Here is a 103105-nt window from a genome sequence, read left to right on the forward strand (position 1 = left end):
AAGTGCTGTGAAAAAAAAAAAGATTTTGGAAAGTAAATTTACCAAGCCTTATCATCCAATCAGGCCCGCCGCTCCGCATACGCAGAGTATGCAGAGCGCGTAGGGCCCCAAGTACCTGGCGGGGGCCCCCAAAATTAAGGTTGTAAAAAAATGTCATGATAGTTATTATATTATTACATGAAAGAAATTATATAAATTAGTTATGAACAGGCCCAACGTTTTTCTTAATTCTGTGCCCTATTACTCGATTCGGGCAAATTAGATGTTTACCTTATCTATAACCCCCCCCCACACCACCCCCTTCCTGAAATGGTACAGTCTTCAAAGTTACCGCATCGGAGGTGGTGGAGCATCCTCCTACCTGATGTTTTCCGAGTCATGCCCGTTAACAGTGAAGAAGATTTAGAATGTCAAGTAAAAGGACACATGATTCTGGCGCTGACAAAAGAAAGAAAAGAAAAGGGAGAGATGACGCTCGTGCATCCCTTGCTGGTAAGTTCGTGTTTTTGGTGTAATTATTTTGCTAACCCAACGTTCAGTGATATTGCTGCCAGCTAACCTCAGCTAACGTCAGCAACCTAGGCTTGGTTAGCGATTGGATTTGACGAAAAGTTTGGCGTTATGAACAAAATCTACGAATGCTGGCGACCGTGTGTAGAGTTTGTGTAAAGTACAGCACTGTCACACGTTGAGTGGCGTAGCAGGCCGCCAACAGGTATGACGGGAATGATTGACATCTACCCATCATTCCCCTAAAAAGCGAGAAAAGTTAACAAGACAAACGCCGCAATGGCATAAAAAAGAAGTTATATTAGTGGCGCGGAAAAATGGAGGAAGAAAAACGACCTGAGGACAAAGGTAAGGCATGTGTTGTGATGTGGGCTGGATAGCTGGAGGTGGGACGTTTTTTGTGTTTATTTGTCCTGCTAGCTAGTCTCGGATGAATGTTGTGTAGCTGGCTGGGGTTTGTTCGTTATAAACTCGGCTTCAGTGTTTGCCTCATGAAAGTTTGCTTATATAAGATGAGTATGACAGTCAGTCCTGCCACGGGAATGACTGACTGACTCCGGTTTATTCAGATTCTAGCAGGGAGGGAGGCATGTTGTTTACCTGCTCTGTCATTGTTCAGTGGAAGTTGTCTCTCAGGTATTTGACACGATTTTGGCATTACTTAGGATTAATTTACTAAGTTTGGTGTGTTATTTATAGGCCTCTAATTAGAAGTGTTCTACTGTTAGTTTTTTAAGTGAAATACAAATATTAGGCATCCTGTTGATTATTTTAGAATATTGTGGCATTGGATCATTATTCTTAGTTTTATTACTTTAACTAGTACAATGTGTAGATAAATGCAGAAACTTCTTAAAAGTGACAACTTCCAAAACTCTTTTGTTCCTCTGGCCATCAGGATGTACAACAGCTTTAAGTGATGGCGCTTCTGTATTTCACTGGTCACTTTATATTTCACTTTGGTCTTATTTCACTGGTCACTTTAGATTTTTAAACTGTTTTTTTAAATCGTTTTTTAAATTCTTAGATTGTTTTTAAAGTGTTTATAATTGTATAAACATTTTTTCTTGCTTAAGTCTGCTACTGGATGCTTGAATTTTCTTCGGGATCAATAAAGTATCTATCTACTTTGTAATTGGGTACAATCTTTAAAGGGACGCTGTACATTACAGTTTAATATTTTTAAAAAACTCAAAATATTTGATTTATTGTTTTCTTTGTATTATATATTCTTATTAGTTTAACTTGCCTGAGTGGTTCAACTTAAGATGTTTAATTTAAACTCTAGCCTGTTTTGCTCATGAAGTGTAATAGATCTTAGTGTTCCATCTAAATGGTTAGGAATCTCTTCATTGTAGTTTGACAAACTAGGGGCCCCCAAACAGCATCTTGCTTAGGGCCCCCACAAAGCTAGAAACGGCCCTGCATCCAATCATCATTGTTTCATAGCCATATCTATCAATTACATGACAACTTTATTACTTGATAAACAAGTTTCCAATTTTCTCCGTAAGAGATCACCGTACATGGAAAAATAGTAAAATACACCACATAGACACCGTCTTTAAGTCACTTGATTTGGGAATTTTTGTTGGATGACGCTGCAGTTATGAAATCAGGATTTTATTCGAGCAGAGTAACCGTCTGGAAATGCTTTAAGCGATCGCAAGCTGACATGAAGTCTTGATGGGCAGATTTTCAATCACAATTCTGATGTGCCTGACAATGAAAATCTGAAAAACAAGTGAAAAAGAGCAGCTTTATTGGGAATTTAGCTGTATCAATATACACTGACACTGGGCTGTTTTTTTTTTAAAAAATACAAAAGGATTAAACTTTCAAACATGTGGAACACCCAAGCCCATTTGGGTCTAGTTTAAAGCATAAATGCAGGAGGGATTCCATCCCCAACCACATACTTTTTATTTATAAGGCAATGGTAAGCTTGGGCAAAAACATTTGGCGCTCTAAATAAGTTCCAGCACTCAATATTAATTAGCAAGGTAACAATAAACAGAACACATACAGATTAAAAATAAAACTCAACACAATCCAAATTATGGGATAAATACAAATAGACAGTATATTGAATATATTAAGCCCCATTAGAAACAACTGATGTGACCCAAAGAACTCTAAAAAAGGAAGGGCCAACTCAGAAAACACTATTCATACACACCAGGCAGTAAGATAAACAAAATGGGTATTAAGTTCTCAAATGCAGCCACCTTGCATGTATAACATTATACCAAGGTTAAAATCACAAAAAAATTTCTTTTGTTTATTTCATCACATTTAATACAGTCAATTGGGTGACAGACAAAGTCTGTAATGATAATATCCAGAAGGCCTCCAGAAAGTGAGCTGCATTTACAGTGCCAACAGTTTTCAGTTTTGGCCAAGTTGACCTAGCAACAGATTGCATTAGCCGCTGTGGTGCAATGCCAACAATGACAGAATGCTTTTTTTGAGAAAGTAACCATTAACTTTGTTTGTAAAACTAACGCACGAGTTAACTCGTTACTACAAAAAAGTAATCGGAGAACTCCAATGGATTAAAAAAGACTCTTAACACATTGCCTGCCTGCCCCCCCCCCCCCCCCCCCATACTGGTCATTAGCCTTATATCTGTGATTCCATGGCTGAAAAGAAGCTCCACTGTGTCGGAGAGAAGTATGGGAAACTGTCAGACTCGGGCCGGGAATGATCCTCTGAATACGTACTACTGGCGGTGAAAGAATGGCTCAGGGTGTCTCTGACGTGTGGAGGCAAGGAAAGAAACAGCCAGTTTTCAACCAGGAGACCACCTCCACACAGACCTGAACAGCAGCCCAGCTCAGCGGGCAGCTCTTCCAGATTATTACTGCGCAAGTCCAACCTGTTCAGCTGACTTAAAGCTGCAATCCCAATGGGCAATGAACCAAGAGAGTTGTGAGCCACATTGAGGATGCGCAGCTCCAAACAGCTGCCGAAGAGATCCGAAGGAAGGCTCTCTAACCTGTTTCCACTGAGGTCCAGCTCGGTAATCAGCTGCAGTGCCTTTACTTCCGAGGGGAGCTCCTTAAGCAGGTTGCCAGCCAGCAGGAGCCTACGAAGGCGGCGGAGAGTAAAGAGTGCTGGGGGAAGACTCTTGAGCTGGTTGTTTGAAAGATCCAGGAGCTCTAGGCCTCGAAGAACGCCAACACTGGCCGGCAGTACCAAGACACGGTTATAGGCAAGCTTAAGGCAAGAGAGACGTCGCAGGTGAGCCAGACTGAGCAGCTCCTCCAGAGTTCTCAAGTTGTTATGCTGCAGGTCGAGGGTCCGCAGGTTGGTCAGAGCAAGCAGGGCAGAAGGCAAACGCTCCAGCTGGCAGTCCTGCAGGTGCAGCTCTGTTAGGTCGACCATTCGCTTCAGTCCCGTTAGCACAAGTAGTCTCGTGCCCTCGTTACAGATCTCCAGTCTCACCAAGCTTCCCGCTACCTCACACAATTCCCCAGGGATCCTCTGTAACATCCCACGAATCACAAGCACACGGAGGTGACGTAACTGACGTAGGCTCCCCAAGGCCCAGCTACGGCCCACGCTACCCTCACTGCTTAAGCGACCAGAAAGGTGGAGCTCAAGTAGACTGCGAAGGGAGAGGACCCAGTTGGGGATCTCTGACGCCTGTGTGAAGGTGATTTGAAGGACTTCCAGACGTTCTTGGAGGACCGCAAGGGCACTAGGATCCACAGCCGCTGTGCAGTGGTAGAGGTGGAGCTCCCTGTTGTTGGAAAAAACAATAGAAGTCTAAATTAAGGGCAAAGAATAGAGAAGAAAACCAGAAATGAGTGAAACAAAAACTAGTAACAACTCACCTGAGTGAGCTCATGTTAGCCACCTGTGCAGTAAACCTGGCATTTGTGATGAGCTCTAGTTTGAGGACCTGTAGCTGGCTGAGGGTGAAGAGGGCCGGAGGGAGGCGAGGCAGGGCCACCAGCTGCAGTCTAGTGCAGCCGTCTCCATCCACACTTGTCATGGCATGCAGTTTCTCCTCCCCCCAACGCCTCTCCAAGCTTTCCTCCACAAGCCTGCTCTCACTGACAGGGGACAGAAAGACGGAGAGGCGCTGGGCCAGCAAAGGATCATACTGGTCTAACATGTGTACAAGAAAGGCCAGGTCATTCGTGAGGTCAGGGACGTCTCTCAGGGACCACCACTCCTTTAGAGAGCGGAAGGAATATTGTCGAAGGCAGCTGAATAGGGACGGATCCAAAACAGCAACAAAAAGCAAAACATGGAATGAGAATTATATCACATAGAAAACACCATAGCTAAAAGTACAGCATTGCATATAATCCTGTTATTGGACCTTTGGTATGTTCAACCTCATGGGAATTCTTTTGTTGCATTTTTTTATGTTTCAGTTAATTAGTTACAACCCCCTTTTTTTTTTTTTTTTTTTTAGAAAATGTGGCTTTTAAAAAAAAAACACAACAAAAGCCTTAATCTGTACTTTTTTTATATGCCTTTTTTTTTAAATAATTACAATTTCAAAGAAATATCATCTATGTCTTTAATTGTTTTTCCTTCTATTTGTAGACAATATACACAAACCTAGCATTTGATGCCAGTAAAACACTCTAACAATTTGGGAAAGAGGAAAAGAAAGAAAAGTTTATTGAACATAAAAGCAGCATCTCTAAGAATCTGTCAACAGTTAATCTGTTGACAAATGCTAGATTTGTTTATATTCTTTAAATCCAATTAAGTTTGTCGGTGAAAATAAATTTCATTGTGCTCGTGTCTATTAAATAACGGTTCAAACAAATGAGTAATTTACAGATTTAAGTTGATTTTTTAGAAAACTTATCAACTTTGCATTTGTTAACGCGTAAGTTTCAGATTCTTTGCATTTTCTTCAGTATATGTAAAGAAATCAATTTAAATGGATGCTCCACCATGTGGAATGTTAATTTGTTGCATTTTTCTCAGTAATACCAAGTAGAGAAGCTAAATCGGGAAGTCTGTGATGGTGGGAAACTATTGGTACAAGTAGGTGATGCAGGCAATACAGTAATACAGTTAACAAACACGACTTAATTTATTCATTTGTTTATGTAACTTTATCTGTTGGCTCTTTTACCAAACTACCCACTCCTGTATCAAATGTTAAAGAGAGCTGCAGGAGTAAATCAGAACAACAACCTTCTGAGAGGCAATTCCAAAAACATTGGGTGAAAAATATATAAAAACTTCACAAAGCAAAGAGAAAACTTTGTGGATCTGTGGGTTCTTCACTACAAACAACACCTTTCACACTAGTCATACACTTTCTTTCTGCTGTTTGTGTAGGTGGTTTAGTGAGTGTAGCTTTAAAACTTCTATGCACTTGCAACAAGTCCTGACCTGTGACAAATCCAGCTGAGGGTGTAAAAGTTAAGCAGACCATACAGTCCCAGCAGCATCAGGTACACCACTAGCAGTTTGGTCAGGAGCGATGAGAGCACGTGGATACATTCAAAGGTGGTGTAGCCCACCAGAGCGCTCTCCTTTAGGTGGCAGATATGGTTAAAGGAGAGGGAGCTGAGAAAAGGGATGGTGTAACTCACAATCAGCATAACCATCAGCAGTTTGAATATAGTCTGAGCCAAGTAGACCTGAAAAGACAAAAGGGCGTCATTTGTAAAGTTTTGACAGTGTTCAATAAGACATGAGCTTTTATCGTAAAAAGGAAGCCTGCAGCTATATTAGTTGGTAACTGCTTTCAAAAAGTTTGACAATATCATAAAAGAACCTGAATATTATTAACAGATTGTTATAGATTAAAATGTTTCTTCCTTTCAACAATAAAGCATGGAACTGGAAAAAGTACCAAAAGGGTACCAAAGAATTGTGGGTAGTGTAGAGTAATCATAGACTAAATAGAGATTCCCTTACCTTATAAATGACAGCTGAGCTTTCGCAGTGAGACCTGAATTTCCTGACTCTTTCAAACAGTGCCCTGGCCTGTTCCCCGTCACTTTTATCCAGAATTATTACCTCCCTGGGACTGTCGACTATGATTGAGGGCTTGGAGACAGGAAAGTGCTCCCCAGAGCCAACGGATATAGAAGACATTGTAGAATTACAAGAAATTGTGGAGAGGCAAGGAGATGGAGGGCCAGCTAAGGATACACTATCTGACCTCTTCAAAAATGGGCTGTCTGTGCCAGAGTCTATGCTTGAACGGTATGTGCGGTTCACCGGGGGTGAGGAGGAATCTGAAGATGGGGGAGGTTGGGGTGGTCTTCTCTTCACCTCTTGGATGTTTTCTTGGCGGGCAGCAATGGACAGGGCCTGAGACGTCCAGGGTGACTCGCAGCATTTTGCCAAGATGGCTAGGAACTGCTCTATGCGAGACGAAGTGTGGGGGAAGTGGAGCCAGAAAGAGCCGCTGGCCACCAGTACTAGAGACTGCAGCAGGGCCATGTAGGGGAAGAAGCGGGAGCACAAAGGCAAGGCCTCGTGATAGCACATCTGGACAGATAGGAGGACAAGAGCTGATGTTTTGCAAGCTTGAGAAAAGCAGAAAAAAGCTAAAGCTACAGTATTTCAACACATGAAACCCCTTTAAATGGAAGTGTTAGCAAACAGATGGCTTTTTATACATGACATGCTGATCTTCATTGTGCAAGGTGTAACATCGGGATTCACCTGGAGCTATAAAGATGTTCACCTGATTGAAGTCCAGATCATCATCATTAAATCATCAAAATCAAGTGTTTCGATGTCATGTGCTATAAATCACCTACAAGCTTATGATCGGCTTAAAAAAACATTAAAAAGTTATTTTGTAGTTATTTTAAATAGCGTAAAACAGACTGTAAGCCCTCTGTAATCTGTTTTTTTTTCTTCTTTTGTCAGACACGTAAATGCACAGGAGCAAAAAGCACTCCTCAGGATGTCGCACGGGAACTTTGACGTCCTATATTTCCATTAATTTGGTTTACATCAAATCCTGTGGAATGTGTCTGCTTTAAGTAGCATAAACGACTGTCCTGATCCTTAAAACCTGCTCGTGTGGTATTTGCTTGTGAAGGTAAATATAACTTGTGTCTATTAATCGGAGGGGCCTGGGTTTGATCCTTGGCCTCCCTAGACCACATATTGAAGTGTTTAGAGGGTGTGATTAGTGATTAGCGGGTATCCTTGGGCAATACACTGAACCCAACGTTGCCTCAGGTGTGTGAATGTGTGTGCTAGAGAAAAAACACTGTATAAAGAAACAAGTGCTCTACCATTGTATGCGATTGTACCATTGTATTTCTAGTCGCATGCGACTAGAAAAGTGCTTTATACAGTATTTACAGTCCATAATTATGTTAGAAGAAATTGAAACCTCTAGTGTATGCAAGGGCAACTGCGTGTGAAGGATGAAAACGGCGTCCATCACAGTCAGATTGTAAAATAAAATTAAAAAAATTTCAATCCTAACCATGATTTTTTATCTAACCCTACTCATGTAGTTTTAAATCCTAACCATAACCAAGTGAGGTGATTGTCTAAAACCTTGTGTCCTAAAGTGTTTAAATGTAACCAATGCAACCAGCAAGATGGTGTCCACGCTGAGGACGGTCACTTAGTAAAACCAAATGTATCGTAGACCTTAACATGATCATTTTCTATCCCTAACGAAATAATGTTATTGCCAAAAACCCGACCAAGAAGTGACAAAGGTATTTTAGTAAAGTGTTGTGATAATGATGGAACATATTTTGGTTTCAATCTGATGTCATACAAAAGGCCCATGATTGAAAGTGCATTGCCTAACTTTAACATCCACCCCCTTCTTTCCTCTTTCTGAGGACTTTGTGGTTTCGTAAACAAACAACGTCAGAATGTCGGCTGCTCTGATATGGAAATCAGAGTTATTTCCCTTCTGCTGTGGGTTGGCTCTTTACAGGTTGTATATATGAGCTGTATGAACAAACGACCTATGACCGTTGTCTCGCTGCCACCTATAGAAGGGCCCATAGAAACCTCTCCGAAAAAGGACAGGTTGTAGTCTAATGTCACAAGAGCCTTTCAGCCAAAAGCACCCTGAACTTAAACAGCCTTTGTTTTTTTGATTGGTCTTTTGCATTTCTATTGAGGTGTAAGATACAGGGAAACTCAGGCGTATAATAATGAGTCAGCTGAAAGTGTGAAACGCCTCGCAGGACACAACCGAACGTAACTCTCCTCTATTGATAGTAACAATATTTCTGTCCACTTTACTACACTGTGGTGGAGACTTGATGACTGAAACAGAAAGTGTCAGTACTGCAAGCCATACCCAGAAGCTTCCAGATAGTCTCATAGGCACTACCTCCCTACCAGAGCCATTTTGGGGGATAAAATATCTCCGCTGGAACTCTGTCTAGCTCCTGGTTCCATGGGTGGAAATGGAGGGGTTTGAGGAAAGATCTGCCCAAAAGACCTTTAGTTTCTGAAGAAAGTTTCCTGTGGTCAAAATGCAGCTTTAGCCGATAGAAGCACCCACCAATATTATAGTATAACCAGCAGATCAGCATAACAGATGACAGATATTTCTGCATTACTGTCCTCCTCCACATGCCGTTCATTGATTGAATGCAGATTTAATATTGGATTCTATTGCAGATTCTATTGCAATTCTATTCCAAGGTGCATGCACATAAAGGCTCTCACAAACGTGATCGATTGACAAATATTTCCAGGACTGCAAAACGTCTTATCCTTTGCCAAAAATTACTGTTCAGGTTAAAGAGAAAATATAGCCTGTCATGAAACAGAACAGTATGTTTAACCAGGTGAGTTTTTAAACAGTAATATACTGTTAAAACAAAACAAAACTGTTTATCCACATACATTCCTTTCTCTCACAGGTGATCAAAAGATCCATTGGTAAAATGTTGATTATAGCTGTGTAACATGGCTTTACAGACAACATCTTTCTCCTCTCTCAGTTGTCCTGATACATTCTGAACAGCAAGCGCAATCAACATAGCGTTACAGTACCTGGCTAATGTAAACGTATTGCTGGTAGACCAGATGTGTGCGTCGGCCCTGCGCTGTAGAATGAAGACTTGCACCAATTTTGTGTGGAACGTGCTTTGGAAGGGGAGTCAGGTCCACATCGCCGTCCGCTGAGGGAATGCTAGTGTTTGCAGTAAACAGTGGATCCGAAGGAATGCACACGACTCTGTCCCGGGACAGCTGCTCAGTACAAGCCAGCACAGAAGTCATCAGCATCAGAACCACCAGGTAGTCCATGAAGACCTCCCACCAAGGCTTCAACAGCTTACAGCTGTTCTGCTGCTGATTGGAAGGTGCCAGCTCTGACAGAGAAAACATGGTGTCCTCAGGAGCTTACACAGATTTCTGTAAAATAATCACATGAAGAAAAACGTGAGCTTGCTGTGGTCTTCGATGAACACAATAATTCAGTTTCACGTGAAAGGTCTGTTTTCTCTCTCTCTCTCAAAGGGTTGTAGCAGTTTGACAAAAGTCATGTCGTGTTTTTTCTTGAAACTAGAAGTATTTTGCAACTTTTGACCCAAAATGTGTGATGGCTATGGGGTTGTAAATTTCTGCATAACACAACTAAATTAATCCCACTAAGTAGCGACTTAACAGATGAGCTGTGTTTTGTTTTGTTTTGTGAGTTAGATTCTTAAATAGGACCAAACCAAAGGAGCTTGAATTTTGATTATTGCATATTTGATTGTGAATTTTTAACATGACAGAGAACCTTTTAGAGGGTTTTGGTAGTTTGAAGTGGACACATTGCAGGTAAGCAAAGAAGGCTTATCAAACCACAACTCTTTAAAACAACTCTTTTATGTTGAAGATCAACTTCTATCGGTGCCTTTTCTTTCATAGTGATCTAGTTATGTCCATAGCCCTCGACCCGCTTTCACCTACCTGGTTAGATTCTAGTTTCCACTTCTTTTCTCAGTTTTCTTGGGACCGGCTCACTGCCGCCTTTCAGAAACTTCAGGCTGGCGCTGTCTGGTTCTGTGGCGAGAAACCTCCTGACACTTACAACAAACTCCCCCTAAGCTGGCAGACACGGAGCTTTTCAAGAGTTGCCATGGCAGCAGTGGATATGTGGCTAAAAAATCTAATTCAGTGCTAAAAGCCTATTGAAGGCCTACTGGGGGTTTGACTGAACCCTTTAACTCCTTCGGAACTAAATCACAGAGGAAAAACGGTGAGAAGTAATAAACATGGGGGAAGTTCTTAGAAAAAGGTTTCTCCTCCTGCACAACCCAGCTGGTATCAGTTGTTTTACACTGCTGGCAAGTTTTAACTGTATCATACTTTATGGTATTTTATAGAATACTTATAGTCTAAAATGGTGTCCCTGATGTGTAAACGATGACAACAAAATACACGAAACAAATGAAAAGTTCTGAATATAGATGGAAAACATGGGGCTACACTTCTTGCTCGTGACTGGACAGAACCCAATGTAACACTCGAACTCACCAAGAACACCTCCTTGACCTCTTTATATCACTGCCCGCTACGTACAATGACTACTTCCACTTTCCAAAACCAGTTTTTAGTGAAGCGGTTATACGTGTGGTGCATCGTCGTTTATCACTGTTTGAAATGTCACAAATCGGAAGTGTAGATCAATCCAGAGTTTCATATCTGTTCATCTGAGAGTGAGACAACACCACTGTAAACGTCTCACAGTTTGGAGCGTCTCTATTGACAGTTCAGTTGCTATTAAGACAGTACGCTGGTCTGATAATACCTGGATAATACCTTTGCCATTTCAATAAAAACCTTCAGCATGACATCCCGGTTTCAGTTATTTCTCCTGCTTCACTAGCGTAGGCAGTATCACAAAAATATCTCAACCCAAGCAAGCAGGACCTTAAGCTGTAAGTGTTAGGAAGAGCAGTGGAATATCGGGCTCTTTAACTATAACACAAACTCTATATGATGTTAGATAAGTCAAGAAATAGCATGTTACAAACACGTTTATTGCCTAAGAGGTGATTCAGTTAAAAATGTGAACTTTTTGACTTGCTCAGAGTACAGGAATGGATAAAAGCCACAGTCAGACATAAAATAACTAACAAGATGGCTTTACAGTTAGTCATTTAGCAGATGCTTTTATGTAAAGGTACAAAAAAGTGAAGAGCACATCAGGGATCACGTGGTACTCAGTAGATTTCCTATAGATCATTTCACATGTAGACTGAGGGAGCTGCAGACTGTACAAATTAAGACAAAAAGATTTAGCATCTTCAGAAATATTCTAAACTAAAAAGGCTCTGTCGTGAGTCGCAAAATGGCGCTGCCATAGAGGCAGGCAACCTGCTGCAGTAGCTGTCAACATACTGTGTCTTTCTTCCATCCTCTTGAGATTTTCTACAGAGCTGTGAAAAGAGATTTTTCTATGCTGGTTTGGATGCTGTGCTGCTGGAAGGACTTCTTCTGGTAACTCTGGCTATTTTTAACATCTATGATGCATAACTATGGCAACGGGAAAGTTATTAACCTGTTGAAGCAGCGAACTGAGCTTTCCGAAGCCCAAGTAATTCTTGGAATAAGAACCAAAATCAAGATGTGCTGAAGAGGAGATGTGTAGAATGTTAGAATGTAGACCAGGAAATAGATAAAAAGGTGAAAGAGTGTTAAACCATTTCTTCTCCTGGAAGTGTGAGATCACTAGCAGATAAAATGTTCATCCAGACATCAACTCTAACACCTCTCTACTCAGCTTTAAGGCTATCCGGGCAAATAGAGACCGCAGACAGAAAGGTAACAGAGAAGAAGGAGGATTACAGAGCTTGTTAACAACAGCTGGTGTAATCCTGGATATATCACCGTGGAGGAGAGTCTCTGCACCCCAGATGTTGAGCTGCTGGCTGTGAATTCCTGTCCATGTTCTACTCAGAGATTTGACCTGTGTTACCTGCCAATGCTGCATGTGCACTCCTCAGCTAAGTTGATGCCAAGCGACAAAAAAACAACACCCCAACCCACTGACGGCGACCTCTGAAGATATTCACCACACCTTCCTCTCTGCTACACTTCAACTTTCAACATGTTTGTCATGTCCTATATTTTATTTAGTCATCTATTCATAACAATCGCATATATTTAATAATAATTAATACGGAAGCAATATAAAGTTATTTTTGGGTATTCATAAATCCTTAAGGAAAGGAATGGAAATGAATTAAAATGGACCCTCTTTTCTTTATTGACCCATAAATGCATCAATTGGTATCAGCTCTGTTGATTCTGGCTTTTGTCATTATCCACAAGCCTTTCATTGCCATACAACAATGTGCAAGACAGTTGATTAAAGAAGTACTATTTTACAAAAAAATAAAAAATGCAAAAGCATTGATGAGGTGCATTTCAATTTCCTTATTGAGGCAAATAAAAAAACAAAAAAACAGAGCTCCTGTGGTAAAAAAAAACAAAAAAAACAGTGAGCAGGTCAATGATTTTATCTATTTTATTTATAAGATTATTTATCTTTGTTGTTATGCATATGTGTCCTTTTACTCAGAAAGATGTTAACTCTTCTTACATAAAAGGTCAGGCTTTCTGTCAGACAGACTTAAGACCATTTTATGTTTCTTTCTGCACAGCAAATGCATGTATCTGTCAAGTGTTGGCACCTCAAAGTAAGTTAAGAAGACTTTGATGATTCTCCAATCCAGGGGTTCATCCAATAAGAACTTGAGAACTAATTTGTCAATTCTGTGCACTGTCTCTATCAGGATCTTCAACAATTAGTTCCACATCTTTTATGATGTCCTTAAAGAGATGCTCCAGAGGGCTCCAAGCAGTCTTCTCTCGCCTCTTCTGCACCATCTGAGCCTGTATCAGAGTCTTTGCTCCGAACCAAGCCCGCATCAGAGCCCGCATTTGGGCCTAAATCTTCAGCTGCTCCAGAGCTTCACTCTCCAGTGCAAAGGCCCTCAGAGCTTCAGTCTCCTATGCCCCAGGTCTGTTGAATCCAGCCTCTGGTTCAGAGACAGATAACAGATATTAGTTTTCTTCTTTATTTTATAAAAGTTAACAGTAATTAAGCTTAGTAAGTGTGTGATTGGGTTGTATTTTCAAATTATTTCTAATGGTAAGTGTATTTATTTTTTTTGCTGTTTATTGCAGTGAAGCTGCAGCCACCACAGCTGAATTATGCCTCGGTCCATCTCTCAGTTTTCCAATTGAACAAATAAAGGATCTCTTCATCCTATCTGAAACCACTAGACAACAGTGATTAGGCTCATACAGCATGTTGTGCTGATTTGTTAGGGTACCTGCATCAGTTTGGTGGGTTCTGCAGTATTGGCTTTAGGGGTTTCAGAGCTAAATACAGTTTTAACCTAATTCTACATTTGGGTTGGCATTCTCACTTACTGTGAAGGTTTTTTTAAACAGGTTTTATTTCTAAATGACCCTCCATTAGAGTTTCTTCAATGACAGGACCCTGATCAGAGAGCAACTCAACTGACTTATGAATAAGGTTTATTGACAAAATCAATGTGTTGGTGCCGGGCCAAAGCGCAGGTAGGTCATAAAATAACTGAGGGGCTGAGATGGTCTGCGGAGAGGAAGAGAACATGTGAATCTCTAGGTGAAAGGTTGCATCCAAGCAGAAAATCAAAAATGTTTTCCTACCAGGCTGGGTCTCCCTAGCAACTGTCAGTGGGTCTACATGATGAGATTAATTCGGTTATTTAGCTATAGTTGGACTATGCTCCTTATTTGGGCAAGGGAAATTATCTAAGCATATTGGCGGTGAATAAATCGAATCATTGGCACAAAGCATGTCATACCCCGTTATGATAGGTGGCGCTGTCCCCATTTCAACTAGTGGTAATAGAGTTTATGTTGCATTTCATCTGACTTTTACGATGAGGCGGCCAGATCAAATGTAAAAAATGGAAGAAACAAGCATGGCGGACACCCTTCATGGAGCTAGTCAGTGGAAAAAAAGGGAGGTTTTGGACTTAATTAAAATCCTCATCATTTTGTCGGTTCCGATTGCATAACAACTTCAGAATTGATCCACACATGCTGGCATGTGTAACATCCATATTCACTTCCGTAAACGCAGCGTTCTGCGTGTGATGCCGCGTCTTCATCTGCGCATGTGGGTCACTTCATGGCCGTAGACTGTTCACATTGGACTCCGGATGTAGATATTTGACTGACAGGCAGGAAGTAACAACATGCCCTAACAGAAATTTGTACAACTGTCACGAAACAGCCAGCGATCTTCTGACAGGACGCACCTGCTCGTGAAAACAACTTCTGTCACAAGAGGAGTTACACAAATGGCCGTCAGCCAGGAAATCTCAGTTTATCTGCACGGCCGTATGCTTTCTACGTGTTCTTCTGTCACCTACTCTTTTGGCGTAATTTTCTTCTGCTTTCAGTCCCATTTTGATTAGGTTTAAGCCTTACATCTGCTTGATTTGGGTTAGTAGAACATCAAAACTTGTCTTTGAACGGACTCTCATGCCTTACTTTCACTTACCTGTTGACTAGTTTCACCTACTTTTCCAAAGACAAAATGTGCAAGCACAGAAGAAAATGAAATGCAATAATATGAAAGCCATAACGGGTGTCGTGAAAGAAGGAAATAGAAATACAAAGTTTGTGTCCATGAGTTCAAAATACATTAATTGAAGTTTATTTCACGTTTTGGAAGCAGAGCCTCATGTGTGGAAAGGCCTGGACGTGGGACTGGATTGTAGTCGAAGGACCTCCGCATTTCTTTGTTAAAGCTGCCTGAAGCTGTTGTGACGGTTGATTCAAGAATAAGAGATTCAAATATTTTGTTGTTACCAGGTAAATAAATGAAATGATCCAACAGTCACCATCTGCAGGTCCTCGCTCAGAGCTCCAATGAAAGCAGAAACTATTTTAAAGCACAGTCTTAGCTGAGGAAGACTTCTCAAAGCCATTCAGTGAACACATTTCATGACTGCATTGCATTCACAAGTTAGAACCCTCCTAAAAAAAAAGACAAAAGCAGAGATCAAGATATGACCGAGGCAAAGAGGCAAAACTGTGCTTTGGTCACATAGATCATAATTTGAATCTCTTTTTGGAAGTCATGGACTATTACAACATCACAGCTTTGAAGGTAAGAGTCCAGGCGGCACCCAGTTCCTGAGAAGCTTACAGAGTTGAGTGCTGTTCCTGACAGCAAACTCAAAGTGGTAAACTATAAAACACTTTCTGATCATACACCGCATCCCAAAGTTTTCGATGACAAGTTTGGTTTATGCAGGTAAACTGAAGAAACGAACGCACCCGTTTATTCTTCTGTTTGATTTCACATTACTATTAGATTGTAAAAAAAAAAAGAAAATCAATTCATGAGAAAAACAAAAAACCAAACAATCAGCCACTTCACAGGATCGTCCAGAAGAGGTTGCTGAAGTTTCTATATTGAGGGTGACGCAGCTGCATTTGACTCTGCAGGCTTAATCTCGCCAGTGTTGCAGCTCTCACTCAACTCGACTAAATGTCACATAACTTGTCTGTTGTATAAATTTTGCTGCTCTGGATTGGGGCTTTCTGCAGAGGCACTAGTCTGCCCCCCCCCCAAACAGTTTTAAGGTTATATATATATATATATAGATATATATATATGAGGAACTGTGTTTCTATGTGTGCGCACAGGAGGCTCGAACGCGATGTCTTCTGTTATTCCTGTATTTGGGCCACTGAGAATCTTGAGCAGAGAAGAAAACTGACGATAAACCACAATGAGTTCTGCTCTGCACAGCTGGTTGTGTGTGTGTGTGTGTGTGTGTGTGTGTTGTGGAGTGAGGAGCATGGGCTTTTGAGAGGAAAGAAAGTGTTTTGTAAGTTGCAGCAGTGGAGGCAAATGCGTGAATGAAGGACAATTCTGTAAATATCATAACCATCTACTGCTACATGTCACCAAGCTAACTACAAATTATGAAGATTCCCCTGTCTCTTTGCCATCCATCCATTATCTTCCCCTGGTCCGGGGATCGGGTCGCGGGGGCAGCAGCTTGAGCAAAGAGACCCAAATTAAAATCAACAACAGCGGGCACCAGCTGTTAATGATTGCTCACCTTAATATTTCATAAACAGCATTAAATCATAGAGCAGAGTTGCAGTGATCTCAAGTGAACTACATTCATCTCTGTTGTGAGGCTGTTGTCCTATATTTCACAAAAGTGTTCATGAAATCATTTGAATGGTATCAAAGTGTTCCTATACCTGTCCAGCCAATTGTCATAATTGTCCAAATGACTTCAAACCAGCAGTTGCTACATGCTGGATAATATATATTTTCTTCATGACGTAATTTAATTTAGTAAAATTATATTTTTCTTTAATGGAATTTAACTGAACTTCATGCATGCAAAAAGATATGTGTATATCAGGCCATATAAGATATGATAGATATGGCCTGATATACACATGGCAAGTTGGCCATATCTATTTTTTATTTTTTTATTTTGGTTAGTTTGTTTTAGTCATTTATGTAAGAACTTGATATAATTGGCAGAGTCAAGCTACCAAGGCTTTAAAGTGTAATCAGTCCCACCCACAGTCCCAGACAGATTTAACTGTCACTCATCTTGAACAGCATGTTTACAGCATCTGTATTTCCTGTAAAAAGTGGGAGATGCAAAAGTGGCCTTGTCGTTAACATTTTTAGTTCTGCTGATACCGTAAAACAGAGCAGAAACCAACAATCAACACACACACACACGCACACACACACACACAAACACAATTTTTACACTGACCACAATTTTTTTGTTACATCTCCAAAATGTTTGATTTTCGACGCAACAAAAATTTACAACAATCCAAAATAATGTCTATTGAAACAGTTTATTGAGGTCTTGTAAATGGCTAACACAATATTGCCCTCTGAATGCACCGTCTTGGTTTAGCGTGTTAGCACGCTAACATTTGCAGATAAGCACTTAAAACCCAATGTAGCCTATCTACAAAATACTGTCACAGTAAATATACAAATGAAGAAAAGAAAAGAAATTTCAAACATATGTCATTCATGAAAGGTTGAGAATTTTCTGGATTTGACAAGAAAGATATTCGTTCTCAAGGTTAGCACAGTGTAGTGGTTAATTGCCTGTCTTAAGGCCTATACATACTCTTTTCATACTTCATGAAAACTCAAGTGCAGAACTCCTGGGCAGTCAACAAATCTCTCTGTTCTCCCGGAGTATGTATAGGCCTTTAGCCAACTGTCAAAAGTCCTATTTTCTTTTTAGATTGAAGTTGAACATAAAATAACATTTCAAAGCAAAAGCCAATGGAGGGACATGGGGTTTTTCAGAGCCAGTGAAATTAATGTTTTACCTGCATAACAATTCATTTTGTGGTGCTTTGAGGGGCAGTGCAACAAATTGATGAATACACGTTACTGACAAATTTATCGGTACGTCTTGTTACAGATCCAGATGAAATTGATCCTATTTCTATTCTGAGAAGAGCCACATGACAGGAAGCTTGACTGAAAATATGCTAATACTCATCACTATAAACATTAGTGATTTATACACCTTGTCCCTTTTGTCTATTTATATATACTAACAAGTACAATTTGAGTTGTATCTTTAAGGGAAATTACGCGTTGAAAATATTTCCTGATGAGACCTTGGCTTCATGCTCAACATAGCTATTTCTACTGGTTCAGACTCTATATAAATAGCACAGAAATGGTAGTACCTTATCTTTTTACTTGAAAGTTAATGTATTTTTTTAGGATGTAAGTCTATTCCTTTTAAATAAATGGGCCCAGCTAACACCAGTAAACCTGGTTAACAAGATAAGACAAGTGCTTGGAAGACATCAACTAAATCTTTATGAAATTTCCCTAATGGTGTTCAAAGATATTTTCTTTTCTTCTTGTTAAATGTGTTCATACTGTTAACGTTACATTTTCTCACAGTAAAAGGAAGGTTTTTCTTTTTTTCTTTTATCTCTTTCTGGGAAACGTGACCTTAAAATAAGATAGAAAGGCTGTGGTGTGGTGAGATGAACATTACAAGTGGACGATATCCTACCAACACCCTCGGTTTCAAAGTCGTGCTCTGAAAAGGCTTGTGGCTTCACACTTTTTCATCTGCAATATATACGCACTATAGCACAATCGATGTGTGCCCATAGACAGAAATATATTGGGTGGGGTCACGTTATGTGACAGGAATCGAAGTCCATGTCATGAGGAAACATCACAAGTTTACAGCAGACCTTGCACATTACTGCAAATGGCTTTAATCAGAAGCAAGCACGCCTGCCATGTTGCCACCTCTCGTGTTTATGATCATTTGTAACATTTAGCATGAACTTTTAAAAACTGAAATGAAGAATTTCTTTTACTAACCCGGGCAAACTTTCTTAAACTCTTGGAATTGCTCAGCAATCATTTTTCCCACTGTTGTGATGGCTAGCAACAGAATTAAAAGCTCATGTAACAAAGAAACATATATCCTGAATGTTGATTTATCTTTTTCTTTTCTCTTCTGTCCATGTGAGAGACAGATTTCACACTAATGAAAACTTCTAAAATGAAAAGCAACTGTCCACCTGAGCTAGTGCTATTAACAGATTTTTATTCTGCCTATGACAGTGAGCTTTATGACGATAATACAACTGAAAATCTCCCTTTATCTTTGCAGTTGTGTTTGCATGTTGATGGTAGCATTTTGTTTTAAAGGGACACTGTGTAATATATTAAGTCATTTATTATCTCAAATTAACATATTCATTCATAAATTAGTCCTCATTGGTGTAAAATGATCTCTGTCAACAATCTCACTTATCCTCCTGAGTGAAGAATAACTTGTCTGTATCTACATAGAGCGGGCAAGCTCTATGGAGGCTGCCATGTCCTTCCGGTCTATGAAAACCGACGAAGTGCCGAGAGGGACATAAAGCACTTCGAATCGCGTTTTCCCCAACGCCAGGCCTGCAAGCGGAAATGACGTCATTTTGACGTCACATTTGCACGCAGGTATAAACAGAGCCAGTCTACGCCATTAGACATTCTCAACGGCCTGCACTTTTGTTCGCAATGGAAGACCATAGTTATGCCACGCCACAGGAGAAGGGATCTTCGTCGCCAAAAAAGCGAAAAAGAGAATCTTGACACATACCGCCTGCCGTAGTTCAACAAGTTGCAACGCACATTTGAAAACGCAGAGCAAATTCATTCGACTTTGCAAAATGAAATTGCACCACTAGATGGGGAAAGAAATTACACAGTGTCCCTTTAAGTCTACTTAAGGTTAGCATAGCCTCACAGAGCTGCTAGCGTGTCTATAGATTTGTATTGGACACAATGTTGCTGTCTAATGTGACATTAATATGAGTACTACAATTAGAGTAAGTCATTATATTAATTTAGATGTATTCTCTTTCTGGATTTCTCTTCCCCCCCCCTCCCTTAGTGTACAATCTGAAGCAAATATGGCAGTCTGCTTTGGATTACTATCATGCAAAAATATTTGGAGGCAGAGTCGTCCTTTTAGCCAGTACTTTGATTCGAGCCACTGGCATTAGGGTCTTATATCATCCACCTCCTGCTTCACAGTCAGGACTATGCTATGACTGGGAATTCACTGCGGTAGTCCTGGCCAGGTTTAGACCAAATCCAAATATGCTGGACCATACAGCTGTTCACGTTTCAGTGAGAACACCGCGTTTCGCTTCCAACGTTCAACGGGCTTCTTTTCAAATGCTTTAGAAAAGTTCATTTTTTATTTTTTTGGTTTAGTTGTTTTTATTGCTGACGAGCAGATAAGAGTTTTGTTCAAGGATGCTGGCCATGGATGCTAACTCACTGACATGTCTGATTTACTGATCATATTTCAGGCCTACAACGTGCACCATCTTTCAGGAAGAAGGGAGAGGCTGCTGGGTTCGTGGTAGTTTATTCAATACCTTGTAAATAAAGCAGACTGTGGTCAACTATACTGGAAGATATATAGGCAGCAGCTGTCATGAGTTCCATGCCATTTCAGAGTTCTCACACCCTCTCACCTTTCTGTAACCCTGGATCAAAGTCAGAGTGATTCAAATCTCAGAAGGTTGCATGTGTGGGACTGGGGGATGCTCTAGCTGATGGAATATGAGAGCCATCACATCATCTTCACTGTAGATTTGCAATAGGAATGTTTTTGAAGACACAACAGTCAGGGCACTTTATGTGTCTGCAGTCTTTTGCAGTCTCAGTAATTTCTTGTGATGGAAAAAACAGAATTTGGTTTTAATCTGAATCTGAGACGTTTTCAATCTCACAGCAATTGATTGAAAAGAGTGGGAGGATGTGATAAGCTTTGAAATCGAAAGAAAAATACCTCAGCAAGATATTTGCTTCCTGTTCAGTGGGTGGCACAAGCCTACTTGAGAGCATTGTGGCTTTGTTTTTGTGCACGGCTGTAATCTGTCATGATATTATGAGATGGCACAGAGTCGATGGTTCCCATGGCCACTGCACATATAGATATTATATTTACACACCTTACACAACAAAGCAGTTTTTGTCTTTTGTGTCATCCTTTTTATATCTAATTTACTCTTGTGAAGCACATCTAAAAACTACCAACATCAAAATGTCATCGAGTTCTTCGACTTTTTGGATTTCCTCTCTCGTGCCTTAAAAGGAATAGAAAGCCTTGCCCTGACTGTAACCTTTGCTCTTTTTCCAGCCAAGGAGAGAAGTTGTGAGGAGATGAGTGTAAAATGGGTGGGTGGGGGTAAACTGGAGATGTAAGAGTTGGCCGTGAGAAAGTGGCATTGCACTTCATTTGTCAAGTCCCAAGCCTGAAACCACTGTAAGCCTACAGCCACAGCAGCTAGACTGCGGTGGGACCTTGACGCAGCCAGATCGTGCGATGCTTTTCTGGCTGTGATCATTGAAATCAATTCATACGATGTAGTGATGTCATTGATCCTGCGTCACCAGATATTTACCAGAAGCATAAAAAAAATACCACAGCGATGGGGATGTAATTGCACTTATCTGTGTACGTCACCAAGCTGTGCCATTACTTTTTATTTTTCACACGTAATTTGTGTTACATTCCAATAGTGCAGTTTACAAACTGCGCGATGAATAGAAATCCTCAACCATATTGAGACTATAATATTGTAATTATATTTGTTCCTGCAAGTTCGCATTTGTCAACAGATTTCTATTTTCGATTTATTCATTCATATTTCCTCAACATTAATTATTCATTTGTATCTTTTGTTTCTGTATTGGCTCTGTGATTGACTGACAAGCTGTCCAAGGTGGGCAAACCTTGGGCCTCAGTCCAATAAGCAGAATGGGGTACATGACAAAACAAAATACTTTTATCCTTGATCACTTCTTATGAATAAAGTCCATTATTTACATCATCCTGACTAGTTGCTTAATTCTTTACAGATTGTTAGCAGCTGCTAACCGCTGCTAGCTTTCAAGTCTTGGAAAAATAAAAAATAAATGGCTTAAAGAAGCTGAAATTTTCTATTGAACTAAGAGGAACTGGGGAATTGAGCAACAATTGGTCAATGAGAGCTTTCCCATTGCAATTTTTAACTATGCGTTATTATTTCCTTGCTGGGCTTTGTTAAATGCCATCACTGGTTTGCTTAAGAGGGGATCTTTTGACAAATGAAAAGCGTGTGGGGGAACGGCCATGTAGAGTGCACACGAGGAAGCATGTCATGCAAAAATGCTGTGGAAATCGCTGTCTTTCCTTTACAACACATTGAGATAGCAGATGAGGCTCCTCGTCGTGTTGCTATGAGTGCTGCATTTATCTGTATGCAGTATATCCACAGTTCAGAAAAAGGATTCAGTAGACTATTCTGCTTCTTTTTGTCCCGTTGCGTTGGTTGACCTCGAGGTCAACCAAATCAGAGACAGCCCACTACAATGCCTTACATTCTTTGATCATTTATATCACCAGTTATAAATAGGAAAGCTGTAAGTAAACCATTTAGTCACAGTTTCTTTTTTCATTGCCTCATCTAACTCATTCTACTGAACTCCAACAAGTTGTATTTGCCAAACTATAGCAACATTTAAAGACTTAGTTACAGCAGAAGCAAAATTTGCTTTTGATTACATTCACACTTCTTTCTTTCCTGTTCTCACCTCAGGTTTCAGATTCCTAGAAAGGCAGTTTTCAGCCACCTTTGGGGGGAACAAGAAGCCCCTACCCCCCCCTAGAAAAAAAATGAGGCACAAACCCACCTAACCCACCCGTCTCAGTTCCCTGCACTCCACTCGTCTGCTGTCTTCAACAGCCCCTGGGAGAAGTTTCCAAGTCCCCCACCACATCAACCACAGTGCTCTGACATGCCTGTCTTCTTGAACATAAAGGAGCTGAGCTACGCTTTACGCTTCTCACATCAGGAGTGAAATAAGATGTCTCCAAAAATGTAGCCACACTGAGAAAAGCGTTTGTTTCAGTGCATAGAAGATTTTATTTAATCTGAGGCCAGATTTGGGCTTTGTTTCTCGATATCTTTCGCCAGATACGTATTAAAAAAAAATTATTTGACTGGATATATAAAATATTTAAAAATTTGATTTGAGTTTGTGGTTTAGTTGATTTGTCTTCCATCATAACTATTAATGTGGCATAACAATCTTTTTTCATTGTTACATTTACAGTCAGAACTGTGCGCTGTCATCTTTCATGTCATTTGTATGAAATTGAAAAAGTGTATTAACTATGGAATCATTGGTAGTTTTTCTGAGTGGACTTGGAATAGAAACTAGAAATAGCTACCTCTCCTCATACAACTACATATGGTTCAATTCTGGTACAAAGTTACTCTAACCAGACATATGGCTAAACTCTGGCTAAGCATCAGGATATGACTGACCATGTAGTTTTGACAATGTTAACTTAAAACCTATGCTCTCTGCATATACTGATTTTAAGTGCTAGATTAGATACCACAGCCATTTGAACAATGGACTGCAACTGGCAAGTATAGAGTGGACTAGACTATGTAAATGTTGGCTGTTTGTAATAACACTTCTTATGCAAACGAGACACACAACCATGCTCACACTCACTCCTGGGGTCAATTTAGAGTGGCCAATCAACCTGACATGCATTCATTTTGGGCGGTGGAAGGTAGCCGGAGGACCCGGAGGAAACCAACACGGGGGAGAACATGCAAACTCCACACATAAAAGCCCCAGCCGGGATTCGAACCAGGAACACACTTGCTGGGAGGTGAACCTCCACAACACCGTACAGAGGAAGAGGGAAAAAAAGGGAACTACAAAGAGAAGGAGCTGTCTCTTTAGAGAGATACACCGCCACACACTTCTAGTGAGTCAGAAGACATGATTGAAAGGGAACGTTTACTTTTTTAAGTAATATTCTGGTTAGTATCCCTTTAGAATACAACTATCAACTTTCCTTAAGGTGTTTGAGGCTCTTACATCCTGACTTTCATTTGTTTTTTAGAATTGAACAAAGTCAGACTGGCTATAGGGAGAACCGGGCCACATGAGTCAGATAGTATTGAAATAGAAAAGGAAAACGATGCAGTTTGAAATCGATCGGTATGTGCCTTGATAATCTCATACGTTTACGTACAGTTAATGGTCCAAACGGTGGTGGGGAAACCATGTGGAAAGATTGACTATGGTTTTTTAATTAGCTTCAAATGTCCACACCTCATGCCCACTTAACTTAGGGTCAGGCAGGCCTCTTTCTCATGCTGTAATCAGTCTGATACAGTCTGATGGGACATGGATGCTTCAACAAGTAGGGATGTCACTTACGCAAAACAGTGTAAGAGTGCCACAAAAAAGTTGAAGGATAAAAAAAATAGAAGGTGCTTCAGGCAGGTGCACCAAAGTGCATCAAAATTTCAAACATTTAAGTCCTGTTATGACCATGTCGCACAAGGGAGGAGAAAGTCTCTCTAATGGAGAGGGAGACATTTGCTGACTGGGGTGATTATCACGTAAATCAGTGTGGATCTTTCAGGGAACATGACACATTAAAGCTAAAAAATTAGGTGGAGAGTGATAAAAACCTGGAGCAGAAAAGGCAAAATTTGGAAGAACAAAAGAAAAACCTGAGGCGATTGGAGAGATATTTTGATGAGAACAGAAAAGAACTACATGAGATGAAGAACAATTTTGACAGGAGGTAGGAGTGCTAAGAGTAAAGAAACATCGGGAGCATGAAAAGAAACTAAAACGAGATAACAAAGAAACACAAATGGAAAGAATAAAGACCCAGACATGCATGTAAAAAGGAAATGGAGGACAACATAAATACACTGGAGGAGGAAAAGAAACAGTTTGAAGAAATTTTGTTATTATTGTCCCAAAAATGTCATTGAGATTAAAGATCTCTTGCGAGAGTGTCCTGGACACATCAAACACAAAGTGAAAGAACGAAAAGAACAAGAAAATATGAAAAATTGAAGGAGTGAATAATGATTTGATGGAAGACATCTTTAAAAAAAATGGAGCAGTTGATCCAGGAAGTGCAACAGGAAAAGACGGGTTGGGCAAGTTTAAAAAAAAAAAAAAACAACTGAAGGAAGGAAGAAAAAATATGGAAGAAAATTGGCCACACACTGTTGGTCAGATAATTATTCAATAATAGAAAAAAATTCCATCTTCTGACCTTCAGAGATAAATAAAAAAAAAAAAAGTCCAGAAAGTCGGAAGATTTTCTTTTAGGGTGATTTTATCTGAGTTCCCAGGGAGTACCAGGAAGTACTTTGTGCTTGTTGGAAAGCCTTCATGTTTATTTTCAACATGAAACAAATGCAGATTGTTATTTTGAGATTTTTTTAAAAAAAACTTCTTTTGTGGCCCTCCTGCTTCAATGTTTTAAACCCCCCCAAAAGGGGTGACTTTATAGAGAAATACTTGATTTTCAGGGGTGATATCTGCACGGAATAAAATGTATCAGGCTTAGCCAACATCTAAATATGTTCGCTGAAGATGCAGAGTCATTAAAAAAGAAAGTGCACCCTTTTTCTATTCTAAAGTTTTGCGTAAGAGGACATCGTCAAAAAAAAATATATATATATTGTGACGCTTACCAGATTGTAAAATGAGGTAAATACAACCTCAGATGTAGCAGCCAGGTGCTGCTAATCAAATGCAGTTGATTACTCGATCATCAGCAGTTCTAAGCATCTCTAGGGTTGAATCAAATGTCAAATGCCTTTTCATGTTCTTTACCAGTGTGGGGGTTGGTGAGTCAGTTGGATCAACCCTCACTCAGAGTACTGTAATGACTTCCATCTATTGCAAAGTAGGAAAGCAAGAAACTGATAACAGCTAGCTGTTTCAGCATGGCATTGCAGATTCTGCAAGTGTTTGCTTTTGGGCAGGGCTTTTTTTTTTACTGCTTTAGGTAGAACTGACTCTCTTTAAGTGTGTGCGTTGCCAGCTCCATGGGCGCTGATACACCCCCGCACCATCAGAGATGCAGGCTTTCGATAACAAGCCGCATGGTTCCTCTCCTCTTTAGTCTGGAGGAGGCAGCGACCACGATTTTCCAAGAAGATTTTCCAAGAAGATTTTCCAAGAAGATTTTCCACATTTTCCACTTTGCCTCAGTCCATTTTAAATGAGCTTTGTCCCAGAGAAGACCGCAACGTTTCTGGCTCACGCACACATCTGGTTGCTTCTTTGCGTGTTAGAGCTCTAACCATTTGTGGACGGCACCTGTGTGCACAGACAGTGATTTCAGGAAGTGTTCCTGAAGGGATTTCCACGACGGAATCATTTCTATTCTTAATGCAGTCTCACCGGAGAGCCCAAAGATCACGGATATCTAATACTGATTTTCAGCTGTGTCCTTTGCGCTGGATATTATTATGATAATATGTGCTGTAGACAGAGGATGTTCAAAATCCTCACAATTCTTTTTTTAAAAATATTTTTGGGGGCTTTTTATGCCTTTAATGATAGGACAGTTGGAGAGAGACAGGAAGCAGAGAGAGGGGGAAGACATGCAGCAAAGGGCCGCCCAGTGTGGGATTTGAACCAGGGCCCGCTGCAGTGAGGACTGTAGCCTATGTACATGGGGCGGCTGCTTAACCTATTACGCCACCAACCGCCCCATTCTTGCAATTCTGTGTTGAGGAACATATTTAATTTAATCATGACCTTAGCTCTCGTATTTTCTTACTATAAACATGGTTCAGTTACACATGGTTCACGCTGTTTCTGCTGTTTTTTGAGTTCACATCTTTATATTTGAGCTCTGTTAGCACTGCTCTTATTATCATTGTTGTTGTCTTTAAAGGAAAGCATGTGTACAGCCGCCTGATCTGTCTGATTGTTCTCTCTTCTCTAATCTGGAAAAGCACTCTTGATTTATGCAAAAAAAAAAAAAAAAAAGGGAAGAGAAAACCTACGTTCACAAAAACACTATTAAAAAAAAAGAAAGAAAACAAACAAAAAATCTAAACAATAAAGAATGTATTCACACGTTGAAGCGTCCTTGGGTAAAATACTGAACCCCACACTACTGATGCCTCCTTCGGTGTCTGTGATGTGAATGTGGCGTTTAGTGTAAAGCTCAGCAAGACTCGAAAAGCAAGTACAGTCCACTTACCATACATCATTCTTATGAAGGACCAACCCAGAAAGCAGCCCAAGAGTCAAAAGTAAGTGTAAATATGTTTTTTAAAAGGTTTAAAAGGTCAGTGGTTTCAGTAAATTAATTTACAATGTAATATTTTCACGGAAAAGTTCTTTTAAATCAAGGGGATATCTTAGATTAGATCATCTGTACAATGACGTTATTGAATATAACTGAACAGCCCAAATCTGAAAAATGACTCATGGGGGGGGGATTACATATGCATGGCAGTGAAAAGAAGAGGGGTATTTCCACAAAGGATTATGTTTTACACATCTAAATATAATCCAGCTGAAGAGTAAAGGTTTACACTTTCACATGAGAACAATGACATATTCAAACTTTCCAAACAAATACTCACTTTCTTCACGAGTCCACCCACATTAACAGTCAATGCGGCGTGAATCCAGTTTCCCACATTAAAGAAAGGTTTGTCCACACTTTGGTATCGTGACAACTTTATTCTTACAGTCATCCAAACATTTGCAGAAGGTTTTTTTTGGTAGATTTGGCTTGACAAGAGAAGGGTAGCAACAGAAGTGAAACCCTGCAAAAAATGCTTATGGTTTCTGAATTATTTTCACAGCACATGGCATAACTCTGTGAACTCTTTAGGCAGTCGGCCGCTCGTGCCACTGATGAAACAATTCTCAGCAGTATACCAGAATCAAATCAAATCTCTCTGTGTCTTGTCATCAGTTGATGGGTGTGAGAAAGAGAAATGAGGATGTTGCCTGCGATGAGGGATCAAGAAACAGTCGACATTCAGCTGCGCGATACAGAGGTAAGACCTGCAAGTTTCTCTGAAGTCTGCTTGGTGCCGTATCATATTTTGTATTTAAACACGTTAAGTTGATACATCTTTTTTTCACATCAGCTCAGCGGTTCCTCTGGTGTTCTCAAACCTTTTAGAAGATGTCTGAGTCTGAATGTCAGAATGAAATTCTGCAGAATTACCAGATGAGAAAGTGAACTTAATGTGTAGAACAGTGGCTTACGCTAAATCTCTGTAAGAGTTTTAAAGCAAAGACACGGGATGTAGTTTCCCAATCTGCACTACAGTTGCATAGAGTTGTATCCTTTAGTTTTCTTTTCCTCTTTCTTACTCAAAACCATATTCTGGTTATTCTGCGAACATTAAGCCAGTTTCTACGTAGGTATTATTTCTAAATTGTAATTGTAGTTAATAAGTAAAGCAACTGCGTACGTATACAATGTATCAATGAGTTTATCTGTGCAAATATGGAAATCTTATAGTTAAATTCTAAATCACAATTTCTTTTTAATTGTTGTTGCAAATATCTAAATCTAACGCGTGTACCTTCAAATAGAAGCGTAAAAAAGCTCAGCCGGAGTCAGTTTAGATGCTGTCTGACACCACAGGAGGGGTTATCCTCAGAGAAAACCCTCAAACTTTTTTATGCAGGTGTCAGGCTGTCTTTGTGAAGGAAACCTCAAGCCTTGGCATTGTAACTGAAGACGCACCAACAGGTGTGCGACATCTGAGCGCGCGAGGCTCTAAAAGTGACATGAAAGAGTTGACTTTTCAGGCTCCTGCAGATTTACAGTGCAGCGTTTTTGCCTCCCATCAGCTCCCCCGGTCACCCATCCGCCATGCCGCGCTCATTCCTCGTCAGGTCTAAAAGGGCTCATCTTCTCAGCCCACCTAAGGACTACTACAGACAACAATTCCAACCTCGTACAGATGCTAAGGAGCCTGAGATGGGGCTTGACAGCAGGCCCCCAGAAGGAGCTGTGCAGCCTTTGTCCCCGACGCTCGGGGTCAGAGATCTTTTGACTAACACCCACTCAGCAAGAGGTAGAATGGAAGACTCTCGCAGTGCCCCCACAGATGAGCTCTGGCCTTCAGGTATGAAACACTTTCTATTTTGTGGTCACTTTAACACAGTAGAAATGTTGTTCTTAATGTTGCCGAGTTCACTGATTATAGAGCTCAACCTAATTTTCAGGGTTTGTAGACTCAGAGAAACAAAAGCTGAAGCAAAGCATGCTAAAAATGATCTAAAGATGGTTCTAAAGAGACTCCTCTCCTCCTTTCATTTTCTAACAAAAGCCCCCCTGGCGAAAGGAGACTCTCCATTGCTCGTCTCCCCATGGTCATTGGACAGACAAGCATCTAACAGGGAGCAACAACTGGAGAGACTGGTCTTCATGTTGCTCAACCACACGTCACACACTGACCTCAAATCCCCTGTCAGAGAGTGTCCACTCTGCGAGAAGGTAAGAGGCGTCTCGACGGCGTGAAAAAAAAATCAATGCAAACCTCTTCGTCCTCTGTCCTCATCACCTGTTACAATGACAGGAATTGTGAGGAGATTTCAGGGGCAAAACAAAACAAAAAAGTCTGCCTTTGTTGTATTAATAAAACTTTAGTAAATATGTTGCTTTCTACCAGCGATTTGGATGAGAAGAGTGACACCTCCCTCATTTATGCGTGCTGAGTCTGAGGCTGTTGTTTTAAAAGACTGAAAACAGGGGAAATATTTCTCCCGGCTCTGCCCTATAACACCTTCATCCTTATTCACGATGCTCTTTAAGAAAATGGGCAGCGTTTCGGTTTTCAGCTTCAGGTTACCAATTACCTTGTAACTATACAAGGTGACAATAACTAGTTTTGTTAATGGTGATTTATACAAAATGATGCTTAAATGTTTTGTTATTCACACTTCACACAGGAAGAGTGATACACTTGTACTACCAGAGCCCAGTTCCTCTTTGTCGCCTTTGATTAAAAGCAAGAAAAACAAAAACTTAAGAAACCGTGTGCCACAAGTTGTAAGATACACCCTTTTTGTAAGGGCGAATTGGTTTGAGCAACTATCAAAGCTACACACTCAAAATACATTTTATTATCACTTCAAAAATTGGAAGGAAAAAAAAGCAATTTAAAAAGATTTTTGTACTCTTAGCATTAAGAACAAAATATCAATTTACTGATTTCTTTTTCAGGATTTAAAGAGAAATCCACAAGTATTTGGAATATTTTTTTTTCCCCCCTTAAAGGGATAGTTCGCCTCTTTTGACATGAAGCTGTATGACATCCTATATTAGCAATATCATTTATTAAATTTGACTTACCTCCTACTGCGTCCTGTCAGCCGAGTTCCGGCCTCGTTTTGGCGTTGACGAAGGTATTCCGGCTAGTTGGCTGGGGCCACAAAAATAAAGAAAATAAAGAAAAATAAAGAAATTCTCAAAACAATATGCATTCAAAAGAGTAATACATTTGCATCACAAAATCGTTCAACAGAAAAAGTCAGAACTCACATCGCTTGGCGCTATTTTCTCTCTCCCTTCGTATCATTGTTTTGAGAAGCAAAACGCTTTATTTTTGTGGCCCCAGCCAACTAGCCGGACTACCTTCGTCAACGCCAAAACGAGGCCGGAACTCGGCTCACAGGACGCAGCGGGGGGTAAGTCAATGTTCATAAATGATATTGCTAATATGGGATGTCATACAGATTCATGTCAAAAGAGGCGAACTATCCTGAAGCATGAATATAACTCACCCTAATCATATTCCTTCTCTGCATTCAGTCTGTTTCAGATGTCCTAATGTCAGGAGGCAGTCTGCAGGATCACATCTGCAGCAGCGCCTCTTTACCATTTACAAGATCACTAACAGCTACAGACGTGTCCCACATGGCCTTCGGCTTCAGATCGGTTGGCAGCTATGGAAGAGCAAAAGTAAAAGAACATTTTATTCTCAGCAGTTGCTGGTGCGTTTCCAGGGGAAAACTCAGCATTATAAGTATTGTCTGTTTGTTTCCAGGAGCGCAGCTTTGGCTGCAAGGTGTGTGGAAAGGTGTTCAAGCGCTCGTCCACCCTGTCCACCCACCTGCTCATCCACTCCGACACACGACCCTACCCCTGCCAGTACTGTGGCAAAAGGTTTCACCAGAAGTCAGATATGAAGAAACACACATTCATACACACAGGTGAGTGTAGGCAGCAGTAAATGTTTCTCTTAAAAAGCACAAACTCTCAGTCTGACGCTTTCAGTCCTTTTCTGCCTCTGGTCCCTGCTCAGGTGAGAAACCACACGTCTGCAAGGTGTGCGGTAAAGGATTCAGCCAGAGCTCCAACCTCATCACCCACAGCCGAAAACACAGCAGTTACCGGCCGTTCAGCTGCCCCCGCTGTCAGCACAGCTTCCAGCGCAGGGTGGACCTACAGCGCCACCAAGAGGCACAGTGTGGTTATGGAGACTTGTTCACTCAAACCACTCAAAGTCCAGATGTTTAAACAGGGTGACGCGTCGTTTGTGCATAACTTTAAAACATCCAGAGATGTAAAAGTGTAAATACATGTGATTGCTTAAAAATGGAAGGTTTACATGAATAAAGCTGGACTGGCTTGATGTGGTTTTGTGGTCGTTAACTTTTTGATGGAATAATTTACATAAAGAGACTCAACAACACAAACTCCTCTAGAAATGTTGATGAGATCATTTCAGGATGTGCAGGGTGGCAGTTTTCTTCACACTTTTTCGACATTTGTCCTCTGCCCCGCCATGTGCTGAACAAAGAAGGTATCCTTTGTGCCCTGTTCCTTGAGATAACTGCTGACAGCACATTCACGGCATGTTCTTCCGAGGTCTATTTTGAAATGACCTTGCGAAAATGACTTTTGGGCACCATTTCCACAACATGTTCAATAGATACCACATAAAAAGATCATAAAACTGCACCAAACCATATTCTACTACACACTAAAGAAAATGGAATGTGAAAGAAGTCGCTCATGCTAACACACCTTCACACTGCTCAGCTTATGCGTCATACAATTTTTCATAGGATTGTTAGCTTTTAAAAGTTCTGAACAGTCACTATTTTTAAATATGGGATATTTAAAAAAAAAAAGGCTTCTCAGTGTGAAGTACTACGAATAATAAGTTGTCTGAGTAGTCAGTGTCTGACCTGCAGCAGACAGAGGTCAGAGCGCTCTTAGTTTGGAGAATCAGAAGCTAAAGCTAAAAGCTACCTCAAAGGTGGCCCAGAGTGAATTTCTCCACTTAAAACAACTTATAAATCATTTACAACACGCCACTTTTGCGTCACCGTTGTTGACTTTAATCACTGTTTTCTCAACAGAACGACATCCATGTTGCTCTGCGGCTTCACGTTTATTCTGCAGCTGACCAGCTGAGTCTGTCAGGAATCGAGTCAGACTTGTTGGATGCCTTGCTGCTGCGTATTAGATTTGCAGCAGCTGATAAGATTGTACGAGTTTGTGCCTTTTCAGATCTGTGGAATTGTCAGTTCCAGCTGATCAGCTGCAGGATACAGTGCTGAGCTGCAGTGCTAGTAATGATGCGGAGACGTTCATAAGCTGAGAAAATGGAGGTAAACAACAGTCTGATGCAAAAGTGGTGCAGTATAAAATGATTTACAATATTTACATATATATATTTACTAGAGCTCTCTATAATATTTTGGAACTCTGAGATGTTTTAGGCAGAAAACAACTGGTGCCCCCCGTCTGAGTAGCTGTTAGCTTAGCTTCCCTGCCAGAATTTTTCCTCTGGTTCTCCAAACTGAGAGCGCTCTGTGCATTGTCTTCTGCAGGTAAAACATGAACTACCTACATCACACAGCCCCTCTTAAAAAAATATCCGAATACCCATTCAAATTGTTAACACGGTGGAAGTTTTTAGCTTCCAAAAACTATTTTATTTGGGACGTAACCGAGACCACAATTTGTAGTCTGGACTGAAACGAGAAATGAGAGCTGAGCTCACACTCACGAGGTGTAAGGCAACGCAACATCAAGTTAGTATTGCTCTGTGTTTGCAGGGTGTGTAAAAAAAAAAATCCAGCCGACATCCTCCCAACCTGCTCCACTGCCCCTGAGGGGCCGGAAATCATTTATTACTGCTTCAAACAAATACATCAATATAACATCCAACAATTCACACATTAGGACGTCTTATCCAACTAACATAAGGATTTGAGATGCATGAGCAAGTCTTTGAGCTTTTAATACATTTTGTTTACCACACAGTCAAACAACAAAAAAAGAAAAAGAATCACAAAGGCGACGGCGGTGTGCTTTTTGTTTGAGTCACTCCAAACATGTCATAGATGTAGATAGATGAACGTAGATACGGGTCTCTCAATGTGATGATCTGCGGCTACTTCTGAAATGACGTGGCTCGCACCATTGAAAAAGAGCAACCTTTCACTCTGAATCAAACATTAAGTTTTACAGAAGGCTGCGACGACAAAGTACTGCTGCTGTTTTCAGGCCTCTTGCATCTCCGGTGCACAGCAAGCAACAATACCAATAAGAACTGTGCAAAAATGGCTCTGCACACACAAACACAAACACATTTCCACGCAGCTGTGCTCTCTCTCACTCTCTCACACACACACACACACACACACACACACACACACACACACACACACACACACAAGTTGGTGAACCTGCGTTCTAGTTCTCCTCTTTCAGATTTGCAGGAGGAAATCCTGAGAGATAGATAAAAGAACAACACTGTTCAGACTTATCTGGCATATCAGAGCTAAAATCTGCAGGTGCTTGCCTAATGATGACATATTTTCTGGAACTGACAATGCCACAAACCGCTACAGTTTATTTTAAATGTGCAGCTTTGTCTTTGTCTGTTCCACCACGCCGGTGTAACATTTACAGTTCTACCATCTTCATGCAGAACAAAGGCCAAAGTGGTAGATAAGTTTCTGATCGATTTGATTGGTTATTCTAAGCGTTTCGTTGGCATCGTTCGGATGGTTTTTTGTGTCATAAAAAGAGAGCTTTAACACAGCTGAACTATCACAGCATGAAAGCAAATAAATTCATGAAATCATTTATTCTTTAGTCACCAAATGTCAATCCACTGCTTTAATCAACACAAATACCGTTCAGTACTGAAAATACTTTTCAGGCCACTGCTTATTTTATCACCCTTTCATGAAAAATATTACAAATTTATTAAAAAATGAGCGAGTTGGATCAAGTCAATATTTATAAAACTGAAAATCATGAAAACGGTTATATGGATATCATCATTTGACAAAGACACCACGCACTCTTTGTTTTTTTTTTCTGAGGTTTATATAGCAGAACATTAAAAAAATGATCTGGATGTTACCAGGTCTTACAAATAAAAAATGCAACCTCAGATAAACAACAAAGCGTGGACATATTTCAAAGTCATTGTTTGCTGTTCAAGTCCCACCGCAGCATTTCAACCAGGTTGAGGTCTGCACTTTGGCTGGACCATTTCAACACCTTGATTCTTTTCTTTGTCAGACATTCTGCTGTAGATTTGCTGCTGTGTTTGGGATCATCGTCCTGTTGATGACCCAGTTTCCAAGCTTTAGCTTTGGCAATAGAACACTTTGTTATTCGGAGGAGTTCATGGTGGACTCAAAGATTTCAAGGAGTTCAGGTCCCGTTGCTGCAAAACAAGCCCAAATCATCAGCCCTTCAGTTTGCAAAACTAAGTCATGCTGCCATGCTCTGTTGATAATCTTAATCTTAAAATGTTTTCTCCAAAAACTTTAACATTTAACATGCTAACTGAGTCCTGTAGAGTCTAAGATGTAGCTGTTGGATTTTTTGCAGTTCATACGAGCATTGCATGGTCTGACTTTTGGGGGGATGTCCATTCTTGGGAAGACACCACAATAATCTTTCTCACAGTAGAGCGATGGATTCCAATTACTTTGGAAATGGCCTTTTAACCCTTCCCAGAGAGATGGACAGCAACAGTTACTTCTCTAAGATCGTTAGTGTCCTCTTTAGCATGGTTTTATACCATCAAACTGCCCCAAATTCTTCTTTTATAAAGAATGCCGGCGATCAATTAATCAAGAGCGTTTCATTGGCAACACCTGGCTGCAACGTACTCTCTGACTTCTTGATTTTGGTTCAGATTTTAGAGATAGATAGGGTACCTACAACCTTGGAAGTGAAAAATTTTGTACTTTTTGACTGTACGTCAGGCATTGCCAAAGGGTTTCACCTAAAGGATTGTTTTCAGAATTTTAAAGTAGCTAGAGACTTAGTCTATCTGAGTTTACTGGGCAGAGTTCCACAAAGTGGAGGCTTTAATGGTGTAATCCCCCTGAGATTCAAACTGTGACCAGGAAATAATAAGCAGGACTCTTATCTGTGGAGGTCTATGCCCAAAAGAGCACATACCAGGTCATTAAACCTCCGATGTATGCATGTAGGTCAGTCAAGGCTTTCGGTGTGAGCTGTAAAAAACAATATCAGCCAGTGCAGGGAGGCAACTAAAGACAGCAAAAGAGGGCTTGCATGCATATCTTTTTCTGAGACAACAGTTGAAAGAAATGATCTAATTTTTCAGATCAGGGTTACAACACTTAAGAACAGAGGTTAAAGTCAAATTCTAACTGTAGAGCCTTAGCCATTTGAACAAATGACCAGACGGACTTCCAATATTATCATCAACCAAGCTAGATTGACCTCTGACTTTGGATCAATGGGCCTCATGCAAGAACATTTTCGTATTTTTATTGTAAATTTCTTGTACTTTTTTCGTACGAAGGTCTTGCACGAACACGCCACGTCAGATTCAACAAACGCTCTTAACTTCGGAAAAAGTGTGTAAACGACCTGTGTAAATGATGAATCCCACCCGTGCGTATTTAAGTTCACGTGCACGAGGATAGTAAATTTGCATACTCCACGCCCTAAATTATACCATATAAGGCTGTGCTTCCTCTCTCCTGTGCCAGGAAAAGTTGAGTGTTGAGTTATGAGAATGGCATCAAGAAGCAAAAAGAACAACTTTACGGGCTCTGAGATTGAATTTCTGCTTTCAGAGATCCAAAAAGGAAAATCTGTCATTTTTAGCGATGTCAGCAGTGGAATTACGGGACCTACTAAAATGAAAAAATGGGAAGCAATTAGGAGTGCTGTTAATTCAATGTCACCTGTGGTTCGTAATGTCATGAAATAAAAAGAAAGAAATGGTTTAATATGAAAATAGCTTTAAAAAAAAAAAAACATCTCGCCATGAGCAGGCGCTCGATGACTGCAACTAAAGCCGTGCAATCAGTTGTTGCCTCATCATGATGGCTCTTTGATGGGGTGGTCCATGAGGGGGGTCTTCTGGCACCACACCTTCTGGTCTGCCTGGGCTGGTTCAGTGCGCTCCATGACAGCACGGGTGCTTTGATGCGTATATGTGTCTCGTGCTCCAATTATGATTGGCAGTCCAGCCACAGGATGAAAGTCCCTCTTAATTTGGACTTGTTGGACAGCGATGTATGGGAATCTGATGTACCATGGGTGATTAACTGATGAGAGTTTTGATGACCAAGGGGAGCGCACGACTCACAGAGGACTGGGACACCCCCGATCTGTCTCCAATCTCCCTCTGAAAGGTTCCAGTGGCCAAAAATCCAAGGGTGCTGAGGACCTGGACGTGTGGTAGAATTGGGTTTGATCTGCGTGTTTTTCTCTGGAGTTGTGGCTCTAGCAAGCTGCATCTTTGCAGCAGCACAGTCCTTGGCAGTCTTAATCGCGATGTCAGCCATTCGTCTGTCTCCGCAAGGATATCTACACGGTCTCTTCCAAGAGCCTGACGCGCTAAGGCATCCAAAAGTAGCAAGTCAGCCGCTGGTTACGCTTCCCATTGACCTTGTTATACAGATTCAAATTAACCTTCTATTAGTGCATAATTTAAGTCAAACAGAATAATGTCAGCATCATTGTGGGGTACAATGTATATATTTATTTATGTTTGCTTCAAAGTAATTAAATATACAATCCATTAGTCAAGCAAACTTGATTGGAATAACAGCGGTCTATTTTACGAAACTCCTACGACAGCTCTGGATCACTTGTAAATTCTGTTCGTACCTGAAAGAAAACGTAAAATACGAAAAGATTGGTGAATGCGTAAATTCTCTTAAATCACTCGTGCGCACCATTTAAGAACAAATCTGTGCGTACGAACGGATCTTGCATGAGGCCCATTGAATTTAAGTAGATTTTGGTGCCTTTATCGTAAAAAGGATATCATACTGTGATATTCTACTGGGATCAGTTGGCTTCCACGTCTAGTGCAGCTGAGTGAAACATGCCCCAACTCACCCAGAAAAGTTATTGTGGGTGATGGAATAGGTTCCGTTAGAGAGGAATGACTGTAATAAACTAAGAGCCTAAGAATCGACATCTTGAGTTCAACTCAGGACTGGAAACAATGCAAGCAGCTTTTCATTATCTCAGATTCTCAGTTTTGTCTAAGTTCAGATTAATTAGAAGCTGTGGTGTGTCTAAATGAGACTAATTGGACTGAAACACATCTTCCAAAACAAAACAGATAGGCCACGTATTTCTGCTTAAAAATCTTGCTATCAGTGATGGCATTTTGATGAGCCTCTGGCAAAGGGCCTGCTGTAGTTGACTGTGCTGAATAGCAGGTAGTCATGTGAGGCTGAGTTTAGTTATGTTGTAGAGGAAGACTTTGGGACTATAGGAATGGCACAAAAAAAGAATAAATCTGTGAAAAAAGAAAAAAAGGAAATGAATGGAGAAATTTAAAGGGTAAATAAACAGGGAAATCAGTAAAAACATAAATGTGAATTTTTTTATGGATTTTCAATGACTGATTGATTTTCAGAAAATACAATTTATAGATTTGGATTTTTCCTTAATCTTTTCCACATTGCTGACTAATTTTCTTTTTGTGGCACTCCTATCATAGCCTGGGTGCCAGCCGAACTTAGCCCCGCCCATAAATTTTTTGGTCAGGAAGTTTGGTCTGGCTCTGCTCAGTTGGGAAATCTCTATGCTCGACATCAAAACAGTCGACCCAATCAGATTGCCAGGGCGGGCTTTATACGATGATGGACAGATGATCAACAGGTACATTATCGACTACGTCACTAAAAAGCGCTTGGTCTGAATTCGTTTGAAACAAACATGGAGAGCTAGGGTGTGTAGATTCTGCCATCGAGTCTGTTCTACAGGATCTCCACATTGCATTCATTTTGAAAGACGAACAGAGGAATGCGATAAAGGCTTTTATCGATAGAAAATATGTTTTTACCGTCCTTCCAAGTGTGTCGCTTAATCTACGTCACATACTACGTTGCTCTGATTGGTTGTAGGTCTATCCAATTGAGCGAAAAGGCATTTTTTCTCCTGGTTCGGTTGAAACACGCCCCATACTCAAATCTCTATCGAGCGGTATCAGACTCACATTCTGACTAGAATCGTGAGTATGACGTAGTCAGGCTACTCCTATCATACCATAAGACAGATGGATAGTACAAAGCCAGTTAACAGCTTTTCTTTGTTTGTTACTATACCATTTATTATGTAAAAATCCAAAATGCTTCCAAACGCTTCTTCGTTTAGTTGGTGATGTGGCTGCTGTTTAGTTTTTTCCACTTTAGAAGCAACATAGCACATATAACATTAGCTTCTTTTACTGAGATTACCAGCGCATGCATTAGGTCAAAGTGATACCAGGTCCCCCTATGCTGGATCACAAGCCAAATTATTTGTTAACAGTCGCGACGGGATATTTCTGTAAGTGTGTATCTATGCCACATAAAAATACATATTCAGACAGATTTGTGCTGTGTCAGCATGTTCAGATAATCAACTGGACATTTATCAGCCATCAAACAGAAAGCCTTGATGACTCCACCTTCAAAGATGATTCCCAAAAACATACACGGGTGTTCAAGATTAAGAGGATTTGAAAACAGCAGCATTCTGGACTCACGTCATAATTCCCCCAAAAAACTATCAGACTGAAATTTTGCACTAACGGTCCCATCATTTTTTCCAACAGGGATGATGCACTGGTGATAATTTAATCAGTAAACAAGCATGAGCTTGCCAAACTTTTACATGTGGTTACAACGGCTTATTACATAGGACGTCAGTGTTCATTCGGCGATTCCTTTTTCAGTCCTCTTGGTCATCGGGTGTTACCTCTACACTAAGTCGGAGGCCTCATTCGATAGGGAGGGTGGATTCCCGATGTTTTGGCCTCCGTGAGTCTGGTCTGTTAAGTAACCCTCTCTGAGAAACACACGGCGTCCCCCTTCAAAAGAATCCACATATACTGTCGTTCTATAATTCTACACAGGAAAAATGTAGCACCCTCACTGACATGCTGGAAAAACCAATACATGTATACATATATCAATACATGACAAATGTATATAGTATCTATACAGATCTACAGATGTTGTCAGCTCATCTCATTACCTGTATAATTATAGATGCACCACAACGCCCCCATCAAACTGACACCAATCGCAAAAGCTGCAAAGGCGATTCCTATCACCAGTCCTGTCTGCAGCATTGGGCCTAAAGACAGACAGAGTGTGATGATGTAAGTTAAACCGCGGCAGAGAAAAATGATTTATTTGAATTATACTCACTGCTCAGTTCTGGGTCTGGACTGGCCACTGGAGGAATACTTTGTATCCTGTTTTCTTCGCCAGCAAGGCGCCGCGTTTTGGCTGCCAGTGAACTAATGGGATGGGTGACCACCATGGGTCTGTAGAGGTTTCTGATCTCACACTGGGGATACAAGAGAAAGTCTGTGAGTTGGGTCCTTACCGCCTTGTAGTGCCATGACAACAGCAGATGAAGTGTTGCGGAACAAGAAAATTCTGTTCAGCGTTTTCACAATTTTTCACAATTATTTCTACATAATCGGTCTGCCATCAAATGAACTATTTCGCTGACTTAGATGACCACCTCCTGATCCCAGTATTCTCAGTCAGTGGGGTCACATGGCACTGAAAGGATCGGATAATTGGCTAAGTTACAATAAGATTGAGTTATTAAGTGCATGTAGACACCCGAATCTGACAAGAAATTGGATCGGATCGGATTACTCGCGATCGGATTAAGACCGCGAGATAACTCGGTTGAAAGTCAAATTAAATGTGTTTGCAGCCGGGTGAAGCACGTGGTGAATTAGACTCTGCGTTCAGCGCATGCTCGAGATTTTTTCCCGGGGTCGTGAACCGGAAGTCGGAAGAGACGATATTACTGTTGTTGTCGCCGTCGGAAACAAACAAACAACGCGATGGAGAATGCTCCGTTGTGCATCACGTTTGTGCAATAAACAGCTCATCACAAATGAGATGTAGAGGGACGTAGCTTCATCTTGCTCTTCATTCGCCATTTTCTCGAATGCCTGAGTTTGATTTGATTCATTCACCGCCATATATCCAAGGATAGTTACCCTTGCTCAACTCATTCTTATTGTAATTTAGCCAATTATCCGATCCTCTCAGTGGCATGTGACCCGACTGAGGGAGCATTGACACATGAGGCTGGCACCAACTGTCTAATCTAATTTACATAAAGAAAGAACAAAATCAGAGCTCCAAAATCACAACGATCCTTTGTTTCAATGTCAAAAAACTGCTTCATTTTGGACGGGTTTACAGCTATGGCATGTTGAAATAGTTGTGTATGAGTTGCTTCACCTGAGTATTGGGTGATCTAGATACAAGTGGAGGGATATGTATCCCGCTTTGGCAGCGATTCTTGACTGCTTCCTTTATGGGTTGCCCTCTTGTCGAGCCAGACAGACACAGAAGGACGCTGCAGTGAAGGAACTGCACGGAGTCATTAAAAACTGCATGTAGGACGAAACTGAACCTTAAGGGCTGTTCTCCTCCACCACCCCCAACCTTAGGGATACTCTCGTGTATTCTTGCGCCTTTTCTTTCTTTGCGATCATTTCTGCCTCTATGCAGTCCTTCCGCCGCTTCCGGCTCACCATCACCTTCAGTCCCTTCCTCCCGTTCAACTTTTTTCTTTGCAACGATGGTCAGGGACGGGTCTGAGGAGCAGCCGTTGCTTATCACGGTCCAGAAAGGGAATTTCTTGGGGTCAGACACAGGGGACACAAAACACGACTTCACTTGCACGACATCTGCGAGGGGCGCTTTGGCTGAAATCTGCAGTAGAACAGATATTGAAACTTTGGTGAAGGAAACATTATATTTGAGTTTAGAGACATGAAGATCTTAAACACAGACCTCAACATAGACACGATGGTTAGCAGAGATGACACAGGGCCCGATCCGTGTCTGGTCGTAGCTCTCGGTGACAAAAAGATTCAAGAGAAGAGCAGGCCCAGAATTGTGCCTGGGAGTTGGTAGGTGGCTAAGTCCTGGACCAGGCTCGGGACCTTGTTCTAACCCCCTTGGGAACCGTTCTAGAGGAAGGCTTAGAGGAAGGGTCACATTATCATCATCATCAGCAGGACGTAGGGGTATGGCAACAAAGCAGCTAATCTGAAAGGGGGACAAAAAAAAAGGGATTACAGGTGAAGATTATCAAATAGTAAATGGAGAACATTCGATGGATAAGATGAATACGTGCAAACACGAAGATATCTCACGTGTATGCTGAGTGGACGTTCAGACTTTTCCGTCTCACCGAGTGACGCGGCTGTCTGGGGCTCGTCTCTCCAAAGTAACACCTAGACGGAGAGAACCACGAACAAAACAGAGCAATTACATCTGTGGAAGTTGAGGAATACAGGCTAAACATAACAAATACTCTCAGAACTATAGGCAGTATATATTGCTAATGGTGATGCCTCATCCACAACTTTCTATCTCAGCAGTAGTTTAAGATTCACTACTGTTTTCTGTTTACATGTTTCTCTCAGGTAAAACTATTCAAAAATAACATCTGGGGGCCAGATGCCTAAAACTCAGTCATCCTGAATCTATATCCCTGTGCACAAAGCTGATCTCCCCTCCCATTTTTAGATTTAATGTATGTTGACACGGCACTTTTCATCCATTTGCAAAAACAAAACAAAAAGAAATGTTAGCAATGATTTCATACCCTGTCTAATTTAATATTTCATATTTTCACTATTCACCCGAGGTCGTGTTTACCTCATTTGTAAGACCTGGTAAGGACCAGGGGATATTTCGTTATGTCCTGACATGTGTTTTTTTCAAAACATTACCCTTGTGCCCCTCAAGTTTACCCAATGTGAAATCCTCCTTCCTTCCTTCCAATTTCCTGCCTCTGAACTAAGATTTTTTTTTCTCACTTAATTTTGCCTCCATGCAGAGACCCAATTTTAGGGGTTTAACACATGTTCTGGTCATGATGACATTGGCCACGAGCCACACAAGGACAACATCAAGATACCACAATTTAAAATCCCTCATCACGCACCACATATTTTTTTTCCCCCCACCACTTGTACAATAAAGGTAATAAATTACCGTGCAAGAACCTTTTGAAGCTTCTTTCTCGTCTAGCTCACTCTCCGAGCTAACAGTAACAATAGCTTCATCTAAACCATCAACTTGTATTTTAGACTCAATCCCAATCAGACTGTGCTAGGAGGTTTTCTTCTTAATCAACACTACCATTTTGGATTTGATCAACGCATCTTTGTTGACAAATTCTCTCTGAGGGAGCATGACCCTCAGACACACCTAACTTATTTGGATTCATAATTTTATGCTTCACACATCTTCAATCACCAGCAAATGATAAACTGTTAGACTTAGGACAGTAAAACATGGGTGTACCCAACAGACTGTAGGATAAATGTGGCATTTTGAGCTGAAACATGAAAGACACATTCTGGGAAGTTGAGAATCATTCTGTTTTTGCTAGTTGCTTATTTTCAAACCTCCTCTCACCCCAGTCATTTTTCTGTGGCCCTTAGCGCTTTCAGTCCAAATGTTCTTATCTCACCATGTTTTTGTACTGCACCCCTCTGGGCTCTCCCAGAAGCATGGCCTCAGTTCCGCAGAAAATGACCGGTAACGCTAACAGGAAATGGCTCCCGTTGGAAAGAGCTTGGCATCTCGGATCCCGCAGAGTCACCGCAGCAACTGGCACTGACAAGCTCTAGAGGAGAGAGTTGGCGTTATCACATCTGACTTCAGAACAAAGCCGATCAAATCATTTCTATGATCAAGCTAAAGATGGTTAAGCTTGGCTTTCAGGTGTAGACTTCTGCTTTGCTTTCCACAAGATTGGTCTGAGAGATAAAAAACAGACAACAAGAAGGTTATCTGCACCAGACAGATAACCGCCCGTGTCCTGGGACGGTCCAGACTTATCTGATGCCAGACAGTTGATAATCAGATAATTCCGGTACCAGACAGTAAATTAATTATCCTGCAGTTATTCATCGTGGATATTTGTCACTCTCCATCTTATCGAGCTGAGAAATCTCACTGCTGATGGGGAGTGCAGTTTTCTTCTCTCTATGTATGTGGTTTCAGGTGTGAATTTCTTTTTCAAATTTGGTGTTGTTCTTTTTCATCCAGATAAACTGGTTCAAACCGCTTTTGAAGGGCTAAATAATGAGAGCCAGTAGAAAAAAAAAAGTGAGATGGCCCGGGAAAACTAAAATCATCCTGTAGAATTAAGGGAATTGCAATAGTTTGTTTATTTAAGACTACTTAACATAAGGTGAACGGCTAGCTAACTATTTGGATTTGTCACTGCCTTTAACACTTAGGTATGATGAACACCTGCAGGCTTTGCTGGTCCACTGCCACACTGAGGAGTCCGCCCTCACAGCTGACCATGAAACTCTCCTGTCCTTCTCCAGTATTCAGCCACTCCCTCAGCCTGCGCTCCTCCACCCAGACAGGCCTCATGACCAGGGAATTCATCAGTGCAACCTCATCTGTGGTAGGAACAAAGAGGGATCATAGAGACAGCAATACAGCCCTAAAGTCAACACAGTCACCGCTTGAGTTAGAGTACAAAAGTCGTGATTATAGTAATTACTTGAGTGGAGTAACTTCCAGTAGAAATGGAAAAACTACCTTCTTGAGGTTACCTCACAGACATTCTGCACCTCATTCAGCTAAATAGAATAGAAAAGAATATAGCTGTTAGCAGCTAAGAGCTAGTACCAGCTTGACACTGCCATCAGTGTCATTTTCTTAGTATCCAACTATCGAGGGACAGAGGGCCAAACAAATAAAAAAATTAGGGCTGGGCAACAATTAAAATTTTTAATCTAATTAATCACATGATTTCCCTGATTAATCACGCTTAATTGCCTTTGTACGCAAAATCCAAAATTGAATTCAAAAGTAGTGTATAGCTTTTAGCATTTAGTTTTATTTTAAATGTGCTGCCATATGAATGAAAGTGCCATAACATTTGTTGTGCAAACACACTTTTAACATCAGCATCTTTCTGTAGTTTTTATGTAGAAGCCTCGGTCCACTGTCTGTTTCCTTGAATGACTTGCTGCTATCAGTTGTGTGTTTTGCCTTTAAGTGATATTTTAGACTGGAACTACTACGGTGATAAGACAATTCAACTTGGCTGTGTTTACAGATGACTTTGGTTCTGTCGACTCCGCCGTCTGGAAGAACTTTAAAATGAAAATGGCCGAGTAAAAGTTCCGTACCCTTCTCCATGTTTGGTGGATCCGCCAATTACTTTAATTTCTGGTTCCGCAGCAGACAGCAACAGACTTTTACAAAATGAAAGCCTGTGAGCAACAGACTTCTACAATAATAAAATAAATCATAAAACAGTTGTCAGCCACAGGTCTGTGGCCTAGTGGGTTGAGCAGGCTTCCCATGTACAAGAGGCTATAGTCCTTGCTGCAGCTGGCCCCGGTTCGAGTCCTGCATCGGACGGCCCTGTACTGCGTGTTGTTCCCCCTCTCTCTGGCCCCTGCTTCCTGTCTCTCTGAACTTTCCTATCCATTAAAGGCACAAAAGCCCCAAAAAACAATTAAAAATAAAAAACTGCGTTAATGCGTGATAAAATATTTATCGGCGTTAATAATTAACGAGTTAACGCGACGATAACGAGTTAACTCGCCCAGCCCTAAAAATATTTTTATTGATCAAATAAACAAGCTGGATCAAAGGAAATAAAAAAGGAAATGCTCAGTTCCTTCACACAAAGACAAACACAAGAGACACATAGGTGTCCTGACCTGTCCCGCCTTCAGCCAGCTGGATCACAAAGTGATTGGCCAGCTGTGCTTCCGTGTATGAGGTCACCTTGTTGTAGCCCCTCTCATCGGTCCAGAAAAGAAGATCAGATTTGGTTGATAGGCCAGAGTCAAGTTTGCTGGACAGGGTAAGATTAAGCTCAGGTGGATGGGGAGAGGACACCGTGTTGGAGGACTGTGGGGAAAGACAGAAGACACATGGAGCACATAATCTAAGTGTATTCAAGTCAAGCAAAAAAGATGGATTCATGGGAAAAACAAATATGTTGTTTGCCAATCAGGAATCAAAATAATGCTGATTCAGTGGTTGAAGATGGTGGTTCAGAGTGACTGAACTGAGCTGACTGAACTGTATCTTAAGGGGGGGAAAAAAAACTAAAAAAAGGCCAAACAAAACCGTCAAAAAGCTGTTTGCCACATATATCAAATAAATTCTTTAACAGGTATCTGGAAACGAGAGATGTGACCCATACGTGAACACGGATGCAACCCCGGACACCGTGAGCACTAATATCCCAGCTGACTGGCACCGAGCTGCTGAGAATCAGCACAATCTTATGTGCCCTTGCACTGGCCACCGGGGGCACAAGAGAGACAGTCACCTTGACCTGCAGACAGCTGGAAGAGACGGAGTATGAAAACAGAGTTTACGTTCCCATGCACATATAACAGTCATTGATTCATTAGTCAGGACCCAGAGGCTGCACGTTCTCACCCACAGAGCCCCGAACCTGCTGAATGGAGCTTGATTACATGGACTTCAGGGCTTTCCCCACTGTCTGGGGTGTGAGCGCAGCCCTGAACTGCCTGTTGCTGCAGGTCAGAGGTCATGTAATTGTGAGACAGAAACGTGGACTGCAGCTGGCACATGGCGGGCAGGGTTGGATCTGAGATTCAAGAGACAAGAGATTTTTCCAAAACTGGAAGTTACTTTCACAAGATCTTTCTTAACAGTCCGTCTGACTTCAGCCTAAGTTTAGGTCTGTTGAAACAGAGAAGGAAAATGACTAAGACAAGATGAGATAACGTGACCTGAATGTAGCCCCGGAGCATTATTCAACTGTGCCAATGTTCAGGTTAACCATTTTTACCCACAAGCAATAAGAAGTAAGTATTTATATATTTAAAAATGTGAATAAAACTTCAAATTAAAAAAAAAGAAAAGAAAAAGATCCTCGTCAGAATATAGTCTCTTGATGGCTCACCCTCGCCCAGACGAATGTAGACACGATTGCCATGTGTTGTGTGTGTCAGAGAAGACAGGTTGCCATGGTGTTTTAGAGCCCAGCGGTGCAGTGCAAGGGGGTGTATAGGTAATGAATGAACCCTCTGGACATGCAAAGGTAGAGTGTGCGACTCTACGCTGGATTTTGCAGACAGCTACCAGATGAAGATAAAAACACAGCAGATGATTAAAATGAACCATCACTTCAATGAGAACTCATACCGACATCAAGGGGTGTCAGAAATCCTCTCTTCTGCACCCTCGGACTGACCTGAACCAAGACTGGGAGGTCGTGGGGCAACCGTTCAGCCTTCAGTAACCAGGTGACTGGGAGTTTGGAGCTGAGCACCAGGTGGACGGGTCTGAGAAGAGTAGTGGACAGAGACAAGGGCTTCAGCAACACCGTCACCTGCGGACAGGAGAGAAAAAGGTGTAGCAAATCCATGAAGCCATTCCTCCATGTAAATATGTTACATTACATTAATTATGTATACTTATCCTATGATAAGACCACATCTAATAGAAACTTATTACACAAGTAAAAAATGTAACCAAATTAATTCACAAAATAAATTATTATTACATGTTGTTGTTTGTAGTCTTTGTATTTTGTGAGATGTTTTTTGTTTTTTTCAACTCCCAAATCACGAGGTTTTGGAAACATTTAACATTTTATCGACTTTTTTTCTCACCACATTCACATTTCTGCAATATAGTTACTGTTTTCCTCAACACATTTGTCATTTTTTGACATTTATACGATAATAAAAGGGCAGCGACTCATCACTGGTGTACGACTGTCACTGTGGACACTGAGAAAACTTTGTGATTAGCAAACTGAATGACCTCACTCATTGGTTTGTGGCTCACAGATTTGGAGGCTAAGGTTCAACATTCTTTGTCCTGGTTTTCTGTTTTTTTTTTTAAAAACTGGACACGAGTGATGGATAAATTTGACTATGAACCATGAAAACCACACATGCAATGTTACAGCTACTTCTCAAGCTATGACTTAAAGCCTACACTATCATGTTGTCTATTTTACTCAAAATAAGACGATCAAAATTCACATAATGTCGAACTGTTAAATGTAGTAATTAAGACTATGAACTCATTAGGAAAATGTTCACTGAGATCATAAATAAACTAAGATTTCCTTTCAGACTTTTATACAATTGGACTTCTGAATGACCGCAGAAATAGTATCCTATTGCACAATTGAAAGAAGACCTTTGTGGTGTGGCTTGACTTTTCAGACCCACATGAGATGTCCCCCCTTTATCAATAGTCCATGGTCACAACACTGCTAAAACTCACTAGCTTGGTTTCCATTCACTAGAAAAGCAAATCTAAAACAAAATTTTGAAACGCTGCAAAAAAGAAATGTGATTCAGACACTTTTCCATTGGTTTGAAATGAATAAACCAGGCAGTATTATTTCAAGCGAGTGTGGTGGTATGGGCTATGTTGTTCATGGTTTGAATTCAATAGAAGAAGTAGTTGTCCTAACCTGAAACTAGAGCTCCTACCTTGATAAAGAAAAAAAACAAGAAAAATAACAACTGCAGCGGACATCCACAGGAGGAAAATGGACAAAGGTTTTCTTTAGGATTAACTTCAATTTTCTTGAATATTTGCGATATCATATTGTTTCAGGAAAGACTGCAGTTATATGTAGCACTATATAAAGTTGTTCTTTTTGCGCCTTGATGCCATTCTCATGACTCAACACTCAACCTTTTCTGGCACAGGAGCGAGGAAGCACAGCCTTATATGGTATAATTTAGGGCGTGGAGTATGCAAATTTACTATCCTCGTGCACGTGCCCCTTAAATACGCACGGGTGGGATGATATTTAAAACATTACAACAATATTACTGGGCATGTATTGTTGTAATGTTTTAAATACTTGAACGCAGTTTTTCTAGAGAAGATAATTGTTTTGTATATGGGATTATCGTCCATTGACTCTTTTGGGCTTTCACATGCGCGAGCATACCGACAACCGGTAAGTGACATGCTGTTTATAAAGTTGTTTTGTAACGTCCCCATGCCAGTAATGTAAGAACCATGCATATGGTTTTGATGGTAAGGCTTGTGACCTTATTGTCGGATGGTTTATAAAGTGGTGTGACGTTTCTGCAGTGTGCAAGTTGTTGTTTTACGTGGAAGGGTTAGCACTTGCCCCTTAGCCACCAGGTATTAGCCTCGCATGACAGGCTGCGCAAACAGCGCAATCGCCGCACAGGGAGCGCCGATTTGCACCTGTCTGTGTCCTCCTATCAGTATTTGACAACCTCTAGCAATGGGATTGCGCTTCAAATGCCCCGGAGTTCCCCTTTAATATGGCAATATTGATCTGATCCCTCACAAAATTCAAACGCTTTTTTAGCTATTTCAATAAAGAAAACAAAATATCACTGAACTGAAATGCCCTATGGACAACACAGGTGGCGGGGAATTCAAAGAACCTTCAGATTTAAGCAGCAAGCGTAATATTTAATTATTTTAAATGTCGTTATTGTAACTGACACTAGTGTATCACAACGCCTCTTGTTCAGAGACAATGAAAAGACAGTAACTTTCTTTTTTCAGTGCCTTGAATAGTCGAGGGCCTGGACTTTTTCCCATAATCTTTCCAAAGTGAAAGTCCACATATGTTACCTTGTTCTCAGGGCTGTTTGTCACTCTTCTCAATGCAACGACATGAGTCTCCTTGTTCCCACGCTCTCTTGCAGCACAACCTGGACCTGCTTCAAACCTCTCCAGCAGACCCTGGACAGGGTGCTGTGGCCCCACCGGACCCGACAGTGGGCATCTCACTTCTACACCTTGAACTGAGGAGGGCAGGGCACATATTTGAAAAAAAAAAAGAAAAAAAAGAAGCTTACATTCATACTGTGACAATTGATAAATGACTTGAGTAATGTGGGAGGTTGACCCTGCAGGCTCATATCTTTTCTTCCATTATGAAGGTCTGTTGTTTTTTAAGGCCAGTAAGGACTGGAACATTCCCCAGAGAATCACTGTGTTCATTTACAGCTTCCCTTCGACTGTTATTAATCCAAAGACAAATGGATTTTAGACTGCAGGTCCCGCTGCATCCTAACGGTCTCACATTACCTGCCAGTCTCTCGCAGAACAACAGAAGCCAGAAAAACGTCCATTGAACCTCTGACGGCGAAGGCATTGTGAAACTGGACTGATGCGACAGAGAGCCTGACAACATCCTAGAAAAAAAAAAGTTACATTTGCCCAGTCAGCTACATTTCTGACGGACATACACACAAAAAAAAAAAAACACTTTGGGCATGTCAGCCTCACGTGTGCAACAAGGTAATTAACCAGGTGTAGTCACACAACTCAACAAATTTACTTGAAAACATCTCAAGCTTCGCTCAAAGTCAAAATGTGGTGCCTTTGTTTGTGATATGACGGTAAATGAATCATCTTTACATTTTATTTAAACGAACCCTGAATGGGTTAAGAAAAATCTGATTGCAGAAAGAAAAGAAAAGAAAAAAGCACCTCATAATCCACAATGCTTTGAGGTCCTTTTCTATTTGAATATCCGTCTTAAATATTTTACAGCTCACGACATATTCGATCGGAATTCACGCAGAGGTGGAACACAAACATTTAAAATACGCACTGCATGATCTGAAGCACAAGACAGGACAACGAGACTTTTCCATTCTATACCCAAACTTTTTTTTTTTTCAAATATTCTTTTCTGCATGGCTATAATTAAAGTAACTGTATCAACTCCGTGAAAGAAAGCGCCAGCCAACTCGTTTTAGACTATTTCCGTCCTGTCTAAAAGGATGTTCCGGGGCTGCTGAAGCTCCTCTTCCTCGGCAGATACTGATTCGGAGGGAACATGTGTCCAACTCACCTGCGGCGATGCACAGAGGCTGACTGCCGGCCCAGCTGTTGGTACTGTGGCTGTGAGGAATGGGCTGTATCTTCAGCTCTACACACGCCCCCCTCATTTCCTAAACGCGCACGCAGCCGCACGCTCACAGACACACGTGTTTACATCTTCTGAGCTGAATGAGAATCCCAGCTCCGCGTGGCAGCAGGTAAGTGGGCTGATGTGCGACTTGTAGCATACAAAAAAATTCTTAAAAGAAATTAATTGCACACACAGAGTTGGACTGAAGGGGTGAAGCGCTTATAAAGGCACGCTTTAAAGGGGCAGTATGGGAGGGACTGCGGGATGGTGTGACAGAGTGGAGAGAGAAAAAGGCAAGGGGACGAATAAAAGGCTTTGCAAACGTCTCCGAGCATAGATGGCAACAGGAGGGAGGACCAGAGGGAGAGAGGAGGGGAAAGGAGAGAAGGAGGAGGGTGAACTCTGAGTTTGACTGGAAGGTGATTGAGGGAGCGGGGAGGGAGTGCAGAGTGGGCAGACCTTGCAAAAAGAGTGTGCACCTTCATTCTTCTTTAGAAAGTCGCGCTGTATCAGTGTCACCTGACTCTTCAAAGTTGGCAAATACGGCAGTAACATTAAAGGACAAACAGAACATGATTTTTTTTCCCCACTGTGTCATTGTTTATTGAGCAAAAATGAAGCCAAAATCAAAACTAAGTGCACCCTTCCTGCGTCCATAAGAAATAAGAGGGGCCGGGAGAAGCCAGGTGTTGCCAATCAAACACTCTTTATTAACTGATCACCAGCAGGTGCCAGCACCTGCATTCAGGTGTGGTCACACAATGCCAAGGAGGAAAGACATCAGCAGGGATCTTAGAGAAGCAACTGTTGCTGCCCATCAGTCTGGGAGGGGTTATGAAGCTATTTCCAAACTACATGGAGTCCATCATTCTACAGTGAGAGGGATTAACCACAAGTGGAAAACTTTCAAGACAGCTGTCGCTCTGCCCAGGAGGAGTTCTGGTTGTCCCAGAAAATTCAAGGTCAGACTGTGTAATGCTCAGAAAAACTGAGGGAAAAAATAATAGAAAAGACCAAGAGCTACATCTGAGACTCTACAGGTCTCAGTTAGCATGTAAAATGTTAAAGTTCAAGACAGCACAATTAGAGAAAGACTAAACAAGTATGGCTTGTTTGGAAGGGCTGCAGGAGAAAGCCTCTTCTCTCGAAAAGGAACATGGCAACACAGCTTAGATTTGTAAAATTACATCTGAACAAACCACAAGACTTCTGGAACAGAAGAGGCCGAAGTGGAGATGTTTGTTCATAATGCACAGCAGCACGTTTGGAGAAAACCAAACACAGCACATCAGCACAAACACCTCATACCAACTGTGAAGCACGGTGGTGGAGGGCTGATGATTTGGGCTTGTTTTGCAGCCACAGAACCTGGACACCTTGCAGTCAGTGAGTCCACCGTGAACTTCTCTGTATACCAAAGGGTTTTAGAGTTAATGTGAGGCCATCTGTCTGTCAGCTAAAGTTTGGCTGAAACTGGGTCATCAACTGGAAAGCGAACCCAAACACAGCAGCAGCAAATCTATGGATGCTTTACAATAGTGATTTTCAAAAAAAATCCCACCTTTTCTCCACCCAACGTAAGAGAACCGTGTCACTTATTTACAAACGAGCCCTCCAGAATGTAGTTTGCTGTGGTTTCTGCGGGTTTCTGCCAAACAACGAAAAATATCACAGGTTTTGACATAATGGCAGCATTTGGTGACTAAAGGTTACTTAGATTTATGTGGCACATTTCTTAGAAAGAAATTGGTAAATTGCATGGTAAGCATATGTTACCACTCCATGATGTGAACCGAAATTGAAAAAGTGATGTGAAAAAAATACTTATCCCTTTTCTATTAGATCAATTTTGGTTTCCACCAAACTCACAAGGGGCACAAAGGTTCAGTCAGCTGCTGAATGCTCATTATTTGAACTAGTTAGAGGGTAACTTCGCTGTCTAGTGCCACCAAAGTACCTTACTGAAGCAAATAGCTGTGATCATTATTCAGTCAAATTCAAGCATCAAAAATCCAATTCAACTGACTATTTGTCACTAAAACTAAGGATTATGAGCAGATGTAGCTCAACAAACACTTTTCTGTTGTGAGCCATGGTAGAGGAGACAGAGGCAGATCCAAATGCAGACTGACCAGAGGCAAATTTACTGCTGAACCAAAAGGTCTTGGTTCATGAAACTAAGGGTGCAGTAAAACTGGAAATCCAAAACGGAACAGAAAGCAAGCACGGCAAAAGCAGCTGGACAGGAGGACCAGGGCAGAAGAGACAATAGCAGACTGGCAAATGAGGAGGAGACTGAAGAACTGTAAATACTGGGAGGGTTGATGAGTAGAGGGACAACAGGTGAGTGATTGACAGGAGACGAGTGTCAAAGGAGACAAAGGGACAAGACCAAGACATCTAAAGACAGCAAGGGGTAATGACAAGAATAGAGGGACACTGAACTAAACCAAAGACTGAAAAATAACTAGAAACTAAGCCAGTAAACAAACACAATGGAATCTATTAAAGAGAAACTGGATGCACACACAGAATACACAAAGAACAGAATACCAGAACTCTAACAGAACTGAAGCAAAACACAGTCAGAGATTAAACCAAGGCACTAAGATCAGCTCAACCAGAGCCTGTAATATCAATCAAAGTAATGCTGACGGACGGATAACTTAAATGAACGTAACACGGGAAACAAAGCCACGAAACTAAAGCCCCATGAACATAACAAAACCCACAAACTCCAAAACTTGCCTCTGTTTGCTGCGGTTTCTAGAGAGTTCATTTTTTTAAACTAAAAAGAACCAATTTCTTCAAAGCAAATTAGGACTAATTTACAAAGAGTTCTGTGTCTGGTGCTCTTTGCATTTGCTCATTTTTTTCACGTCCATTTTCATTCCGGCTAAAAGCTCCACGAATGTTCTCGTTTATGTCCATTAAAGCACAAACATGTCCATTATTAACAGCAGCTGGGACCCTCGGTCATTCAGGTATTCTTAGCCAGTACTGCTTTTTACCTGTAATTTTATTTGGATCCGTCTGAGTATCTATGAGTTCAGGGAACTGATGTTGTCATGGGTCTGATGTTTATCTGTTCTAGTGTCAGCATAACCCAAAACCAAAAGACCACTTACCATCTGTCCACTGTTCTGCACATGCATACAAGGAAACTGGATGCAACTGGTTGCCAGTCAGAACCCTTGTTTTTCTGCGTTGGTAGACACATTCTATGTTGTTGCAGGGATTTTGTATTTCAAGCTGATGTCATGACACACAGAATCATTGTTAGGGGTCTAGAATTTTCTATTTTTAACATTTGGCTGTGATCGTCTGTCACCATAATTGCATTAAGGAACGCAAAACCTTTGTAACGGCTGTTCTGTCATACTCAGCATTACACGCTGCTGGCCTGAGGCTGGAAACAATACTCTATTCTGTGAAATGATGCGGTTCTTTTATTCAAAGACTCACCCTTCTTCCTCTTCACTGATGTATTCGTTATTTCAATGGGTCTTACTCATGCCTTTAGAAGATTTCTGCAGGAAATGAAGTGTTGATTGTTGCAATTTCCCTTGTGGAGGACTCCCACCCCCAGATTGAATGTTTACCATGTTCACCACTTTAGTTTAGCAAGTACAAAGTACAGTTAAAGACAGTAGGGCTGATATTTTTGGACTTAAAAGAAGGTTTTCACTTAATATGGAGCCACTGTTGTTTTGTGATTTGCAAATGTTTTCAACCCCCTCGGTGTTTGTCGTATTTTGTTGCGTCATCACCTGAAATTTAAACGGGCAATTTTTTGTGGGCCTTCTTGGAATAAGATAAACTGGTAAAGTGAAATTACAGCCGATTACTTTGTACACAAAAAGTCTAAAAGATACAAACCTGATCACAACTTTCGCTTCGAAAGCCCCTAATTCATAACTGATTCTCTCTCAGTTCAGAGCTGTCACAAATCAGGAGACAAAATATCTTGAAACAATATGAACAATCCAGAAACTTTTAAAGTGTCCATGAATTTAAAACCTGGAGCTTCAATTATAAATAAAGTCCAACTGTAATCTAAAGGGCAAAGTTCTGGAGAGGCACAGCTTTGGGCTCGGTTACCAATACATATATAGCAGTGTACAAAAGTCTTGAGTCACCCCATTTGTCTTTATATTTTTAAGCAGGCAAACTTATCTTGTAATCGTTTACAGTGGTTCTTGAGCAATAGTTCTGCAGGCTTTCTGAAGGTCTTTCACATATTTATTTAGACATCCAGTCTACCTGCCTATTTTGAGAGGAATGTGGTGTTTCTTTTGTCAGTATACACTTCAAACTGACCAATTAATCGTTCAAGCTTAAAAAAAAAAGGCACCTAACTCGAGGGAGGGACCAGTGTTGTGTCTGCACATAACAGACAACTTATGAAAGAACCAACTTTGTAACCAGCAATCTGCAAAGACACATAACTGTTCCCATTTCTGTAGTTGCATCTACAAAAAAATGCCAAGAAAACACAATTTGACAGGATCAGAAGAGTATCTTTTGTACGAACAAGGGGATTCTCTAAGATCTTTTAGCCAAAAATTTGTAAGAACACTGCCAGTTATGGACTGGCCTCTCTAGAGCTCGGACCTCAACATTATTGAAGCAGTGTGGGATCATCTTGACAGAGAATGGAACAAAAGGCGGCCAACATCCAAAGAAGAGCTTTGGGATGAAGCCTGAAGAACTGTTCCTGAAGACTACTCAAAGAAATGACAGAAATATTATCTAAGAGGGTTCAAACTGTGTTGAAGAATACAAGATACTAATACCAAATATTGACTTTTGTCAATACTAAAAAAAACTAACTGTTTTTTAATTATACATTGTATTTTCATTTCATTTCATGTTTTAATAGATCACTGCACCTATTTCCTTTTTTCCTGGTAATATACAAACAGAAACGACGGGTGGCTCATGACTGCAAAAAACAAAACTGAAAAAAAAAAACTTTTAATATGCCACAGAGTAGCATTAAATCCTTTTTTTTTTTTTTTAATGGAAAGGATATGTTACAAAAATAAACGTGTTCTCTCTCAAAACAAGGTGGTAGTTTGTACAGAGTTTTGTCTTTTGTATTGGTCCAGCACTTAGAACTCATTTTATGTGCGTGTGTGCCCTTTTTGTTAATCTCTACCACAATCAACTTGCCAAGAAAAGACAATGCACCAAAAAAGAGAGGCCAAAAGAAACCTTGAAGGAGCTGCAAAGCCGGAGTGTCTGACCACTTTACCACCTAATCCTACACATAGTGCCAAAATCACACTTTAAGGAGACCCATTTAAATACCTTGGACTAGTCTAATCAGATCCCAGACCCTTACCCCATAATCTGTGGTATCACTTTAAGATTGCACTCCATCAGCAGGACCCATCAAGTCTGAAGGCGCTGGAGCGTTTCGTCTTGAAGAATGAGCAAAAAGCCCAGAGACAAGGGATCAGATGCATAAACGGCGCACACAAAGCAAAATACATATGCCTTTTCCTGCTCATAAACTGGGATTTATAACGAAAGAATGTGCGGTGAGAATGTGAGCACCTTTCACATTCTTCAAACAAATGCGATCGCCCTACTGATCATCTCAATATAGAACATATCCGAAGCAGAATGTGCGTTCATCCTTTGCAGATGAAACAGAAGTTGCTGGTCCTCCGCTGCAGACCTGGTGTGATGTGAAAGCAGATGCACATTTTGGCTGTTGACAGATCACCACATGAAACTGATTTTTCCTTTTCTTCTGCTTCACTGATGTGTGTCTCAGTCGTATATAGAGTAAAATGGTAAATGGACTGTACTTGCATGCCGCTTTTCTAGTCTAGCTGACCACTCAAAGCGCTTCTAACACTAAGAAGTGTGCCTCTTTTCCATTGTTGCTTTCATTATCATGCCAATTTAGTTGCAATGCATACAATGCCTTCATACAAGATGAAAAACCAGGGGAGAGTCTGCTTTCATTCATGCCTAAATATGGGTGCAGAAATCAGGTTCTTGCACATGCGTATAGTTTCTTGATGATTGAGATTTAGAACCGAGAACCACACGTACACACAGCTTTACGAATCCAGTGGAAAAAATTTGGATACACATTTCTGCCACAGATTTAGTCATAATTCTACGGTTTTAAGCCACTGACCTGTAGAGATATTCCCCATGAAACTTGTAGCCGTAATTGCTACATTAGAAACTCTTCAAAGAATTATCTGCACACGTGATGTGTGCGAACGATACAACCCCATTCAAAAACTAACCTTAAAGGCAGGTTGTAAGGCAACCAAACAGAGAGAAAACATTTAGTTAACATTGAAAAAGAAAAAAGAAACTGACCACTGCTGCTATGTTGGTTTCACATCTTTACTGAGTCACAGTTTCACCAGCGAATCAAAGATGGGGGAAACACAGGTGGGGGAGAAAAATGTACACATCACAAAAGTTGAAAAAGCTTTTTCTGTCACAGACCAAAATGATTGTTGTTAAAAATCTTATGTACCGAAAGACAGTGGAAAGGAAGGATGATGAAGAAGTGGCTTAAGATTGAGCAAAGACAAACAAACAGCAGCTGACCCAACCCCACTCCCCCTTTTTTTTTTGCTGAAACCCCCACTTTCTCTGCGTTTCTTTGGCATAATCAGGCGGCAGCGCTGATCAAACAAAACTGAGCAGAACTTTTCTCTTCCCTCTGGCTCCCTCAAGTGGCAATGTACAGGTAATGCATGATTGCGGCTGAAGAGGATACATTCAAGACTGAGGCAGGGACACCGTTCACAGCTAAACACACATTTAGCAGCAACAAACACCAGGGCTAAAACAACAAGAGAGTGGAGCAAATACGGGAAGGGTTAGAGAGAAAAAAAAATATGTTCGGTCCGAAAAGTCACTTGTCACACTTCGCATCTGTGATTGTGAAGTTCTTTGAGGATTTCAAATGAACAGCAGGACCCATCCTCTGATCTTCCATTTATTACATAATCTGGATTATCTCCTGTTTTTATCGCCACTTCCCGTTACGCTAAAAGCCACACCAGAAAGTCTATGTCAGCAGATGTGTGGCACCACAGATGTGCGTGACACGCAATCGGATCACACATGTCCAGCCCAGCCGGTGCTTCAACCCTTCAATGACACACAGAAAAGAGGTCAGAGTAACAGCTATCCTTGCCCCTGATCGCCATCAAGTTCCTCTCTGCCTTTACAGCTCAAGAAGTCGGCTTGTCAAGTGTCAGTCTCCTTTCAGAGTCTGTGGGCTGAGAGTGGGCAGCTGATAATCCTTCGACTTCCGGCACCCAGACCCTAGCACAGGTCAGAGGTGTAGTCAAAATCCTTGAAGTAGTCCTGCTCCTTACAGGAGAGGGTGCGGCGCTCACGGGGAGGTGTGAGCGTGGGAGGCTCGGCGGTGAACTCCGTGTCAAAGTTGCTGACATCTTCCTTTCCTACAATGGTCGGGACGAAGGGGGGTGGGACTTTCCTCTGAAGAAGTGCCTCCCAGTCCATACCCTAAGGGATTGGTTACATTTGGTTTGTGGTATAGTTCATTTTCTCTCTTATCAACATTGATCAGTGCCTGAGGAAAGCCTTAAAAAATTTAAAAAAAAAAAAAACTCACCCTGAAAAATGGTTGTTTCTTGACATCCTCTGCATCCTTTTCTCCAGAACCTAGACGTCTTTCAGGGTTTCTTCTCAACAACTAGTAACAAGAAACAAAGAAGTCAGGACTTCCTTTTGTGACCAAGAACGACAACTTTCTGGAAACAGGATAACATATCCCAGGCTTCAATTTTCTATTTATTTATTTTTTTAAATCAGGAAGAATAAATGAGTGTCCGTCTGACCCGTCTCATGATGCCGATGGCCTCGGTGGAGAGGAAGCGCGGGTAGCGCACCTCGTCGTTCACTATGCTGTCAAAAACCTCCTCTTCATCGTCACCTGGGAATGGAGACTGAAAAAGACGCACAGAAATTTCCATGTAATTTTCATTATATATCATACCTTTGTGTGCCTTTAGAGCAAAGCCTCCAACGGCTTTGGTCTGAAGATATAAACAGAAATCACATGGTAGACATTACGAGTACAAGAATATTCAGAATATGGAGATGAGGCTGATTGAACTCATAAGACATCATCAGTAAGGACTTTTGCTACACAATTTTCAAATATTCTATCACATTTTCAGTTTCTCATCTTCGCATGTCATCTTGTTGTGATACAACTTGGGTCTATTGTCAAATCAAGTTAATCAAATATCAGTTCAGTTCTGATGTTTGAACAACTCAGTTCAGACTGACATGGGCAAAACAATATCAAGCCAGTGCAGGAGCTGTAAACAAGCTGTGGACACAATACTGGCTCACGTGTAGCAAACGTCTCAGCAAACTGTTTCTTGCGCCTTCAAAGCTCTATTTGTTGTCCGCTAACTCCTGCAACATTATTTAACTATTCAGTGTTAAATGCTCGGCTGTGTCCAGAAGCTAGCTGATCATTTTTGTCAATAATAAATAAGGCATTAATGAATTTTCTGCCAGCCAATCCTCTGCTTTTTACTGTGAGGCCGAGGACCTTATTTCTTGAATCTTTATTTTACTGAATTAATAGTTTCTCCTGTTTTGAGTGAGACTGCTACTTTTCCTTCCTGTCTTAACTTCCTTGCAAAGAGTTTAATTTAACCCTCCTCTCCGAAATTCACCCCATTTTATCAACCTGGCAGCATCTGAATATGTCTGCGTCATGACTGTGCGCTCTGGTGCTCTTCTGTCAATTGTAACAACACTCTTACATTGTTAAACCTCTGGGAATGTCAGCTAAGGGAATTTCCCTGAGCAAAAGTCCTCTTTTCGAAACACCCTGCGATGTCACCAATGCACCCAGCGATCACTGACTCATTTAACCACCTGAAAAATCTCTTACAGCTTGTAATCTTAACACAGAAAGCTAACATCAGCACTTAGTTCAACAGCTAAGCTAGCCAAACCAACATTAGGTTAGCTTGCAAATTGGCTAGCTTTAATGTGAGCAACAACTTGTTTTTTCAACTGTTTTGAGCTTTCCAAAGTTGTTTTGAAGTAACTAAATCTCTAACCTTTAATAACACCAATAATCTTCAGAATAATTTTTACTGTTTAGCAAGATTTTTTCTCTTTTCGGTTGAAAACCCTGTGTGGTCCACTTCATAGGGAACAACTGGGCAATCAGAACACACCCTAATTTACGTATCACTTTCAACACAGCTTTTCAAGTCTGAAAAGCTACGCAAACAGGAGTGAAGTCATTTATTTTCGATGATCTCCCTTTCAGGTAGACCTTTCTACTCTAATGTTTTTCCTTCTTTCATATTGACTGAGCCAAATAAATTGGACAAACTTTATCAAATGTTCGTTGCTTGGCAACTGATGTGACATGCATGCATCAAAGGTGATAATGAGAAGATTAACCCGGATGAAGCAAAGTTCACAACAACTAAACTCTTTACTCTGAGTGCAACAAAAGCTTCAACAGTACAGCCTTCTACATCATTTCCACCCCCAAATGTGCAAACTGAGTAGGACCTTGTGACATGTCTGAATGAAGCCACAAGAAGCTTGAGCAAAAAACTGAGGTACATCTAAAGGACTGCAAGCCACCTCTTTGAAAGGTCCGCTTAAAAGGTCCCGTCTTTGCACACTCTCTGCAGTAAAGTTAAAGTGCATTACTTGTCATTTTTCGGGATATGACATGCGGCAAAAGCCTCTTTATCCTCACCTCTCCAACCAGCATCTCATAGATGAGCACCCCGAGGCCCCACCAGTCCACTGCTCTGGTGTACGATGTGTCTGTCAGCACCTCTGGAGCCAAAAACTCAGGAGTACCACAGAATGTACTGGTTCTCTCTCCATAGCCCATGCCTTGGGAGGAAAAAAGAATAGGTTAATAAGAATAAAAATGCAATAAGATATATAGAGACTTCACTAAGGACACTTTTTCCTTGTGTATGGAATGTTTACTCTTGTGGTGGATGAGTAAATATTAAGCACACACCTTCTTTACAGAGTCCAAAGTCTGCTATCTTCACAAAACCATCTGTGTCAAGGAGCAAGTTGTCCAATTTCAGATCCCTGATAACGAAAATAAAAAGGATTCATATCCAGTGCTGACAACAGAGAGGAGGTACTTCTCCCTCCGTGTTGCATTGTAGATGGCAAGCAAAGATGGAGACGATCTGAGTACCCACCGATACACAATTTTATGGTCATGAAGGAACTGCAGACCCAAGACTACACAGGCAGAGTAGAACCTATTGATCAAGACATCAGGCAGCGAGAGAGGGAGAGTTTGTCAAACACACACAAAAAAAACAACTCAAAAAAGTATCAGAGGGAGCTTAGACGTAGACAGAGCTTTCCAAGAAGCTCCACACTTTTTTGTTGTTGTTGCTTTCACACGTGCAGCAGGACTCACACAGCACGGGGCTCAGAGAAGACGTCGGCATGTATGTGCATCATGAGGTCTCCTCCTGCAGTGTACTCCATGACAAAACACACATGTTCTGGCGTCTGGAAGCATGCAAACAGGTTGACCAGGAAGGGGTGGTGGGAGCCATTGACGGTCTCAAAGATCCGCTTCTCACACATCAGACTGAAGACAAACCGGGGGGGGGGGGTCATGAGACAGTCATTGTACGAGGTGTATTATGAGGGGATTGAGGCGTTTGTGTGCAGAGCAAATGTGGGTAAAATCAGCAAGTGCTGGTTACCTTTCCACCTCATCCCTAGCAACAATGTCTCCTTTCTTCAAGGCTTTGATGGCATACAGGCTGCTTGTCTTATTGTACTCTGACAGCAACACCTGAGGAGCACAGTAGAAGCTGAATTTAATCAGTCTCCTGTTAATGCGGTCATATCACCTGAAGAATGACGGCTTTTGCTGCATTACCGTCTGAGGGATTGGAGATTGTGTGTGTCCATTTTACGCTTGGTCCCTTTATGAATTGATATTCCACAAATATTGCACATGAAGTCTAGGTAACAGGCAACCTGAACAATAAGTACCTTCCCAAAGTGGCCCCTGCCGAGAACTGCGATCATCTTGAAGTCCTGCAGGCACAGAGGGCCTCTGCTGGTTCTGCCAGAGAGATGAAAGGCAGATTACGGGCAGTGCATGCAACATACAGCAAAAACATGTCCCACTTACAGGTGTCCCATGTGCTCAACGATATTTGTTCTCAAACAAAAGACATCATGACCCTGACAGTGTTTATGTGCTAACATATCCTGTAATCCGCATTAGTGATGACTTGACTTTATTATAAGGTGTTAGAAAAAAAGAGGTTACAGCACAGGCCCATATTGTGTGGGGGTGTGTTCCTGATGTCATGTTGCGTTGGCCACATTGCAGAAATACATGCTCAGGTGTTGGGTTATTGTGCGTGTGTGTGGGTGGTTACATGTGTGTGTGTGTGAGGGTGAGAGAGAGAGAGAGAGAGAGAGAGAGAGAGAGAGAGAGGTGAGGCGTGTATCTGCACCTGCGTAAAGAGTTGTGGGACAGCGATCTGGTTGGCTGCTCGTGAGCTGGGACATCCGGCGTCGACGGGGGCTCAATGACTGGTGTCTGTTCCTGAGACACACACAAAAAGACAAAGCGGGTTAAAAGGGAAACGCTGCTACAATGAAAACATACGAGTGCATAAAGGGGTAGATAAAGCAAGGGAGGAACCACTAATCAGGACAAAAAGGACTGCTAACATCTGTAAAAGAAGCAGATCGCCCCTCTATACGCCTGATTGTCAGATCCCCTGCCGGCTCACAGCCTCTCCTCTCCCCTCCACCTCCTCACTGTTAATTAGTCATCTAAAAAACAGCAGAGTAATTAATCCCATAATACTTCAACCCCAGTGCACACACCATCTGCTCCAGCCCTCTCCCCCGCCGACTCTCTTTCTGCTCATCGGATTCTGTCTGTCTGCGGCTCTGCTCAAAGTCACAGTCGTTTTACTGGCACCAGCATAAGCAGGGTGAGCCAAAGGATAGGATCCATGGGTGGGTGTGTGATGATTTAGAATAACAAACACAGTCAAAAAATGAATAAAAAAATGTAAAAAACATTGAAAAAGTCCTGACTCCTCATTTCTTTTAAAGCAAAAACTAATTTTTACAACTCCAATGAGCTTGAAAGCAACCTTTTCTTTATTCTTCAACACGTGGCGGCTCATTTGTGTCACCTGCCGAGGCTGAATGTGGCGCCGTTAACCCGGTTGTTGCCAGGCGACAAACACGACACCAATGCATTTATGGTAATCTCCATGACTCTCTGCAACAGTTCTGCTTTCCAAGTTTCTATCAGTTTGTAGACTGTTATTTTCAATCTAGTTGTACTTCCAATCCATGAATGCAAACCTGGTGTCTTTGTGTGCAGGTAGAACTTTACTACATCGGCAGTTTAGGATAATTGTCACGCTGACAAATAAGAGCAGTGGCAGATGAACAAAAATTGACAGCACTTTTCTGTCTCTTCAATAATGGATCAGCTGAAGGGTCAGAGGCATCTCTCAGGTCCTGTGTCAGGTCTTTGCTGGATTATTTCCCCTTTTATAAGGACATCACTTTCAGATACTGTTCATCTGCTGTAGATAGTGCTTTTTTAAAGGTCCTTTGTCCTCCACTCCAGTCTTCTCACGTTTCAAGGGCACTGACTGCACACCATGCTGAGATGTGCCAAGTTTTCAGCTAACAGATATTTGGAAATCCCCTCGTTGGTGAAAAAAAATACTAGTTCATGTTTGTCAAACTGTGTGAGTTTTTCAGAGATGTAAGGAGAGAAATGGGAACAAATGATAAGCCTTTGCAAAAGGCCGCTAGTAACAAAGTGTCAAAAGCTTCCATTTAAAATGGTCTCCTTACTACGCTGTTACACTATGTGGAGACACAACACTGGTTGGAGGTGGCCTTCCTCAGTCTGCCTCCTTTTCTGAATGGCCTCCGTCCATCTTACTCACCAAGGAGGTGGGGGAGTCCACCACATCTCTCCTGACTTCAGTTTTGGGAGCAGAGTCGGCGTCTAGGTTGAGCTTCTCCACGGAGATTTCTCTATAAAGTGTGCGTTCGCGAAAAAACAAAGAAGAAAACATCAGACTTTGCACTGCAGAAGCAACGAGTGGAAATCAAAAAGATTTCACTCCAAATATTGTAAGCTGCGCTGCGTCAGGTGTGGAGGTAAAAGTTACAGCACTAGTCGGTCAGTGCAGCTACATGCACGGCTGAGTCGAGCGTGACTTGGGCATTTAATTGCCCCACTGTCCTTGTCCCAGTATACACACATGGGAGGGAAACTGAGTTAATGACGGAAGAAGACTGAAGAAGCACCGAAGCTCCTTTTCTTAGTATTTAGAGAACTTGAACACATCTTAAAGCTCTTATCATGGCTGCCACTGAGATACTTGCTGAAAAGACTTTTGGTTGAAACAGCTTTTTCTTCACTTCCTGTCTTATTCTGAATTCCATTTTTTTGTCCTCACTCATTTGTAACTGTGGCTTCCTGCGTTTACTCCACAGCTGTTTTGTGCACAGTCATCACTCACTCTGTATACATACTCTCAGCTCGTTTTTGGCGTTGACTGTTTTTTTTGCTCTGGGTCTTTTTGACACTTGCTCTTTTTTTTCCGAATCCTGTCTTTTGCCTGCTCCTTGTCAGTAAGGCTGATTTGTGGACTGATCACCTGTGTTAACCGCAGCACCATTTAATAAACCTTGCTGTCTTTCCCTCTTTTTTGGATTTCACCTGGTTGAGTCCTACATTTGGGAAACAATAGATGCACATAACCTCAGACTACAAAAGAATTGTAAGCACTCTCAATGGTATTTTTTTCCAAACTTAACTTATTTACATACCCTGTACCCTGTGTGAGTGGGCTGCTTGGAAAACTGGGAGTGTACGCAGGTGTGTTGCTTCCACTGGGGATGGCGTTCCTCAGCAGGCGGACCCAGGTAGCGATGTCCACGTTCATCTGACGGGCACGCAGGAAAGCTTTACCTGAAACACACATGGTGGACTGTTCCGTATAATCACGAGGAAAAGTAAATGAGAACAGAATGCAAGCAATCGCATGTGACGAGGTAGGTCTTTAAAGATGTGACACAGCTGAGCTGTTGCAGGACCTGCGTTTGCATTTCATGAAATTCCAGGAGGAACCACAGGCCATTCCTCATAACCCCTCTGGTCTTTAAAAGCTTTAGGTAACGGCCATCAAGCTGGCATGGAGCTGAGTGTGTTAACCACCCTACAGATGTTGTCCAATCGGGGTGTAAACAGCTCAGCATTTGAAGAAAGAAAAAAAAAGTCCGCTCCACGATTCTGTAACTGGAACCGCCTTTTGTGTCAATAACTTGAAGTAGTCGTCTTCTGTATGACGTTGTAAGTCTCTTTGAATCAGGTTGAGGTCTGGACTTTGACTGGACCACTGCAACACCTCGATTCTTTGCTTTTTCAGACACTCTGTTGTAGATCTGCTGCTGAGTTTGAAATCATTGTCCTGTTGACGACCCAGTTTCAGCCAAGCTTTGGCTGCGGGGGCGATGTTCTCACATTTGATTCTAGAACACTTTGGTGTACAGAGGAGTTCATTGTCGACTCAATAACTGTAAAGATCCAGGTCCTGTGGCTGCAAAATAAGCCCAAATCATCAGCCCTCCAGCACAGGTGTTTGTGCTGATATGCTGTGTTTGGTTTTCTCCAAACGTGCTGCTGTGCAATATAACCAAACATCTCCACTTTGGTCTGGTCTGTCCAAAGGACATTGGGCCTCATGCAAGAACCGTTCGTACGCACAGATTTGTTCTTAAATCGTGCGTACGAGTGATTTAAGAGAATTTGCGCATTCACCAATCTTTTCGTATTTTACGTTTTCTGTCAGGTACGAACAGAATTTACGAGTGATCCAGACCTGTCGTAGGAGTTTCGTAAAATAGTCCGCTGTTATTCCAATCAAGTTTGCTTCATCAATAAATATACATTATACCCCATAATTATGCTGACATTATTCTGTTTGACTTAAATTGTGCACTAATAGAAGGTTAATTTGAATCTGTATATAACGAGGTCAATGGGAAGCGTAACTAGTGGCTGTCTTGCTACTTTTGGATGCCTTAGTGCGTCAGGCTCTTGGAAGAGAACGTGTGGAGACAGACGAATGGCTGACATCGCGATTAAGATTCCCAAGGACTGTGCTGCTACAAATATGCAGCTTGCTAGAGCCACGACTCCAGAGAAAAACACGCCGATCAAACCCAATTCCACCACACGTCCAGGTCCTCACCACCCTTGGATTTTTCAGGGGGAGATTGGAGACAGATCGGGGGTGTCCCAGTCCTCTGTGAGTCGTGCGCTCCCCTTGGTCATCAAAACTCTCATCAGTTTATCACCCATGGTACATCAGATTCCCATACATCGCTGTCCAACAAATACAAATTAAGAGGGACTTTCATCCTGTGGCTGGACTGCCAATCATAATTGGAGCACGAGACACATATACGCATCAAAACACCCGTGCTGTCGTGGAGCGCACTGAGCTGAAGGCCAGGTGGGTGTGTCTCGATACCTCGTTCATGGCGCAATATTGCCATGAACGAGGGTCTCTTACAACCTGAACCAGCCCAGGCAGACCAGAAGCTGTGGTGCCAGAAGACCCCCCTCATGGACCACCCCATCAAAGAGCCATCATGATGAGGCAACAACTGATTGCACGGCTTTAGTTGCAGTAATCGATCGCCTGCCCATGGTGAGACGTTTTCTTTAAGCCATTTTCATATCAAACCATTTATTTTTTTATTTCGGTGACATGGTATTAACAGCACTCCTAATTGCTTCCTATTTTTTCGTTTTAGCAGGTCCCGTAATTCCACTGCTGACACTGCTAAAAATGACAGATTTTCCTTTTTGGATCTCTGAAAGCAGAACTTCAGTCTCAGAGCCCGTAAAGTTGTTCTTTTTGCGCCTTGATGCCATTCTCATGTAGCCTGGGCGAAAGCCGACTGTTGACTCTGTCAAACAGTCTGGGAAAACCCAAGAGGAATCCGTTTCCATGGAGGGCGGGACCTTACCCAGCAACTTAAATTCATTGGAGTAACGGAGTTCCCTTAACCAATCATAATGTTTAGAAATGACGTTGGTTATGCGCCGAGGTTCATGCTTACTCTCGCGAGGCTCTAGCTCGCGAATCACGCTTCCCACATCCGCTTTCATTATACCGGTACCATTTGATAAATCAAACTTTTCCCAAAGCCAGTTGGAAGGAGAGCTTCGACATCCTTGCCACTAACAATATTGAAGAGGCATTCCTCTTGCTCTCGTTTTAATTGTGTAATGCTCTCCAGAGTTGAGACAACTTCATGGATAGCTTCTAGCGTTCTTCCGTCGCCATGTTTATTTCCGCTGCGGTTGAACTACAATTATATGGACTACAATGGACTCCGCGCGTGAGTTCTGCGTCACCACTCGCAACTGTTTGCTGATTGGCAAAACACTGAGCGAACCGAGGTAGGGGGATTTGGCCAGACTATGTGCGGAGCCAAAATCTTTGGGCGGAAGTACGTAGGATGGCGTCGCCAGGCTAATTCTCATGACTCAACACTCAACACTTCCTGGCACAGGAGAGAGGAAGCACAGCCTTATATGGTATAATTTAGGGCGTGGAGTATGCAAATCTACTATCCTCGTGCACGTGAACTTAAATACGCACGAGTGGGATTCATCATTTACGCAGGTCGTTTACACACTTTTTCCGAAGTTAAGAGCGTTTGTTGAATCTGACGTGGCGTGTTCGTACAGACCTTCTTACGAAAAAAGTACAAGAAATTTAGAATAAAAATACGAAAAGGTTCTTGCATGAGGCCCATTGTTCCAGAAGTCTTGTGGTTTGTTCAGATGCAACTTTACAAACCTAAGCTGTGCTGCCATGTTCTAAGCTTGAAAAGCTGTTATTCTTTATGATGAAAGGCATCATTGGGAAATGAAAATGTTTGGTGTGTGTGTGTGTGTGTGTGTGTGTGTGTGAGAGTGTGTGCGCACTCAAACTCACCGTGCTGTTTAGAAAAGACTTTCTTCTGCCTCTGGAGTCGTCGGCCTCTCTCTATAACGGGGTTGAAGAAGGTCACCTGACACATACACAGGTAGATATTATTGGATGTTAAAACAACAAATTGCTCCCATTCTACAGGTGTGCGTACAATCGAACAAGAATCCCCATATACGTGGCACCTGGATGCAGAAACGCATCACAAGAAGCAGCGTGGGCTTAATCTGATCATGTGTCATTTGCACTTTTACACCTTTGATAACTGCAGCTCATGTCAGATTGGATGTCCCGTGTGTGTATGTGTATGTGTGTGTTTGCTATTCTTATTCCCGCCCCGTACCTCAGCCAGCAGCAGCCCCTGGGGCTCCAGTTCCAGCTGGACTTGGTGCCTTTGGTTGTCCAGGAACTCCTCCAGCTTCAGATACTTCAGAGCGCACACGGAGCGGTAATCTCTCCAGTGCACCGCTATCTCCATCTCCCTGGACTAAACACAACACACAGTAGGGATGTAACATGAAAGATTATTTCTCCACTTTGATGAATTTCAAAACCGCATGTCCCAAGATCACTAGATCACTATTTCAGGAACACGATCCAAGTACTTGCGTGTTTATACAGCATGTTTATACAGGAACAGCATTTGCAAATTAATGATTAACAGTGTTTTGTATACATGTTTTTATTATTCAAAGGGACTCTGGGATTCAGAGAGGAAATGCAGATGAACTGATGGATATGCCTCAGTCTCTCTGTGACTGAGCTTCTGTCTGTGTCTTACTCTCTCCAGTTCCACAGTGAAGGTCTGATCCCAGGCTTGCTCTCCCACTGTTCTCCAAGCAGTCTGTCCCACCACTGTGTTCTCCAGCTTCAGCACTGCGCTCACCTCCGCTGTAAAGCACACACGTCAACAACTGTGTGTTGATTCTAACCATGACATCTGTATTTATGAATGAAAAGATGCTGAGGACTGGAGAGGAAACGGACCTAATGTCATGAGGAGCGTACTACTAAGCAAGTTCAAAAGAGCCTGGCTTTCTTTGTGTTGGCTGGCTCGACAAAACCAGACGCTCCACTCAGAGATAAAGGGGGGGTTTTCATGCATCATTTAATGCTTCTTCTGCGCAAAATATATCAAGTACCTGACACCTATTTCATAATGAGGTGTGAAAAGTATGAAAATCATCAAAAAAACAGAAATGCTGCATTTAAGACGAGAGGAACGCTGCCAGAAAACAGTTTTCTGTGCAAACGAGTGAATCGATATCTGCCTGATGCTCATGTCATGTCAGCTGCACGTGTCGCTCTTAAACTTTCAACTTGAGAAGAGGTCCATTTAGCTCTGACTCTGTGTTTCCTGCCAGCCCACCGTGACAGCTAAAGTTAATTTAGAAGCACTTACAGGAGAGCTCCTCGTTCTTGCTGGGGATCTTGAGGCTCATGCTGCTGGTGCTGCGGCTGTACAGGCCGCTCAGTTTGAACGAGGGCCGTCCGTCTGCGGGGGAGTATGAAGGAAGAACCACTGGGGTTCCTCTGTTCCGCCCCGGAACGACCTCCAACAGCCCAACACAGCCCAGAAGATGAACTTGAAGAGTACCTGGGAAGGAAAAAGAAATCCAATCACAATCGACTAAACCACGACAGGATTTTTTGCCAAACAGAGAGCCCTTCGTAACTTCTGCGACTACCTGTGAGTGGCGACGGTTTGCTCAGCGTGCTGTACTGGTTGTGGACATACGGGGTGCTGTGGCGGGAGCTGAAAGCTGACGACGAGGCCAGCACCAGCTCCTCCTTGATGAGGCAGGCTTTTGGATGATCCTCTGGCAGCTCCTGCAGCCGCTGCTCCAGAGCGCACCGGAGCAGGTCCAGACGCTGGGACGACTCGCTCAGACCGCACTGAGCCTGCAGAGGACAGAGGTCTTTTTTCTTTTTTTGCAAAGCTGCATGTTTTAACCTTGGCGAGGACGTTAAGTAGTTGCAGGAAAAGCACTAAGAATGAAGAGGAAAACTCAAGTACAAATAGAAAGATGCGAATGTGCTACTGAAACTGTAAATCTTCATATAAGGGAGAATGCTAACGATCAAACTCAAACTCACTTTTTTTATGTTTTCTACTTTGCTCTGAATAACAAAATCAAATCAAAGCTTTTAGTTCACAGACCACATTATATAAAAGGTAATGACGCATTAAATTAGGTCATTATGAAGAAAAATATGCAAAACACACTGATTCACTTTCTTGCTGTGATCAAGAAAATCCAAATACCAGCCCCATTAAAACTCGCTATTTTTGTAAGATAATAAATGGATTATAAATATTCAGGTCAATTATATGTATCTATATACATATAACAAATAGTGTAACAATATGTGAAACAGAGTATAAAAGAAAATACCTATTGTACTAAAACTCCTGAGAAATGCAGGCATGCTGGTGTTCTGTAAGAGCAGCGGCTGTCTTAAATCGTGCGCACCACTCCTTAAGGATGAAATGCACAATGTACCTGCATCCTTATTTAACCTTACCTTTATAGACTAAAACTCCAATCACAAATTTTGTGTTTCAGGTGTTTAGTTAGCCATACACTGCTGAAATATTGTGAGCTGAGCCAAACTTGGGTTACGGCATGTGTTACACTGGCCAGATGTGGCCCAAAGGCCCACAGAAAATGCAACCCCAGGGGCACCTCTGAGTTTGGGCAGCAACACTCAGCCTGAATAAAAAGTATCAGTCAAGGCCGAATGTGGGTGAAAGAAAGCTACAGACGTGTGTCTAAATTTTGCCAACATGCTATCTGGAACATCTGCTGTGAATGGATCGTCTTCCTGTGTTGACTTCACCTTTAAATAGACTACAAAACCCTAGCCTGGCTGACGCGTCCACATCTCGATGAGATGGTGGTCTGGGAACTAGGTGTGCATTTTCTCGTATTTGAGGCGTGGTTTACGAATGCCTAGAGCCGTTTATTGGGCGCTACGAATGTCTATCAAATGGCGTCTGGTTCTTCCCATGCTGCTTTGCGCGCGATTCATAGCCAATTGTATCACTTATACCAGATGACGTATGTAGAGCGACAGAAATTCGACGAGGAAGAAGGCAATGAAATCTTTCAACGCCAAACGTTGCTCTTTTTTAAAAGTAAACTTGCATTCTAAGCTACTTAAAACACTTTCTAAGGCTGCATCGAACGGTAACGTTGTGTCCGCTGTCATGTTGGATTAACACTCTACAAGCTTCGGTGTCGCGCATAGACGTCGTCATCGTCTTGCTGCCCCCCCCCCACGTGTTTTTTTTTTTCCTCATTTGATTTCCTGGGTTTTCTTACTCTACTTTTAGGACATAGATAAATGGGAGATGGTGTTTCAGGTCATATTGATACAGAATCTGAAAGCTCTTGAGTGTTCACAGTCTCTGAAGCATCACTCCTCTCTGTTTTCTGACCTCAGCCATGGCCTTCTTATCTTGGACCTTTCCCGCACCCAGCAGGCGCAGCATGTTCTTGGCTCCCTCGGCCATGGCGTGCTCTACGCGATAGTGATGCCAAAGCTCCTCCACACGCAGCTCCACCCCAAACAGGTCCGGCTTACCTGGGAAAAATGTGCCAGATTCAGTCGAGAAGCATATGACGCGGCAACATGCAGTGAAGATATCTGGCAGCAGCAAAAAAAGATGGGAACGACTCAGACTGAAGGGCTTTTAAGGTTCCAGTGGGATATTTATGGGGATGTATTTGTCAAAAATGCTCAATAAAATTCACATACATGTGACAGAGAAAAAAGGAGCAGTGTTTTAGTTATCTTTGAGCCATTTACATTTATAGACATCAAAAGTCCACCAGTTTTCTGGACAAACCAAACATTGACTTAGCGGCCACCGTCATGCTTATTAAGGCAGTTTGTTGCAGTCTACATTTTTACAGCTAGATGTCACTAAATCCTTAACATTGCTGAAGTCCCTATAATACACAGTTGCCTACTAAGAAGGTCTTAGGTCTTTGAGGGAGTGCTGTTCTCAACTCCATTCCTCCAGGTGGCTTAAAAGAAAAATGGCAGCTTGAGGTTACTCTGAACTTGTGTGTTAGGGCTTGCAGAGCTAAAACATCTTAGACTGTTGGAATATTCCCGGCATTTTATTTATCCCTTTTGGTCTCAGTCATCTCACGTTTAATACCAAAGATCGCTTGTAAAATCCGGTGTGTCGGAATAAAACTGTTGTTACCGTTTGTAAACGCGTGTAAAGGCGTGGTGGTCGAGCAAGCTCCAGAATGAAAGAGGAAAAGAGCACTCTAACCGTGACAAGGAAGCAGTAAATCTGAGTCAGAAAGCATTCATATCCAATTGTTTGATAGAGGTTACATTCTAGTGCACCAATAAAAACCTGTAGAAATGTGTAAGGTGAACAGATTTTTGCATTAATACAGCTGAAACGCACTTCCTGGTTTGACTGCTTTGTAGGCTGGCCGGCCTTTACAGCCAGTACTTTAGAGTTTAGAGAAAATGCAGAAGAATCATAGCTAAAATAATCCTGTAGCTTCTTGAGAAAAGCCTCAGACCATTAAGTCAAAATGTGCCTAACGTCTTACTTTATCTCTGTTTATGACCTTCAGCTACAAAGTGAAATCTTAAATTTCTTCTTCATCTTCCTATGTTTGTTTTTTAAATCAGCCGTGGCTCTGTAGCGTTTGGTGCTGAGCTGCTCGTCCAGTTAAGAGTTGATCCAAAACAGTAAAGGTGTGTCACATGGAACCAAAATATGAATTCAAACAAGCAAAAAAAAAAATCTCCATGGAGACCTGCCAGGCTGGGAGATCCTTTCTAATCACTGTGAAAGACTCTTCTCACATACGAGCGGTCCATGTTTGCTCACGCTAATGTGCAAACATTGATTTCAGCGGCTTTTAAGAGGTAAAGTGATAGCATGTGGAGAAACAATAGAACGATAAACAAAATAATCTCATAAGTTAAGTGCTCACGTCAGTGAGTTTGGAATCTTTGCTGCAGCACTGAGCTTTTTTAACCTCTCTTTCATGTCTCGCTCCTTCCACGCCTGCACTGCACTCTCATGCCATATCTGAGTCAGTCCTCTGAGTCAGTGCGTCTCACTTCCTTCCTGAACCCCCTGCATCTGTCCTGCCTCCTCCCTAACCTCTGCTAAACGAGGCATGGCTTTTAGCCGTTGCACAACATCAAGGGGATGCCGGAACATCAATAAGGCTCTAACCTGAGAGGGCGAGAGGGCTGTAATGGACAATGCGAGCGCGAGCATGTGTGTGTTTGACTGGGAGATCTTGCACTGAGAAGTTCTGAAGCAGGAATCGATCGATTGCCACTCGCATCATGAAATATGCAGTATTTATGAGGGTGGCAGGTGGGATGAAAGAGGCGGTGAAAGATGAGAGACTGGATACAAAACAAAGGCTTGATAAGTACTTTGGTTGTCCTCAGACTGCTCCGTGGCCTGCATGGCCTTTCGAATCTGCATACGGATGATGTCAATCTTTGTCTTGCTGTCCTGCAGCATCTTCTGGGCCGTCTGGAGAAGCTTCTTGTCCTGAAAGAGCGTCGCGGAAAGCAGAGGGAGGTCAAAAGGCGGGCACACACGAAGCATTAGAATGTACAGAAAACGGTGACAAAGAACGTGACAAAGACAGCAGTGTACCTTGGTGCCCCCATTGGCGTATATTGGGATCATGTTCTCTGCTCCTTGTTTGACCTTTAGCTCGATGTTTAGCTGCCGCTCCAAAGCTGCAATGCGGCGCTGAGTGGCCGACGTCCGATTGACTGAGCTTGGAGATTTGGCGGGATCTGCCAAGGAGAACAGATGGATAGCAAACGGTCGGGTTACTTTTGGTGCATTTGTTTATAGCATCATAGCTGTCCTCTGGCAGAAGATTAAGTTGCTGGAAGAAATGTATGTATATTTAAGCTCAAAGTATTTCTCATAACGACATCGGAAGCATAGAATAGATTTTTATATCTTTAAAAAAGGTCACTTGCTTCAGCTTGTACTAATCATAGACATGATTTAAAAGACCGATTTTGTTGGTTTCAGATTTAAAGCAATGCAGTAGTGACTTTAAGTGCAATAACACTGATGACCACTAGGTACTGGCTCCAAAACATCTCTGGCTCTGACGGATGCTCATTGAACAAGCCCCAGTTTCGCTCATGAAAGTACATTTTTCCTCATAGTGGGGATTTAGTAACCTGACTCTCGTCATCTGGCTGCGTTCACCAACTACACTCGGGGGCGTTCCCTTTCCTCACACAACCATCTGAGGAGCCTGGGAGTCATATGTGTTTCGTCCGATTAGAAAATAATCAGAGCCAATCATTAATCGCTGGGTGGGACTTTGGATGAATGGGCGGCGTTATGGCCGCATTATGGCCGCCCATTCATGCTCCAGAGGGCGGGAGTCAGGTAAGCTCTGAGCTACGTCATTGTGAGTGGCTGAAGTGGCGTGTCAGTCAAGATGACGGACAGATTCTTCATCCAATCACATGCACGAGTTTTAGAAAAAATAGCCCCATTTGAAATCATGTCGGTTGTGGGCTCGTCCCAGATGGTATGCGAAAACCAGAGGGCGGGAGCCAGGTAAGGGATTTAGTTGCACTCTCACAAATGTGCTGGTAGTCCTTTTAAAAAGCAAAGGCAAACATAAAGTGCAAAAGTCTTTAAAAAAAAAGTATGTTAAGTCTTCTTTGAATATTAGAAAGACAAGAAATAGACGCAGTCATTTGTTGTTACTTATCTAAGCAGGTTTGATTTTCAATAATCTGAAAACAAATGTCTGCTAGAAAGCAGGAAATCAAGTAAGACAATCATTGCATTATGCTTTGATATAATATATAATGGATGTACTGTTAGAAGACAGTATGATAGATTATTTCACAAAGTCGACTGCTTTTGAGACCAATGCATTGGTGATGCTGTTTTAAGTATGTTTAAAATGCTTTAAAGGAGGGATACACAATTACATCACCATTGCATTGGGTGATAAATGGTTTAAAATAAAACACAAGTTAGATGGCAAAAATGCAATATTGTGCATCCCAGCTTTTAAAAGGACAGCCCTCACATCCTACATCCTAACAAACCCCTCCTCTGTGGTGGCTACAGTACCTTTGTTGTCGTCGTTGCCCTTGACAACAATGTGTGCATCCAGTTCCTGGAGCTGAGCTTGGAGGGACTCCAGCTTGCGCTTCGAGCTGCGAAGCTGCGAGTCCACCTGCTGGGCATTTCTCTTGTCTGTCGTGGCCCTGCGCAGATTCTCTGCACCCTCCTTGATCTTCAGCTCCTTACGGATCTCCCTCCGGATCTTCTCACGGTGTTCATCCAGACGCTGCTGCACGCTGGAATCTGAGAAGTCAGAGTTTTGGTCCAGACCGAGCTGCTGGAGAACCGAAAGCCCGTCTGGATCAGTCTGAAGAGGGAGAAAAGGAGGGTGATTTGATTAAGGAGAGGAGATGTGTCGATGAGATGTGTGTCGAGTAGATTTCATGTGAGTAAAAGAAAGAATTTAGCCCACTGTGTACTAGAGAGATTCTTCAATTTAAGTTGAAAAGAGAAACCAGTTCAAAGGGCTGCTGGGCTGAGGTTACATCGGACAAATCTGAAAACAATCAACCTGCACACTTCTACAACCCCTGGCAAATGTAGAAGTGTTCACTATCTCTACAAAGTAGCATTACCACTCTTGGAGGATAGTCATTCAGCTGTTATAGACCCCCCCCCCCAAAAAAATTCTCAATTAATTTGAATTCAGATTGAGATCCGGACTGTTTGATAGCCACATCATTAAAGTGTCTTTTCTGAAGAAAAACGCATCACCGAACCTCCAATCAATTCATCAAATAAGAAAAGTGTCCATCTGTGCATTTACTGTAGAGGTAATGACTGCCATCTGCCCTGGTCCTTTACCTGATATCAACCCCATACCATCAATGATTTTTCTCTCTTCAGGCAGTCATCTTTATATGTTTTACTGGATCTGCAGCAAACAAAGGTTCCAGCATCATTCCAAAAAATTTGAATAGAGTAAATTTGAGATGTATGCAGTGAGGAGCCGTATAAATGTAGATAGATGGCTTAAATGAACGACTGCCAATCAAAGCAAGAAAGCCAAGAAGATGCTATGGTGGGTCATCCAGACAGACTATCCTCTGAAGTGAGTATAAGTTAAATCTTTTTGTAATTTGATTGTAGTAAGACAGTCAGTGTTCAGATATTATGGGATAACACTTTCTGAGTCTCATAGTTTGATGCACCGTCCTACTCACAATTATGTTACCGACGACATACTGTTTTATGCGAGTGTCAGTTGGTTGCTAGGACTTTGTGTTTAATGTCACATATCAGTACTGTTTAAAGACATTTTCTTGACGCATGAAGGCTATCTCACCTAAATTTATCACCAGCTTAACTTTTTTTTAATGACATCGACAATGGGAAAGCTTGATTCGTCACTCCAGCGAACGCGTCTCCACTGCTCTAGAGTCCAGTGGCGGCGTGCTTTGCACCATTACATCCGACGCTTGGCATTGCACTTGGTCATGTACGGCTTGGATGCAGCTGCTCGGCCATGGGAACCCATTCCATGAAACTCTCTACGTACTGTTCTTGAGCTAATCTGAAAGCCACATGAAGTTTGGAGGTCTATAGCGATTGACCCTGCAGAAAGTCGGCGACTTTTATTCTGTGCACTAAGCGCCTCAGCATCCGATGACCCCGCTCTGTCATTTTACGTGCCCTACCACTTCATGGCTGAGTTGCTATCGTTCCCAATCGCTCCACCTTTGTTATAATACCACTGACAGTTGATTGTGGAATATTTAGTCATGAGGAAAGTTCACAACTGGACTTGTTGCACAGGTGGCATCCTATCACGGTACCACACTAGATTTCACTGAGCTCCTGAGAGCGACCCATTCTTTCACAAATGTTTACAGAAGCAGTCTGGATGCCGAGGTGCTTGAATTTATACACCTGTGGCCATGGAAGTGATTGTAACACCTGAATTTAACTATTTGACTGGGTGAGTGAATACTTTTGGCAATATAGTGTAAGCTCAATGGCTCTGCACTTATTTGCATATATAGACTTGTGCAGTTAAGTGAAAATTACAAGGTGATTTAATGTAAAGACCTGTGCTTGATTTAAAAAAAAAAAAGGCTCATCAAGGCTATGTAATAGTTGTGCAAAGACGGTGTGTGTGTTCAGCTGTCAGATAAAACATTTGTGTGTCATAACTGTGATTTTTTTTTTTTCTTCTACAAAATGAAACTGTCAAATGAACATCCTCCACAAGTCGTGGGTTTCTATGTTTGCACGGGTTGTAATAAAGTGAAGCACTGTGGGAAAACAGCAACTCTGAACATGTAAAATCTGCCAGGCAGCATCTAAGCAGAGGCACCGTTTAAGTACGTAAAGATCTGAGTGCTCACATCAGCTCTCCTGCCGACCAACACTAACCAGATTACAGCAGCTTAGAACGGCATTGATGCAGACCAAAATCAATCGGGGTCTCTTCCTCTTCTGAATGGATCACGTGTAAGTAAACACAGAGTGTGTGTGTCTAAAAAAATGTACCACATATATGGGGGGAAAAAATGCAAACTTGTGTATTGCAAACAGTAAGAAGAGGGAGATCATAGCAAACTCATTTCCCACCAGATTTTTAGACAGTCATCGATATGCACAGGATGTGAAAGAAAAGACGATCCATCTGACAAGCTTTGGAGTTTTTCCTGCTTCCAACTCATCAACAAAAAGAGGCAACTCCCCACTTGCTGCCTTATATCTTCATACCCTTCAAACCCTCAGATAATCAGTGTTATTCACTTCACCTGTAAGAGGTTTTAATGTTGTGGCTGATCAAAGGCTGATCGAAATTTGACTGCTCTCTTGGGATATTTTCAAACTTTTAAAATGCCATATGGGATGGTATTCAAAATCCTATTATTATTATTATTATTATTATTATTATTATTATTATTATTATTATTCTAAATCCTACTATTTTTTTCTCCTTAGTTTAATTTGTTAACATACTTTCATTTTTGCTTCAGTAATTTTCCTGGCCTGCAATACAATTAGAAAACCACAATACGGGGCACATGTTCGCAAAAGAAACCTTCTGTTAACAGTCCAGAGGTGGTGTCAACTTCTCTGGGCTCGGAGGCATCTTGGATGGACCATCACAGAGGAATCGTGTACTGTGGTCGGATCGATCGGTAATCAAGATCAAGGCAACCAGTGACGGAGCCAGAAACTTTCTCCAGGTGTGTTCATGGTTAGACCATTACAGACCGTAGCTGTCTGTTTAAAGCGATGCTTCAACACTTTGCATGCAGCCACTTTTAATGTCCCCTGCAAATTCAGATCAAACTGAGGATAGCAAGCGTGATAAGATCGCTTAAGCACTCTGTTACTACTATCTGTAATTTGACATCAGCAAAAGGAGCAGGAACTTACAGCGCTGCACGTTCCTTGGCACCTTGCCAAAGCTAAGAGTCCTTTCGCGGATGCTGAGTTGATTAAAAAGTGCACAATTAACACGGAGTTGCAAAACTGAAGAAAAGAGTGGCAGAATTGTGTCCGTTGTCATTGATGGGGCTCCGTCTACGGTGGGTACAAATAAAGAATGATAGTCAATAAGGCCGATGGTTTCATTCAGACGTTTCAAGATGTTTGCGTTCCAGGATGTTTATTTTTCACTGTTGGTGGGTCTGTAAGCGTTAAAGGCCACATATTTTGGCCCTTCTCTTTGTGTGCTAGATCCAGTTCGGCTCTTAGGGGAAATGAATTGGGGAACCCTGGTGTGGGATATGTATAAATTTTTTTTTGGTCCCTCCTATTCGCATATGAAGGCATGGATGGCATATAGAAGTAAACTGTGTTTGTGTGACTCCTAATTGGTCAAAGGAGATAAGCACTGGTTTCTATTGTTAAGCTTTGTGAATAGCTGAATGAGATGAAAATTTTACATTAAAAGAAAATTAAATAATTACTAATAATTCTCATAAAAAAATGTGTGTATTTATCTTCTAACTTCTTAGCACATTCAGATGTTTTTATTGCACTTTTTGTCTGTTCTCTTACTGAACTCTGTTTACCCTTGATCCTTTCGATTTTATTGTTTCACTCTGGTTTATCCGTTTGTTTTATCTCTAATGTGTGCTGTGAAATAAACAGGGCTCCGAACCGGTTCAAGGAACAAAAACGAAAACCGAAAACGAACGGAATTTTACGAGGAACGGAAACGGAAACGAAAACGAAATGGTCTTCAACTGTTCCGGAACAGAAACGTTATTCTGAAATCCACAAAACCGGTTAATAACGTTTTTTTTTCGTTCTCTATATATTTTATAAAATTTCACAAAAGCAAAGCCTTTTTCAGGGGAAAAAAAAAGACTACTTCCGGTTGTGTTGACGTCACCTAGTTCCAGCGTTAGCCCCACAAGCCTGTTTTTGACACTGATAAGTAAAATCTTACCCGTCGTAGTTTTTTTGTGATCAAAAGTTGTTTTAGTTGTTTTATGCAGTAGGATGTTATGACCATACAGCAGATGAATCGTTACTTTAATGAATCCGAAAGTATGAAATGTTAACGTTGTCAGGTTTACTGACAAAAAGGATTTAAGTGTCAGTAGGAGGACACTGTCGGGACGAATTAAACATTTGTTTCAATCGTCACCCACGCCTTAATGCTGGGTCAAAATAAAACAGGAGGATCCACTATAAATTCTGCAACAGGGCTCAAGTAAGTAGCCTAAAGTAATAATAATAGAATAAGTGAATTAGATGAAATATAGTCTTCAGAATGGCAGAAAAAAAGCTTAACAGAAATTTGGATCTCTTACATTGGCGCACGTGTTTCATTCGTCCCGGCTCTCCCCCACTTATCCAGAAATGTTTTTGATAAGAAATTATTTATCATAGAATAGGCCTATAGGCTACAGTAAGCTATGTGGGATGGATAGCCCATCTGAATGTTTTTGGATGCTGCCGGTGATTTATTATTTTTGGGCATAGAGCTACGGTGTAAATCAAGGGCAAATACTAATGAGTACGTCTATTCTAAGGTAAAGTCCACACACGTAGACTTGATAGGCCCACCAAACACTGCCGGAACGATAAGAACGAACGATATTTTACGTTCCGAACCGGTTCAGGAACTATATGTTGGTGGCGGAACGCAAGAACGAAAACGTTAAACATGCCTGAACCGTTCGGAACGGAACGATTGAAAAATTATTTCGTTTTCAAGCCCTGGAAATAAATATATTTTTCATTTAATTGGACAAAAAAAAGGTAAAGGTAAGGTGAGGTTGTGGTGGTTGGGAAGTATTGTTTTCATTGCTTGTTTCTAATGTTTCTATCATTCTTTGCTCTTACACAATTTGTGCTATTTCAGTTTGTATAAAAGGTGCTATGCAAACAAAGTCTGATTGGCTGATTGATTAATTGACTGATTGATAAAATAAGTGTAGCTAGATGCAACTCCAGTTCTGTGGGTACATGAGCTGCCTTTTGAGGGACTTTACCACTAGTTATCTAGGATAGCCAGGCTTATGTGGGTGGCAGCCATGGCCACCCCTTGGCCACTCCTTGGCTCTGCCCCTGAAACTGGGGAGAAAAAACTTGAAATATTGCTTTAGAAATGCACAATTGCTGTATTCCTCTTTATATTTTTGTATGAAAACATGTGACAAGAATATGTAGCAGTAATAGACTTTAAAATCCAGTTTTCATCGTCTGAAAACATTAATTAGATACTGAATAATTAATGTATAATAAAAATGATTAAAGGTAGGGTAGGAGATCCTGGATTTTGAGTCCAGCGAAGCTGCATTTTGAAAATACACGGGTCAAAAGTCCCAACCCTTTTCTTCACTTTCCCCCCGAAGGCACGCCTCTAGAGTACATGAACGCGCACGAGCACGAAGGTGCACGAGCGCTGTTCTGACAGCAAGCATCGATCGTTGTCGTTTTTAGTATTTAGTATTTAATATATGCTAACTATACGTTTAATAATGCTAGGTGCTAGCCAAGCTGGCTCTAGTTTAGCTTCCTGCCAAGCTTCTGGGCGCGTAATTCGTTCACGGAGCAGGGTACGCGCACAGGGGGAAGGAGGGGGGAGGGGGAGGGAGGAGCAGATTGCAGTTTGATAGACGGCATCAGAATCCAATCATTGTTAACGGTCCGTTCAGTATGATTGGATACTGTTTTTCCTAGAGTGTACGTTCTAGAGGCCACTAAAACTTTTCATATTTGTGTCAAAACTCTTAATTAATTGGTTGGAATGGGGGTGTGAAGAGTATTTCAAGCAATATGTAAAAAAATGTTCCAGAAAAAGATCCCCTACCCCACCTTTAAACTATTCAAGGCACCACACAAGGGACAACTTTTAACAACCAAGATTGTCACACTGAAGGTCTAAAAATAGTCCAGATGTGTCAGTAACGCGTAGATAAAGCTATAAAACTTTAAAAACTTGATGTTGAATGAAGCATTAAACAGTTGGTTATGATACTGTGTCCATGCTTTGCTATCTGTAGATGTTTTTCATCAAACTAATGAAAGTTCTTAAAAACTGCCTGGTGTCATTCGCACGTTCACTGTTGTAGCGCCGTATCTTATTAGGTCTATCTTTCTTTCTCTCTCCTGCTCTCTCTTCCTCTCTCTCTCTCTCTCTCTCTCTCTCACACAAAACCAAACTTCTTTTTCTATCCTTGTGGTGATTCACCATTGCTATAAGGCATACCCTAGAACCTAACCATAACAGCTGAATGTCTAACCCAAACTCCAACTAACCCAAAAACCAAATTCTAACCTGAACCATAGAACCAACTTTCAACCCTCAAAAATGCCTTTAAACATACGAGGTCCATCACTTGGTCCCCATAAAACACATTGGACCCCACAAGTATTTTGAGCTCCTCATTTTCAGACCTTATGAAGATAGAAAAACAAAGACACACTCACACACACTCAGATATTCGGACACTGAGTACTGTCCCCTCCCCTCTGCTAGAGTATAATGGGCTGCTCTGGGCCTTTCACTACATCGTGCAGGCTTAACAGATCTGATTACAACTTCTTAGGTCTCTGTGTCCATCCCGCTTCATGTAGGCTGGGGCCACGGCTCTGTTCTCATTAAAGCCATAATCCATCTGCAGCACAATGCACTACATAAGTCAGGCAGAGGCCAAGCAGCCCGCCAAACCACATGGTGAAGGCTGAGCGCTTGCAGGCTTTTAACTGCTGCTTTAATGCAATGTTACGTCACAGACCCCGACCTAGCCATGTAACTGAACAAGGTTCTTATGCTGGGGGTGGAATAAGGTTACGAAGATGAACACCTCGGCAAAATGGGATTATTTTGTTAATAGCGTTGTTAGAGATCATTGGCACACATCGCTCTCGGTGAGGCAGCGGCCATTCGCGGCAGCAGGAAAAGCAGAGCCAGCGACAGAAAGGGAGAGTTTTTTTCTCTGACTTTTAACACAATGCAAGTAAATCCCTGGCGTTTTCCAACAAAGAACCTCTGGAGTGAGGTGTAAGACAGCTCACACAGCGAGGTGAAATCACCACAGCAGACAGGAATGAAAAGTCACAAGTGATTTGCTGTCAGAGAGCAGATGTTTTTTACAGGAAGTGAACAAGGAAGCTGATAGAAAAGAGGGCCACAATAATGGACTGAGAGAAAGCGGCAGCGTTGAGGCCGGCGCTGGGCACAGTTGCCTACCCAAGACTCTGCGTCACTCTGCTCAGTGGGTACCGGGGAGTCAACGGGCTGATCCCCGGGTAGGTCCTCCAATACGTCCTCACTGGCCATCGCTGGGCCTCCTCACTGGTCCCGCTCCCAAACACACACACTCAGCGCCGAGGAGCGGCGCCAATCAGAACCCAGAGTGCTATTCCTGTATCCTCAAAATCCAGGATGTCCTTCCCGCCAGGAATCAAAAGCCAGTCTAAATCTGGAGCGAGTGAACGAGGCGGAGGAGAGGAAGACAGAACAGCATAGACTGCGCCCCACCTCGCTTCTTCCTGTTCTGCTCTTTGCCAGATAGAGACTGAGGCGTCATGCACTCTGTGCAGACACAAGCACGCACACACACACGCGTTCGCTTTGGTTTTGTAAGTGAGAGAGATCACAGTCACTCTGCTTCCTGCTGTTGGCTCTCCAAAGCTGAGAGACAGGCTGTCTGTGACAGAATACGGTCATGGTAAATGGACTATCAGACCCTGTTCTTGTCGATGTCGGTGCGTGTGTGGAAGTACAACTGATCATTTCCACCAAGTTAGCAGCACTTAGAAAGAAAAAGCTGAATCATGAGGATATACCAGCCTGAGAGATGGGGACACAAGGCAAATCAGACCACCAAGCCAACATAACGGAAATCTATTAAAAATGATACACTGACTCTCGACTCCTCAACCTAACATGCGCAAACAAACACCTGCATGTTGAGTTCTGTTCTTGGTGTCAGGTAACTGCCCGCAGAAATGGACCGAAAGACAACTGGAAGCTCGCACACAAACTAACAAGCAGAGAAGTGACTCCCAAAGCAGAGATCTGACTGATCACCAACCCTCTGTGGTTTTAAAGAGCTATAGGCGGCCTCACTCCTCTCTGACTTCTGTTCTCTTCCTGTCAGTGAGAGGCGAGCAGGTCATGAGCTTATCTGCCTTCGGACACTCAGCAGTGCAGAGTCACGGGCAGATGGCCCTCTCTGACTCCCAGTGCTTTTCACAAAATGTTACACTCTCACACAGAGAGGACACACGTAAAATAAAAAGGCAAAAAGCACATCTAGTTCTTCTCCACTCTGCCATAGGGGAATAGGAAGTGAAATAACATGAAGTTGAGCCAATTTATGCAAAACAGTGGCACAGGTTCTTGCTAAGAATGTGTTAGATCAAGCACATACATTAATACTAAGTGCTCCGTATCTTTTTATAGCTGTGTCTGTATCTATCTAAAGGTAGTAACACATTTTCTTACCGAGCAGCTGGGACTCTCGTTGCTTGCTGCGTGAAGTGGACAAGCGGCTGCAAAGATTGCAGCCCCCATGCATCCATACTGCCTGTCGCTTTCACAGTAACGGCCGAGCTGTCATTGTTACCTCCGCAGTGATCACACTCAAAACTCAAACCTTCGGAACTGTCCGAGAACTGCCGCGATGCCAGCACTCACAAACTGCCTCACTCACAGTACCTGGGAAACAGATGCAACAGCCAAAACTGTGCTGACCACAATATCAGGAACTAAGATCACATCACTTTACGCACACAACTCTTAAAGTTACAGTCTTACACGGTTCAAATCAAATATAGACAGCATGGCATACATTTCCATTGCTACGCTGATGATACTCAGCTGTACTTATCTATGAACCCAATAGGTTGGTCAGACTACAAGCATGTCTTAAAGACATAAAGACCTGGATGACTAACAACTTTCTGCTTCTAAATTCAGACAAAACTGAAGTTGTTGCCTTTGGACCTGAGCCTTTTGGGGGAAAACTATCTAGCTATATAGTTACTCTAGATGGTGTTTCCTCGGCTTCTAGTTCTACAGTGAGGAACCTTGGAGTTATTTTTGACCAGAATTTATCATTTGACTCGCATATAAAACAGGTTTCTAGGACTGCCTTCTTTCATCTTCGTAATATTGCCAAAATGAATGACATCCTGTTTTAGAGTGATGCAGAAAAACTGCTCCATGCATTTGTTACTTCAAGATTGGACTACTGAAATTCTTTATTATTGGGCTGTCCCACATATTCTCTGAAAAGTCGCCAGCTGATCCAAAATGCTGCAGCCAGAGTTCTGATGACAACTAACTATTTGCTTCTCTTCCGTGACTCCCTGTTCTTCTCCTTACATATGTGTTTATGTTTTATGTTTATGCATTTGGCAGGCAGGTAGGGTAAGGGGATCTTGCCTAAGGACTGCTACTGGAGATAGTACCTTTCATGCAGGAGATTTGAACCCAGGTCACCTACATGAAAGGTGGCAATCTTACCACTACACCATGATGGTATCCCATATAAAGCTATCAACCGAGCTCCATCATATCTTAAATTCACATCTTATCTTGTTCTCATTGTTAGATATTTTCCTAACAGAGCACTTCGTTCCCAAACTGCAGGTTTACTTGAGGTTCCCAGAGTTTCTAAAAGTAGAATGGGAGGCAGAGCCTTCAGTTATCAGGCCCCTCTCTTGTGGAATAAGCTGCCAGTAAATGTCCGGGAAGCAGACACCCTTTCCACTTTTAAGAACAGGCTTAAAACTTTCCTTTTTGATAAAGCTTATAGTTAGGGATGGCTCAGGTGACCCTGAAAGATCCCATAGTTAAGCTGCTATAGGCCTAGACTGATGAGGGTCCACCGATGACACACCTTTCCTCACTTTACTCTCTTTTTTCCCCCTTTTATTTCCTCATATGACATTATGTACATTTGGCATTTTTGTTGTCATTAACTTGTGTTCCTCTGTCTTGTTATTGTGTTTGTTGTCCCCTCTTTTATGTCCTCTCGAGCCCCAGCTGGTGGAGGCGGATGGCCACCCTTCCTGAGTCTGGTTCTGCCAGAGGTTTCTTCCTGTTAAAAGGGAGTCGTTTCTCTCCACAGTCGCCTCAGGCACGCTCAGAGCGAAAGGTTTCCGTGAAATCTGTTGGTTTCCTTAGCTAGGAAATTGTTTTTGAATTAGCTCTGTATGTATGAAATTTGACTAATTTTGAATTTAATTAATTGAATTTGATTGGATTGTGATTACACTGATTGGACTCTAATTGACTTGAATTGGGCTGTATCATTGAAGTGCCTTGAAATGACATTTGTTGTGATTTGGTGCTATATAAATAAAACTGAATAGAATTGAAATATACAAAATGGACTTTCTCCAGTGAGTATATTCAAACCTTGAACCTTTGACTCAATCAAATGCAAATATTCTACATGTCAACATCCTGCTTTACCCTCTTCGCCACATATGTGTGTTCAGTCAGCAGTATATTCTCTATGCCCCCTAGTGTTCAATGTACGGAATTTTCGGGCGGATACATTTTGTTTCACTAATAGAGAAGCTAATGTCCTGTGAAAAACTTATACTTATTATACAAGAGGAGAGTTCAAAGAAAGGGGTCATTTTTAGAGCATGCTCTCTATTTTGTTACGCAGCTTCCCATTCAATGACAGCTTAATACGACTCTGAAGTTTAAACCTGAGCGTGTCGAAAACATAGAGATCAGTTTGACCGTACAGCTAGTAACTTGTTAGCCTGTTCGCTACTTTGTTTATCGAACTTCCTGGCACACTCTCCAAAATCCGCTGCAGAAGTTCAAATATTTCAATGCACTCGAGGGAGATTTCTGCAGCAGCATCAGGTGAGAGATGCTAGTTAATATTTCAGGGAGAACAATGACTCAAATGTTTTGGAGCTGAAATAATTAGTTGATTGATGAGCTGATTGCTTGGAATATCTCTCACTATTCTAATAACTGGTTATTTCTCACGCAAAAGAACAGTACACTTTCTCCCTTACTCGGACTTCTCGGTATGTGTGATGACTTGTTTCTCATTCTTCTAAATAGTAAGTTTTAAGATTATGTTCACTGAACAACCTGCAAACATCACCTTTGGCTCTGCGACACTTTATTGACCAGACTGTTCGTCCACAAACCAAGAAAATACTGATGATGGAAAGAAAAAAGAAGCCGTCCAGTGATCCCAAAGCACACGAACAGGCTGTGGTGTTGGACTGCGGTTCGTGGGTGGCGTCGCTGTCTGTAACACAGGACTTTTCTGCTAATTGTCGGTCTCTTTTTAGATGAAAGCGTGTTTTAGAGATAAACAAACTCCCAGCCTGGCTTTCCTCTCTGCAGACCTTACGACTTTCTTTTTTTTGTTGTACTTGACCTCGTTTCCAAGTCCACCTTTGCAGTGGACTACCCTGCTATTAAGTTTTCATGGTCTAACAGCTCATCTCTCATCTCTTAGTCCATTTTGTCAGAGTGGAGGCACAGGGGGCGTAATTCCTCAACGTTTTTTAGGTCTGGTTCACACCAACACCTAGAATTCACATGCAGCCTGGATAATGATGGAGCTTGGAGAACAGACTTTCATCCTGATTGTTTTAATCACATTATGAATATTAATCATTTGATAAATGTACTCTAAGCCAGGTTTGGCATGAAGAGGTGTTTTTGGAAGCGGGATTTGTATTACGTGGAAGTCGCAGATGATGAAAACTTGTTTATTTAGTCATTACATAAGCTTTAGTGTGAGTGGCTGCACAGGCAGAAAGGTGGAAAAGAAACCAGGCAGCACAGTTCAGAGGTCAGATTTCTTATTTCTTTCCTTTAACAGGGCCATTCGTCCCTTTCGTGGTGTTTGTTCTAAACTGAAACGCGGCTCGTGGAAGAGAGAACAAGAAATGCTTTGAGAGAAAATAAATGCAACTTCATATTCTCCTCACATCTCGATGCCTTCACACAGTCTCATTCACGGATTTGGGTTAAGAGGGGGTGGGGGATTTGTTTGGAGGCTGAGGTTGTTGGGGGGGGGGGGGGGGGGGGGTGAATTCCATTTAATCTCTCTGTACACACACATTTCTGCCCAGCAGCTGAAAACAGCGATGGACATAAAAAAAAAAAATCAAAAACAGAATGCGATGATCTGCTAATGTCATAAACCAATGTTTTATTTCACAACAGAACATAGTGAACGCATTAAACGGCAGAGGATGAGCTTCAGCACACAGCCACGTTAACACACACACACACACACACACACACACACACACACACACACACACACACACACACACACACACACACACACACACACTCAAAGTCACAAGCCTAAAGTACTTTAACAGGCTGATAATGAATAAAACAGCATTTCAAGGCAATATCAGCTCAATGTTGAGAGTACTAACAGGGGGAAACGTTGCTCCCTATGATGTCAACAGAGTAGATCAGACTGGAGCAGCATTCAGATGCAGTGTTGCCTTCGGGACACTGAGCTGACTTATGTGCTCAGTGTGTCACTTTAATGCAGCAGTTAAAGCAGTGGTTTGACATTTATGATTAGCCTCAGGTGAGACGATTTATACCACTTACATGGCTGTAAAAATAAGGCTACAGGCAGTAACTATTTAGTCTATATTAGCATAAAGAGTGAAAACAACAGCCTCATAGCATTATGGGCAGTGAAGGGCTGCAGTCAGATTATTTTTCCTCTTAATCAGTCAAACTTTATCCGAGACAAACGGTGAATCCTCGCAGGTCCTTCTTTATGACACCTATTTAAAAATCCCAGCAAATTTCAAGTCTCACGCGTAAAGTAATACAACAAAATGTGCCCCTCTGAACGAGTTAACAGCTTACTAAGTGAACCTTGGACCATGTGTCTGCTGCCCTGTTAATCCCTAAAATCCTTCATATTCCAGAGAAATTCTGTTACCAAATCTCCTTTCGCTGTTTTTACGAAATGCATATGAGCCCAACACGGAGGCATCACGCGCACGAGTCTGAGCAAACAGGACAGAAACTGTGCTTAAACTTTGGCCAGACATAGAGTCCTATGAGGGCTTGGGCTCACATCTGTCTGTGTCTGCGTGAGTGTGTTTTGGAGCAGAGTCGGCTCCACAGCTGGGGAGGAGCAGATCAGCGTGAATGGCATCTTTGTGACAGAGTCTATCTTCTCAAGAGGCCTCAGTAAAGCGGTTATGTGTTTGTGTTCCCGGCTTTGTCCATTGTAAAAGGCTCCTGCAACAAACAGGCGCTGTGTTCAGGAGCCTGAGGAATAAAACCCTGATGAGAAAAGCTCAGCAGTCCAACTCCTTAATCTTCCCGACATGCACGGAACGGGAGCTTAAGAAAATAAATATCAAAACAGATAGTTTGAAGGACTGTGAGAGAATCCAAACATAATATCCGGAGTTTTTTTAATCCAAAGCAAGAAATGGAGATTTCCTACTCAGGCTAAAATGTGTTTCAAAAAAGAGATAGTACTAGGTGTTGAATCCAACAAACATAACCTACTTTTCTCTGAATGCTTCAGTGAGCACCACTTGCATATATAAAAGGTAGCAACCAAAGTTACTGACCTGCAACAGTCAACTTGAATAAGGGTCTTACGAAGAGAGCAGAAGTCATAAGGCTCTTTGTGGTTGCTAAACCAGAGCTACCTTAACCCCCCACTCTCCTGAGCATCCACAGAATTAAGAAGAAAAATCTGAGGTAAAAGCAAATCAAGAAATTTGTACAATGAAAATATGTTCACAGAATCTCCAAAGCCAGTGAACCACAACAAAATAATCATGTATCTAAATTATGAAAACATGCACAACCGAGCAGCTGTGGACAAAGGCTAAAGAGGACACCACCACCGAAAGAGGGGCATCAATATCAAGACTAAAGTTTGCAAAAACGTCCACAAATCAAACGCTGTCATTCCAGGATGACGCATTATAGATACAAAACAACCAAGGTACAGTTCTTTGTGAATGCAGAGCATCAGATTGTTTGTAAGCAGAAAAATGAAGCTCAAAAGGAAAAGAACCACCTACCTACAGTCAAGCATGGTAGAGGTTCTATCATGCTATGGGGCTTCATTGCTGCTTCTCCACTTGAGGCGCTAAATGTATCAAAATGCGGGAATAAATCGCAAGATTACCAAAGCATACCAAAGCTGTGCTGCTCAATGACAGAAAGCCAATTTGGAGATGAGAGTTTGGTACTTTTGAGAGGAAAACGATAGAAAAAACTGTTGAGGAGGAGAAGGCAGAACCAGTGTCTGAGCACTCAAACAAATCATAAAGACTACGTTCAACTACCAGCGAGCTAGGACGTACTATCTACGTCTTTCCAGAGGTAATAACTCTCCAGTGCAGCAGGGGGCAGTAATCAATAGGAAACCAGAAGACAGCTTGGTTTAAAAAATGCTTATTGCTTATCATCACACCACTATTGTTTGCTGACGACAGAAATTTGTGTGTATTTCGATGATATGGCTACTGATAACTTTGTTGTGGGAGTGGTGTTGGCATTACTCTAGCTATGCTGAGCAGCCGTTCACCGTCACTCCAGATGTTCTTGGTGGCTTTTTGTTGGCTTGGTGTATAACAGCCTTTAGAGAGAGCTAAAATCTGAACTTAAACATAGCAGAAATAGAGGAGTGCAGAACCTTACCAGCAGACATAGGCAAGAGGCATATCGAAGGCTAAAAGAAAAATGTATAGGCCTCAGTGGAGGGTGTGAATAATTGTGCACATGATATTTTCCATGTTTCTGTTCTCTGTATCAGCATACAAAAGCTGTTTGGGTTTGTGTCGCTCAGTAACTTCGGACATGATTGAATATTCTGATTATACACAACCGGCTCATTGGCATTCAATTCTGAGGAGATTTGAATTCGCTGCTCAGGGATGTCAGGGATGTCAATAGTTTCAACCAGGACTGTATACTTCCAAACTGGTAAGAGAGTTACTGCATAGAAAAAACAATAGACAATATATGGGAGATGACGAGCCATGTCTTAAGGAAGGGAAGATCATTTGAAAATGAGATGTAAGGAAGTCATCTGGTGGACGGTGCTGTGTTAAGGCCACCCTAAGGCCACCCTGAAGTAACTTCCACTTCTTGTCAGTGATGTGAACTCACAGGGAGTTGGTGGAAGTTATTGGTGGCCCCTGACAGATGCTGCTGCACGACTTGCTTTTTTCACTGCGTTAAAACTGAGCCCCCGACACGGTGCTTCCAGAAACTTATGAGCTGTTAAACGAGTTACAGCACTGAAACCTCAGAGGAATCAGGTGGCGTAAAGGATGAATGAGATACAGAATACTACCGGATTTGATTCCTTACTACATGCCCCATCCTTGGGACACATCCAAACTCAGATGTTGCGTAAATCCTGCAAGGATGTCCAACCGAGATTTCACCAGAATATCACATGCTTTTAAATCTGTGGTGAACAAGACATCATCCCCCTTACATCCGTGTCGTAATGCTCGCTCTGATGAGTCAATGACATACTTTATTACATATACTTTAAATTGTAAATACTTTACAAGATTCAAGCAAGTCACAGACAGTTGTTATTGCTGGGCATGAGGGGTGGACAGTATAGGCATGATGGTGATGGACGAGGAAGATTAAAAATGATTATGACAGAAGGGCTGAGGAGGATAAGAGGTCCATTCTGTTATGCAGATGATTATCCCTCTTTACCGATGCTGCTGATAACGACGGAGCTCAAAAGAAGAGAGAAAACACAGGCGCACTTTGAGGAGGAGAACAGTCTTGTTAGTTCACAGTTTGAACACTTAGAAGTCTTCCCCATTACTGAAGAGAAGTTGGGTAACAGAAATGCCAGGATTAAACGTATAATCAGCACAAAATTCAAGGCGTGACCAAAGCAGTTTTTTGTAATCTAGTTTTGTAGGTTAGAGGCAGGAGAAGAAGAAAAAAAATCTGCAGTCATCTGCCCCGAAAACTGCCAGCTGCAGGTCTCCTCACAACTTTCCCTTTTCATTCCTATCTGGAATTCCCTTCTGTAGATGCTGCACTCTATTCTTTGACAGCTATTTATACTCCTTCGATTACAACTCTCATCATATCCCGTCCATTGTTAACGGTGCGTGAAAAAAGTCCAAAAGTCCAGCTGACAATGGCACTCGGCTGCCGTGTGTGCCTCATCGTCCCACTGTTCCAGCCATCCAGCCTCAGAGACTCTGTTAACAAAAGCTGCAGCTCGGGTTACAGTTAGAAGGCTCGGCTTGCAGTTGGGTTAACTTGCAACAACCTCTGCGTCTCACTCTGCAGAAGGTAATAATAGCTGGGGGATTTTTTCTGCCTGTCTCACTTTTAAGGCCTCTGGGCCGACAGAACAGACAGTCCACTGTTGAGGGCCACATCATCGCCAAACGCGCCACGGTTCCCATGAAGTCTCAGCCCTGCACTCCCCTTTAACCCAAAACCATTTCTGTAGGCCAACACAGAGACTATCACATGACCTCCGTAGGGTGGCAGAACAACTCATCTCTTTGCCTCAAGTCACTGCCGAGGTTCCTCTTTCTCTATGCTTCAGTTTCAACGCAAACACAAAGTGTCGACCTGCAACCTGTTCTGATGTCAACCCCTGAAATGGCCATACAGATGAATGAACACGTCCGGAAGGTTGCTACAGCGCAAATGGAGCATTATAGCCCTGAAAGTAGGAGTTATTGCAGGTCTGCTGCATTGAAAGACTCACAGTATCTCATAAAAGAAAAAAATGCATAATACCATCCATCCATCCATTTTGTATTCCTTCTTACTTTAAATCAGGGTCGCGGGCGGCAGGCCGGAGCCTATCCCGGCTGCCATTAGGTGAGAGGCAGGGACAGGTCAGCAGTCCATCACAGGGCCACACAGAGACAAATGAGACAAACAACCATGCACACTCACACTCACTCCAAGGGTCAATTTTAGAATCCCCAAATAACCTAACATGAATGTTTTTAGATGCTGGGAGGAAGCCGGAGTACCCAGAGTGCATGCATGAATGAACAGGGAGAATATGCAAACTCCACACAGAACCATCTCCAGCCGGGATTCAAAGCAGGAACCCTCTTGCTGTGAGGCGACGGTGCTCACCACCACACCACCGTGCAGCCCAATTGCAAAACACCTCTTTATCAAATTTCTTTGGTTCTGTTAAATAAGTTTAGATATTTTTCTTTTGATTCCAAATCCACAGCGACTCCATTTTTCAACACAGATTTTGCACAAAGGGACAGACTGACCTTTCGGCACTGAGGAAGTGCTTACTCCACAGATTTGTATGTTGAAGTAAAGTTGTTTTTTTTTACAGCAGCAGGAAGAATGTGTCATATTTCATAGGTCAGCTGATACAATGCCAAGTTTAAAAGAAAATGCTGTTTCTTATGTAGATTAGTTCCCCAACCACTGAACGCTGCCAGTTAGCTGCTTATACAACTTCTAGCCAATTTATGTTGGTATTGCGTCTTTTTACGTAGTAATAGAATTATGTGCTATAAACAGAAATTGAGCACGGCCATTTAAAATACGTGCTAATAGGAGGCGGCGCAATGTCACTGTAGACACGCAACTAGTTAAATTACACACAGTTACATTTTCTGGGTTATAGGCTTTATTATGGTAAAATAAGCCTATTATTACTGTTACAAAGTAACACAGACAAAGACACACCAAGCTTTTGATGATACACAAAGTAAGCTAGCCAAGCTAGCTGTGAGCAGGAGCAAACGTAACCGAAATGGTGGATTTGCAGTCATAACCCCATATGTGTCCTGAAAAATGTTCCCAACTTCCACAGAATGCACTTTTAGGGGGAAAAACTGGAGGATCCGAGCTCATGTGACCATATTTAAACCGCTGTCATCTCAAGGCTGGTATGGTATTCTCTTTGCCACGAAAAGCGCAAGGATTACTTAGACTTCGAATACTCTCCACGAACTTCGCAAAAGATGTTGTGTGTGCTCCTCTGTGGCGGCATGGCTTCAATGAAGACAGTTTGTGAAATAGGCCATGACAGAAAATTTAGCCCAAGAGTTGATTGTTTCATGCAAAAAGAACCCTTCAAAGAGCCCCCCAAACTTCATCGCAATATCTGCATTTAACTCCGCAGCTGTTGGTGTCAAGCATGGCGGTGGAAGTGTCGTGGCTTGAGGTTGCCTCGCTGCCTCACGGATTGGAAAGTGTGCAATCACAGATTTTTAAAAGAAAATCATATATTGCATAAAAAAATTTAAAAAAAAGCTGGAAGAGCATGTGAGGGCATCCATCCAATAGCTGAAGCTAAACCAAATGGGAACCTCTCAAAAAGACGATGATCTAAATCACAGCAGTAAATCGACTAAAGAACGGCTCAAACAGAAGAAATGGAGGGTTAGAAAATGGCTGCGTCCAAGCCCAGGTTAAAACAACACAAAAATCTTGTGGGGAGATTTGAAACGGGTACAGTATACAGTTGTACAGTACAGTGCTCAAAAATGTCAGCTAGCTGATGTCAGACACTGATGGACAACTGTGTAACTGTCCTTACTTCTTCCACATCAGAATATCAAGTGATATTTTTGTTGAATAATAATTCAGTAATAAAGCTTAATTTCTTGAGGGTGTCTTCAAGTACGTCACTTTATTTGTAGGCACTGGTTGGCCAAATACGCCTAAAAAAAGACAAGAATTTCCGTGGGATAAACGTCACATAACTGTACAGGAGGGAGTCAGTAAGAAACCATAAAGGACCAGACCACATGGGGTCAAAGCAAAAACACAGTTTTACTTACATGATATCACAGTATTGCTTCAGTGTTGAATTCATTGTTATTATATGCTGCTTACAATGGTTTATTAATAATCCTTTTTACTACTACTTAATTATAATAATAAAAAAAAAAAACGTTTTTGATTCAATTTACATCCTCATTTTGTTCTTCCCTTTTTTTCTTCCGGGCCAGAAGCCACAGAGCATGCTATTTCCCAACCAACACTGAGCCTCAAAGCCCTCTGACATTACAAAACTGCTTCAGGAACCGATCGATGCCGACTCCTCAGGCCAAAAAAAGCCTCCTACAGTAAAAGTCTCCTTTCTTTTGGACTTTCTTATTAATGACTGAAATTGACAGATTTATCATTTCCAGAATGAATGTAACACATGCCGCTCAATAAGTGTGACACCATTTCTTTCCTTAGCACCACATTCTCCATAGTGCAACGTTACAATCCCGTAAAAGCACAATATAACCGAGCCCAAATAAGTGGTATGACCCGCAGCCAGTGAGGGTTTAGGGTTCACCAGTCTCCTTCCTTTGGCTTGTCGTCAGTGATAAGTAATCCTCTGAGAGGCTGCTGGGTGCAACAGCTGGTGTTTGGGCTGGTCAGCTGAATGGCAATGGGAGTGCTGAAAGAAACCAATCGACTGAAACACAGGGGGAGGGGGCCTGTGGATCCTGCTCAGATAGACATTTGGACATTTTCGAGATTTGTTTTTTGCCACGCTGGCGTTTACGATATCAGCTTTCCTCCTCGCCGCCGACCTGGGCTTAATGAGCAATCTCAGCACGAGGCGCACCTCCTCCGAGATGTCCCATAATGGCGTCGAAGCTGTAATGCAGCAGTCATAAGCTTGTCTCCTGGGGTGTCTGTGAGACAGACAGATTTGTGCATACACAGTATAATCCTGGATTCAGGCAGGAGACGCTGGGTGGTATACATGAGTTTGAACCTATGTGGGTGACAGAGGGCACTAATGCTCCCCTCCTAGGTCAGACAGAATGAATTCCACAGTCTCATAATCCTATTATCCATAGCAATGACAGCTGGAGACACGCAATATTGTTTTGGGTGTTTTGCAAAAACACAACTGTGTAATAGAGGGCACGTGAGACCATTAACTGGCCAGGTTTGCCTCCACTCTCTTGGAGGATCGATAAAAAAGTCATTTGGAGCCTCTGCTCCTCAACACTGAGAGAAGAAGCAACAACCCCTCTGACTTACCGATAATGACTCCAGGAAACCAAGAGAAATAAAGAATTCATGAGAGCGCACGGCTCCCTCAAAGTGTACGTTGGGTTGTGGAATCAGCGCGGAGCCCACATCCTCAACAGATGGCTTGATTTACATTCCCGAAGGAGAGGTTGGCCGACACGTAAACAGGCTGCCCAATCGATGAATTCGGGAGCGCCAACAAGACACAGACGGCAGAAAAGCGAGGTTTTTTACGCTGGCAGTCGCATTTCAGCGCATGAAAGGAGTGAGAAATGGGCCAATTCAGTTGTTTTCCTTGATAAGATCAGCAGTCGTGACCTTCGCCGAGCTTCAGTTCAGCCTTGATGATGTATTGAGGATAGATAAATGGAGGAAAGTGCAAGTGGGCCAATAGCCATCACACTGATGTGTGACGGGGCCCTCTTCACAGGCTCAGCCTGTCATCATTACCAGCGTGGCCCCTTGATCTCAATCAGCCATCCCCACGCCCCCACTGTCTGTCTGCTGGCCTGTAGGGCCCTTGTCATTGTTGCAGTCGTTGAGTAGGCCGAATTCATCACTCCTGGTAGAAACTGCTCAATTGCAATATCAATACGGAGTTTTATATAGATCCAGGCAGGTGGCTGGGAAGATTTAAAGGGGTCTTCAGCACAGCAGGGCAAATTTCTACAGCAAGCAGCCGTGTATGACTCATAATGTGTTGTTTGTGGCGCTGCGATGAACGGTTATGTTTGAATGCATAAAAAGTGGAACCTGTCGAGAACATTATGTTGTCTGACACCCTGGGGGTGGTGGGGGCTTTTTGAAGAAAAGAAAAGAAACCTGCCAATGCTCCCATTGTGAATGCGTAAAGGAAAGCCCGCCTCTCAAACTGGGCCAGAGCGTTTAAAAGACGTCAAAAAGCGAAGACAACTTCCACGCTTTTCGAACACCCCGTGGTTCCACTTTAAACGCACAACCTTTCATCGTAGACTGCAGTGCAAGGCTCAACATGCTCAAACTGCATTCATCTGTATTAAGCTCAGGTAATTTGCACTCATGTAGGTGGAAACGCAGATAAATAAATGCTTATGTAGCTGCTACATCTATGGTAGCATGACTGGCTGCTTCCCAAGCATTACAATCACAGTATAATAATGGTTCAACTCCACAGATGATCGTTTTGATTATTCTCGTTGGGCTTGAGTGTTTAACCACACATTTGTCTGTGGTGTGAAAAATCAGAACAGAGATTCATTGATCTATAATCTGAAATTTCAAACTGGTCACACCACCAGTCTGACTTTGGAGCGAACCTTGAGATCTTTCAGCAGGTGTTGCCAAAGATGGTTTACACACACAGCATGGGTAAGCAAGCTGTCAAGGACACATAAGTAAGCTTCTATTATGTTTCTAAACAGTGTTAGCATTTTAAAAGTTTGACTTTTGGTTAGCTTAACGCAACGTAAGGCAGCTGCCTTCATGTAAGTTCTAACCGCACAATCTCTTGTGCAAACCGTGCCGAGGCTTTCTTAAAAGTAAGTTGTTTTTTTTCCAGTGTAAGTTTGAAAATATCTCATTACATCTCATTCAGTGAGCTGTTCAGGTCTGCAGTGGATTTCTACGTCATGTTAAAACTCAGAGTGGAAATATTCAGCTTCCTCATCTTTTGTCTCCACACAACTGCATGTTCAAGTCATGCCGCAGTCACGGTACATCGGAAGCAGCGAAGCACAACCCTTTTCATCTTGCTTTTTTATTTGATATTAACCTAATTTAATGTTTAATACTGTATCACGACTGAGAAACCTGACTTCTTATTGACATTCTTTATCTAATCCAAGTCAAATGTTTTAAACATCCGATTTCCCATTTGCCACTGAATGCACCCCTCGGTGCCATTTGCAAGGCAAACTTGGGTTAAACATTTCCCACCTAAGCAACAGCTCTTAAAGGGATAGTTCGCCTCTTTTGACATGAAGCTGTATGACATCCCATACTAGCAATATCATTTATGAACGTTTTCTTACTCCCTGCAGCGTCCTGTGAGCCGAGTTCCAGCCTTGTTTTGGCGTTGACGAAGGTAGTCCGGCTAGTTGGCTTGGGCTTAAAAAATAAAACGTTTTGCTTCTCAAAACAATATGCGTTCAAAAGAGTAATACATTTGCATCGCACAATCGTTCAAAGTCCGTTTGGCGCTATTTTTGCCCCCCTTCATATCAATGCGTACAGCCACCTGCCGATAGCCGCACCTGTTACGGTGTTTACTGCTCGGATGCAGGGGAGTGCTCGGTCTCCACTTCGGTCTGCACAGTTTACACAGCCCGTAGTGATATGAAGGTAGAGAGAAAATAGCGCCAAGCGATTGTGAGGTCTGACTTTTTCTGGAGGGACGATTTTGTGACGCAAATGTATTACTCTTTTGAACGCATATTGTTTTGAGAAGCAAGACGCTTTATTTTCGGGACCCCAGCCAACTAGCCGGACTACCTTCGTCAACGCCAAAACGAGGCCGGAACTCGGCTCACAGGACGCAGCGGGGGGTAAGTCAATGTTCATAAATGATGTTGCTAATATGGGATGTCATACAGCTTCATGTCATAAGAGGCGAACTATCCCTTTAATTTGACTAAAATGGTAAACAAAACACAGAGGATTGGAGCAACAAGGAACCCCTAGGGTTTTCGGAGCTGATATTTGAGGCTGAAATGACATTATTTTGGACTGGGATGGTAACCTGGGGGCTGGCTCGCCGCCCCGCCACATCTATCTCCAGTGCAGTGTTTTAACAACCTGAGCCAGTTCAGTTCGGGACTCGCCATTAGCTGGTGCCCAACATAAAGAATCAGTGCCAACTGTCCTTGTAACATAAATATTTGAGAAAAAAATCATTCAAGAAATGGAGTGGAGTGGAGTTGCTCGTTTAACATCCTAAAAACAGTTGCAATGAAAAGAGCTGTACATTCATGGTTTAAAAGGAAGGCATCGTACGGTGTCTCTGCGGTATTCTGACCAAAGAATTCCACATACATTTTGTGTCAACTTGTGAAAAAAGGCTGAAATGTGTCTCCTGTAACTGCTATTACCCTATAACAGTATTTTTCACCAAAATGCAACACAACTTTCAAAGAGAGTCCTAACTGAAAGCCAGGTAAAGATATAGATCCAGACAGGCCTTATAACGCAGTGTTTGAAAAGGAATAAAAACATAAAAGGCTAATAGTCTCATACAACATATCCATGAACAACAGCCTCGGTGGCTCACTTCAGCCCACATAAGCTGTGAGTGTTGATCCTCAAACCCACATCTACAGAGCAGCTTTCCAAGAAAAGAAAGCAACCCTAAAGGAGTCCTTCCTCGCTCTGGGACACTATTTAAATGTCAACATGGAATTGGGTTGTCACTCACAACTGATTTGGCATGCAGGTGACTGTGCGGGCCCAAAATGAAAAAAAGAAGGGAAACGTGAGTGGTTTGAGGCTGTAATTACTTTGCTGTCAGACATCGGTCATAACTATTTCAGCTGTGCGTTCCAGGTCACAGAACTGTTGTATTTACAAAGACAAACTGCGCACGCTCTCTCCGGCAGCGTAACCTTGTGACGCGGGCTTCCAAGCACAGAGACTCGGCCCTTTAAATGTTTTAACATTTCCCTCCTCCGCTCTGTCCACTGTGCCCATTTGGCACCGTCACCCCGCGGCTCTGACCCCCCCCCCCCCCCCCGAGGACAAACGCAGTGTCTGATTTGGGGGAAAGTGGGATTAAATTAATGGGATTTGTTTCCAGACTGGAGTGGAAGCAGCAGCAGCAGTTGCGGTTGTTTCTATCTGTCTGGCTCTCTGGTGTGTGAAACAGTAACGCTGAGAAGTCCCATTAATAATGTAAACGCAGCTTCTTACATTTCCCGGTTTTGGGGATATTTTCCATTGGCTATCTCTGCGTGTGTTATTGGATGTTGCTGGACTGGTTTGAGTTGTTTTAGGCCCTCTTTGTGTATCAAACGACCAACGCAGCGTGGGTTTTTGACCCTTTGAAAAGAAAATACTCAAAAATACTCCACAGATGAGCGGCATCGCACGAGAAGGGGCCGAGTTTGCGCGTGCGTCTTTCCAACGCATTCGCACGTCGTATAAAGTAGTACAAGCGTGGAAAAGTTAGGAAACTCACTTGTAGCTCGTTGTTATTGGCCATGGCGCGCATCAGCTGCTGGATGACTTCTGTTGACGTTTGGGTTAAAACGTTAAAGCCGTCGGATCATTGTAGAAACGCCAGCTTAAATCCCCCCTCCGTTGGTTAAACACAAGCAGTCCAGCGCTGGGTGTCCTGTACAGTTGCAATAAAAAAATTTTTTTAAATGAAGAGTCGATAGTCCCTGTGAAGGTTTGATGGAGCGAGGTCCGCGCGACGCAGACATATCACGAGCGCCTTAAGTGATGTGCCGGAGCAGAGGAGCCGGTGAGCGGAGGGGAGAGGGCACCGCAGCATGTCAACTCTGTAGGGCGAGCGCGAGGGCTGCCGCGGGGCTTCCCCGTCATCGTCAAGGTGGACAGCACCGCCAGGGGAGCCGAACGCGCGCCGGGACTGAGCGGAACTCCCTGATCGAACCGCTAGGAGGAAACCGAGGCCATCTTCCCCGCGGCGGTGCGACCCCTGCTCGGCTCTGCGTTGGGCTGACAGCCGCGAGTGATGCTGCCGGGGAGTGGGGGGCAAGTGTTGAGTCTTCCAGAGAGCACAAGAGCGACTTCCCGGGTCTGGCTTTCAGAATAAAAGCTCCACTTGATAAATAATTGGTAACACGGTCGCGCAGCCCCGCAGCTGCAAACAGGCTGTCCGTATCCACCATTTCCCACTGTCGATCTGTTCGACGCCTTTGGCTGCTTCGTAAAGAATAACTGCTATAATGCGCTTTGTGAAACTTAAAGCTCTCGTCTGTGTTTATCAGGAGACTTTTATTGTGAAAGCCCCGCGGTGCGGCGGTGCTGTGTGTGCACATTTCCTGGAGCGGCTGATAAAAATCTCACTGCGGCACCGCAGCGCCCGCCTGCTTCAACCTGTTGATCCCGTTACAAAGCAAGCAGCCCCGCTCTGAATGTGATCCCAGCGGTAGTTTACGTTGGTTTCATATAAGTATTTTTTTTTTTTAAAGCAAACGTTTTCCCATTCACGCTTAACGTGGGATATCAAACGCTAGACAGTTCGAACTCTCCATTTTGGTCTTTTTTTTTTTACCCGTACGTGTCAAATGTCAGCGGGTAACAGGTCTGTACTGCAGGCTGGCCTGTTTAGCACCTCGGCTGTTTTACTGCTGAGTCATGCTGTTGCAGTGAGGCGGAATGGGGTTTGACACCAGGCAAGAGAAGAGAAACAAATCTGAAGCAATACTTTTCAAAAGCACGACAAAAGAAAGGTGAATCAGACACAGATCAATGTACCTGTCTGGAACTACCAGATAAACTAGGCTGCATAGTTCAGTCTGGCTGCGTGGGCTGGTTGGTGGTTGTTCAGTGGGAAAAGTTGGCTCCAGTTGTCCTGAGGAAAGCAAACCTTACAGGAAGAAAAATAAACAATAACTGCAGTGGACACCCACAAGAGGAAAAGAAACAGGCAAAAGCCAGCTCAGTTGAGCAAATTAACTTTTTTTTTGCGTGTTCATGGAAATTTCTTTTTATTTTCACTCTTTCTCACAATTTTCCATCACTTTTTCTTATTCATACACTATATATGCAAATCAAAAGATGGCTATAGAGTCCTGGCTACTGTCCTTATGAAATGACAACCCAGTCTCAGTTCAATTCAGTTTTATTCATATAGCGCCAAATCACAACAATGTCATCTCAAGGCACTTCAAAAGACACACAAGTCTAATTGAAGCCAGTTAGAATCTGTGATTGTAGACGAGTTCACGCTGACAACTCAGGCTTGTAGTGTAGAAGCTCCCTGAGTGGTCACTGAGGAAAAAAAGGTGCTATACAGTCCATTTAACAAGATGGTCCAGGAAAAAATACATATTGATTTCACAATAAAGGCTCAAAAATTGTATACCAATGTCTTGCCTTTGCAGTTCTCTACTGGTTCTTCTTTATCCTTAGACTCTCTACTTTCCCACTTCGCTCCCACCTGCTACTGGTTACAGTTGGAAAATAAAAGTACACGATTAGGGTCAGAAACAGAATTTACACCGTCATAGGCTAGCAAGTTTTATACCTGGGGGTCGCGGTCACGCTACCCGTCACAAAGCCAGGTTTCCTTCTTTACAAATACACAACAATGTGAATTCCTTAGATGGAAAGAATTACCAACAGCTTATGGTATTAAGGGCCTGTACGAAGTTATTGCATATCTTCTAAGTCTGTGGTGGAGAACGCAGCCTGCTTCACTGCCATCTGTTGGGGCCCCAGCATCAGAGCCAGTGACTTAAGGAAACTAAATGAGTAGGGAACTGAACTCTCGAGCACTGAGCCAGCTTTCTTTAGGATTTTTTCAAAGAAGAAATGCACACCTCCTACAAAACACTGTGAAACAGTGGCCTCAGTCAGAGGCTTCCTCAGGTTCACTGCGAATAATAACCCAAACGATAACGGGAGCCAAACAATTTGCACTCGTCTTATTTTAGAAATTCATTTTTATTGATTTAATTTAAGAGGTCAACTAAAAATAATTATATTCAAGCTATTGCAGACAATAATAGTAGCCTTTTATTGATATGCTCGGTACGCTCAACTTGTAGAGTGGCCCCCCATGTACAGAGACCGCAAGTCCCTGTTACAGTAAGCCTAGGTTTGAGTCCCGGTCTGTGGCTCCTTATTACATGTCACCCACCTCTCTGTGGCTGCTTTTTTGTTCTCTCCTCACTGTAAACAAAGGCCACCAAAACCCACATAATCTATTAAAAAAAAACAAAAAAACACTAGCCCATTAGCAAGCTAAGCTAACGTTTATTAGCCTAGCTTAGCTGTGGGACTGTTAATGTTTGCTTTTAGTGCTAAAGCTACTTAACCAGCAGTAATTGATATCTCAGGTGATTGGTTTAATGCACAGAGAGTGCTGTCTGAATCTGTTTTGTTGCAGGGTGTTTAAAAAAAAAAGGAATTTTGAGGAAGCTCCCCTCACCAGCTTCCTCCCACAGTGCAAAAAAACCCATTTATGTCAAGTTAAATAATGATTCTAAATTTACAGCGTTAGCATCCAGTGGCGATTCTAGAGTCTGTGGGGGCCCCAAGCAAAAAAATCCTAGGGGGCCCTACCGACCAGTGTTCGTCACCAAAACATCTGACACCAACGAAAAGTGTATGAAATAAAACCTCTTTTTATTCCAAACATGTTCCAAACATGAGAAACATTGTTATTTTTAAAATATACATGTAAAGAATAAATAAATAACTAAAAAAGACTACGTTGTCTACGTTGGCACTTGATATTCGCCTGTTGCTATTTATCTACCGGGTGTAGCTGGCCATCCAATAATAATTGTGTTCATTTAAAGACTCTTTGTGACAAGTAAAGCTGTTCATGATATCGATTTCATAAGTATGGTTTTTATTTTCCACTAGCCTTGAATTTCCGGCAAACGTTGCCAACAATCGCAAACACTCTGAGGGGCCAGTTCTCCGCGAACATAACCTACAGTGGAACTCTATGTGAGTTTGACAAAGTCAACAATGCAATTATGGAATTATAGAATGGCATGTTAACTAGACAACCTTTGTCTAAATCATTTAAATTTAACTGTTCAAAGAAAACATGTTCACCACGAACGTTCGCCACTGTTTGAGACAGTTTATAAAGTAACTAGAAAATTTCTGATTGAATGCACCCAGGGTATCTGCACATTTTTTAATCAACAAATTGAATGACTTAAGACCTTTTTAAGACCTCTAAGAATAAAAATTAAGACCATTACCACGGCAAAAATATATATTAAAACTACACTCTAGGCTGTTCGGTGTTGAAAAAAAGTCCGGTGTGAAATGTGTGCTTCAGTGTGTGAACATGATCGCATAAGATTCGAACGCACAAGGGAACACCACACACTACAGGACAATCATGCCCAATTGTCTCTGCGAAGGAGCGTGTTTTCGCTGCCATTTGTCTGTCTGTTTGTCTGAGACTCTGAGCAAAATAAATCCATAATTGAACCTAATTTTCGAGTTATGTCTACTGTGCTTTTACAACTAGCAAAACGATTTTACTACTCAAGTTAACTTAAACCAGAACTTTGGACAACTCACGTGAAGCACAGACTATGGACAGTGACTTTGCATTGCATAAACC

The 103105-nt window shown here is 42.1% G+C and overlaps 4 protein-coding genes across 9 annotated transcripts; 1 reads left to right on the top strand and 3 right to left on the bottom strand.

Moving 5' to 3' along the window:
- Nucleotides 1-3126: 3126 nt before the first annotated feature.
- Nucleotides 3127-10486, bottom strand: LOC142371961 (volume-regulated anion channel subunit LRRC8D). The gene is made up of 6 exons (XM_075454671.1): nt 10399-10486; nt 9493-9855; nt 6412-6990; nt 5881-6131; nt 4350-4727; nt 3127-4255 (listed from the first exon to the last, which is right to left on the bottom strand). The coding sequence occupies exons 2-6, from the start codon at nt 9826-9828 to the stop codon at nt 3133-3135; spliced, it is 2667 nt and encodes an 888-aa protein (XP_075310786.1). The 5' UTR covers nt 9829-9855; nt 10399-10486; the 3' UTR covers nt 3127-3132.
- Nucleotides 10487-27747: 17261 nt separating this feature from the next.
- On the top strand, nt 27748-31477 carry LOC142371585 (uncharacterized). Its single transcript, XM_075454277.1, has 6 exons — nt 27748-27897; nt 28706-28983; nt 29188-29354; nt 30672-30821; nt 30907-31072; nt 31165-31477. Exons 2-6 carry the CDS (start codon nt 28728-28730, stop codon nt 31377-31379), a joined length of 954 nt encoding a protein of 317 aa, XP_075310392.1. The 5' UTR covers nt 27748-27897; nt 28706-28727; the 3' UTR covers nt 31380-31477.
- A 1488-nt stretch (nt 31478-32965) lies between these two features.
- Nucleotides 32966-50422, bottom strand: engl (endoglin, like). Of its 4 annotated transcripts, none has more exons than XM_075454212.1 (16): nt 50211-50422; nt 49439-49545; nt 48980-49152; nt 46587-46724; nt 46296-46470; nt 45806-45977; nt 45564-45708; nt 45073-45265; nt 43637-43794; nt 42849-43004; nt 41521-41601; nt 41156-41413; nt 40598-41074; nt 39536-39677; nt 39360-39461; nt 32966-39192 (listed from the first exon to the last, which is right to left on the bottom strand). In XM_075454212.1, exons 2-16 carry the CDS (start codon nt 49542-49544, stop codon nt 39083-39085), a joined length of 2586 nt encoding a protein of 861 aa, XP_075310327.1. In that variant the 5' UTR covers nt 49545; nt 50211-50422; the 3' UTR covers nt 32966-39082. The 4 variants fall into 4 exon arrangements, with proteins under 4 accessions (XP_075310327.1, XP_075310328.1, XP_075310326.1 ...); XM_075454213.1 differs by lacking the exon at nt 50211-50422 and adding an exon at nt 49844-50125 and having other exon boundaries at nt 32966-34557; XM_075454211.1 differs by lacking the exon at nt 50211-50422 and adding an exon at nt 49844-50124.
- Nucleotides 50423-56627: 6205 nt separating this feature from the next.
- pkn1b (protein kinase N1b) lies at nt 56628-99527 on the bottom strand. Of its 3 annotated transcripts, none has more exons than XM_075453111.1 (22): nt 99002-99527; nt 74448-74748; nt 72984-73129; nt 72755-72875; nt 70767-70912; nt 69013-69226; nt 68727-68921; nt 68106-68215; nt 67668-67811; nt 67331-67406; nt 64146-64287; nt 63254-63344; nt 61784-61875; nt 61311-61383; nt 61016-61107; nt 60721-60897; nt 60494-60556; nt 60301-60377; nt 60025-60167; nt 58121-58228; nt 57895-57975; nt 56628-57785 (listed from the first exon to the last, which is right to left on the bottom strand). In XM_075453111.1, exons 1-22 carry the CDS (start codon nt 99032-99034, stop codon nt 57582-57584), a joined length of 2829 nt encoding a protein of 942 aa, XP_075309226.1. In that variant the 5' UTR covers nt 99035-99527; the 3' UTR covers nt 56628-57581. The 3 variants fall into 3 exon arrangements, with proteins under 3 accessions (XP_075309226.1, XP_075309225.1, XP_075309224.1); XM_075453110.1 differs by lacking the exon at nt 99002-99527 and adding an exon at nt 83335-83542; XM_075453109.1 differs by lacking the exon at nt 99002-99527 and adding an exon at nt 82075-82404.
- Nucleotides 99528-103105: the final 3578 nt, after the last annotated feature.

The sequence above is a fragment of the Odontesthes bonariensis genome, chromosome 21, assembly GCF_027942865.1.
Source record: "Odontesthes bonariensis isolate fOdoBon6 chromosome 21, fOdoBon6.hap1, whole genome shotgun sequence".
Classification (NCBI taxonomy): Eukaryota; Metazoa; Chordata; class Actinopteri; order Atheriniformes; family Atherinopsidae; genus Odontesthes; species Odontesthes bonariensis.

Coding starts and splice junctions, on each gene's coding strand:
- pkn1b (XM_075453109.1), bottom strand. CDS start 82,164: ATGGCCAGTGAGGACGTATTGGAGGACCTACCCGGGGATCAGCCCGTT. Junction 68,922..69,012: donor CAAACCGTCGCCACTCACAG/GTAGTCGCAGAA, acceptor TTTCCTTCCCAG/GTACTCTTCAAGTTCATCTT. Junction 61,108..61,310: donor GCAGGGGCCACTTTGGGAAG/GTACTTATTGTT, acceptor TGTGCTCCTCAG/GTGTTGCTGTCAGAGTACAA.
- LOC142371961 (XM_075454671.1), bottom strand. CDS start 9,828: ATGTTTTCTCTGTCAGAGCTGGCACCTTCCAATCAGCAGCAGAACAGC. Junction 4,728..5,880: donor CTCAGCTGGATTTGTCACAG/GTCAGGACTTGT, acceptor GTCCCTATTCAG/CTGCCTTCGACAATATTCCT. Junction 4,256..4,349: donor GCTAACATGAGCTCACTCAG/GTGAGTTGTTAC, acceptor TTCCAACAACAG/GGAGCTCCACCTCTACCACT.
- engl (XM_075454211.1), bottom strand. Junction 46,725..48,979: donor CAAACAGCCCTGAGAACAAG/GTAACATATGTG, acceptor TCCTGTCCGCAG/GTGACGGTGTTGCTGAAGCC. Junction 45,266..45,563: donor GGGGTTGCATCCGTGTTCAC/GTATGGGTCACA, acceptor CTTTCCCCACAG/TCCTCCAACACGGTGTCCTC.
- LOC142371585 (XM_075454277.1), top strand. CDS start 28,728: ATGCCGCGCTCATTCCTCGTCAGGTCTAAAAGGGCTCATCTTCTCAGC. Junction 28,984..29,187: donor AGATGAGCTCTGGCCTTCAG/GTATGAAACACT, acceptor TTCTAACAAAAG/CCCCCCTGGCGAAAGGAGAC. Junction 29,355..30,671: donor AGTGTCCACTCTGCGAGAAG/GTAAGAGGCGTC, acceptor CTCTGCATTCAG/TCTGTTTCAGATGTCCTAAT.